The sequence below is a fragment of the Helianthus annuus genome, chromosome 17 (assembly GCF_002127325.2).
Source record: "Helianthus annuus cultivar XRQ/B chromosome 17, HanXRQr2.0-SUNRISE, whole genome shotgun sequence".
Taxonomy (NCBI): Eukaryota; Viridiplantae; Streptophyta; class Magnoliopsida; order Asterales; family Asteraceae; genus Helianthus; species Helianthus annuus.
The window spans coordinates 166,656,064-166,800,242 of NC_035449.2; the positions used below are offsets into that span (position 1 = coordinate 166,656,064).

General features: G+C 36.6%; 8 protein-coding genes across 10 annotated transcripts; 3 read left to right on the forward strand and 5 right to left on the reverse strand.

Annotated features, from left to right (window-relative positions):
* Nucleotides 1–30,945: 30,945 nt before the first annotated feature.
* On the reverse strand, nucleotides 30,946–61,604 carry LOC110930769 (GDSL esterase/lipase At1g31550). Of its 3 annotated transcripts, none has more exons than XM_022174140.2 (5): nucleotides 61,336–61,604; nucleotides 32,047–32,271; nucleotides 31,833–31,984; nucleotides 31,462–31,738; nucleotides 30,946–31,385 (listed from the first exon to the last, which is right to left on the reverse strand). In XM_022174140.2, exons 1-5 carry the CDS (start codon nucleotides 61,586–61,588, stop codon nucleotides 31,123–31,125), a joined length of 1,170 nt encoding a protein of 389 aa, XP_022029832.1. In that variant the 5' UTR covers nucleotides 61,589–61,604; the 3' UTR covers nucleotides 30,946–31,122. The 3 variants fall into 3 exon arrangements, with proteins under 3 accessions (XP_022029832.1, XP_022029833.1, XP_035842826.1); XM_022174141.2 differs by having other exon boundaries at nucleotides 31,833–31,981; nucleotides 61,336–61,603; XM_035986933.1 differs by lacking the exon at nucleotides 61,336–61,604 and adding an exon at nucleotides 35,229–35,913.
* A 7,974-nt stretch (nucleotides 61,605–69,578) lies between these two features.
* On the forward strand, nucleotides 69,579–76,173 carry LOC110930768 (pentatricopeptide repeat-containing protein At1g30610, chloroplastic). Its single transcript, XM_022174139.2, has 9 exons — nucleotides 69,579–70,593; nucleotides 71,242–71,433; nucleotides 71,557–71,638; nucleotides 71,920–72,111; nucleotides 72,706–72,819; nucleotides 73,494–73,584; nucleotides 73,661–73,818; nucleotides 74,057–74,488; nucleotides 75,743–76,173. Exons 1-9 carry the CDS (start codon nucleotides 69,638–69,640, stop codon nucleotides 76,070–76,072), a joined length of 2,547 nt encoding a protein of 848 aa, XP_022029831.1. The 5' UTR covers nucleotides 69,579–69,637; the 3' UTR covers nucleotides 76,073–76,173.
* Nucleotides 76,174–80,737: 4,564 nt separating this feature from the next.
* On the forward strand, nucleotides 80,738–82,750 carry LOC110930767 (GDSL esterase/lipase At1g28600). The gene is made up of 5 exons (XM_022174138.2): nucleotides 80,738–81,070; nucleotides 81,293–81,517; nucleotides 81,583–81,731; nucleotides 81,895–82,168; nucleotides 82,254–82,750. The coding sequence occupies exons 1-5, from the start codon at nucleotides 80,806–80,808 to the stop codon at nucleotides 82,514–82,516; spliced, it is 1,176 nt and encodes a 391-aa protein (XP_022029830.1). The 5' UTR covers nucleotides 80,738–80,805; the 3' UTR covers nucleotides 82,517–82,750.
* Nucleotides 82,751–87,146: 4,396 nt separating this feature from the next.
* On the reverse strand, nucleotides 87,147–89,115 carry LOC110932576 (GDSL esterase/lipase At1g28580). Its single transcript, XM_035986353.1, has 5 exons — nucleotides 88,854–89,115; nucleotides 88,466–88,693; nucleotides 88,242–88,387; nucleotides 87,866–88,139; nucleotides 87,147–87,494 (listed from the first exon to the last, which is right to left on the reverse strand). Exons 1-5 carry the CDS (start codon nucleotides 89,113–89,115, stop codon nucleotides 87,247–87,249), a joined length of 1,158 nt encoding a protein of 385 aa, XP_035842246.1. The 3' UTR covers nucleotides 87,147–87,246.
* Nucleotides 89,116–92,346: 3,231 nt separating this feature from the next.
* On the reverse strand, nucleotides 92,347–99,251 carry LOC110930766 (GDSL esterase/lipase At1g28580). The gene is made up of 6 exons (XM_035986354.1): nucleotides 98,990–99,251; nucleotides 98,602–98,829; nucleotides 98,375–98,523; nucleotides 98,160–98,277; nucleotides 93,043–93,204; nucleotides 92,347–92,671 (listed from the first exon to the last, which is right to left on the reverse strand). The coding sequence occupies exons 1-6, from the start codon at nucleotides 99,249–99,251 to the stop codon at nucleotides 92,424–92,426; spliced, it is 1,167 nt and encodes a 388-aa protein (XP_035842247.1). The 3' UTR covers nucleotides 92,347–92,423.
* Nucleotides 99,252–102,515: 3,264 nt separating this feature from the next.
* Nucleotides 102,516–103,385, reverse strand: LOC110932575 (GDSL esterase/lipase At1g28640-like). The gene is made up of 3 exons (XM_022175902.1): nucleotides 103,124–103,385; nucleotides 102,637–102,752; nucleotides 102,516–102,530 (listed from the first exon to the last, which is right to left on the reverse strand). Exons 1-3 carry the CDS (start codon nucleotides 103,383–103,385, stop codon nucleotides 102,516–102,518), a joined length of 393 nt encoding a protein of 130 aa, XP_022031594.1.
* On the reverse strand, nucleotides 103,285–104,400 carry LOC110930765 (GDSL esterase/lipase At1g28580). Its single transcript, XM_022174135.2, has 4 exons — nucleotides 104,112–104,400; nucleotides 103,724–103,951; nucleotides 103,495–103,645; nucleotides 103,285–103,397 (listed from the first exon to the last, which is right to left on the reverse strand). Exons 1-4 carry the CDS (start codon nucleotides 104,371–104,373, stop codon nucleotides 103,391–103,393), a joined length of 648 nt encoding a protein of 215 aa, XP_022029827.1. The 5' UTR covers nucleotides 104,374–104,400; the 3' UTR covers nucleotides 103,285–103,390.
* Nucleotides 104,401–119,182: 14,782 nt separating this feature from the next.
* LOC110932574 (zinc finger MYM-type protein 1-like) lies at nucleotides 119,183–121,705 on the forward strand. The gene has a single exon (XM_022175901.1). It carries the CDS (start codon nucleotides 119,183–119,185, stop codon nucleotides 121,703–121,705), a length of 2,523 nt encoding a protein of 840 aa, XP_022031593.1.
* Nucleotides 121,706–144,179: the final 22,474 nt, after the last annotated feature.

The following is a 144,179-nucleotide window of genomic DNA, read 5'->3' on the forward strand; positions in this document are numbered from 1 at the left end:
TTTTAAATGATTTTTTCCGTGAGTCGCAGTCAGAAAGTGACGTATCTGATTGCAGCTTAGTAGATGAATTTTTTTTAAAATTTTGGTAAAGAGTTAGACTCTAAAATTTAACACAAATCCAACCTCTCTGAGGGGAACGTCACATAAAAAGATCGTAATTTTTGCAAGCTCGTAAGTACGGTAAACGGACATCCCAGAACAGCCAATTTTCAATGAATTGAGTTATGCATGTTTAAGAGTTTGTAAAGTGTCGAATGTGCTACTTTTAGTGTCCGCATGTTCTTAATGGTTGTATAACTGATGAATGCCATGTTTTAATGTATATTATGAACATGTGCTTAAAAACAACTCGGTAATATATTTGTGACAACTTGTACGCATGTTACCTGTTAGATATGTGTAAAACTTACGTGAATTTGCATACATAAACCCTAGCAATCTTGGTAACCATAATAGGACGTGGTTGACCATTCTAACTCGGGTACTTTTAATCTGTCGAGCTAAGCTAAGGTGAGTTCACAACGTATTCTAAAAAGCATGTGTCCCTGGTTTGGGACAACACACTTATTCCCCTGGTTTGGGAAATGCATACGGTACCCCTAGATTGGGGCTACATGTGCGTTCCTGGATTGGAACTACTGAACAAACTATCCACTGGAGGTGGACCACACTTTCCCTGGATTGGGATTGCCTAGTATTCCTGGTTTGGAATACTGTTAAATGCTATTTATATATCATGTTTTTAGCGAACTAAAAGAACCCTATCTGAAAGTCCCCACACATTATACCGATTAATCGTCAGGGCCTGACGAACATGATATTAGTTGATAGCGCTATTAGCTTTGACAAACCTCAAACCGTGCCTGGGAGGACGGTCGTGAACTTTTATGCCTGGGCAACTGGTCAATGATGATAGACATTGACCTGGGGCACAAACAACTTAAACAGTCAGGTTTCGGCACCACACAGTTTAGTCGCTAAGGATGGGGTAGCTCCCCATGACATGTCTTATAAGTAATTTAACAACCTAATTTTTGGAAACAAACTTGATTTTGAAACAACACTAAAAACTGTGAACTTGCCAACTTTATGTTGACATCCTACTGCATGCTTTGCATGTTGTTAGGTACAGCTTTGGGACGGACGTTGTAGTCGGCTGGAGTGTGTGGTTCGTAAAGCTTTATATTACGTACATTTATTAAACTTATGGTTTTAAGTTTAAGATGGGTTTACTGTATTTTTCCGCTGCTAACTTAAACTGTAATTTGGACTTTTAAACCTTGATCACTAACCGTGTTGATTGTGATGATTTTACAACTTAAATAATTGTGTTCAACATGATTAGTCGATGGATCCTTGTTAGTTGCACGCCTCACGGTAAAACCCCGCATGTGGAATTTGAGGGTGTGACATAGACCCTTTCCTACAATGACCGGAGCCACTCATTTTCGATCAAGGAACAACTTATGTCCGTCGTCATACCTCAATACCCACGATGATCACTGTTTTGCTTCCATTATTAGTAAAACTACATTGATCATTCCACCAAAACTCCATTTTTTGCTAAAATAAAAATCATCCGAAAGTGCCAATATTCGGATCAGGTACTTTAATTAGTTTTTTCATTCATTTATATGACTTTTTTTCCAATATAGAACTTCGTGTGTTTCGGACTTAGGAGCAACATTTTTAAAATAATATAAAACACATTTTCACTCGAGTTACAGGAGCATGGTGATCAAGATCATCTTCTTCATGAGCCGGGTTTATCAAAATTAATAGGATCTGTAGAACATCTGTTGAAATTTGCAGCCTCCAATTTTATACCATCAGGTAATGTACTAATGTTATTTGCTTATGTGACAATTATAATATTTATTTTTATGATAATTGACATATTTAAAAAAAATATGTATACGTGATTAAATTTTCTTTGTTACCTTGGAAGCCATCTTACTTTAATACTAAAGCAACAATCACTACAATAATTAATAAAAGTCTATACGCCAAAATCGCAATCCGAAAATATAATGCTCGTTCTATAGAGTAGAATATTAACAAATCGAGTGAATTTCAAATTTTGTCCTTTATCTTTATAGTGAATTTCAGGCGGTGTCTTTTATCTTTCAAATTGATTATTCTTGTACTTAGTGTTTTAAAATCTTGCACGTTATGTTCTTTAGCCCTAACCCAGTTAGATTTTTCTGTTAAATCTGGTCATGTGACTTGCACATGAGGGTATTATTGTCATTTCACTTTTCAGGGACTAGTTGTGTAAATAAATTAAATATCTAACTATTAAAAAATAAAAATAAAAAATTAGATATATCTCTCACCTCTACCTCTCTCTCTCTCTCTCTCTCCCATTTACCACCAACATCCACCGTTTACCATCACCGCCACCATCCACCTCACATCACCATCCCCTGTTGCCATCACCACCAAAACAAAAGAAAACAAAAACAAACAGAAAACCTAGGGTTTCTTTATACATAAATCCAATCATGTACATAACATTTTTAAACAAATCCCTCTTAACTTTCATGCACACCGATCTTTCTCCCAAAAAAATAAACCTTGATTAACATATACATATACAGGGGTGTTTGGGATTCCTTCTCAATAAGGACTTATTAACTTATATAAGTCATATGTGAGAAGTTAGAAATTCTAACTTCTCAAAAATAACTTCTCAACACACAAAACCTTCTTAAATAAGTTAATCCAAACACTACAAAAACAACTTATTGACCTTTATAAGTCAATAAGTCATAAGTTACTCCAAAATAAGCTAACCCAAACACCCCCACAAATATATATGTAAAAAAGATCAGTAAACAAAACAAAAACCCTAATCTTAAAACTTAGATTTTTCCCCAAATTGTTTAACAATCATCAGACAGACTTAAATTTTGGGCTTGGTGCCGGAGGAGTAGAAGAGAGTGGTGTCAACTGTTGAAACCCAAATTGATTCGTCGGAGAAAACAGAAACCTTGGAGATAATGATGATGTCAAACACCCAAACGGCAGCGGCGAAGATGGCGGAGGAAACTTCGGCTGCGGGAGAGAAGTTGACGGTTGCACTCCGCCGCCGCATGCACCGCTGGCAACGGCGACAACGGCGATACTGGGTTCCGGATGGCAAAGAAGTTTCGTTTCCTGTTCCGGTTCCGGCACCTGGCTGGAAGTTAGGGTTTAACGGTGGCGCTCTGGCAGCCGGAGGTGGGCAGTTAATGAGGTTTTGTAACGGCAGCAGGTGATGTGAGGTGGATGGTGGTGGTGATGGTAGATGGTGGATGTTGGTGGTAAATGAGAGATATGGAGAAGTGAGAAAGAAAGATAGAATGAGAGAAAGCATATGTTTTTTTATTTATTTAAATCTTTTATTTTTGAGTTTTTTAATAAAATGGTTAAGTTATTTACATAATTAGTCCCTATGGTTTAGTTATTTACATAATTAGTCTCTGAAAAGGTAAAAAGACAAATATGCCCTCATGTGCAAGTCACATGACTAGATTTAACAGAAAAATCTAACTGGGTTAGGGCTAAAGGACATAACGTGCAAGGTAACATTAAGTACAAGACTCGTCAATTTAAAAAATAAAGGACATCGCCTGAAATTCACTATAAAGAAAAAGGACAAAATTTGAAATTCACTCTTAACAAATCCCGTGGAATAATTAATAAGTACATTCAACTCCAATTATAAGTATTTCCATCATTATCATATCTCGCAGGTATCTTTTAAATACTTTAGTAATCTAAAGAACTGGTAAATAAGGAAGATGATTAAGTAAATAAGAAAAGTCATTAAGATGGAGAAACAAATTCTAAAGCAAAATAGTTTTCCTCCCTAAACCAAAGAGAGGTGGAGTAAGGAATTGCCACATGACAATAATAGGCTTAAGTTTATGCCATGTGGCATAAGATTGTTTTGTTTTAGTATAGTTAATAGATTAGCAGGATGCTCGTGCGATGCAGCGAGAGTGACACATCGTGTTGTGATACTCGTTTTTGGTAGTTTTCTTATTCATATGATATTTATTATTGTGATGAGGAGAAATATCACTGTGACATTTGAAATTTTCAAACATTGTACAATTTCGATCATTTTCGTACTCAATAAAATGTTATATTTTATTTACGAATTACGTAATCGTATGATCGAGCAAAACGATATTCACGACATATTCAGAACAAGATCCAAGTTTCATATGCCTTTATACCCTTCATATAGCTTAAATTACAAGTTAGAAGGGTTAAAAATGGCAAACAAATGATAATGCAAGTCCAGGGGCCAAAACTATCAAAATGTGAAACATTTGGGTTCTGACGGTCTTACGGACCCTAAGACCTTAGCCCTTACAGTCCGTAAGGGACACCCAGCACAGCAGAATGATACTTGTCATTCTAAGCTGCATTCCTTGGCCTCCAAGACGCGAATTTTCCACCATTTCACCTCCTTTGGACATGTGTGATGACACTTGTCAGTTCATAACACCTCATGGGGCACTTGGCTTGATTTGGTGATCCTTTGATCACTATAAATAGCCATGATCTTTGCCCATTCAAGATTTGCACCTTCATATTTCTTTCTCTCTTCTCTTTGGAGCTTCATTCCTGCAAATTGGAAGTCTCCTACCGAGTTCTGAAAGCGTTCTTCAACACAAGTAAGTGCTCTCTCTAGTTCTTTTCATTATTTTGGCTATTTATGAGCCAAAAATCAAACAAATTGAATTTTGTTTTGTGACAACTGTCAAATTTGCATGCATCCGTATGTTTAATTAATATTGATTTGTGCTTAATGACTGTGCTAAATTTCAACTGACAATTTAAACTGCTTTCTGATTTTTGTTACATACATACAAATGCATCACATTCATACTGTCACTCCATTTATTACACGCAAACTTTAGTGACAAACTTGATGCACAAAGCACAGTTAGCACAGTGAGCGGATAACCCAGAAAACATGCTGACAATGCCAGCACATAGAAAAACAATGTTTTTGAGGCCGGAATGAGCCAGAGATAGGATATTACACTAGTAAGGAGTGTAGGGAAATGAGGACCATAAAACTGCGTCACGAGGTGGTAGTTATAATGCCGGGAAGTGCCTAAAACACACTTTAAATGCATAATTCTGCACTTAATAACAAAATTCAGCATTTAATTATGCTAGTAATGTGCAAAAACTTAACTAAATGGTCTTGTACACTTTCCAAAGTGTCGGGAATTAATTGTGACACAAAAAGTTTCATAAAAGACACATTCCGGAACAATTAAGCACTTTAACGGAACAACACCCAACCGAACAACCGGACTTTACCCAGAACACAAAAATATTGTCAAACACATTGTTTTTATTTTCCTAAGCTAGTTAGGGTCCCCGAACACCCTAACACACTATATATTACATAATACTCTTAACCCACTAACTAAATTACTTAATATCTAACTAACTAAGTTAACCACCATTGCATCTCAACCAAACCAACCCCCCCCCCATGTATGGACGGTTACAAGGGTGTGGTCCACCCTAGATTTCTTTGATTTGTTTTGATAGTCTTGAAGATCATGTGTTGTACTTAGGAAGCATGTTATACAATGGGTAAACACCAAACTTGGATATAAAGAAGACATGGGAGGTTAACATTCATTATCTTACACCCACCATTTCACACACTTCTCTCCTTTCTCCTACTCACACCTCACGGCCACAACACACCACCACCCTACCTCCATTTTGAACCTCCTTCCATGCATTCCAAGGTGATCTAGAGGTGTAAGGAGCTAAGTTAGGAAGCTCGGAGCTTTCGGAAGTTGAAGGACCTTCATCAATTGCTATTAACCACCAAATTTCTACTCTTGAACTCCCCTAGCCTTGAGCTAGTGGTAAGAACTTAGATCCTTGCATTTTACATGTTGTTTAAGTGGTTAATGATGCTTAAAGATCAAAAAGATAAGAACTCTAAAGAACCATAAACAAAGTCTTGAACATAAACTAACTAGGTGATGAAATATTGTTGAAATGATTAAGAAATCATTATAATCTTATGTTGTGATGCTTGTTGGTTATTGTTTGCTAGTAGAAATGATATGGGTCATCATATGGACTTGCTAGATCATGATTAAAAACATGAACTAGCAAGATAAGAAAGTTAGAAATGTGTAGGAATGATGGAATCATCCACACATAAACTATGAACTTGAATAAATAAATGTTTTCTTGAAAAACAAAGATCAAAGTGGGTTATAACCTTGTAGATCTAAAGATCCATGAGTGGTTTTTTGAAAGAACCAAGTGAAAAGTATGAGTTTCGTTAAAACTTGGGTCTTACATAAACTAACCCCATTTATGGTAGATAAACAAGTGTAGAAACACTTGTGTAAAAGAAAATTTCACAAAGAAATATTTTTAGAAAATATGGTTAGAAGTTGTGAGAATTCAAACACTTTAAAAATGAAGTTTTTAAGGAACTAATTACACTTTTAAAGATAACAAGACTTACAAAGTATGCTACTAAGTTACTACACATTTTTATAAATTTTCAAGTTCATAAGTTTATAGTTTATGCTTGTTTTTGACAAATTTGGTAAATAGAGATTATATGTTGTTGATTGAGAATCGTTTGAATGAATTTTTGAAAAGAAAATGATATGCTAGTAAGCATGGACACCTACATTTACAAAGGAAACTCTAGCGAAATTTTTCTAAAAAGCCAACACTTAGAAAATATTTTTCTAGCAAGTGTTACAATTATATTTTTGACCTTGTTTTCAAAATAAACTTCGCCATGATTTTATTTACAAAAATTACCAAGTGCCGGAGGTTGATTTTCGTAAATAAAAATTTGATAAATATATATTTAGAATATATATTTTATACTAAAACGCTTGTGTGATTGTTTGTTTATTCGGTGAACTAGTTATATTATTTTAGGGTACAATAATATAACTTACAAAATACCATGGAAATTACAACTCCAAAATAATACCAAGAAAATCACAAGGAATAAATATTTAAGTTACACACATAATATTGTCAAACTGAACACAAAAACGTGACTTATGAAATATTTCGGGATATACCATTACACTATATTTAGAAGATATATAATTTTCGAGAAAAATATATATTTTCTGGGACAATACGTGATTGAACAAAATAAGTCTATATATTTAAGTGAGACTTGAAATATATGGTTTTGGGAATATATACTAACCTATTTCTATTTGGAACAATACACCGAAATACGACGCCATTACTTGGCAAGATATACAAATACAAATACGAAAATACATGTATGAGATACCCCCACCCTTGGGAAGGAAATACGAAGTTAAAATACTTGAGAAGTAGGAATACGAAATATTGTTTAACAACTATTCCAGACATTAACTATAATTTAAAGTTAACATAATTATTTTAACAACTAATAATTATAACTTGGAATAATATTGAGAACATAAGAAACGTAACTCGAAAACCTTCATACTAAGCAAAGGCACGGCCCGTTCGTCTAATAGAAGTTAGTACACTGTAGGTAGTCGTGTTTGCTGAGGAGACTTGGGTTACACATACTGAAGATGTAATACTGTGAGTTCATGTTTCCCCCTTTTCTCTTTACTATTTTCAGTTTTATTCTTCGGGGGTGAAATACATGCAACAATTACTACAAACTTTTACTTACATGGTATGGTTAGCGTAGGGAGGGTTTACTACTAGATCATGTGAGTGGGTAGGTGATGTGTGTAAAATGCAACATATAAATTACATCAAATGAGGCATAAAACTAACCCTTTTTAAGTACTAATGTTGGAAAAAGTCTGCTTTTTTCTTCCTTTTGTATTTTCAGGGTTAAAAGAGCTTAAACGAACAAAAGAAGCAAAAATGCAGCCAAATCCAACATAAATACAAAGAAAAGGAAGAAACGTGGCATGCTCGACTCCTCGACATCATCTCACAAAGCAAAAACAAGAAGAAAGCTGAGCATGGGGCTGTGCCCAGCTCAACACGGGGCGTGTCCAGCTCAACACGGGGCGTGCCCAGCGAACACGGGGTCATGGTCAGCCTTGGCACAAAAGACAAACCTGTAGAAGCTTCTACTACCCACCACGGGGCCGTGCTCAGCGGACACGGGGGCGTGGTTAACTGTTGCAGACACATTTAATGAAATTGCGAATTGCAATTAATGAAGAGAGAGAATCAGATGGACACGGGGCCGTGCCTAGGCTTCTGTTTAGCATATAAATAGGAGTGTTTGGAGCTCTTTCAACTCATCCCTTGGCACACCACCTCTCTCACACTTCACCCACCACCCACCACTACCATAACACCATTATCCACCACCATCATCCATTGTCCATCATAGAGTGTGTGAGTCGTCTCGGGATCCAAGAATGATCGTATGAGTTCTTGACAATCAAAGGCCATGTTTGCCTAAGTCTCTTACATCACTTGGTGAACACAAGTGTTTAGTGTAATACTTTTTATTTTTAATCTTTTGCACTTTTTAATTGGTTTTGTATTAATGACTTTAATTACTAGTTTCTTATGTTGAAGGTGATTCTTCCTTATCGTTTGTCCGTGGTGTCTTGGCATTATTTTACTGTCTATATAAAATAAAAGATTTTCACCATTCATATCTCCACGGTCTATATGGAGGTATGTTGGCTACCTGGTCGAGGGTTAAGGGAACGATTTGGTAAAAGTCTTGCCATTGTTCAGTGTATAGATCCTGCAAAGGACCTGGATCAAATTTAGTAGGACCTCCTTCAATACCCAAAGGTATTGGATGGCGGGGGTCCAAACTCTTTGATCCCCTCATAAGTTAAACTACTATTAAAACTTTAACCCAACTACTTAGGACTGTATCCCTGCTGACTCAGACTACTTAGCTGAGGGTAACGTCGCATTCAAAAGAGGGACCTACCACATTATGCATTAATAACTTAATTATTTATCTTTCAATAATCCGACCCTTTCGGATTGTATCCTTGCTGACTCAAACTACTGGGTTGAGGGTAACGTCGCCTTCAAAAGAGGGGCCTACTACAATAACTAAGATAATCTCTTAAACAAGTGCAAAAGTGCGAAAATAATCAAAGGTTACACTACACACGAGTCGGATCTAAGTGATTCATCTTGTCTATCTGTTTTTATTTTTATTTTATTTTTCAGCATTTTAGTTAGTTTTATTTTCTTAGTTTAAAAACCTTTTTCTAACATTTTGATTTGATTAGACGTTAAGGATAAACCGGTACTAAAAGCTCTTGTGTCCTTAGACGACCTCGGTATCTTACCAACACTATACTACGTCCACGATGGGTGCATTTGCCCATATGTGTGTTTAGTGTTTGTAAATATCGTGTTTTATAAATTTAAAACTTGGCTAAAAAGTGTAAAAGTGCTTAAAATATATACCTAAAATATAACACACTTCACGCACATCAAGTTTTTGGTGCCGTTGCTGGGAACACAACGATTTTAAGAAAGCTTAAAATCGACGGCCTAATCAGTTTTTCAAAACTTTTTCAAAACGCGCGCACATTTTTCTGCATTTTAGTTTAGTTTGCATTTACAGTAGCTTGAACACGGGGCCGTGCTGCATATTTTTCATAAAACACCCAGATACAGAGGCTGAACACGGGGTCGTGCTCACTGAACACGTCCCCGTGCTCAACAAGACCAGTAACTTTAATTAAAACGCCCAGATACAGAACCTGAACACGGGCCGTGTCCACTTAACATGGGGCCGTGTCCAGCCTCTGTTTCCGTGTTTATTTTTATTTTCTGGTCCCGAGACTCAGTTGTGGTCTGTTAAGTGATTCTTATGGATCAATACTCAGGAGGCTACAACTACACCTATGAGGAGGATGATTATAGGGGAGACTATTGCACTAATTGTGGAAACCCACACTCGGTACAATATTGTAACTTATTTCAACCATCCACTTCATACAACTATTATGAGGAGCCCAGGTACGAGCCATCGACTTCATACACATCCTATGAAGACCAAAGGTATGAACCTTCTCCCTCATACTCATATTTTGACGAACCAAGGTATGAGCCTTCATACTTATACTTTGAGGAGTCAAGATATGAACCACCACCTTCATATACTTATTATGAGGAACCATGGTGTGAACAACCCACCTCATATGAGTACTATGAAGAACAAAATTATGACCCTTATCCATCATATGCTTACAATGAAGAACAATGGTGTGAACCATCTACTTCATATGAGTACTATGAGGAACCAAGGATCGAACAACCGGATTCAAGCTTTGAGGATCCCGATCCTTACTCTATCACTGACATAGCCGATAGGATAATAGAAACAATTAAAACTATCGAACGTTGCATACTAGAATCTCGCGCAAGGGAAGAGGAATCCCGCGCAAGAGAAGAATTAAATAAACAAACGATAGTTGAGGAGTAAAAAATGGAAGAACAAATAAGTGAAAAACCGACACATGAGTTAAACAACGAAAGAGGTGAGGCCGATAACGTTAAAATTCAAGAAGAGTCTAATTTTGAAGAAATTAATCTCTTGTCACCTTCTTTTGAAAATCATTGTTTCATACCCACTCGTGCTAAGTTTTCAAAAGAGTTAAACACTAGCACTAAAATTGAGGAAATGGTAAGTATTAGGTTAACTAATGATCAAACTTCACTAATAAAAGAAGACCCGTTTGAAATTAACATTACACCGGTTCCATGTTTCTTTCAGAATTCATTTATTAGTAATATCACAATCGATAAAGATCTTTGTGTTAACATAATGCCTAACTACATTTTTGAAAAGCTAAGTATTAGTGATTTTTCTCCACTTCAAATACCTATTTTTCTATCCAATCGGAAAGTAATAAAATCAATCGGTGTAGTTGAGGATGTCTTGGTCCAAACAAATCAAATGGTAATCCCAACAGGCTTTGTCATCCTTGATGACGCTCCTCTAGTGTTGGGACGACCTTTTGTAAAAACACACGAAGCTTTGAAAAACCAGAAGTATAATAATCTATCTATTCAATTAGGGGCATTTAAAAAAAGTGTCGATCTTGAGCGATCAATGAAATATCCAATCGGCAATGATGACCCCCTAATTGAAGATGAGCCAGAACCACCCGATAAGGAGGGTCTAGCCAAGGACCCTTATAAACGTGGCGCACCACGGAGTCATTCCGCGGAACTATCCTTAGTTTTAGTTTAGATTAACTTTTATGTTTTCTAGTTTAGTTTTACTTTTCAGGAATAAAACACACTCGAAATGGTGGAGGTTAATAAGGGAAGCCTGAACCCACACCCCATGCACAAAAACAGAGCCTCCCGATAATTTTTCTTCATTACAGCAAGTTCAGCACGGGGCCGTGTTCACCCAACACGCCCTGTGCCCAAGGTTCTGCAGAAAATGCCAAGTTCAGGTAACTGGACACGGGGCCGTGCTCACTGAACACGCCCCCGTGCCTAGCTTTCTGTTTACTTTTGGTACTGGCAGTCTGGACACGGGGCCGTGCTCAGCCAACACCACCCCGTGTTCAGCTACCCAGTAACATAAAATCTTGTTTTTAACCCACTTTTACACATTTTAATCAACCGAAAAACTTATTTTTTGGGACACATTGAGGACAATGTGTAATTTAAGTATGGGGGGATGCTAAAACCTTGAATTTTGAAAGTACTAATTACAAGCCTTACACAAAACTCTATTGGAACCGCTAAACACCCCAATTTTTTCAAAAACTTTTCATTTTTTTTACTTGTCTTGGTTTAATTTGGGAATAACAAGTTCTAAAAGGTTATATTTTTACAAATTTACAACCGATAGCGTCGTGATAAAAAAGAACCAACATAAGAAAATTATGAAACGGCATGACAAACCTAGTTAAAATTTGATTATATATACTTGATCACATAAAAACCCATTCACACAAAAGTGAGTTTTGGGCCTTTATTGAGCATACAAATACATATCTTTAAACTAAATGCTCATTTTTCGTTTCTTATGTGAATAGCCGCTTGGTTCTTACGACTCTAGAACTTGTCATGACGATACATTCCTGGTCCTTACCAACTTAAACCCAAGTAAGTAAATGATGGAGGCATTAGGACTAACCCTTTTTCTTTCAACACCATTATTTATTTTTTTTTACCACCTACCCAAAATCCCCCTAGTTAACCCCTTTGAGCCTAAACCTTTTCATTTCTTAATCCACAAAATAAACACACTTTTACCCACCAAAGCCCTTTTTCATTTTAAACCCTTTATTTTAGTAAAAAGCTCGGTTTTTCATGTGACATTCCTTATCAAAAAAAAAAAGAGAAAATTTTGCAATAACCAAACAAGTTCCTCAAAAATCTTGTTTGAACATGCTTAGTTTGAATAAATGTCAAAGAAAAAAAAAAGAGAGGGATTCACGACAACCGACGCTTTTTACGCTTTTCGCCCTTTTTGCTAACCACTAACCCAACCACCCACCTTTAGCCCAAGCCTAACCCTTCACCCAAAAAGTCCTCTTGATATTTACAAAGGTATATAGTTAAAAAGGAGGATGATTGATTGCTTGGCAAGCTTATGGTAGGAGCAAGTTCCATGCCGCTCTCGAGTGAATCACTAAAAAAATATACACCTTCGGCCGAGTGTTGAGTGATCCCCCATGATGTATGTGAACTTGTATATAAATGGAATTTTAAAAAGGCATGTTATGCCCTAATAAGTAATTTATCCTATGAAACGTTCTAAATAAATCATAACGAATAGGATTGTAAATAACATAAAAATAAAACCTAATAAAGATCTTGGATTCCCAACACTCAAGGCAAACCCAAAACTTCTCTTCTACCCATTCCATTTGGGAGTGTAAGCCACATATTAAAGAGTTTTGCTTGAGGACAAGCAAAGATTCAAGTGTGGGGGTATTTGATGTGTGTAAAATGCAACATATAAATTACATCAAATGAGGCATAAAACTAACCCTTTTTAAGTACTAATGTTGGAAAAAGTGTGCTTTTATCTTCCTTTTGTATTTTCAGGGTTAAAAGAGCTTAAACGAACAAAAGAAGCAAAAATGCAGCCAAATCCAACATAAATACAAAGAAAAGGAAGAAACGTGGCATGCCCGACTCCTCGACAGCATCTCCCAAAGCAAAAACAAGAAGAAAGCTGAGCATGGGGCTGTGCACAGCTCAACACGGGGCGTGTTCAGCTCAACACGGGGCGTGCCCAGCGAACACGGGGTCATGGTCAGCCTTGGCACAAAAGACAAACATGTAGAAGCTTCTACTGCCCACCAAGGGGCCGTGCCCAGCGGACACGGAGGCGTGGTCAACTATTGCAGACGCATTTAATGAAATTGCGAATTGCAATTAATGAAGAGAGAGAATCGGATGGACACGGGGTCGTGCCCAGTGGACGCGGGGCCGTGCCCAGGCTTCTGTTCAGCCTATAAATTGGAGTGTTTGGAGATCTTGCAACTCATCCCTTGGCACACCACCTCTCTCACACTTCACCCACCACCCACCACCACCATAACACCATCATCCATTGTCCATCATAGAGTGTGTGAGTCGTCTCGGGATCCAAGATTGATTGTAAGAGTTCTTGACAATAAAAGGCATGTTTGCCTAAGTCTCTTACATCACTTGGTGAAGACAAGTGTTTAGTGTAATACTTTTTATTTTTAATCTTTTGCACTTTTTAATTGGTTTTGTATTAATGACTTTAATTACTAGTTTCTTATGTTGAAGGTGATTCTTCCTTATCGTTTGTCCGTGGTATCTTTGCATTATTTTAGTGTCTATATAAAATAAAAGATTTTCACCATTCACATCTCCACGGTCTATATGGAGGTATGTTGGCTACCTGGTCGGGGGTTAAGGGAACGGTTTAGTAAGAGTCTTGCCATTGTTCAGTGTATAGATCCTGCAAAGGACCTGGATCAAATTTAGTAGGACCTCCTTCAATATCCAAAGGTATTGGATGGCAGGGGTCCAAACTCTTTAATCCACTCATAAGTTAAACTACTATTAAAACTTTAACCCAGCTACTTAGGACTGTATCCCTGCTGACTTAGACTACTTAGCTGCGGGTAACGTCTCCTTCAAAAGAGGGCCTACCACATTATGCATTAATAACTTAATTAATTATCTTTCAATAATCCGACGCTTTAGGATTGTATCCTTGCTGACTCAAACTACTGGGTTGAGGGTAACGTCGCCTTCAAAGAGGGGCCTACTACAATAACTAAGATAATCGTTTGAATGAATTTTTGAAAAGAAAATGATATGCTAGTAAGCATGGACACCTACATTTACAACGGAAACTCTAGCGAAATTTTTCTAATAATCCAACACTTAGAAAATATTTTTCTAGCAAGTGTTACAATTATATTTTTGACCTTGTTTTCAAAATAAACTTCGCCATGATTTTATTTACAAAAAATACCAAGTGCCGGAGGTTGATTTTCGTAAATAAAAATTTGATAAATATATATTTAGAATATATATTTTATACTAAAACGCTTGTGTGATTGTTTGTTTATTCGGTGAACTAGTTATATTATTTTAGGGTAAAATAATATAACTTACAAAATACCATGGAAATTACAACTCTAAAATAATACCAAGAAAATCACAAGGAATAAATATTTAAGTTACACACATAATATTGTGAAACCGAACACAAAAACGTGACTTATGAAATATTTCGGGATATACCATTACACTATATTTTTGGTAAATCTTATTTTGGAAATGAAAGAAGTGAAAATATGATTTCGTAAATATTACCAAGTATATCATATTTTTGACAACGAGAATATATATTATTTTTGGGAGTTAAAAATATATTTTCCTAGTATATTTAGAAGATATATAATTTTTGAGAAAAATATATATTTTCTGGGACAATACGTGATTGAACAAAATAAGTCTATATATTTAAGTGAGACTTGAAATATATGGTTTTGGGAATATATACTAACCTATTTTTATTTGGAACAATACACCGAAATAGGACGCCATTACTTGGCAAGATATACAAATACAAATACGAAAATACATGTATGAGATACCCTCACCCTTGGGAAGGAAATACGAAGTTAAAACTCTTGAGAAGTAGGAATACGAAATATTGTTTAATAACTATTTCAGACATTAACTATAATTTAAAGTTAAAATAATTATTTTAACAACTAATAATTATAACTTGGAATAATATTGGGAACATAAGAAACGTAACTCGAAAACCTTCATACTAAGAAAAGGCACGACCCGTTCGTCTAATAGACGTTAATACACTGTAGGTAGTCGTGTTTGCTGAGGAGACTTGGGTTACACAAACTGAAGACGCAATACTGTGAGTTCATGTTTCCCCCTTTTCTCTTTACTGTTTTCAATTTTATACTTCGGGGGTGAAATACATGCAACAATTACTACAAACTTTTACTTACATGGTATGGTTAGCGTAGGGAGGGTATACTACTAGATCAAGTGAGTGGGTAGGGCGATTAAGGCCATCAATCCTCGTTATAGGACCGAGGGACATGAGTGATAGATATATTTGGGTGTAGCGAGCCCCACCCATGAGTCCGCGGATGGACCATGTGGTGACTATGTCATCCAGTCGAAGCCCGGTAACAAATCTGCTAGGTTTGAGTCTTCCTGCATCACTTCACACATATCAATAGTCTTGCAAACCATTGGTGATCTCTTTTTCCTTATTGCTACATACTAGGGACTTACATACATACTTACAACATTTTTCAAAGGTTTATACATACACACAAACGAACACATGAACTCGCTCAACTTTTGTTGATGTTTTTCAAACTACATGTATTTCATGAAATTTTAATGGATCTGGCGGGCGTTGGAAGTTTTTATGCTGCGTTACGAATAAAGATGTCATCCATGGTCTTTGAGTTTGGACGGTGTGTCTTAATCCTGGACGAGACATGTCTTCCAAACCTTGGTATTATTCAATATCTTTTGACGAGTCCTTAATGAACTCAAAAACAATTTGTACGATTTGTAAAACTAGAATTTGTAGTCTACGTTTTAAAATAATGTTGTTATATTTTAAACTTATTTAATGGATGACAAACCTATGGTTTTATCATATAGTTGGTGTTATGATTGAATGCAATGATATTAAGAAAGTCACAACATAATCACGCTTCCGCAAAAGTCAGGGTGTGACAGGTTGGTATCAGAGCTTCGATCGTAGCGAACTAGGATTCTTTCTCGAGTCTAGACTACGATTATTAGGGCTCTCACGAAAATGTTTTCACGACTTGTTTTTCATTGCATACACAAAACGTCCAGATCCAGGGAACAAACATTTTTACAAACAAAAGGCACAAATACACATTTCAAAATTCATATTTATAATTCAGTCTTAGAGACTGAGGGAGGTTCAGTCTTAGAGACTGAGAGAGGTTCAGTCTTAGAGACTGAGGGAGGTTCAGTCTTAGAGGCTGAGGGAGGTTCGGTCTTAGAGGCTGAGGGAGGATTAGCCTTAGACGTTGGGGATAATTAGTCTTAGAGACTGGGAGTTGGTCTTAGAGGCTAGGGAATTAGTCTAAAAGACTGGGAAGGTTTGGTCTTAGAGGTCAGGGAGTTAGTCTTAGAGACTAGGGAGTTCAGTCTTGGAGATGGGGGAGGTTTAGTCTTAGAGACGGGGGAGGTTTAGTCTGAGAGACGGGATGTGTTAGTCTGAGAGATTGGGTGATTTAGTCTGAGAGACTGGGAGATTTGTCTGAGAGACTAGGAAAGATAATGTGAATACATGACTACGTGATAAATTACTCTTATTTGCATACGCTGATTGCTAATGATTATTATGGATATACGTGCTATGACTAATATGTACCGGCACACATGTCACTTTGATTAAAAAGCGAATTGTCAGACGTGATGACCCTATGGCCGCCACCCCAAATTAATGAGAATTGCACCTGAGCCGAGGATGTTTACGCTAGACACTGAGAGTGACTCTGACATGCTGACCAAGGACGAGGATGATTTCCAACCGTTCGCGCTGTCAGAATTTGGTGATGAATTACCCTTGCTGATGGTTTCCTTGACGAGAATCTTTCTGTCATTCTTGATTCGGTCCATGACCACCTTACCATTTGGACACTTCGGTGGAGAGCACCTCTTGACTCCAATCCTCGACAATGCGCCTCCTGTGGACATTCCTTCTGAAGGTTGGCTACTCAACAAATAATTGATGATGACATTGGCATGTTATTGATGGTCCTTCTGATAGCATCTATGATGATGGAAAGTTTGACGAGAACATTGTTACCTAATTTCACTTTTTGAGACCCCTGTTAACAAGCTATCCTCTGATTCTAGCATACATTCGATTTCAGACTCCTTTGAGTCTGTGACATCTGCAGCCTTATAGACAGCCAGATTACAGCTACTGACGCAGACAACGAGCCGTTATAACTGCTGCAACTATCACCTGCTCGAGGCACCACACCGTTACACGACCTAGAGCCTGCTCCTGAGCTAGCTTCTGCACCTTTACTTGATCATGACCCTGTTTCTTTTGAATTACCAGACAATGCATCCCTTATACCCGACCCAGCACCTAATGATCTTCCTATCAGTAGAGACGTTTGATTCTGCACCCACAACCGCTGACATTGCTCCTTTCCCCTATGAAGACCGACATCCATTGCGCTAGGCATGTTTATCGCTTTATCTTGGGACTTACCCGCACCCCGGGAAGGTACTCCAGGTCGGCACCCGCGTAACGATCCCTTTTGCTGCAGCGACATTTTCTACGACCTCGCAGGCCTTACCGTTTGCTACATTCACCTCTACATTGCTGGACGAGCCATTTCGATGGTTCCTATAACACACTATACTGATTTTAGACCCTTACCATCCCTCACTTTATGGAGGCCACACACGGGATGAGTACACCTATCATATCAGCTGCAGTTTGAGGATATGAGTCGCAGAATGTTGGAGCTTGAGCTGACACCACATCCTCCACCCTGCCTATTGCCAGTATACTTTCATCAAGATTCCTTTTGCGCTCTCACCTGCTGCTATTACACCTTTCCCAGGTTTTGATGCTCGCATCTTTACTGCCAAGCAGCAGAGCAGTTACCACTTCGACGTAGATACAAGCTCGAGGAGAAATTCACGCATGTCGACAGTTTACCTTTCTTTCTTCCTCCACCTCAGTCACTAGTATGGTTGGTTTTTGGATTATGTGGATTGCATTATATTTGGGTAGGACATTAATGATAAGCCGATATTGTGGAGGCTCTTGAAGACCACATCTGACTACGTAATTTTGATACGCTAATGTATTTAATGGACAAGGGTAGGGTGACCCTGTGTCCCTGTTGATGTGATACATTTTGGAAGACGATACAATTGTGGCCAGGGAATAATGAGAAATCAATCATCATTAAGCATGCGACAATACTTGGTGACCAATGACCAACGAAAGCTCAGTCGCTATGTCTTCGTTAAGCGCGTTATTGACCTATATGCGTGTACTATAATTACAATGCTACGTGCTTACTTGCTATAAATATAATTACCAAATTACTTGGTTATACTATGATTATACTATTGCTTGATTAGTTGTTATGATAACCTAATATGCGTATGTGCATATGATCTCTAAACAACTATATGCACTCCCCGAACGAATAAGACCTGACCTAACCAATCTTCTTTTCAGAAGATGTCGATACAAGGGAACGTCGATACCAACAACCCTCTGTCGACAACAGCAGAGTCAGAACTGCAAGGGCGCATCTCGCAAGCCATCGCACAACTCGAGGCCCTTCACTCCGAACACGGCGGAGGTACCTCAGGAAATAACCCACCCAGCGGCTGCACTTACGAGCAGTTCTTGAACCACAAACCTCGAGAATTCGACGGCACTGGGGGTGCCTTAGCTTTTGGGCGTTAGGTGGAGAAGACGAATTCTGTCTTACGGTTGAGCAAATGTGCCCCAGAACATCAGGTCACGTACGTAGCTGGACCATTTGTATATGAGGCTCTGTCATCGTGGAACCTCCAGGTTCAAACATTGGGCGAGGCTACTGCGTATGCTTTGACGTGGGACGAATTGAAGGAGCTAATGCGCAAAAGATATTGCTCTAGGGCGGAAGTCCAGAAGTTGGAAACTGAATTGTGGAACTTGAAAATGGAAGGTCCAAAGATAGCTGCATATGTGCAGAGATTTGGCGAATTATCACAAGTTGCATCACGTTTGGTGGGACCAGAATCTAGGAAGATCGAACGTTTCATCGGGGGACTGGCACCTCAGATTATGAGCCTGGTAACAACATCTAAGCCTTCAACAATCATCGAAGCAATCGACATGAGCGTGGCGCTCACTGAAGAAGCAATCAGACAAGGAAAATTTTCCACTCCGGAAGAGGAAAATAAGACTCCTGTAGAGTCATCTGGGGATAACAAGAGAAAACTTGTAAATTTCAAGAAGGTTACTCGGGTAAGTGACGAGAAGAAGGCCAAGAAGGGAAAAGACTACATGGGTATCCTACCTAAATGCGACTATTGTATACGTCATCATGTCAGGCGATGTAAGTATGGAAAATGTGATAACTGTGGTAAGAGGGGGAGTCCCAAGGAGACTTGTAGGCAAATTATTGAACGTGGAAATAAAGACCAAGATGATAGCAAGAATCACGGAGGAAACAACGACAACGACAAAGGCAGGACGAGTGACAAACAAAAGCGTGCTCGAGGTTGTCTTAACTGTGGGAGCAAGAAGCATTTCAGAAAATATTGTCCTAAGAAGAATCAGGCACAAGGATAAAAGCTCAGTAGCAGAGCTAGGGAAGCACGCCAGGAATCCAAGCATGGATATCGGTATGTCCCATATTACTCAACGTTACGCATCCGTGCTGCTAGATACTGTTACAAATTTTAGCTTCACATCTCTAAAGTTTGAGAGTATACTTGGTTTAGTAACAAGTAAGTTAGATAATCCGCACATGAAAGTACTAGCTAATGGGAAAGCTAGTGGAAGCCAACGAAGTAACTGGAAACGACATGATAGAACGGAGAGCGTGAGTTTACGCTTGAGCTACTGCCAGTGAATTGGGAGACTTCAACAAGGTAGTTGGATGGATTGGTTGACAAATGATCAATAGGAGATTGATATCCGCGTCCCGATGCCGAGCAAAGAGACAATCTCGACTCGTGAAGCAGAGTACGCCTTTACATATACAAATTGCTTGAAGGCAAGAGAGTTGTTTGCGAATAGGATGTGTTGTTTTCTTGACTCATGTCATGGACAAGGGAGTCAAAGAACCAAAACACGAAGATATTCCTGTGATAAGGAAGTATCCTAAAGTCTTCCTCGAAGATTTGCCAGAAATACCTCCTCAACGACAAGTCGAATTTCGTATCGATTCGATTCCAGGCGCCGTGTCTGTAGTAAAAGCACTCTAGAGACTTACACCTTCGAAAATGCAAGGATTGACAGTATAGTTTCAGTAGTGGATAGAGAAGGAAGATAACAGACCAAAATTTCCGTTTTGGGTAACCCTAGTTCTGCTTGTCAAGTCAAAGGACGATGACTCCTAAATGAACATCAAACTACCAGGAGCTGGACGAGCTAGCCAATAAGAGTCAGCGATTCTTGCTAAGGATTGATGAACTACTTATTTGACTAACTGCAAGGATCCAACCCGTATGTCCCGACTGATCGATGATCAAGTAGCTGTAAATTTAGGAAGAAAATATACCGGGGGAAATTGTGGGACAATAACTTGTTTTAAACGTACACAAGAATGGCGTTTCCTACACGATGCACAGAACGATTCTACACCAAATACGAAACTCCGAAAATCTAGGAAACATGTACTTAGGACCATCAGGAACCAGGTCCAAACTCACAAAGGTTGTTACTTAGGAACCACATCCGTTAACTCGAGCAGACACCATTAACCTGGCATATATGCCAGTTCCGTTGATCAAACCGAAAATACTTAAATTTCTTTTAGTTCTAACGAGTAGACACTTGCATCTCTACTCCCCTTAATGGTAGTTGCATCACGTTAATTTTCTTCGCGGAAAGCGAACACACCTTTGCTTCGATATCTGGTCATTTCTTATTTTAGCAGATACTCATTATTCCTTTTCTTGGAAACTTATTTGACACACATGCACCGTTTGCTACGTGTGCGACTTCATTCGAATAAACGCTTCATTGAAGTTCAAATATTATGACGCTAAATCTAACTATTAGTTTGTGATTCGAATGACCTACATTATTGTGACTATTGACTCTTTTGCTATCTAGTCAACACACTTTCTTGAAACTTCATTTATTTCAAATTACATTCATGGTTTATCTTTGTGACCATGCCGAGATTCCTTTGTTGATACATACGTTTATTATCGGATTACGCCAGAACCAAGTTCAATTGCTTCAACTTATTCATTTCGCATATTCAGTTTAAGACGGCATATGATGTATTGAGAGCATCATATTCAAATCATTGGCAAAGATTCTTTTATTTCGAGTCGTAGTAGACTTGTTTGGTCTACGACTTCACTAAATCAATTGATTGGTTACGACACCTTGTAGGGATACTTTCACAAAATTGAAGCTTGCGTTTATTTGGTCACTCACTTCATACACTTATTTAATTGATTATTTGATAATTTCTCCTAAATCCGTCTTGTTTATCACGATGAAATCAGTCTCAACACAGTTGTGTATTGAGGCAAAGGTACATAGATTCATTTCATATCACGGTGTACCTCCTATCGATTCTTTTACGATCGATCGAATGCCTTGCGGTACTTATTGCTTTCTCACTTTGACCGAAAACAATGGCTCTTTGATGTTCCATATTCAACGGAAAACTCTATGACATTGTGTAAATCAAATCTTCTGGCTTGTTTCGGTACGTGTTCATTTGATTTCCAACAAGGTGAACTTGTTCAGTCACCACTATACTTGAGTTATGTCACTTCGATACCTTGTGGTGTCATTTCAAACTTGTAACTTGTGCTAATCAGGGTCAACCGTTTCACACAAAACTGCACGTACTTTCGTTTGACTTGCCATTTAAACATTTCTGATGCAACTACGAATCAGGACAATGATACACCAGATTTGCTTGTATTTCATTTGGTGTACTTTCGAAATTTAAGGATGTCAACACACTAAACCTTACCATCCATTTACTCGGTAGTTAGCAGACCATTTTACTATTACATTCGAGTTATTGATTTTGAATTCATGTAGCAGATGCTATGGTTTGTGAAAACTCGCTGCATATTGCGATTGATCGTTTGAAAATCTTATTAGTCAAAACTCCTCTTTTGTGGAACCCCCCCGCTAGCTTGATTACACTAGACCATACGTCAAATATGTCTGCACCTTTGACATCAAATGCTAAAAGCACACACCTTTTACCCATAGGATTCGGGTTGTTATGTATTCTTGGACTCACCTGATGTGAGTAAGGTTTGATTCGGTTTAGTGATTATTTAACTCGGTATTATTCATATACACACGCGTGTGACGTATCCATAAGGAGTTAAGGTAGTACAAATTTCGAGGACGAAATTTTCTTAACGGGCGGAGAATGTGACAACTGTCAAATTTGCATGCATCCATACGTTTAATTAATATTGATTTGTGCTTAATGACTATGCTAAATTTCAACTGACAATTTAAACTGCTTTCTGATTTTTGTTACATACATACACATGCATCACATTCATATTGTCACTCCATTTATTACACGCAAACTTTAGTGACAAACTTGATGCACAAAGCACAGTTAGCACAGTGAGCGGATAACCCAGAAAACATGCTGACAATGCCAGCACATAGAAAAACAATGTTTTTGAGGCCGGAATGAGCCAGAGATAGGATATTACACTAGTAGGGAGTGTAGGGAAGTGAGGACCATAAAACTGCGTCACGAGGTGGTAGTTATAATGCCGGGAAGTGCCTAAAACACACTTTAAATGCATAATTCTGCACTTAATAACAAAATTCAGCATTTAATTATGCTAGTAATGTGCAAAAAACTTAACTAAATGGTCTTGTACACTTTCCAAAGTGTCGGGAATTAATTGTAACACAAAAAGTATCATAAAAGACACATTCCGGAACAATTAAGCACTTTAACGGAACAACACCCAACCGAACAACCGGACTTTACACGGAACACAAAAATATTGTCAAACATATTGTTTTTATTTTTCTAAGCTAGTTAGGGTCCCCGAGCACCCTAACACCCTATATATTACATAATACTCTTAACCTACTAACTAAATTACTTAATATCTAACTAACTAAGTTAACCACCATTGCATCTCAACCAAACCAACCCCCCCCCCCATGTATGGACGGTTACAAGGGTGTGGTCCACCCTATATTTCTTTGATTTGTTTTGATAGTCTTGAAGATCATGTGTTGTACTTAGGAAGCATGTTATACAATGGGTAAACACCAAACTTGGATATAAAGAAGACATGGGAGGTTAACATTCATTATCTTACACCCACCATTTCACACACTTCTCTCCTTTCTCCTACCCGCACCTCACGGCCACAACACACCACCACCCTACCTCCATTTTCAACCTCTTTCCAGGCATTCCAAGGTGATCTAGAGGTGTAAGGAGCTAAGTTAGGAAGCTCGGAGCTTTCTGAAGTTGAAGGACCTTCATCATTTGCTATTAACCACCAAATTTCTACTCTTGAACTCCCCTAGCCTTGAGCTAGTGGTAAGAACTTAGATCCTTGCATTTTACATGTTGTTTAAGTGGTTAATGATGCTTAAAGATCAAAAAGATAAGAACTCTTACGAACCATAAACAAAGTCTTGAACATAAACTAACTAGGTCATGAAATATTGTTGAAATGGTTAAGAAATCATGATAATCTTATGTTGTGATGCTTGTTGGTTATTGTTTGCTAGTTGAAATGATATGGGTCATCATATGGACTTGCTAGATCATGATTAAAAACATGAACTAGCAAGATAAGAAAGTTAGAAATGTGTAGGATGATGGAATCATCCACACATAAACTATGAACTTGAATAAATAAATGTTTTCTTGAAAAACAAAGATCAAAGTGGGTTATAACCTTGTAGATCTAAAGATCCATGAGTGGTTTTTCGAAAGAACCAAGTGAAAAGTATGAGTTTCGTTAAAACTTGGATCTTACATAAACTAACCTCATTTTTGGTAGATAAACAAGTGTAGAAACACTTGTGTAAAAGAAAATTTCACAAAGAAATATTTTTAGAAAATATGACTAGAAGTTGTGAGACTTCAAACACTTTAAAAATGAAGTTTTTAAGGAACTAATCACACTTTTAAAGATAACAAGACTTACAAAGTATGCTAGTAAGTTACTACACATTTTTATAAATTTTCAAGTTCATAAGTTTATAGTTTATGCTTGTTTTTGACAAATTTGGTAAATAGAGATTGTATGTTGTTGATTGAGAATCGTTTGAATGAATTTTTGAAAAGAAAATGATATGCTAGTAAGCATGGACACTTACGTTTACAAAGGAAACTCTAGCCAAATTTTTCTAAAAATTGAACACTTAGAAAATATTTTTCTAGCAAGTGTTACAATTATATTTTTGACCTTGTTTTCAAAATAAACTTCGCCTTGATTTTATTTACAAAAAATACCAAGTGCCGGAGGTTGATTTTTGTAAATAAAAATTTGATAAATATGTATTTAGAATATATATTTTATACAAAAACGCTTGTGTGATTGTTTGTTTATTCGGTGAACTAGTTATATTATTTTAGGGTAAAATAATATAACTTACAAAATACCATGGAAATTACAACTCCAAAATAATACCAAGAAAATCACAAGGAATAAATATTTAAGTTACACACATAATATTGTGAAACCGAACACAAAAACGTGACTTATGAAATATTTCGGGATATACCATTACACTATATTTTTGGTAAATCTTATTTTGGAAATGAAAGAAGTGAAAATATGATTTCGTAAATATTACCAAGTATATCATATTTTTGACAACGAGAATATATATTATTTTTGGGAGTTAAAAATATATTTTCCTAGTATATTTAGAAGATATATAATTTTCGAGAAAAATATATATTTTCTGGGACAATACGTGATTGAACAAAGTAAGTCTATATATTTAAGTGAGACTTGAAATATATGGTTTTGGGAATATATACTAACCTATTTCTATTTGGAACAATACACCGAAATACGATGCCATTACTTGGCAAGATATACAAATACAAATACGAAAATACATGTATGAGATACCCTCACCCTTGGGAAGGAAATACGAAGTTAAAACTCTTGAGAAGTAGGAATACGAAATATTGTTTAATAACTATTTCAGACATTAACTATAATTTTAAGTTAAAATAATTATTTTAACAACTAATAATTATAACTTGGAATAATATTGGGAACATAAGAAACGTAACTCGAAAACCTTCATACTAAGCAAAGGCACGACCCGTTCGTCTAATAGACGTTAATACACTGTAGGTAGTCGTGTTTGCTGAGGAGACTTGGGTTACACATACTGAAGACGCAATACTGTGAGTTCATGTTTCCCCCTTTTCTCTTTACTGTTTTCAGTTTTATACTTCGGGGGTGAAATACATGCAACAATTACTACAAACTTTTACTTACATGGTATGGTTAGCGTAGGGAGGGTTTACTACTAGACCATGTGACTGGGTAGGGCGATTAAGGCCATCAATCCTCGTTATAGGACCGAGGGACATGAGTGATAGATCTATTTGGGTGTAGCGAGCCCCACCCCTGAGTCCGCAGGATGGACCATGTGGTGACTATGTCATCCAACCGAAGCCCGGTAACAAATCTGCTAGGTTTGAGTCTTCCTGCATCACTTCACACATATCAATAGTCTTGCAAACCATTGGTGATCTCTTTTTCCTTATTGCTACATACCAGGGACTTACATACATACTTACAACATTTTTCAAAGGTTTATACATACACATAAACGAACACATGAACTCGCTCAAATTTTGTTGATGTTTTTCAAACTACATGTATTTCAGGAAATTTTAATGGATCTGGCGGGCGTTGGAAGTTTTTATGCTGCGTTAAGAATAAAGATGTCATCAATGGTCTTTGAGTTTGGACGGTGTGTCTTAATCCTGGACGAGACATGTCTTCCAAACCTTGGTATTATTCAATATCTTTTGACGAGTCCTTAATGAACTCAAAAACAATTTGTACGATTTGTAAAACTAGAATTTGTAGTCTGCGTTTTAAAACGATGTTGTTATATTTTAAACTTATTTAATGGATGACAAACCTATGGTTTTATCATATAGTTGATGTTATGATTGAATGCAATGATATTAAGAAAGTCACACCATAATCACGCTTCCGCAAAAGTCAGGGTGTGACATGTTTGACTTTCGGTTCTGACCATTTTGGTCAAGTCAAAGTTCAAATTGAACTTTGAAAAATGACCGTAATCACGAAGGAGTTAATCCCTCGCGATTACACCTTCTGATCATCACGTTTAGTAGGCGAAATGACGAGTTAAACTTTTACGAAATAATTGTCAAAAGTGCATAAAAATACATTTTATGACGAAAGTGTTTTCAGGTATTAAAACTTAAAGTTTTGACACCAAATCAGTTCTATAACATCATTAGACATGTTCTAACATGTCTAACCCGTCATTTCTAGTTTAGTGATTTTTCCTTAGTCGAAAGTTGAGTGGTTTGACTACCGCTTTTACTGTCGAGTCTGACCCGTTTGGTCAACTTTAGGATCCGACCAAGCCCATTTATATGACCATAGTAATATAGGGAATAACCCTCCGAGGTTATACCTTTTGGTCATGTCGTTTGGTTAGTCAAATGACGAGTCGACTATATGTACTTTTAAAATGCCGAAAAGGCCCTTTTGGCGCATAAAATAGTTTTAAACATATAAGATCGTTGCTTTGACATCTAAACTGATCACACAACATTGTTAGACTTGTTTTGACATGTTAGACTCTTCATAGGACTTATTTAACCATCGAAACTCATAGTTACGCTTACGGCCCGTTAAAGTGGCGTAAACCACTTTAACAAGTTGTAACGAGTCAAAGCACTTAGAAACTCTTATACGAGATCCTTCACTCGTTTGGTTTATGAATCTCATTCTATCCGATCTCCCGTTTAAAGTCTCAATACACTAATATATAGTTATCTGAAACATTAAGAACCACTTGAACACTTAAGCTTTGTTTACACAAGACATATACGCAATCCAAGTGAGTACATAGCTCCCCTCTTTTACGTTTTCTAAATGTTTTGGGGTGATTCATATGTTCTAAACTGTTTTCAAGTTTTTAAAACAAAGTCTATGGTTTATATATAGCACCATGCTTTCAATAATGTGGGAAACTTGTTGGTGCGTTATCCATAACACGAATGACATTCATTAACTTTGCCCAAGCTGACCAGTAGTATGTTATGGTACCATAGGACTGACAATCCCGTTACCAGATTTCTCGGGGCTTGTGGGGAAGTTTAGGGAACGATAGAAACTGTATTTTAACAAACCCTTTGGTGGTTTGTTAGTCGAATATTTTAACAGACCCTTTGGTGGTCTGTTAGTCGAGACAAGTCAACACAGGTTTGAATGTATTCACCAAAACGACCATAGTTTACACAATTAAAACAAGGATGATTGGTTTATACATAACACAAACGATTGGTTTATAACACGGGTGATTGGTTTATGACACGGACGATTGGTTTATACATGGTAAGTGCTTTAGATAACGAGATGAGTGTAATACGATAAGAGCTTGGTGGATACGCCGCTGGTACTTCCTATATATAAATACTCTTATTGTATTACACATCGTAGCGCTATCCAAATCACTTAAACAAGGACAAATGGTTTTAAACAAGTCACGAATGGTTTTCAATTAAAGATATATAAACCATACAAATATTTCTTTTAAATCGTGTTCTTAAAAGGTTTCTGATGTGCTTAAAATACAACATATAAATTATATCAAATACGGCGTAAAATCAACCCTTTTTCAGTACTAATGTTGGAAAAAGCTTGTGTTTCTTTTCCTTTTTAATTTATAGGGTCAAAAGAGCTTAAATGTGCAAAGGGAGCAAAAAGACAAACAAAACCAACATAAATACAAAGAAGGAGGAATTGACGCAACTCGCCAAGCCTCAATTCACATCCAAACCACAAAATAGCAAGAACAGAAGACTTGACATGGGGCGTGTCCACTAGACACGGGCCGTGTCCGAAGGTGGATGCTGTGCAAAAGAAAAGACAACAGCAAAGGACAAAACTGGCAGCTAACACAGGGCGTGGTCAACTGAAAGATTTTCAGAATCTACGATGGTACAACAAGTACTTTGGCCATGGGCCGTGCCATTGACACACAAGGCCGTGTTAGTACAAGACCTGACAAGCAGTTAATGAGGAAGAGAGAGAGATGGCCACGGGGCCGTGCCAGACGGGCTCGGGTCGTGGTGGAGCTTCTGATTTCAGCTATAAATAGATGTGTTTCCTTCCATTCCAAACCATCCCTTGGCAAACCACTTATCTCTCACTTGCCACCACTCCACCACCACTACAACACCATTATCCACCACCATCATCCATTTTCCATCTTTTAGAGTATGTGTGTAGTCTTGGAATCCAATATTGATAGTAAGAGTCTTTGTCAAACAAAGGCCATGCTTGGCTAAACTTTTACATCACTTGGTGAAGACATATCTTTTATGTATTTTCTTTTATGATTTCCAATATTTGGCAACTTTTTAATTGAGTATGTATTTATGACTTTAATAACTAGTTTTTTATATTGAAGGCAAATTTATCTAATCATTCGTCATATGTCGTTGATTCACATATTCGTGTCTTTACGGTCTATATAAAGCGCGTTAATTGTCTGGAAGGGGGTTAGAAGGGTGGTCGGGTAAATTTTATGTCTCGTTCAGTGTATAGATCTAGCGAGATTCTGGTTCAAGCCTAGTAACACCTCACAAGTCAGAGCGGGCATTACCCACCACGGGAGAGGTGCAAAAAGCTTAAATCCCTTATCTATAAACTACTATTAAAGCTTTAAACCAACCCCGCGAGGATTGTATCCCTGCTGACTCAGACCAACGGGCTGAGGGTGACCGCTGCCTAGAAGGGGGCCCACCACTTTTTCTATTAATAACTTACTTAATTATATTTCAATATTCCGACCTAGTGGGATTGTATCCTTGCTGACTCAAACCACTAGGTTGAGGGTAATGTCGCCTTCACAAGAGGGGTCTACTACTATAACTATGATAATCTCTTAAAATGCCCAAAGTGAGGAAATCATCAAAAGGGTACATGAATGATAAGTCGGATCCAAGTGATTCTTTCCTGTCTGTAGGTTTTTAATTTATTTTATTTTCTGTTTTTATCTTTTTATTAGTTTAAAACTCTTTTCTCAAAGTTTGATTCAATTAGACGTTGACGATAAGCCGGTATTAAAAGCTCTTGTGTCCTTGGACAACCTCGGTATCTTGCCATCACTATACTACGTCCGCGATGGGTGCACTTGCCCTAACATGTGTTTTATAAATTTAAAACTTGAATTGGCGAGTAAAAAGAGCTAAAAATGTACTAAAAAATATATACACACCTGCACGTCAATTTTATAAAAGACACGCTTTTGTCAAGATTCATGGCTACAAGGTTTTATTAATCATACCAACTTTTAAAATTGGTTAAACATATTGCAATACCAAACACATTTATTACAAGGTTTTCACTCACCGAGTCTCGTAGTCAGACAAGGTATTGAAATAACAATTACAAAGCCATGGATTTGACACACAAAACCTATGTTACTCACCAGCGTTCTTTGTTAACCGTCCTTTTCACATATATTTCAGGTGCTAATGTGTAACGAGTATGAACGCATGCTACACATAGGATGGACTCCCGTCCGCTTGGCTGGCCGTCACGTGTGACGGTGCGCGGGTGTGGGACAGAGAGTCGTAGTTCAAAGCTCGAGATGTTGTTTGCTCGTGTTGTTGCAATTGTGCGCATAATTATTCGTACACAACATTGAGTGCTGCTTGTGACTTCATTAACAAAGAGGCGGGGTTTCCCCCTTTGGTAACAATGAAGCGAGCTGCGTATTGGGGTGTACGAGCTGGAAGTTGAGGGAAGAGTTTTGATTCGTTCACACAACATTGCTGTTGTAGACAGTGCCAATAGTGAACTCTGACCCTTCGTATCTATCGTCATGGGTTTCGAGGTCGTGCGAGGTGTCCCCTACGGGCGTAGACTTGGAGTTCAAACCAAAGCTTGGAACTTGCGAAAGTTGATTAGCCATGTGATTTTTAAATAAAAGGAAAAAAGATTACAGTTGTTCTAGCAATGGGATGGCGCCAATTAAGAAACACCAGTTCTATTCTGCGAGGGATAAAACAAAGGATAGTAGTCTCAACAGTGGGTTAATCCTTAATCATTTCTGACGGTAATGCAACAGTGTGTGTGTGTGTGTTAAGAGTGAGAGTGTGAGCATTCGAATGCTTAAAATTGTGGTTGAAGGTTGGTATTTATAGCTGAAGGGTTTGGAGAAGGAGATGGGTTGATGGACCTTGGATACTGTTTGTCCCGTGTAGGATTGTTCATTGTGGGGATTGTCTGGGCAGAGCCTGGCGCACGCTGATTGGCTGCAGGCTGCTGCCATTTGTATTGGTTGTATTTATGCGAGCTATCATGGTTGCGTTTACGCCAATGGCTTCCGTGGAAGAACCTTAGAGCAAGTTGAGTGTTGTAATTAGGTGTGGGTATGGCCCTACGTGCGCATGGCTTGCGTAGCATTTGGGACCATCCCCTTCAAAATGCTTTTACAAGTAATAGACAGGATAAAAACACAAATAATCGAATATAATTCTTTTGACTTTGATGAAATATATATTGTAAACAAATTATATGGATTTAATATCCCTTTATCAAATATTAAGTTTATTTGTTTACAAACACCTCCTTCAATCTCTTAATTCTTTCAAGTTCTTGCTTTTTCATCCATACATCCAAGTTGAATCAATTCATTAATCAATAAGAACTCGATTTCCCAACTTTCACAACTGATGACAATGGACATGAGGATTTAAATGTAGGTGTAGTGTATGGACCTTGAAATAAACCCTCAAAAATAACTTTGTATGCAGCTTCTGTAAAATGTACTCCATCCCAGTTAACATATGTATATGGTTCATCACACACAGTGGCATATTCATCTCCACATGGTGCCGTTGAATTGTAATTGAACGGTCCTCCACCTCCGCAACATGTTTTCAAAGATTCGTTTATGAATCCTACAAACATGAAAGGATCAATAATGTATTCAAGAAGAAAGCAGATCTTATAGTTAAAATTTATAATATGTCTTACCATATTTATACGGAAAACGGTAGATTTGCATGGTAGCGTTGTAGTAATCGGCATATATGATGTTGACATTAGAATGAAGCTCTCGAATATGATTAAGTTCCTTCTGCAATAGTTGGTTGTGATATTCAGCCAACTGATTTAACCAAATGAGGCAACTAGTTGTGGGGTCATACTCTTCGTTCTTGGAACCTTGCGCAATTGTCAAATGATCCGCAGAACATCCTAATGGAAGGACTCCAGGAACAACGAGAGTCTGAGCCCCTATCCCAATCAACTCCTACAAAAATCACAATTTAAATCTAGGCTTCTATGGTAATATGATTTTCCAATCATTTTTAAAAGTATATTGTTTGATTTAAGTAGATTCTTACATTGATTGTTGAGACTATCGTTTTAACAACTAGAGGAACAAGTGACTTGATCTCATTGATGGATTTTCCATTATGCATTAAACAATAGTAATCATTTCCACCAATTTCTCCCACTAGGATCAAAGAGTGTCCAATTTTGTTTCTACAATCTGCTAACCAATTATTTTTAATAAGAACTTAGTAAGTGGTAGTTGAATCACAAATATTGCAGTACCTGAGGCGACGCCACAAATAGAAGGCAATGATTCTTTAAACCATTTCAATTGAACTTCAAAAGATGCATTTGTCACTAGATTATGAATCCCTTCATCTGCAAGTAGTTGTGAGCTCAATGTGGTAGCACCCGCCACTGCATAGTTCATGCCATGCTCAAACTCCGCCACATAGCCACTATCCTCACGCATATATGGTGGTATCAATGGCAACCCAAGACTCTCCGCTTCATAAACAAAACAAAGAAGTAATGTCATATTATGTACTTGGTTGTGTATGGTTTCAATAAGCATGAAGAAACTGACAACTAGATTAATCTAGAGACAGAAAAGTATAATGTGAAATATGTATGTATTTCTCAATTAGATTAACGAACTCAACTTATTTGACCACCAACCAACTCAACACAACCAATATGCTATTATTGTTGTAACATTCCTCCTCAAGCTAAACGTCTGTGTGCTTGAAATTAAAATAATGAAAAAAAGATTATTTAGCATGGCTTTTCTGTTGGCCTGATACTTGTTTGATCAAGTTTTAAAGTCAACGATTATATATGCATTAAGTAGAATTCAAGTTTAGAGCATATTATGTATTAGCATTTAGTAGAAGAAAGGTCAATATGTATTATAACTAGTAACTAATTAACCCACTTTGTTTAAGAAGGTGTCGATCAGGTTAGGGTTATTAGAGAATGATGCATCGACTTAGGTTAAACGTTGTGATAGTTCGAAAATTAATAACCGTTTCATAGGGTATAACTAACTGAATCAATGTATCGAATATACATGTGAATTAATATTGATGATTGAAGTTTCATGTGTGTTCTTTGTTTTCTACACATTGTGAGTTTGTGTATGATATTGATGTTGTTAAATTCTCTATATTGGCATCAGAGCGTGTTGCGCTCTTGGGAGAAACCTGTGGAGAAGGAATCATTGAGTGATTCGAGGTACGTTGTTGAGTGGCAATCGTTATGTGAAAAGATATCATATTTGAGTAACTTTAAGGAGGCATGTGATTGAGTGATTCGAAGAATACAATGAACGTCAAGCAGAATGTTCCTCTCCCATCAACAAGGACGATAAAGATCTGATATTGATGCCCCATGAAGTTGTCTCTGATCATGATGATCTCAAGGAAACAATTGTTGCAAATAAATGGAATAAGGAGTCAAGTCTCATTAAGGAACCAATGGAAAATCAAGACCAGAACCTGAAAAATAAAATCGTTTGAATACATAGAAGATACCAATGTAATCAGATTAGGGACGACATAGACTTATCACCGATGGACCTTCTTTGATCTTTGATCTATATGACCCGGTGAAAGTTAACATGGATGAAAATGCTTGTGCAATCCTTAGATCATCAAACCATGGAAGAAACGTACGTGTTCGACATGCCCCGTGCCTGGTAGATATACCCCGTGCCTCGCAAACTAGGAGTAGCAGGTCATCTAGCCAGGCACGACTCGTGCTATCTAGGCACACCTTGTGTCTGGCCCCCAACCAGCCTATAAATAGAGGCTCATTATAAATAGAGGCTCATTTCACCATTTTGCTTGCTCATCAACTCCCCTCTTCTCCACTACACTCTTCTCTTCTATCCCACTATCTCTAATCATTGTAGTCATTAGGAAATACTCAAAGATCATTAGTGGAATAAAACTTCTGATGATTAATATAATCTTTTCAAATTTGGTAAAAACTAGTTTCATGGTCATTCTTGGCTAGATTCTTGGGGGTCTTTTCAAATTTGATATTAAGTTAACTAAGGAAGAGCATGGGTGAACAAGGTGTGTGTGCTAATGACTTTAGTTAATAAGTAGTTTATTGAAAGTGAGTGAAATATCAGCGTCGCCATTAACTTGGGTCATTAGTATTTCAGCTTAACCCTTAAAATCTACCAATAATCTTGCAACGCCATTAACTTGGGTCGTTCGTGTTTTCTATGTCTATGTAGAGTCAAAACATGTTGATGCTCTAACCAGAGGTTTAAGGTTTTTAAAGGGACTTCGAGATGGGTAAGCTCTTGCCTTTGCACGAAGATAACACCAAAGTGCAAAAGACTTGGTTTTTATGAAAGTAACTACCTTAGGGGAATTGACAACTCATCGATGGACTAATAGAAACAAGTAATTTAAACCCCTTAACCTTTCTAATTAATTAATACTAAATCATAGTGGCATATACTTTCCTTGCTGATTGGGTTGTACCATTATGGTTTGATACCGAACTCGAGTAGCGTTTCCATTTTGATTTAAAGCGACAAGTTCGAGTGTGTTAGGATTCCGACCCAGATACTGCACAACATTACGCATTAACACACATTGTTCCTCGTCTAACAATTGAGCCCTTGTTACCTCATGGTAAGATCTAGTTAAGGAAGCATTATGAGGTATGTTGATCCTAAACACCCTTTTTTTCTTTCATTGATTACTACCATTTTTAAAACTTTTACTTTTGGGTTTGACTAGATGCTAACAAAGACTCCGTACTTAAACTTGTTGTATCCTTGGACAACCTCGATATCTTACCATCAGTATATTATGCCAACGATGAGGCATTTGCCCAACGTGAAGTGTAGTGTAATAGTATTTTACCAGGTTTTTATAAATATTAAAATTTGAACTAGTGCATAAAACAACTAAAAATAACCATCTTTTTATAAGTACACCACGTCACGCCAAATAACTATCTTTTTATAAGCACATCACAACACGATCTCGGTATCTTACCATCACTATATTAGTAAAAGTCCAAGCTAACGACCTAGTCTATTTATTCATTATTCTTTAATAAAAAGACTATATATAATAAAAATGAGTTTTTATCAAAACTTTTCATAAGACTGCCGTTGTATGATCTGTGGAGAACTGCATACAGAACAAAACTATTACGTTTTTGCCGATCTCCAATTTCTCAATTAAACCCTCCACTTGTGGAATCGAAACCCATAGTTCCCGAAGGTATCCTTCGGAATCTAAGGGCCCTCGACTATGTGCTACTAGCCGAAGAGAGAGAGAGCAATGAAATACGTTAATAAGAAGGTAATATATGAAGAAAGATACACAAAAAAAGAAGAAAAACTCAACACAAAAAGTCTGTCCAAAGAACAGGAAACGAAAGACACAAATAATTGTGTATGTTCATGCAAAAAAGAAAATGAAACCAACGATTACCTTGCAGATTTTGAGGATAAAATCCCATTGTATAGAAGTTCCCATGGGTTGTGTCTTACCAGACACGCCTCGTGTCTTGATTAATAGTAGCTTAGAAGACGTAACAGGAGAAACCTCATGCTCAGAAGTTACCACGGGTCGTGTCTCACCAAACATGAGCAGTGTCTCAACGCCAAGTGAATGCAAGGAAAATGTGTTTCAAGTTGAAAGTAAGTCATCCCCCTCAAGAGTAAAAGGAAGTTAAAGTAAGTATTTCTCGTTAATCAAAGTGGCACGTATCCTTCTACTTCTCCTCAAAGTCTAGAAGATATTCCATTTCATGCTAGATTTTTAAAAGAAATTTTTACCCATATAAAAAAGTTAAAGAAATCCCATATTTTGTTTTAGATAAAAAACAATCTTCTATCTTAAACCTTGATAATAATACAATGAAACTTGCTCCATGTTATGTTATGTTGAAAATATTGTTATCTATGACGTTTATATAGATGATAGTTTATGTATAAGTTTAATTCCATATAAAATCTTTAAAAGAATGGGGGTGTATGAATATATTCCTCTTCAACTTCCAATCTACCTTTCAGATCGCACCATCCGTTATTCTAATGGAATCGTAGAAGACATTTTGGTACAAGTCACTAGTGTAGTTATCCATACTGACTTTTCCATTCTTGATGATACACCCTTCATTCTTGGATGACCCTTTATAAATAGTATTCAAGCTCTATTGCAAAAAGATAATAAAGAAATGTCATTACAACTTGAGGATGATAAAACAATAGCAAAAATAAATAAAAGTATAAAATACCCTCAAATTGAGAATGATATTTATAATCCTCGTAAAGAAGCTCATTTTTTCTCTAAAAATAAAAGATATAAAAGATGAAGGTGCTGAGGAAGCAGTATCCTTAGTCCAAGAAGAATCACCCGGAATGATGGATATAACTGAAGTAAGGGACAAACCAAAAACTCGTGCCTCCATTGAGGAACCACCACTTATTGAACTAAAGGAACTTCCTAGAAGTTTGGACTATGATTTCCTCGAAGCGGATTCCAAACTCCCAGTCATAATTTCATCTCATCTATCCAAGGAAGAAAGGGCAAAACTGTTCGAGAGAATCAGGAAGCACAAGAAAGCAATCGCCTGGAAGCTCATGGATATCAAAGGAAAATTCGACCCAAATATCCAAGATGTGGTGAAGAAAGAAGACATTAGATTACTTGATGCAGGACTGATTTACCCTATCTCCGATAGCCCTTGGATCAGTTTAGTTCAAGTACTTCTCAAAAAGGGCGAAAAGATGGTTATCATGTTGGGATTGAACCCTATCAGAGGAACAGATAATTAAAGCCAAAACTGGATCAGAGCAGTGGATCCTGAATAAGCAGATGTTGATATACAAATCTCTCTCCTTGAAAGTGATTACAACTACTGATGACCTCCTATCTGCTGATCTTGCTAAACTGCTGACCCATAACTGCTGCTCAACTAAAGATATGATGGAAGACTAAAGTCCTGCTGATTCAATCTACTGCCTTGAGTCAAGCACTGCTGATCCGGACAAGTGCTGCTGGGTTCACAGCAGTAGAAGGTTGCAACAGCTGTTCTAAAGTCTGTTTTGTAATAGAATGTATTAGCAATAGTTAACACAAGCAGTGTCTGTATAGATCAGAGGTTAGAGTTTGTTAGGAGGTTAGATGTCAATTTCATGGTGACGTCAGCTAAGATGCTCAGTAGTTTGCAAGTGCCTATAAATAGTTCAGTACTTTGTACTGTTCTATTAGCTCTTTGCATCATTCGTCTTCTTTGCACGAACAAACTACTGAGCTCTGGCTGAGGGGGAGTTTGCAATCACTCATCAATCATTGTAATCGTGTTTGAAATAAATTCAATCTTTCGGTTCATTGTGTAAAGATGTTTGATAAAAGTATTACTCTCGTTTGATTGTATGCAAAGTTTGTTTTCATCTTAATTTCCGCTACACACTCATCCATCTTCATCTTATTTACAAACATAAAATACAATAAAAAACAAACTCAGATCCAACAATTGGTATCAGAGCTTGGACAGTCAAATTTGATTTAACAATCATTTTGACGTAAATAGTTCAGCTCAAAACAGTTGATACTGATCGTTTGTTCGTCTTTGAAAAACAGAGTAAGGATTAATCACCATTAAAGTTGATTTCTCAGTACCTGTAAAACAACAAGAATGACGTCACAATCTCAGGACGATAAAAACAACATTGGTTCTCTTTTTAAACCACCTATGCTAAAAAGAAATGAGTACAACATCTGGCAGAGGAGGATAGGTCACATCCTCGCTCGTTGTTGGAAGTCTGTCATCTTTGGTCCTCATGTTCCTACAGTGCCAAGCGCTGAAGATGCTAAAAAACAAGTTCCAAAACCTGTTGAAAATTATACTGAAACGGATTATCAAAAATTTGAACTAGATGCTAAAGCGTTTAGTATCATAGCATCAGCGCTGCCCAACGAAATATATGCTGGATTGTTACATTGTGACAATGCCAAAGAGTTGTGGGACGCGCTTAAGGAACAGTTTGGAGGTACCGAAGAAGTCATAGAAAACAATAGGGAAATCCTGAACCAACAGTATGAAACATTTTGTCATGTTAAAGGTGAATCACTGACGCAACAATTTGAGCATTTCAGTTGTCTCATCAATGAACTGAGGCTTGTTAAAACCACTTTTACAAACTCAACTCAAAACAGCAGGTTCCTCAGGTCACTGCCAGAAAAATGGGACACAATAGCTTTTGTCACCCGAAATTCACCTGAGTTCAAGGATCTGACCTTGACCCAACTCCATGGTCGACTCCTGACCTACGAAAGGGAGTTGAACCAGAAAAGGAAGTTACAAGAGTCAGGGAAAACCGTTGATGATTATTCATTCGGTAACACTGCTCTTCTGGGTCAAGAAGAATCTGGTGGTAGTGGTAAGGATCAGGGTTATGATCACTTCATTGACATAACTGCTGGTGCAAATTTTAACAACCCTGATCCTCACTCTACAGGTTATGCATTCACTGCAAATGAAAACCAGATGTCAGACAATTTAAGCTTTGAACTCAATGATCTACAGCATTTCGACCCCACTGATCTAGAGGAAATGGACATCCTGCACCAACTGGCCTTGCTAAGTGTTAGAACTAGCAAGTTTTATAAAAGAACAGGGCGAAAATTCCCAGGGTTGCATGGGAATCTAAGGGTTGGGTTGGATAAATCGAAAATCAAGTGTTATAAGTGTAACAGGTTAGGACATTTTGCTAGAGAGTGTAGGAGTCAAACAACTGGTCCCATAATCACTCACCCTAGTTCAAATCCTAGACCTCAAAATCAAAACACTGTGCACTATGCCCAATATGCCCCAGCAGCACATGTGAACACTGCTCACTATGCTGTTGCTCCTGTGCCAGTGCATTATGTCCAAACAGCTGCTCCACAGATTCAATATGTTCAAACCCCTGCTCCCCAGGCACAAGTGCAACCTGCACCACAAACCACTGCTCCAGTAGCAACACAACCAGATCAACAAAGTTTCTTTACTCAAGAATTTATTGACTGGAGCAGTATGCCTGAAGACCTCAATGATGCAAATTTTGCACTCTATGCTTCTAATGTTTCTTCTCATGATGAATTTTGTTTGATGGCATTAGAGTCAATACAGGAGGGTGTTGAATCTGAAGAGGAACAGCTGGTCTCTGAAATAGTGGATGAGGTGATTGAAGAAGTGGTTACTGCTGTGGCTAATGAAGTACTGTTGGAAGAAAGTTCAGGCACCCTGATTGAACCACTGACAGATCCATGGTCCGAAGAAGAAAAGACAGATGAGATAGAAGAGAGAGCTGAAGATGAGGAAAATCCTAAATGTGATTGTGCAATGATGGCTGTTGCAAAGGTATCACCTCAAGTTCTTGAAAAACTGTGTTCTGACAATTGCATTATTGTTTTTGCTAACATCAAAGAGGTGAATGAAAACCTTCGTGATAAAATCTTATCTGATGAAGTCATATTTGAAAGGTCTCTAAGAGAACTTAAAAACAAATTGGCTGAAAAAGAGAAAGAGATTTGCAGCATGAAAGAAGAGCAAAGCATAACCAAAACCCAACTTCAAACCTTGGTAGAAAAATACCAAGGTTGCAATAAGGAGTTAGAATCCACCCAGATCACATGTGAGAGATGGGTGGAATCATGCAAAGGGTATGAGGTTATGCTTGAGAAACAGATAAAAAACAATGTGAAATTTGGGGTTGGTTATAGAAAACATGATGATGAAAACACTGCTTTTGAAAAATCTGTTTCAACCACTGATGTAACTGCTGAGTTCATCCCCACAAACAAGAATGGCCAAGAAGTGAAAATCACTGACAAACTTGGTAACAAAATCACACTTGACAGACCTATGGGCCCCTCTGTTTTTGAGGAGATTGAAAATCATCAATTTAAACCAAAGTGGTCTGATGAGTGTGATATTCTTGAAAACTTCAAGCCAATGGACTTTACATCAACTGATGGTGTTAAAGCTCCAAAAGCTAAAGTTATACCTCTCAAGGACATCCCAACAGTGGTTAAAGCCTCTGCTACAAAGGAGTCTGAAAAGAGAAAGAAGAAAGAGAAAATTGATAACTTGTTTTGTGAATTCTGTGAGAAAAGGAACCATCTAACAAAAGATTGTTTCCACTTAAAAGCTTATGATATAAACAAAACAAGTGTCATAGTTTCAGCTGAAAGTTGCATTGTTTGTGGTAAAACAAACCACAAAACTCAAGCATGTGTGTATCTCAAAAACTTTGATATCAAAAAGAATGAGTACCTTGCTAAAACATCCTTGAGTCAATCAGCATCACCATCTGTCAAATTCACAAAGAAACAACCACTGTTTGTGCCAGTTCAAACAGCTGTCACAAAACAGCTGAACCAAACATCTGTCAAAAGAGATGTTCAGGTTACTGATGCACCTCCTGTCAATCAGTTCAGAAAAGGCAAGGAAAAACAGTCTTACCAAAGGATTCCACACGTTTATGAGGTCTACAAAAAGCCCTCAAACCCAGAGTGAATAGGCATCCTTTTGGGTATCAGCAGGTGATTGGGCAAGACCCTCAACAGTGGTTAGCAAGAAACAGTACTAAAACTGTCCAAACCCCTGACTTAACCACTGTCCATCACACTGCATCCATACCAGACACTGTTAAGACTCCATCCAAAGCCCTGTTGGCTTTGGAGTCCATAATGAACTAATCCTTTTACTTCATGTGCAGGGAGCTTCTGCATGCTTTGATAGCCTTTGGTATGTAGATAGTGGAGGCTCCAGGCACATGACAGGATGTAAAGCCCTCCTCAAAGACTTTAAAATCCATGGAGGGGGTGATATATCCTTTGGAAATAGTAGTAAAGGGAAAGTTCTGGGGTCTGGAACAGTGCAATCTGGTAATGTAAAATTTGAAAATGTCAATCTAATAGACAATCTGAAATTCAACCTTCTGAGTGTATCTAAAATGAGTGACAAAGGGTTTGGGTCATTCTTCACAAAAGACTGTTGTAGGATTGTTGGACCAGAAATGGTCAAAAAGATTGAAGCAATAATTAAAACTGGTCAAACTAAACTTGTTGCTCAAAGAAGTGGCAATGCTTATGTTGTTGACATGTCTAAAGAGTGTCTCAGAGCTGATGCCTGTCTGTTGTAACAACTCTCACTAAAAGTAATACTTAGAATGATAATTATCTATTAAGGAAACCCTAATTGAGACACCCAAGTGATCCTGTATTAACCCTAAAATTTTCAGAACAATCGGAATCAGGATCAGGGCCCCTAAAACTCAAGGGGGTTAAACCCTAGTGATAATTATCAACAAATTTCGTTGTCAAATTATAATTCAACTTTTCTGTCAAGTCAGCATAGCTAGTCCCGAACCTGGCTACCCTATAAATAGACTGCTTCCCTTACGGACCGTAAGGGAAATGGCATACGGTTCGTAAGCGTGTCCAAAAATCAGTATAAATAGCAGACATTGGCACTTGAATTATGTGTTTGAAACGACGGAAATTCTTAGTCTGTACGTAGAGTTATAGCTGAAATAGTACAATTAAACATACACAGTCACGAAGTGCTGCCACAAAACAGGGTAATAACTCGATCGCTATTACGATTCATTTTCCGACCGATCAATATATCCAATGGATGTTTAAGTGCCGCCCACATTAGGGTTATACTTTGTCGTTCGTCATTAATTCGATGGATGTTTAAGTATTGCACTTTGTCGTTCGTTGTGAGAATTTGATCTCGTGAGTTATCGTAAAATGCTGTATTGATTACTAACCCGGTTTTGTGTGCATTGTTATTTAAATTAGGTTAACAAGGCTAATCCATATTCTGTCCGTGTTAAATCTGCAATGTGAGTCATTCTCTTTTTATCAAATTATTTTCAAAAGCATGTTTTCAAAAGTTATAATTACAGTGATTAAGTTTATGTAATCACCAAGTTACAGCCAGTATGTGAGGTTTTGTATACATTACTACTGTTGTTATCACTTTAGGTGGGCGAACCTAAAATTTGTGATATTCGTCACTATTGGGGCAGCCAATAGTGGTATGACCATAGTCACAGATCCGGTCAAGTGACAAATACTGTGGGTAGTTGGTAGATATCAGAAACATTGTAATCTCTCTTAATACTGTAAATTATAATAAACGAGTCATTTTAAATAGGATGATTCACTCAGTATATCCCGCTGACAAAACCTTTTTCAAACATGTTTCAGGTGATCTATTGTAAATCAGCAAAGTGCTGGGGAGCATTTCAAGCTTAAGAAAGTGGCTCATTATAAAATAAAGAAATATGTTTTGTAAAAATAAAGATTTCTCAGTGAAATCATGTCATTGTAAATTACCGGGTTTATATCCCGAGTTGTGAAATAAAATAATCAGGAAAAGTTTTTAGCTTTAAAAAGATCCTGATGATAAACTTCCACTGCTAAAATCAATTAAATAGATATCACGAGATTTCTGTCCCGCGGCTCCTGAAACGGGTCAAACCGGGTCGGGGCCGTGACAGAAATAAGGTGGTATCAGAGCCACCGAGTTAAGCTAATTAAGTATTTAGAAATACTTAATTTTTCCTGATTACTATTATATGATTATGTGTTTTATTAAACTGACTATTTGTTAGTTACAGTATGGGTAGGCAAAAGCTGTCAAATATCTATCTTAAATTAGATAGGTCAGTCAACGAAAAGGGAAGTTCATCCCAAACCAAATCTTGAAAACTCCCTGCAATTCCTGAAGAAGGAATATTTGTGCGAAAAGCACAATATGAGAAACCACTTTCTCCTAGAAAAAGGAGTATGATTATTAAGAAAAGTAAAGAGCAAATCCGAGAAAAGAAGATTAAAAAGGAAACCCAGGAATTAATCAATAAATCACCTTGGGAAGACAAGCTAGATGAGAAATGGGCGAGTTTGTATATGCTAGCCACAGTAGCAGAAAATGCAAATCTTTAATATTTTAGCACCTTATCAGAAACCTTATGCAATAAATAAATAAACCTTAGTGTGTTTCCCAATTATCATTGTAATAAATTAGTACGCAGTATGCAATAAATTTTAAAGATTATATATGAATAAAATTTTAACTTAGTATTTGATGCATTGCATATATGCTACATCAGCATGAGTGAGATATCTGAAGCCTTTCAAAACCTCAATCTTTACCCGGTGAATATAGAAGTTTCCAAAGAAATTACTGGATACTTTCCTGATGTGGAACAACCTGTAGAATTCAATGCTCCACCTTTGACAAAGCCAAAACGAAAGAAAAGAAAGAATTACGTTTGAGGGAGTCGTATACGTAGGAAAAAGCCAGCTACGAAACTTCCTAAAATAAACAATCCTTTAGAAAAAGGAAAAGAAACTGTATCCAAGGAAAGTTGTAAACAGCAGGAGATGGAAACTGAAGTCAAAGAAGATTCTAGGCAAATGGGAATGCAGTTTGAGGAATATTCTAAAGAAATAGAAATGGAAGTTGGACAAGGTTCTAGACCAACTCAGATGGAAATTGGAGAGAGCTCCAACCAAAACCAGGGAATAACTTTTCAGGAGGAAATAGATTTTCTATTGGCAAGCTGTGAGACTATTCAGCCTGTCAATACTAATGTCTTTACCTATCCTATTGAAAATCAACTCCCTATGAATTTTGAACCAGCAATCCCAGAACCAATAATTCACTCCCAACCTGTAGGAATGGACGAATGGTGGACGAATGATTGGCAATTTCAAAATATTGTCAACGATCCTTATTCCTTTCTTCCACAATTCGATCCAGAACCCCTACCTAATCCACCAATGAGTAACAAAAATATGGCTGAACTTTGCCATTTTGGTGAAGAATTGATGGATGCAGGAAATAGAATCAGGGAGATAGGGGGACAAATTTCCTAGAAGTATGATGAAAGGGAACTTCGTTTTTAGGACGACAAGTGACGAAAGATAGTAGGATGGTAAAACTGTGGTTGTGTGTGTAGTAAAAGTAATAGTGAAATCAGTCTGTATATAACTACGAATAAAACTTTGTAAGATATTAGTATGTAGTGATGCATACAATAACAGATATAAAATGGAATCGAGAAATCGATAGTTTTGACTATACGTGTATTGTAAATTATCTGATTGTTTTTGTATAATTGCTATTTATCAGATACTAATAAAAATTATATATATATTATCAGATGGCAAACATTGGTAATGAACCGGTAAATGAGGTTAATCAGTCGGAGCAACATCCAGGGGATCAATATATGACTAGGCAAGATATTGAAAATATTGTTGCTCAAGGGATAGCCAATGCTATTCCAACAATCGTTGCTGCTGTGAAAAATCCAATCGAACCGCAACATATCATTCCTAGTAAACGTATTTCTGAAGATAACTTCAGTAATAGTGTAAACGTGGGCAATAATCAGGTTAATCATGATAATGAATCCCAGCATACGCCGCTCCCTAAGAAACTGAAAGCTGCAACACCTGGTTGCACTTTCAAAGAATTCCTTGCTTGTAAACCCACTGAATTTGCAGGCAATGAAGGGGCAACTGCCTCACTGCGTTGGTTAGAGAAAACCGAAGCAGTAATTGCAATAAGTAAGTGTGCCAAAGATGATCAGGTCATGTACGCATCAAATCTTTTTAAGGAAGGAGCACTCGAATGGTGGAACACTGTGTTGCAAGCTAAAGGAAGAAATAAGGCTTATGCTATGACTTGGGAAGAATTTAAGAATCTTGTAGAAAGAAAATTCTGTCCTGAGTATGAGAAGGAACAAATGGCAAATAAGTTCCTAAATCATCGAATGATAGGTGTAGATTGTCGCGGTTATACTTCGACATTCTTTGAATATGCTAGAGTGGTACCAACACTGGCTTCGCCAGAACCGGTACTCATTTCTCGCTATATTTGGGGATTAATTAGCGAAATTTTCAATATCGTTAAAGTTGCGAGACCTCGCACTATTGACGATGCAGTAGAATTAGCTAACACCCTAACTGATGAACTGGAACGCACAAGAGATGAAGATAGGAAAAAGGAACTAGCTCAAAAAATTACCCAAGGATTTTGGGTGGGTAATAGTAGTAATTTCAAAAGAAGAGGAGCAGGGCAATCTTCAACTCTGCCATTCTGAAAAACTTGCAAAAAGAAACATTTCGGAAGATGTAATATAACTTGCAATTTTTGCAAAATTATAGGACATCGTGAAGAAAACTGCAGAAAGAAATCCATAATTTGTTACAATTGTGGAGAAGCCGAACATTTCAAAACAGAATGTCCTAAATTAGTCAAACCAGTAGACAACAAACCCAAGGAGACCGAAGGAGTTACTAAGAAGAATGTCAGGGCATTCCAGCTAACCACTCAAGAAGCAGAGCTCATTCCAGATGTGATAGCTGGTACATTCCTAGTTCACAACGTATACGCAAAAGTATTATTTGACTCGGGTGCAAATCAAAGTTTTATAAATACTTTATTCTGCCAAGCTCTTAAGTTACCATTAACGTACATTAGGCAGATTTTTACAGTCGAAACCGCAGATGGGAATTCAGTAAAAATCAATCAGGTTTTGCAAAAAGTAGAAATAGAACTTTCAGGTCATAAATTTGCTGCAAACCTATTACCTATGAAATTAGCTGAATTTGATGTTGTGTTAGGAATGGATTGGTTAATAGCCAACCATGCTCAAATCATTTGTGATAAAAACTCTATAGAAATTCAATCACCTACTGGAGAAGTAATCATGATTACGGGAGATAAACCGCGTAAACCCATGAAGTTCATATCAGTAATGAAAGTTGCTAATTATGAACGAAAACAAGGAATAGTATATATGATTTCAGTAATCATTAGTATTAAGGGTAAAGAACTTAAGGAAATTCCTGTAGTCTCAGAATACCCAGATATATTCCCAGAAGATTTACCTGGATTACCACCAGATAGGGAAGTAGAATTTAGGATTCATCTAATTCCAGGAACTACACCAATAGCCAAGGCACCTTATCGGTTAGCTCCTACCGAAATGTTAGAACTAAAGAAGCAATTAGATGAATTATTAAGTAAAGGATTCATACAACCTAGCTCATCCCCTTGGGGAGCTCCAGTGTTGTTTGTGAAAAAGAAAGATGGATCAATGAGAATGTGTATCGATTATAGAGAGCTAAATAAGGTTACAATTAAGAATCGATACCCATTACCTAGGATTGATGATCTTTTCGATCAATTACAAGGCGCTAGGTACTTTTCTAAGATAGATTTGCGCTCCAGATATCATCAATTAAAGGTTCAAGAAGAAGACATACCTAAAACTGCTTTTAGAACTAGGTATGGACATTATGAGTTTACAGTCATGCCCTTCGGGTTAACTAATGCACCTGCAACATTCATGGACATGATGAACAGGATCTGTATACCATATTTGGATAAATTTGTAATTGTTTTCATAGACGATATACTTATTTATTCAAAAAGTCGGGACGAACATTGTCAGCACTTGCATGCACTCTTAACTTTGTTAAGAAAAGAAAAGTTGTACGCCAAATTCTCGAAGTGTGAATTTTGGCTACAAGAAGTGCAATTCTTAGGACACGTGGTGAATCATGAAGGTATTCACGTAGATCCTGCTAAGATAGAAGCAATTATCAATTGGAAGGTTCCGCAAACCGCAATGGAAATTAGAAGTTTTATAGGTTTAGCTGGGTATTATAGACGGTTTATTAAGGATTTTTTCCAAGATAGCTGTACCATTAACTAAGCTAACCTGTAAAGCCATTAAGTTTGAATGGGGACCTAAATAAGAAGAAGCCTTTAGAATCTTGAAGCAGAAACTAACAAATGCTCCAATCTTAGCCTTACCAGAAGGAACTGAAGATTTTGAAGTATATTGTGATGCTTCAAAATTAGGATATGGATGTGTGCTTATGCAACGCAAAAAGGTGATTGCATATGCTTCAAGACAATTGAAAAAGCACGAAGAAAATTATACGACTCATGACTTAGAATTAGGAGCTATAATTTTTGCGCTTAAGATATGGAGACATTATCTGTATGGAAGTAAGTTTACTGTTTATACAGATCATAAAAGTTTAAGGTATATATTTGAGCAAAAAGAGTTAAATATGAGGCAAAGAAGATGGATGGAAATCCTGAGTGATTACGACTGTGATATTCAATATCACGAAGGAAAGGCAAACACAGTCGCAGATGCCTTAAGTCGTAAGTATCATGAGAAGCAAAAGCGAGTCCGTGCTCTTAGAATAAATCTACAAGTAGATTTAATGGAACAATTGAAGGAAATTCAGGAAACAGCAATCAAAGATGATGGTGAAGGAATGAAAGGTTACATAAAAGAATTGGAACAAGGAAATGATGGAATTTGGAAATTCCACAAAAGCAGAATTTGGGTACCTAAGCAGGGAAATTTAAGATCTAAGATTTTAGAGGAAGCTCATAAATCTAGGTATACTATATACCCAGGAAACAATAAGATGTACCAAGATTTAAGAAAGAATTTCTGGTGGATTGGAATGAAGAAGGATATAGCTAGATATGTTTCTAAATGTCTTACTTGTTCACAAGTTAAGGCAGAACATCAGAAACCTTCAGGTCTACTACAACAATTAGAGATGCCAGTATGGACGTGGGAACTTATAACAATGGATTTTGTTACTAAGTTACCCAAAACCAGAAAAGGTAATGATGCGATTTGGGTAATTGTGGATCGATTAACCAAATCTGCTCACTTTCTACCTATGAAAGAAACCTTTAGCATGGAAAGATTGGCAAAGTTGTATGTAGATAAGGTCGTATCTTTACATGGAGTTCCACTCTCCATTGTATCAGATAGAGATAGTCGGTTCACTTCCCATTTTTGGAAAAGTTTCCAAGAAGCAATGGGAACTCGACTAAACCTCAGTACTGCATATCATCCACAAACAGACGGGCAAAGTGAAAGGACGATCCAAACTCTAGAAGACATGCTCCGAGCATGTGTAATTGATTTTGGTGGTAATTGGGATAACCATTTACCCTTAATTGAATTCTCCTATAATAATAGTTATCACTCAAGCATCGAAGCTGCTCCATTCGAAGCACTGTATGGACGCAAGTGCAGAACTCCAGTTTGTTGGGCGAAAACAGGAGAAAGTCAATTATCAGGTCCAGAGATTGTACAAGAAACCACAGACAAGATAACTCGAATCAAGGAAAGACTGAAGACGGCTCGAGATCGCCAGAAAAGCTATGCAGACAATCGCCGTAAGCCACTAGAATTCCAGATAGGAGATAAAGTACTTTTGAAAGTCTCTCCTTGGAAAGGAGTAGTACAATTCGGTAAGAAAGGAAAACTAAGTCCAAGATACGTAGGACCATTTCCAGTAATCCAACGTATAGGACCAGTTGCTTATCGGTTACAACTACCAGAAGAGTTAGCTGGAGTACATGATGTATTTCATGTATCCAATCTCAAGAAATGTTTATCAGACGAATCCCTGGTAGTACCTCTTCAAGATATAGAGGTAAATGAAAAGCTGAAATTTGTAGAGAAACCACTGCAAATAGAAGACAAGAAAATCAAATTTCTCAAACACAAACGACTAGTGTTAGTCAAAGTCAAATGGGATTCAAAGAGAGGGCCAGAATACACTTCGGAGTTAGAATCAGAAATGAAGCGGAAATACCCTCATTTATTCCAGTAAATCTCGAGGACGAGATTTTTCTTAAGGTAGGGAGGATGTAACAACTCTCACTAAAAGTAATACTTAGAATGATAATTATCTATTAGGGAAACCCTAATTGAGATACCCAAGTGATCCTGTATTAACCCTAAAATTTTCAGAACAATCGGAATCAGGATCAGGGCCCCTAAAACTCAAGGGGGTTAAACCCTAGTGATAATTATCAACAAATTTCGTTGTCAAATTATAATTCAACTTTTCTGTCAAGTCAGCATAGCTAGTCCCGAACCTGGCTACCCTATAAATAGACTGCTTCCCTTACGGACCGTAAGGGAAATGGCATACGGTCCGTAAGCGTGTCCAAAAATCAGTATAAATAGCAGACATTGGCACTTGAATTCTGTGTTTGAAACGACGGAAATTCTTAGTCTGTACGTAGAGTTATAGCTGAAACAGTAAAATTAAACACACACAGTCACGAAGTGCTGCCACAAAACAGGGTAATAACTCGATCGCTATTACGATTCATTTTCCGACCGATCAATATATCCAATGGATGTTTAAGTGCCGCCCACATTAGGGTTATACTTTGCCATTCGTCGTTAATTCGATGGATGTTTAAGTATTGCACTTTGTCGTTCGTTGTGAGAATTTGATCTCGTGAGTTATCGTAAAATGCTGTATTGATTACTAACCCGGTTTTGTGTGCATTGTTATTTAAATTAGGTTAACAAGGCTAATCCATATTCTGTCCGTGTTAAATCTGCAATGTGAGTCATTCTCTTTTTATCAAATTATTTTCAAAAGCATGTTTTCAAAAGTTACAGCCAGTATGTGGGGTTTTGTATACATTACTACTGTTGTTATCACTTTAGGTGGGCGAACCTAAAATTTGTGATATTCATCACTATTGGGGCAGCCAATAGTGGTATGACCATAGTCACAGATCCGGTCGAGTGACAAATACTGTGGGTAGTTGGTAGATATCAGAAACATTGTAATCTCTCTTAATACTGTAAATTATAATAAACGAGTCATTTTAAATAGGATGATTCACTCAGTATTTCCCGCTGACAAAACCTTTTTCATACATGTTTCAGGTGATCTATTGTAATTCAGGAAAAGTGTTGGGGAGCATTTCAAGCTTAAGAAAGTGGCTCATTATAAAATAAAGAAATATGTTTTGTAAAAATAAAGATTTCTTAGTGAAATCATGTCATTGTAAATTACCGGGTTTATATCCCGAGTTGTGAAATAAAATAATCAGGAAAAGTTTTTAGCTTTAAAAAGATCCTGATGATAAACTTCCGCTGCTAAAATCAATTAAATAGATATCACGGGATTTCTGTCCCGCGGCTCCTGAAACGGGTCAAACCGGGTCGGGGCCGTGACATCTGTTCTCAGCTGCCTCTAACAAAGAGACAGAACCTTGGCACAGAAGACTGGGGCACACAAATCTTAAGACAATAACAGAAATTTTAAAAAATGGTTTGGTGAGAGGCCTACCACAAAAATTGTTTTCATGTCCTGAACATTGCATTTCCTGTTTAAAAAGAAAACAGCATAAAAGTTCTTACAAGTCCATTGAAGAGTCCAAAACAACCCAGTGTTTGCAAATGCTACACATGGATTTGTTTGGCCCAGTTCAAGTCATGAGCCTCAAAAAGAAAAGATATTGTTTGGTTATAGTTGATGACTTTTCTAGGTTTACATGGACTTTCTTTTTGCACTTTAAAGATGAAACTGCAGGCATTTTGCAAGACTTTGTGACACAGGTTGAAAAGCAATTTGATCTTCCAGTAAAAAGCTTTAGGAGTGACAATGGCACAGAATTTAAAAATAAGGAGTTGGATGCCTTCTGTGTGAAGAAAGGGATTGTAAGGCAGTACAGCATCTCTAGAACACCAGAGCAAAATGGGGTTGTTGAAAGAAAGAACAGAACTTTGATTGAGGCTGCCAAAACCATGCTTGCAGATTCAGGTTTGCCATTAACTTTCTAGGCAGAGGCAGTAAACACTGCTTGCTATGTCCAGAACAGAGTTTTAATAAACCCCAGGCACAAAAAGACTGCCTATGAAATTCTGTATAAAATCAAACCACTGATCTCATACTTCAAGGTGTTTGGCTGGCCATGCTTTATTTTGAACTTAAAAGATTCCATTTCAAAATTTGCAGCCAAAATTGATTGTGGTTATTTTCTGGGATACTCAACCACTGCCAAGGCCTACAAAGTGTTCAATGCACGGACCAAGGTAGTGGAGGAGACTTTGGATGTAAAGTTCAATGAACTTTCATCAATGAAAATCCCAGCAAATCCTGCCGATCTGTTTGATCTTGAAAAATTCACTTTTGAAAATACTGCTATCAAGACTAACAGTGCAGGTCCATCAGAGGATACATCACCAGACTATGGGTATGAAATCATCATCCCTCAAAGGTCTGCCACAAAGGGAAAAGCACCAGTTGTTCAAAACAGCTGCCAAAGCTCAACCACTGCTACCTCAACAGTTGTTGACCAAAGTAGCCCATCTACCACTGCTTCCACATCCTCAAACACTGCTGACAAAAGTCCTCAAACTATGGATAAAAGTCAGCAGTGGTCCACTTCATTACCACCCATTCCACCACCTTTTGAAGCCACTGCTGGGTCATCAAAGTCACCAGCAGTGGTTAGCTCAGATGATACACATTTGCAGCCTTCACCAACAAATGCCATCATACCATACCAAGGAGATTTAATCTTCTTGAGATCTCATCCACCTGATCAAATCATTGGCAACATCAATGAAAGGGTGCTCACAAGAAGCCAAACCCAAAACATTTGTCTTTTTGCTGGATTTCTATCACTCCATCAGCCAGTCAAGTACCAAGAGGCACTAAAAGACAACAGTTGGGTAGAAGCCATGCAAGAGGAGCTCCAACAGTTTAAAAAACAACAAGTATGGGAGCTTGTACCACTGCCAAAAGAGGTTAGTCCCATTGGCACAAAGTGGGTCTTTAAGAACAAAACAGATGAAAGGGGCATTGTTGTCAAGAACAAAGCCAGGCTTGTGGTTCAAGGTTACAGACATGAAGAGGGGATTGATTATGATGAAACATTCGCCCCTGTTGCAAGATTGGAAGCTATCAGACTGTTCCTGGCCTTTGCTGTCAACCACAACATGAAGGTGTTTCAGATGGATATCAAAAGTGCTTTCCTCTATGGTACATTGCAAGAAGAGGTGTATATATGTCAACCTCCAGGCTTTGAGGATCCATTTTATCCTGATCATGTCTACAGGCTAAACAAAGCCTTGTATGGCCTGAAACAAGCACCAAGGGCCTGGTATGAAACTCTTTCCAACTTTCTACTCTCAAATGGTTTCAAAAGAGGTACCATTGATAAAACACTGTTTCTTAAATGGAGAGGGAAAGATTTAATGATTGTCCAAATTTATGTGGATGACATTATTTTTGGAAGCACATGTACCAAAATGTGTGAAGAGTTTAGAGAACTCATGACAGCTGAGTTTGAAATGAGTGCAATGGGTGAGCTGCAATGCTTTCTTGGTCTCCAAGTACAGCAATTGCAAAATGGAACCTTCATTCATCAAAGCAAATATGCTAAAGAACTTTTAACCAAATTTGATATGAATGATTGTAAACCATGCAGCACACCCATAGCCACAAATAAGCTGGTCATGTCTGATGAAAAGGATGAGCTGATTGACCAAACACTTTATAGAAGCATGATTGGGTCTTTATTGTACCTAACTGCATCTAGACCAGACATCATGTTTGCAACATGTGTCTGTGCAAGAAGTCAATCAGCTCCCAGAAAATCAAATCTCATTGCTGTAAAAAGGATTCTCAGATACATAAAAGGTGCTCCCACACTTGGTATCTGGTATCCAGCTAATGGGAATATCAAGCTTTCAGGTTTTTCAGACAGTGACTTTGCTGGATGTCATACCACAAGGAAGTCCACTTCAGGAGGGTGTCAGTTTCTAGGTGATTGCTTAGTCTCTTGGCAAAGCAAAAAACAAGCAACAGTTTCAACATCCACTGCAGAGGCTGAATACATTGCTGCTGCAAGCTGTATAGCCCAACTCCTGTGGCTTCAAAATCAGTTACTGGATTTTGGTATCACTGTCTTAAAGACACCACTCATGTTGGACAGCCAGGCAGCAGAAAATATCATCAAAAATCCAGTTTCCCATTCTACCACAAAACACATCGACATCAGGCATCACTTTGTGAGGGATTGCTATGAAAAAGGTTTGATTTCTCTGCATCATGTCCCAACTAAAGACCAGCTGGCAGATGTGTTCACAAAAGCACTTGATACAGCCACTTTTGAAAGCTTGGTCTCTAGGATTGGGATGCTAAACATGGAATAACAAGCAACATCTTGTTTTTCTATGAATAAAAACAACAAAATGTTTTCAGAAAATCAAAAATCCATCCTTAAAAATAGCTAAAAATGAAAATTTCATTAAAATCCTTAAAAGTCTGCCATAACCACTGATTGTTCAAAAGTCTGCTCTACTTCAAAAAGCCTGCCCACTGCTGAAAGGCAACCTCTGTTCTTTCATTTCTTGATAACCTCTGTTGTTCAAAAGCAGTGTCTTATCCACTGATATGCTATCCACTGATAGTGAAAATCATCCACTGCCCCCTTTCCACTGCTTTCATCAGTTGCTTTCATCAAAAGTACTGTCCTTCACTTTCACTAGTGGTTGTCACGTGGGCAGTACATAGCAGTCAGACCTTTTGTAACGGCTGCCACGTCAGCATTCATTCTCTTTCTTATAAAATTCCCCACTCACCACCAAAACAGGGTTTTACTGTCGAATTGAATTCTTAAAAATTCTCTTCTCAAAGCAGTTTTTCTTCTCATCTCTCACAAATTCCTTCGATCATTTGTTTCAAAAATGACAAAATCGAAGTCCTCTGCAAAACCCACATCAAAATCATCGAAAACAACCTCTCAAAAGGCAACCTCCACTGAAATTCCATTCAAAAAATCTCACAATCTCCTGGGTCTTCTCACAAAACTAGGAACCACAGATGTTTTCGATTCCATTATTACCATCATGGCAAAATCAAAGTACAAAACTTTGCTCACCGCCGATGCACCAATCTATTTGGCGACCCAAAGGGAGTTTTGGAAAAATGCAACCCTTGAAAAACAAGGAGACATTGCAACTGCCATTCATTCTTCTATAAAGGGTAAAACTGTCCAAATCACGCAACAATCCATCTCCGAAGTCTTTCAACTCGATGATCAGGCAGGTAAAACTTTCTTCACTAAAAACGAGTTGCACATTGACTTCATTGAAAGAGGGTATGAAACCACCATGATGAAGAAACTGACCTTAGAAAAAGGTTATTTTCCTCCTGCACCCAGATTCCTATTTCATACCCTCCTACTATGTGTTTCAAACAAAACCACTTCTTTTAATGAGATCCCTATAAAGATTCAAAATCTGGGATATGCAATTCTTCAAGAAGAAAATTATAACTATTCTCGGGAAATCTTTAAAGATTTGGTTAATAATGTTGAAACCAAATCATTCTTACTATTTCCAAGCTTTTTAAGTTACTATTTTGAAAAGAAATTCAGTAAGGATGATTTAGCTTTAATAAACCAAGGTGAAATAACTGTAATAAACTGCCTAACATCTGAAACTTTTTCACGAATGTTAGCACCTTGCAAAACACAAGCAGGGGTACCTGAGCAGAATTTAGCAGCTACCACTACTCCTCAGGTATCTGCTGCTGAGCCTACTGCTCTAGGTGATCAAAGCAACAGACCAACTGTTTTGAAACCCACACCTACAAAACCCAAAAGGCTTTACAAAAATAAAAATCAAAAACCCCCCAAACCAATCAAAACGGCAACTCTGGAGGATGAGATACCAGAGTTAATGCCTGTGACAACACAAATGTCACAAGAAACCACTGCTGCTTCTTCCTCACAACAGTTGGTACAAATATCTCAACCCATAACCATAACTCCTCCTACTTCTTCACAAAAAGAACAGGTTGTACACAAAGGGCCACCACATTATGATGCTCTGGATACACTCGTTTCCATCATCCATAGCTCAATGCCCGGAGCAAATCCGCTTTCTACACCCACCATCACATCCTCAATTCCACCAAAAACACAACTACTGTTGGATGCAATTGATTTGAACCAGACATTACTCAGTCCTTCTCAATCACCTGTCAATGAGAATATGCCTCAACAAATGACTGAGCCTGCTGTATCATTCGTTGCTAACCCACCAACAAAACCTGAGGAGGTTACACCCATTGAGTTACAAGTAACTCTTTGTGGTATTCCAAGTGAAGCAGCTACTACAACTGTTGAACCCACTGGTTTACAGTTGGACAGTGGTTACATCAATAAGACTTCCTTGGAGGCAATTCCTTTTATAGCACCTCTGCCAACCACCAGTGGATTTATTTATCCTACTGGCAACATCAAAAGGTTGTCAAGTGTTGAAGGAAGAAGACCCCAGTACCAAGAAAAAGGGGCATCAGTGGTTAATGTTTGGAGTAAACTCCCTACTTCAACCACTGATAAAACCACTGTTAGTGGGAAATCAGATGATCCCATTAAATTGGGTGATGATTTAAAGTACCAGAAATTGACGGCTCGTGTTGAAAAACTTGATAACTCTGTTGCAGAGCTCAAAGATATGCTCCAACAGTTGTTACAGGTACAAAAGGTACAATCCACTGCTGTTCAACCTCAAGCACCTACTCTCCACAGGCACCTGCTACAAATGAGCTCTGGAATCTATTCCAACCTTTTCTCCATCATCAAGCACAAATAGCAGATCAGCAACATGAAAAACATGTTCAAGAGCTGAGAAATGCTATGGAGTCTAGGTTCAAAGACACTCAGGCTGATCTAAAGGCTCTCAAAACTCAGATCCTGCACAACTCTGGCACTGCTCCTCCACCAGTGTTCTTCATTGATCAACTCCCCGAAGATAATGCCAAAAAGGGGGAGAAAATTCAGGAGTGGAGAAGGAAAGGAATAACAGATGGTCTCTACCTTGCACCAGAAAATTCAAATATGACCAAACAGATTCCTTTGCCAGATGGGAGTAAGAAAATTGATGTGACCATAAATGCACTTGCAGAAGCACTTGCATGTGTGAAAAGGGATTGAGAGGTCAAAAAGAAAGCCAGGGTGGTTTATCCGGATCAGGGTACTTCAGGGTCAAGAGATGATGAAAATCTTATTGATGAAAAGAAGAAGCCTACAAGAAGAGTAAGGCTACCCAAATCCATTCTAGTCAGACGTTCAAAGTCTGCTAAAAAACCACCACCTAAAACAGCTGTTGTAACCCCTGTTGTATCAGCTGCTGCTAGTACTTCAGTAGTTTCAACATCTGCTCCCACTTCAACACACACCACCTCAACACACACTACATCCACTGCTTTACCACCATCACCACCAAAATAAAAATCTCCTCCTGTCAAAAGGCAGAAGACAGCAGTTGTTATAACTTCTGCTGTAAAGACAACAGGGGTTGGAACACCAGTTGTTTCAACAACTGTTAGTCTATCACAAACCACTGCCACTACAACCACCTCTCCATCCAAAACATCATCAGTCCCTCCTCAAATAAAGAGGAGAAGGCTAATTCCTAAAGATGATGTCACTACACCATCCCAAACATCTTCAAAACCTTTAGCTCTTGCCAGTATACCAAAACCAGTCCCACTCTCTTCTGTTCCAATGCACAAGCCCTTACTTCCTGCAGGTGTTCAATTTCCTCTTGAACTAGAAGCTGTTAGAGAAGAAATAAAATCCTTTTATATTGAGGATGACCCTGCCAAAAGGAGTTTGCCTTTAATCAAAGGATATCCCTGGCCCAAAAATATTGATGAATACTTGAAGATAAAGGCCAAGCAAGCAGAGGATATCTCGAAAAGAAACACACAAGGGAAATCTAACAAAGAAGTTTCAAGATACTATCAATATCTGCTAACACAAGTCAGTTCCTTAGAACGTTTTGCAAAGAATGTCAGTCAACAAATTTCAGAAAGAGCAGCTGAAACCTTGAAGAAAGACTACATTGAAAGCATTATGTTTCACAAAAGATACAAAGGAGAGAGACACATGTACAAAGAGTGGACTGTTCCTGAGCTTGAAGTTGAAGCTGCAAGAATTCAAGACATGATAAAAGGGAAAGTCACTCACACTCCTCCTGATTGGGCAAAGTTCAGAAAGAATGTACCTGATAAGCAAATGGAACTGAAGAGAATGAAAGAAGAACTGGTTGTTGCTGATTTTGGTACAAAAAGACAAATTGCTAGATGGAAAGAAGATGTGGTCAGGTCAACCTACAAAAGGTTGGAGGAATTAAGAAAGAAAGATCCAAAAATTCCTCAAAAACCTGACTATCCTGAAGCAGAGGTTTCAAAAAGACCATCAAAGCTGTAAATCAGGAGAGCCACTGCTCCAACTGGTAATGCCATCTACAAAAGAAGGAAACAAAGCCAGTTAGGAGCTGAAACTGTTCAAGAAATTCTTACTGGAAATGCTGTTGTAAAAGAAGGCTTGTTAAGAAAGTTAAAAGAAGAACTTGAACAGGAAAACTCTGCTACCACTGCTCAGCCAGTGATGAACAGGCCAGCCTCACCAAATACTTCTGCAAATAAGCATCTCCCAAGAAACCCACCAGGCTTAAAAATACAAAAGTGGGAAACTGACAAACAGACCTGCGTATTGACTTTGCTCAGGTCTGGTGGAGAAGTGGAGAAAATATCAAGGGAACAAGCTCTTGGCCTGAGTCTTGAAGATTTGCAGGATCTCCTTGATCTTCCACTTAGCAGGGATGATGAAGATACAGATGCCCTTGACTTTGAATTACAATTTAAAGGTCAGATAAGGGAGCTGTTAATGAGGCAATAAAATGTCCACAAATAATGAAGGGTTTTGGCATTATCTGTTCCAGGGGGAGATTTTGGGACTGAACCCTATCAGAGGAACAGATAATTAAAGCCAAAACTGGATCAGAGCAGTGGATCCTGAATAAGCAGATGTTGATATACAAATCTCTCCCCTTGAAAGTGATTACAACTACTGATAACATCCTATCTGCTGATCTTGCTAAACTGCTGACCCATAACTGCTGCTCAACTAAAGATCTGATGGAAGACTAAAGTCCTGCTGATTCAATCTACTGCCTTGAGTCAAGCACTGCTGATCCGGACAAGTGCTGCTGGGTTCACAGCAGTAGAAGGTTGCAGCAGTTGTTCTAAAGTCTGTTTTGTATTAGAATGTATTAGCAGTAGTTAACACAAGCAGTGTCTGTATAGATCAGAGGTTAGAGTTTGTTAGGAGGTTAGATGTCACTTTCATGGTGACGTCAGCTAAGATGCTCAGTAGTTTGCAAGTGCTTATAAATAGTTCAGTACTTTGTACTGTTCTATTAGCTCTTTGCATCATTCGTCTTCTTTGCACGAACAAACTACTGAGCTCTGGTTGAGGGGGAGTTTGCAATCACTCATCAATCATTGTAATCGTGTTTGAAATAAATTCAATCTTTCGGTTCATTGTGTAAAGATGTTTGATAAAAGTATTACTCTCGTTTGATTGTATGCAAAGTTTGTTTTCATCTTAATTTCCGCTGCACACTCATCCATCTTCATCTTATTTACAAACATAAAATACAATAAAAAACAAACTCAGATCCAACATATCACCAATGAGAAAAACGAGCTTATACCAACTCGGACTGTCACAGGTCAGAGAATTTGCATTGATTATCACAAACTCAACAATGCCACTAGGAAGGATCATTTTCCCTTCCTTTCATTGACCAAATGCTCGAACGTCTCTCTGGTAACATGTACTTCTGTTTTTTGGATGGATTCTCTAGATACTTCCAAATTCCCATTGCCCCAAAGGATTAGGAGAAGACCACCTTCACCTGCCCTTATTGGACATTCGCATATAGGCGCATGCATTTTAGTCTCTGTAATGCTCCCACTACTTTTCAACGATGCATGGTCACTATTTTCCACAAAATGAAAGAAAAATTCATGGAAGTCTTCATGGATGATTTTTTAGTTTTGGGGAACACATTCAACCATTGCTTAGCTAACTTGAAGAGAATGTTAGCTCATTGCGAAGAAGCAAACCTGGCATTAAATTGGGAAAAACGTCACTTCATGGTACGTGAGGGGATCGTGCTTGGTCACAAAATCTCCCAACCAGGAATGGAGGTTCATCGCACTAAAATCGACACCATTTCCAAATTACCCCCACCATCCTCAGTCCGGGCCATTTTAAGTTTCTTGGGTCATGCAGGGTTCTATAGACGATTCATCAAGGGTTTTCTAAAAAATCTCTAGACCTCTAGCCAAACTCCTCTAAAAATGAATGCATGAAAGCATTTCTTTTGTTAAAGGAGAAGTTGGTTAACGTTCCCATCATGATTGCTCCTGATTGGACACTCCCGTTTGATATTATGTGTGATGCCAGCGACTGCATTGTGGGAGCAGTTTCAGGATAGAGGAAGGAAAAACACCTTAATCCCATCTACTATGCCAACAAAACTTTAAACAATGCTCAAGAGAACTACACTAATATGGATAAAGAGCTACTTGTTCTGGCATTTGCGCTTGACAAATTCCGATCCTACCTCGTTTTGTAAAAAAAACTATCGCCTACACCGATCATGCTGTCATCCGCTATCTGTTTAAATATAGGGTGCTAAACCGCGTCTTATTTGATGGATCATTCTTCTTCAAGAATTCGACATTGAAATCCGTGTTAAGTGTGACGCCGAAAACAAGGCAACAGATTATCTTTCACATATTGAAGACCCTGCCCTTGAAAAGACTAGAAGGGAAGTTATTAATGAAAAGTTTTCTATCAAATCTTTAGATATGCTAGAACTAAAAGACGATTCTTGGTACGTAGATAACGCTAACTACCTTGTGAGTGGTAGGGTAAATTCTTTTCAGATTTAAAGTGTTACTTCTTGGAAGATCCTTACCTTTCAAAATCCGTGCCAACCAAGTGATTGGATGATGTGTTCATGGTTGAGAAACCATCAGTATCCTCCGACATTGTCATGAAGTACCATGTGAAGGACATCATGGTGTAAATTTCACCGCCAAAAAGGTGTTTGATTCTGGGTTCTATTGGCCAACCATATACAAAGACGCACATACCTGGGCAAAAGTTTGTGATGCATGTTACCGTGCAGGGAGCATCTCATCTAAAATGAGATGCCCGAAACAGGTATCCAAGTGTGTGAAGTCTTTGATGTATGGGGGTTAGACTTCAAGGGACCCTTATCTGATTTACGTGGAATCAAATATATCCTTTTTGCAGTAGACTACGTTTCCAAATTGGTAGAGGCAGAAGCCTTACCTACTAATGATGCAAGGATTGTTGTCAAGTTTCTTAAGAAATTGTTTTCACGATTTGACACACCTAAAACATTAATCCGTGATCGTGGAACCCACTTCTGCAATCACCAAATGGAGAAGGCCATGTCGGTGTCAATCACCGATTCTCCACTGCTTACCATCCCCAAACAAATGGTTAAGCAGAAGTGACCAACTAAGGAATTATGAACATTCTCGATAAAACGGTTGGATAGAATAAAAAAGTTTGGGCAGATTAGCTAGATGATGTTTTTTGGGCATTTAGAACAACATATAAAATCCCCATTGGGACGACACCCTTTCGTCTTGTGTATGGTAAAAACCATCATCTACTGGTAGAACTTGAACTTCGCAATCAGGCCTACGAAAACTCTGCAATATACAAGGACAAAACCAAAATGATGCATGATCAACATCTTAGAGGTTCAATAGATTTCGGTGACAGAGATCTAGTCCTCTTGTATAATTCTAAGATTAAGCTTTTTCTAGTTAAGTTAAAATCCAAATGGATTGAGTCCCTGTGGTTTGACCATTTTAACTATTTGAGTCCAAAACTCAAACTTGTCTTGATTTGAGTCTCAGTGGTTTATAGTCTTAACTTTTTGAGTCCAAAAAACTCAAACTTTGTTGGATTTTCTTAGTTAGATTTTCTTTGTTAAATTTTCTTAGTTAGTTTATGTTAGATTTAATGTTAAGGGTATTTTGCTAATTTCATAAAACTTAACTGAAAAAAATCTAACATAGTTTGTATTTTGGACTCGATAAGTTAAGATTAGAAACCACATGGACTCAAATCAAGACAAGTTTGAGTTTTGAACTCTTGTAGTTAAAATGACTAAACCACAGGAACTCAAAAAGGACTTTACTCTATATTTTCAATTTCGAAATACCCGATCTACCCGAAACCCGATGATAATAAATAAATAGGCAAGCTTGTTCGTCGGAATTTCATGGGAAAAGTGTCGCCATTTTCGTTCATAGGAAATATGTAGGAAATTTTGGTAGGAATAGTAGCAGTTTTCTAGTAGTGATATTGGTGTATTTTTTGTGAGAAATTTGACCGACCCCACCCTAAAATGTTAACGTTTGTTTGTGATCAATATAACCACCAGAAAAAAAATGAACCCATAAGAAAAATATCCTGGATCCACCACTTTTCATGGCTGCCTCTACACGTTGAACATGACAAGTGTCGTCTGCAAACATGCTCCTATGACTGTGGCCTCTTCTGACCTCTCCAAGGTTCTGTACTAATCTTCAACTTCAAGTAAGTTGATGTCGTGGCTTTGACTTGTATGGATGGGTTTTTGTTATTGTGAATGAATATTGACTTTGTGAATATTTACCATGTACGCACAAACATTAATACACAATAAGCCGTTGTGATTAAGCCCTTAGCTGCTACCATATCGTTATTTGTATATGATAAAATTTAACAGTTTAGCATAAGCTATATATCGTAAAGAGTTACCTAGAAAGTCGATGATTAATCGGCCATCGGAGAAACGCCCGGTGGGTTTATGGAAGAAGGTTTGGCCATAAGGAAGGAACATACTTGGAAACGATTGGTTGGTGATGATACCCAAATGTTTTATGTTGCCGGTGTCAGAAAGGGAGTCACCGAAATTGATAATGGATGTATAACATCCATTAGCATACAGACTAACACTCCACAACACCACCAAGTAACCTGCAACACACCGGAAGTTTGAACACAACGCCATTGGATTGGATAATTATTTGTTTTAACTTAAAAAAGTATTCTGGTGTGTCATCAGTGCTCACTAATCGTATAAATAATGAAGGTGCTAAATCATTGCTGCATAAAATATTGTTTACGTTTGGTCTTTGGGCCCAGATAATTAACTTATAAAATGTTGTAAACATCTTTTAGAGATTATTATTATTATTATTATGTTCTAATAAATAATAATGGTTTTTGACTTTTGTATACACGAGTGCAAATTAAACGTTGCTAAAATGTTTAATCTCAACCTAATTTTTGTACCCTTGATATAATAGTAGGAACCACTAGAAGAACAAATGTTTCGATCTGATGTAGAGGTTTTTCATCGCGTATAGGAAAGATGTAATCCGTCACTTGTGGTTTAGTGGTTGGAAAGACTTGGGTTCTTTTTTGAGACCCAAGTTCAATCCTCACTAGTACCATATTTTGTGGATAAAAGGCAATGACGGCTAGTCCTCCCAGACCCTAGGTTAAGAGTTCGAGTTCGAGCCACCCGGGTTTTAGTCCACCGTGCGTTACGCCAAAGAGATTCTCTCTTGTGGCGGCGCAAGCCCCTACCACTGGCAGTGGGTGTTATGGTTTCCCGGAGAACGTTGTTAAAACTCTAACGCCAGCGTGGACCCGGTTAAGACAACATAGTCTGACCCGAGTAGGGTTAGGGCCCTCTGTATAGGAGGGTGTGAAATCTCTATCACAACAAGTTAAAGATTCTCACCATTAAAAAAAAAAAAGTTTCTACAAATTACCAACCAATCAATATATCTATGATAACTTACTAAATGCTTGTTGAATAAAATATATTGAATTACATGAAGCGGTTGGCACAAAAAAAAAGGTAACTAGTGTTTAAACTTGATTGAAATTACCACTTCCAGATATAAAATGGAATAACAAATTCTTGGTGTTTCTCGAGAGCACCACAAGTTTTAAGTGTGTGTGGATTTAAAAGAACAAAAAAAATCTAAAGAACGTTTTTGTTCTTTTGTAGCCACATCTCTATTTTGTTATAGAAAGAGTGATAGAATGTTATATATTCTTTTCGTTCCATTTTATAATTTATAATTATAATGTGATGTTAAAAAATATCTTTATCTAAGAATCCTCCATCTGTAAATCCAAGTTAGTGGATTTCAATAGTAGTAATTTACTTATCATTCTAAATTCAGTAGTAATTTTTTTCTTATAATTCGTATGATTGGATATGTAGATTTGAAAATGCGATATTATGCTAATTAAGGTGAATTTTATGAAGACCATTGAACTTTTCACGTGTATCAACTTAGATCACCCGTAGTGGGGTTTTTTTGGCGTTTTTCCCCCAAAAAAGCGCTCAACAACGTCCAAAACCGCCCTCGGGGGCGTTTTTTTCAAAAAAAGGTCCGGAGCGTGCTTTTTTAAACACCTTCTTCTTTTGTTTGGCCATAGCATTTTTTAAACCGTAGTGGGGTTTTTTTGGCGTTTTCCCTACTACACCCTTTTTAACATAATGCTCACATGCTGACTGGACCGTCAATGACGCAAAATACCCAAGGGTCTTCCCCCTCCCATCTAGATGGATTCACATGTCATTATTAAAGAAATCAAAACAATAAGTTAACGTTTACCGATTTACTAATTGAGCATCGGCGACTGAATGAGTTATCTTCATCGATGGGATTTCAACGGCTCTGTCCGTTGGTGAAAAACATCTTTTTGTTTTTTCGTGTATCACCTATCTATCAAAGATCGTTAAAAAATTGGTTTTGAAAATATTGTCCTTAAAATATACATGTACACCACCCATCACTGTTAGGTGAAGTGTCATAACCAATCTATATTATCTAAGACAAAATTCATGTTGAATGCTAACATTGCTATGCATTATTGAGGAAATAATTATAAAAGCCAAAGTCACACAAGACGGTGACATGTAGAAAATAAAAGTTGACAAAATAAAAAAAAAAGGAAGTGAAATTACGAGACATTAGGTGGTTAGGTGTTTAAGTGGTTGTGTTTTACGAAATATCTTTTACAGCTTCAGAAAATCACGGTTGTATTTTACGAAATATCTTTTACAGCTTCACAAAATCATGGCTCTTTAATTATTAACCCACAAGATGTCATTTATTTTGAAACCGGTGGATGAAACTCGTGCGCTGTGTTGGTTGTTAAAATTTGTAAGGTTCAATTTTGATTATTTGATTTGTAAATCAGTATTAACCTCATGGGAAAAAAAAATATGGGTTCGAACGATTTGTACGTTGTTATTCACCTTGAAAAAAAAATACAAGTCTAAAGTCTAAACTCTGCTAAAAATGAACATGTGGTGGAAGCAAATACGGAAGTTTATATAACATCACATCTTAAAGGTTGTACAAAAGAAACAAAATAACCGTAAAAAAATGAAACCTTGCAAGACTCGGTTATGACAATTTGTACATTAGTATTCACCCTGCGAGAAAATTCAAGTCGAAACAGTTGGTACCAAGATAGGTATCACTTTGATTCGTCACGGTGTCGTACGGTACCTATATTCGTTGTAGCTTAGACCATGTGTAGTGGTATAACACTATAATGCCCCCACCATGGGGCGTTTTGCGCCATGTGGCGTCCTAGTCAGCAAGGGGGCATTATAGCAAAAGTGGTGTAGTGGTATAATGCCCCATAATGCCCCATTCAATCATTTTACAATCATTTCACATTTATTTTTTTTAATTTAAAACATAAAATAACCTTCATTAATTTAAAAATAAAATTACATTACTTGAAAAAAAAAATAAAAAAAAACTTAAAAAAAAACCGAAAGTAAAAAAAAAAAGCAGAAAATAAAAAAAAAACCGAAAAAAAACTGAAAAAAATAAAAAAAAAACATAAAAAAAATAATATGATCTAGAGTCCATATTTTTCTTTAATTTTTTGGCGACGCATTTGCGCAAGGATCAACGCATCGCCTTGTAGGTGGTCGATAGGTTTGGACAAAAACTCGATGTCCTTTTCCATTTGCCTCGCCTCTTGCATCTCGTTAAATTTTTTTGTTTCGGCCATTCGTTCCTTCATAATTTCATAACGTTGGTGGCCGAGATCTCGAATGTCTTGGAGACGACGGTTCATCTCCTCGAAATCATCCTTTAACTCGAGATCGGAAGACGACTCGAGCGTTTTTTTCCCGGCTCCCTTTCTTCTACCGCCGGGTCGGGCCAACTCTTCTTGAATGCCCTCGTCCACCGCCTCGTTTAAATCAACATTGCGGGCATCCGATGTCGGAGTTGACGGGTCAACGGAGGATGATGTTTTTGACCTTTTAGCCCGACGTCTACTACTAGACGTCATTGGGTTAACTACCGCCCACTTTGGACTTTTTCGAAGTAGCTCCCAACACTTGTAGTACGTGAAAGGGCCTTTTGTCCTCTCGAACTCCTCCAAACTCTTCGTTAAAACCCCCACGTCACCTTCACCGCTCGGGCGATTATCGTAGTTACGTTGGAAGACTTCTTGAAACCCATGACACTTGTTGTTGATGTCGGTCCATTTGCTAGAAATTGAGTCTTTGTCCCGATGTTCGCCTTGACCCCACGTGCTAAAGAAGAGTGCACGAACCCTATCCCAAAAACCGGGCCCGTTTGAAAGTTTGCTACAAAAAAAAAAAAATAATAAGTTGTTTGTTAAAAAATAAATAACAAAGTAAGTAAAATAATATTTATATAAAATAGTTACCGGTCTCTTCGTCCTCCGAAATGTCGACATACGCCCGAGTCAACGCGTATTCCTCTTCCTTCGTCCATTTGATTATATTTTTTGTACGCCTCGGTGCGTCCTTATCTTTCTTCTTATGCGACCGTTTGCCGCGTTTCGATGTTTCTTGCACCGGTTCGGGTTGCGTCTCCGGTACGACTTCCACATCGGGTTCGGCTTCGGGTTGTGACGGTTGAGACCCGCCGGCTTGACCATAGCCGAAAGTTGGAGGAACAAACGGAGGGGCGCCACTTAAGTAAGCCGCGTAAGTTAAAAAGCTCGGGTCCATTTCTTGAAGGTTGAATGGGGTTTGCGGTTGGGTTGTGTTCGGGTTTGCGGGTCTAGCGGGGACACCAAAAGGAGGGCGGAATGGATGCATGATTGTATAAAAATTAGAAGATAGTGGGTTTTTTTTTATAAAAGTTGGAAGAAAGTGGGAGAGATAGTGAGTTTTTGTATAAAAAATGGTGTGAATGTGGGTTAAATATATATAGTGGGAATTATTTAAAATAAAAAAAAAATAGAAAGTTACCGTTTGAACAACGGTCGAAAGATGGTGGCCCCCACACGAATTAAGCGTTATTTTTAAAACGCCGGACCCAATTTTTTTCGAAAATCACGCCGGAAAACGCCCCTGTAATGGGGGGTTGGGCGTTTTAGGGCGTTTTCGGGCAATTTTTTTTTTAAAAAAACGCCCCATTACGCTTGGTCTTAGGATACCAAAGAAATACTTTTCTTTATATACAACTCAGTTTCAACAAAATTTATACCAAAATGTCAAGGAACAAAAATAAAACCTAATTGTGTATTTAGTTTTTTTTTTTTTTTTTTTTTTTTTAAGTTAAGGAATGTAATTTATTCGAAAGAAAAATCATCAAATGAAAATTACATGGGTTGAAAGCAAGATGTATATTATTTAAAGTATAATATGGCAATAAAACTTAAATTTTTTTCTGCCACATGTAACAAAATGAATGAAGCTAACATTATTCATAATCCTTCCAAACTATGGTTAAACTAGTGATATTTCCCTGTTCTTAGCGGCGAGAATTTGGTTAGTATTTGTTCGATTCGTTACGTTACAACACCCGTTATAGTAATTGAAAGAGAAAACCATACATTGATCAAAAACAATAAAAAGGAATATCGATACCGGTACTAATGTTGTTTTGAATACGACTATTGTATCGTAAACTTAGTAAACTTAGTTCGGTTGGTTTGCGTACAAACTTTTTTTGAAAACGGCTATTGTGTCGCTATTGTACCAAACTGAACCGAAACTGACTGAACAACATGTGTATCAGTACCAATATTTATTTTTATTGTTTTTGCTTTCGATAAACTAAGATTGTATCGCTACCATACCGTACCGGAAAAAACAATGGTACCGGTATGTATTATTTTTATGGTTTCTTGTTTAATAATAGATATTGCCGCTACCATAATGAATTGAACGAAAACCGAGCGAACAACGTCGGCTCGGTACCGGTGTATATTTTTAATGTATATTTTCGATGATATGACAACGTATCACTAGCGTACCGTACCAAACCGCCGCCGCCACCTTTGTTGCCACCCACCACTAACGGCCACCTTGTCGCCACCACCACTTGTCGTCATCACCGCACCGCCACTCGTCGCCGCCACTATCACCCATCGCCGCCGCCGACACCCACCACCACCACCTATAACCACCCACAATCACTACCACCGACCACCACCACCACTCACCGCTAATCTTATTACTCTGTTTTTCTTGCCTACCGAACAATACACAATAATAATTCATTCCATTCACATGGTAACCAAACAAGACATGGAATGGTAATGATCCATTGCATTCACTCGTCCATTCCATTACCTCGTCCATTCCATTCCTTCGTCCATTTCATTACCCCATACCAAACAGACCCAAAAAATGGGGGATGATAAGAAACTAGAAGTGAAGGCTGTGGGAAACATGACAATTATTTATGAAAGCTGGTTTATACATTAAACTTTATGATACCCCTTATATGTTCCTGAGGTTACTCGGAACCTTATATCAAGACCAAAGTTAGACATAGACGGTCTTGTTGTTACTCACTGTCATCGCAAACTCTCTATTTTTTATGATTCAGTAGTGTATGGTCATGCCACTCTAGATGGTGGTCTTTATAGATTAGAACTAGATGGTAACTTTTCCAAATCTTTGTTGTCATATAATATTATTGAATCAGTAACAAAGATGAAACAGAAACGAGACTTAGAGATTTCATCAATGTTGTGACATCAACGTTTACGACACATCTCACGAGAACAATTAGCTCGACTGGTAAAAGATGAAGTGCCGATATTGATGTTGTTTGAACGGTATTGATCGGTTTAGATTGTCACGGTACTGGTAGGAATATTCATATGCGAATTTTATCAAGAACTATATGAACCCTAATTTAATAAAACAGTTCCTAGAATCGAAATCTGGAAAAATTTAATACACTTATGCGGATTTCGAAAATTATAGTTAGTTATGATATGATTAAATATCCATTAGAACCCAAAACCTGTGAAAATTAAACAAACAAATTTTAAGTTCTTGCTTTTATCAGGATTTCAGTAAAAGTTTGTTTTCCCGATTTTAATTCTAGATTCCGGGAAACCAACATAACTAATTGAGTAACATATGCTCTGATACCACATGTTGATCAATTTTGTTAAATGGAAAACATGTGAATAATACTTGTTACAGTAGACATACCAGCAGATAATTCAGTGATTGATGCAATCATTGATGTAGACATGATAGCTAGCTTGATCTGATTCCTGTTTAGGATGTATATTACTGATGGTGATTAGTGAATTCACAAGGGTTATGAATTCGTGATTAGTGGAGAGAGGGGAGGTCGAAAGTTATGTGATGTTACGATTTGTCTAACCTAAAACACTCTCTAATCATCTCCTTAAATACACCCAACAGATTATTACTACCTCCATCCCATTAAAAGTGTCATATTTTGAATTTTCAAAGTCTTTATTTATAAAATTTGACATTAAATAATTTTGTTTGTCTTAGATAATACTTGATAAAGTTATATGATTTGAGTGTGTTTTACAAGTGTTTTTATCGGGTTAATTTTCATTAAATTTTATATAACACAAAAAATATATAATTAAAGTCAAAGTTTATAAATAAAGACTTTGAAAATTCAAAATATGACACTTTTAGTAGGACGGAGGGAGTAGTTAATAAGGGTAAATCGGTCCATCAACAATTACTCACTAATATATTATAAGGTTTTAATATATTTTGATCTATATTATATAAATGATAATGATGGTTACTAGATTAAATACATATTTAATCTTAGGGGGCGTTTGGTTCGCAGAATTCAATGGAATTTAAGGGAATTGGAATTTAAATTCCATCTCTTAAGATGTTTGGTTCACAGAATCTGATGGAATTGGAATCCCAATTCCAATCTTCATGTGTTTGGTTGACAATGGAATTGGAATTGGAATTAGGCATGAATTCCTTCAAATTCCTTTAACTAAAGGAATTCAAAATCCTTCCTATATGTGAAGGAATTAAAGTAAATTCATTGGAATCTTTGACCGTTTAGACCTGCACCGTTTCAACCCGTACCGTTTCGACCCATACTGGTTTCGATCCGAACCGTTTCGACCTGTACCGTTTCGATGCAAACGGTTTCGACCCGTATCGTTTCTAATCGAACTATTTCGACGCGAACCGTTTCGAATCGAACCGTTTCGACGCGAACCGTTTCGAATCGAACCGTTTCAACGCGAACCGTTTCGATCCGAACTGTTTCAACGCGAACCTTTTCGACCAGCACCGTTTCGAATCGAAACGCTTCGACCCGTACCGTTTCGACCCGAACTGGTGGTTGTAGGTGTCAGGGTGATGGATTCCAATTCATTTGACAACCAAACACAACAAAAATGGAATTGAGATTCCAATTCCAACAATTTCCAATTCCAATTGGAATGTTTAAATTCCAAATCCAATTCCTTCAAATTCTAATTCCTATACAAATTCCAATTCCAATTGTAAATCATTCCGCGAACCAAACGCCCCCTTACTCTCCCTAATCGGATTTGAGAATAATTAGGAAGCACTTGGCCTAGGCGGAGAGTAATCGGGAAGTATTCGGCCTTTACGAAGAGTGTTTGGCTTCGACAGCCTACCTTGTAACGAGTGCTCGGCGACTTGTTTTACAACCAGAGGTTTTGCCCGTGAATAAACCCACCCAACCTTACCTTCTCTACACATTTAACATCCCATCGTTGCTCTCTGAAGCTCTGTTCCTCGACTATAATGACAGTAATAACACTACCATATCCACAATTAGGTTTCACTCGTTTCGAAAAAAATGCATTCATACGTCCACATTATCACACCCCAAGATTACATTTCACAATTAGGTTACATCCGTTTCACACAAGCCTTTTTAATGGTACCAAAAAACCCAGAAGAATCGGAAAAATTGCTATGGTGAATACAAATTCAAGTATCGTAATTGACAAAGAACAAGAATTCAAACCTTCGTTTGAGGAGTATTTGAAAGCCATGGAGACCGTTAAAAGCCGCAGAGAAAAGCGTAAAACTGTAATAGAAACACCACCGGTACGTGAAATTGAGCAAGAAAGTGGCGATTCCAGTGGTTTTGAAGAGGGAATTAGTGTGCAGAAAGTGGGAAGTGTGAAGGAAGATGAAGGTAAGAAGTTATGGGTTAGAAAGAAACTGGACCCTCAAGGTGTTCGACGAAATGGCAACAAGGATGTTGGGTTAGAAGAACAGAGGTTTAATATGAAAAGGGTTGTGCCAAATGCAAAGGAAGATGAAATTGTGAAGAAATGGACCCGAAAGGAACCGGGTTCGGGTTCTAAAGAAGCCCAATTGGATACTACTAAGTTTCATGAACAGAGGTTTAATATTAAAAGGGTTGTGCCAGATTTAAAGCAAGATGAAGTTATGAAGAAATGGACCCGAAAGAAACCGGATGCTAAAGGAGCCGAAATGGATACTAAGTTTCAAGAACAGGGATTTAGGCGTTCTGAAATGAGTTCTGTTTCAAGTAAAAGTTTTGTGATGGATAAAGAAAGAGTTTCCCATGTGAAGAAACCTTTTCGGAAAAGTGAGCATGATGGTTATGGTGATGTGGGGATAGAAAGAGCTGCTTTTAAATCACTAGAGGAATTTCCAGATGTTTGCGATCAGCCGAGGGTCTCGCGAGTAGATATGGAGGAAAGAATCCAGAAGTTAGCAAAGTGGTAAGTTAAGAATACTGACTTATGATGATTACTAATATGGGGGGGGGGGGGGGGTGTTTGGCAAGCATTTCGGAAGTAATTATAGGATTACTGCATTCCTAGTGTTTGTGTATAGTGAAACTGGTTCTAATTACATTAGGAGTAGCTAAAATGAAAATTTATCTGATTATTTACGGTCATTTTACATGTAAATCGTTAAATAGTATGTATTTACCAAGCCAAACACTCAAAGAACTGATCAATTAATTATTTATAAAACTTTAAACAACAGAATCTCATTCAAACAGTATCTAGTGCAACCCATTTTGTTAAAGTTGACTTTTTTTTGAACGGCAAAGTTCTTTTAATCCCTGTTGTCTGTGGGACATGAACCCAAGCCCCAGCCCCCCCCCCCCCCCAAACCTAGGTGTTTAAAGGTTTTGTCTTTGCCAATGGACCACCACCTCATTGGTTTGTTAAAGCTGATGATCTTATTCTAATTTCTATACACATATAATCACTTTAAAATGCAATGCCAAACATCCCTATAATGTTTTGCATTGGTTGATTATTTGCTTCACAGTAATGATTCAAACAAATACATTTCAATAATCATTCATGCACCTTTGTCTGGCCAGTTTAAATGGTGATTATTTGTTATTTATACAGTTTAAATGGTGCATCCATCGATGCTCCCGAATGGAATTTCTCTAAGATGATGAGAAGTGCAAAAATCAGATTTGCAGATTTTTCAATAATAAGACTTATACAGATCTTAGGAAATTATGGCAATTGGAGGCAGGTGCTTCAAGTCATTGAGTGGATGCAATCACGAGAACGCTTTAAGTCTAACAGATTAAGGTTTGACATTTTGTGCAGCATATCTGAGATGTTAATATATGTTCATTTCACATGTTGGCCACAAAAGCATTAGACCTTGAAACATTACGATGTTTATATATGCTCATTGTGTTTGCAATTTAGAAATATTTACACAGCTGCACTTGATGCCCTTGGGAAAGCAAGGAGACCCGTTGAAGCACTGAACGTGTTTCACACGATGCAGGTATCGCTTTGCTTTTAGAGAATCTAATACATGTTGTGAAATGGGCGGGTTGGGTAACAAATCAAAATGGGCCGGGTTGACCAGAAACCCTTTCGTGCTTAAAAAAGGTTATATCTATTATTTTTCTGCTTTAAAAGCAGACTTTAAATAATTTTCGACTCGTTTGACTTTGACCCATATGATAAGTTTTCATTTTAGCTAAATTTTTTATTGCACGCATTTGATAAAACACAAAGCGAATCGACAGTTCATTTCTGTATTTGTTTATAATGTTTTTGCAGCAACAAATGGCTTCGTATCCGGATCTTGTAGCTTATCATTGTATTGCAATCACCCTTGGACAAGCAGGTCATATGAGGGAACTATTCCATGTGATCGATACCATGAGATCCCCTCCTAATAAGAAACTAGCTACCGGTGTTCTTCAAAAATGGGACCCACGACTCGAACCAGATATAATAGTCTATAATGCTGTGAGTGTTTGCATCTCTCTCCATTCAACTTTTAGTTTTGAGTAAAATGCTATTCTCGTCCCTGAGGTTTGGCCAGTTTTGCGACTTTCTTCAAAGGTTTGTTTTTCCGCATCTAGATCCAAAAGGTTTGAAATCTTGCTAAATTCATCCTGCTCGTTAACTGTTATCTATTTTTCTCCATTAACTCAGGGGTATTTTCGTCTTTTTTGTTAACTTTAAAGGCAATTCGGTCTTTTCAGGGGTATTCGGTCTTTGTACATAAAGTGAAAAAGACCGAATTGCCCTTTAAGTTAGCAAAAAAAAGGGAAATACCTCTGACTTAATGAAGAAAAATGGATGGAGTTAACGAGCCGGATGAAAATGGCAAGATTTCAAACCTTTTGGATCCAGATACAGAAAAACAAACTTTTGGACAAAAGTCGCAAAACTGGCCAAACCTCAGGGACGAAAATGGCATTTTACTCGTTAATTTTTTATCACATCTTAAGCATCCATGTATCAGTTTTTGTAAGCCGTAGATGATTACTAGTCTCATAATAATCAAATTTGGAGAAGTAGCTAAAAGTAAGTATTTTTGTAAACATGTGTCTGTAGGTGCTAAATGCGTGTGTACAGCAAAAAAATCTTGAAGGTGCGTTTTGGGTATTGCAGCAGCTAAAGCAACAGGGCCAACAACCTAATAGCATAACATATGGACTTGTAATGGAGGTATTGCTATAATTTCTTGTCCACACACACATATATTAATATATATAGAGGCGAGATCAATACATAGCCATTTTTAGAGTAAAGTACATGGATGGTCCCTGTGGTTTACGGTTTACCAAAATTTTGGATTTAGTACCTAGTTTCCTAAAAGTACATGGATGGTCCGGACTCGCGATGGTTTGTACTTTATGACGTATTTAGTCCCCAACTTTGCCAAAAGTACATGGATGGTCCCTGTAGTTTGCACTTTGTAACACATGTAGCCCCTAACTTGGAATTGCTGAAACCTGTAGATTTGTTGGTTGGGGACTAAATGCGTTACAAAATGCAAACCACGGGGACCATTCATGTACTTTTGGAAAGCGGGGGACCAAATCAAAAATTTTGGTAAACCACAGAGACCATATGTGTAATTTTCTTCCATTTTTAAGTAGAGAGCTACGAGAACTACATAACAACTTGTACGTAGTGTCGTCCAGAATACAGTGAAAGAAAGATAGCCGGTTATGCAGTTATATAACCGCCTTATTTATCACAGTTAAATCAATAGGTTCATGTGTATATATGGTCTCACCGATTTCTACTTAAAATTGGTTATGTAATGAATGACCTTTGTTTTGTGTATGTATATAGTGTGTGTACATATATAATATTTTCGTGTTTCTTGGGCGCAGGTAATGCTGGCATGTGAGAAGTATAATCTGGTACACGAGTTTTTCAAAAAGATGCGGAAATCATTTATTCCAAATTCTCTAACTTATAAAGGTAAGTCACCCGAGGTTTTTCATCATTATTCCATGTTGCATGACTTTATAATTAAATTTTAAATTTCTTTTTGTAGTTCTTGTGAATACATTATGGAAAGAAGGCAAAGTTGATGAGGCCATTTTAACCGTTAAAGAAATGGAAAAACGGGGAATAATTGGCTCTGCGGCCCTTTATTATGACCTTGCTAGATGCCTTTGCAGTGCAGGAAGATGTGAGGAAGCTATTGTGCAAGTAAGCCGCTATTTGCAATTTTTATTATTGAAGTAATGACGTTCTTTGATTTTTTTTTATTTAGAAACAATTTCATATATATTCTTTTAAAAGTTTAAAATCGTTAATTCAATGAAATATACGAGTTTTGTATATTTTATTTATAGAGTTGAGACATGATATTTTTGGACTGACTCAAGAATAGTATTTCATTATTGTTCCGCAATATTTATCATTTTTGCATTTTGTGATTCCATAGATTGAAAAGGTATGTAAGGTGGCAAATAAACCTCTGGTGGTGACATATACCGGTTTAATTCAAGCTTGTTTAGACTCTGGGAAAATCGAGAGTGGAACCTACATATTCAAACATATGCACAAGTTTTGCTCTCCAAATTTAGTTACATATAACATCATGCTCAAAGGGTACCTCGATCACCATATGTTTGAAGAAGCAAAACAGTTGTTCAATAAATTATTGGAGAACGGGAATCATGTTACAAGTAAAGTCGATTCCAGGCATGTGGTATTACCAGATATTCATACGTTTAATTTGATGTTAGATGCGTGTTTGGTGAATAAAAAATGGGATGATCTTGAATTTGTCTACACAAAAATGCTGCAACACGGATACTACTTTAACGCAAAACGTCATTCCCATATGATACTTGAAGCCTGCAAAGCTGGGAAGGTATTTCTTTTTAATCTTATGCGTGTTCTCTTATTTTTGGGTAAATTACACGTTTTGTCCTTTATGTTAATACCTTTTTTCAGATGGTGCTCTTTGACGCAATTTTTTATAAGTTTTGTACTTAATGTTTCAAAATCTTGCACGTTACGTCCTTTGGCCCTAACCCGGTTAATTTTTCTTGTTAAATATGGTCACCCAAGTGTATTTTAGTCTTTTTACCCAGTTATTTAAAAAAATAAAACAAAATATTTTTAAAAATTATTATTATTATTATTATTATTATTATTATTATTATTATTATTATTATTATTATTATTATTATTATTCTCTGTCTCTCTCTCTACCACACACAATCTCTCACACACTCGGACTTCACCCACCCAGTGGCGGAGCTTGACCAAAATTTTCGAGGGGGCGTAAAGTGATGGGACCCAAATATTTTTTTGTCCTATCGTTATGTTTTGGGTCAGGTCGGGTTGGTTATTCGATTCAAGTCGGGTCAAATAATAATAGTTTCAAACAAAACAAAGTGCATATTTAATAAACTAACCATCATTTATATACAAAGTTTATAAATATTTAGAATATACAATTTAGGAAAAATAATCGAGGGGACGATCCTATATAATTTTAAAATTTTCGGGCGAAAAATCAGAACTTATACACTTCTAACCGAAACATTGGGGTGGGCGGGTGCACCCCCGTGCACCCATAATACTTCGCCACTGCACCCACCACCACCTCCCACCACCCCACCTCAGCCTTCACCGCCACCACCCATCCTCTCTCCGGCCACCACTTATCAATTTTTACGCCGAAGGACACCGTCTGAAAAAAAAGTATTAACATAAAGGACAAAACGTGTTATTCTTTGGATGATGAAAGTGAGGGTCATACAGGTTATTTTGATAGCATAGTAACTAATCATATTTTGCAAAATAATACGTGGATAGTTTGACTTTTGAGGTCAACTGGACTATGCTTATAACCACGAAAGCAATATGATTTCTTTAGGCTATCAAAATAGTTGTAAGAGTGCATAAACTTTATGAGAATACCAACACTCCAGAAAGGTGTCAGTTTAGTTCGTAACTTATTACACTCCATATCAATCTTTTTTTGGGTAAAGACTCCATATCAATCTTTGACTTAAAAAGTCACACCTTTGACCTCAAAAGTCAAACCATACTTACTTGGCAAGATGAAAGACAACTATTAAGTGTAAAATGATCCATTATGTGTCGATTTTTGCAGGTGAATTTGTTAGAAACAACATGGAAACATTTGATTGAGGGTGATCAAATCCCACCACCACCTCTTGTTCAAGAGATGTTTTGTATGAAACTGGAGCAAGATGATTATGCTGCTGCTTTCTCCTGTTTAATATGTCTTCCTTCAACTGAATCACATAAATATTCCCGAAATTCGTGGGTGGCCCGTTTTAGAGATAATCCTACCCTTTTCCGGGAAGAAACGCTTCTACGAGTAATAGATAGGGTAAATATTTTATTGGTCAGTAATGAAGAACCGAATATAATTCTTTTGAATCTGATGAGATCTTGTAAAGAAAATCTACGGATTTAATGATAGTAGATTGTGTTATGTTGTAAATTATTATTAGCTAGAACGTAAAAGAAACTAGATGATCCTCTATATGTTTTTTAATGGAATTTTTGTATAATGTATAGAAGAGTGATGAAAACATGATACAGATTATATAAAATGGCAACACACTCAAGTTACATACATTTATAAATTATATCTTTTACAAAACTACTTAGGAATATTTCATACAAATTACTTGCATAGAAACTGATAATCCAACTCCTGAGCTTGATGTAGAACATGACGATTTAAATTGAGGTGTTGAAAACAAGTTCTTGGAAATTATTCGGTATGCCGCTTTGGTTAGATGTATTCACTAACATATGTATCGGGTTCATCCACATTGCACTGATGAGTCCGACATTATATCCCCCTTCACCTCTAAAACATGCCTTCAAAGCTCCATTCGTGAACCCTGAAACATGTAACAAACATGAACCGATAATGAAAATGACAACCGCGTTGGTTGGCGGGTTGGCACATTGAACACGACCCATATATTTGTTTATGTAAAGGACTTAAACCCAAACCCGGATTACTTAAAATTGTGTAACCCCTACAAGACCCGTTTGGACAATTTATCTAGACGAGTCAAACGGGATGGAAGGTAGTCATTGAGTTGTAATCAAGTCATATACGAGTTGGAAGGTTGAAATAAATGGGTTAAACATGGTATAGATGCATCACAAAACGTGTAAATAGGCTATGATGTTCAACTTCTAGACATTCCAAACTGAGAAGGCTTAGACAAGCAACCGGTTAAACCAAGATTTCAGAGCCTACAAGATCGAATTTACAAACATGTTAACCGCATTAATCTTATATTCAAACAGTTTGGCATGTTTTTTGTTAATTTGTATTTTTTTTTCGTTTATTATTTATATTCATGTTGGCGACAATCAGTTGTTATGATTTTTAGTGACCGAGTCTGCATAAAAAAAAAGCGTACGACCGCGATGATGTAAACAAGCCTTTTTTCTAGTACATGGAGTATCACCTTGCGTTCATTTGTATTGTTGTTCTTTGGTCCAAAATAGACACTAATTTGTGTGTAGATATATAGGTTTACAATGTCATCTTCCAGCGACGACATAAACGTTTTTGAACAGCTAAGGCGTGTTCTTGAGGATGTAGTGGAGTCGGACGGTAGGATAACCAAGCTAAACGAGCTAAGTGAACGGGTTAGCAAAAACCGTGAAAAACAGACGAAGCTATAGATTGCGATAGAAGCGCTTTACACACGTCATGCGCAACCTAACAATGTAGATAAAAATTAGTAGAGTTAGATATACTACCACTTTAAAACATTGGTCGTAAATTTTGTATAAATTTTATTAACAATCAATGTTTAATGTATTGGCTTTTGTTTACTTTTTTTACTTTGTCGTTAAATTACCGTGTATACTAACCAAAAAGGCCGCAACGTGGCTTGGCTTTCATCTAGTCATTGTCAATCAGAATTGTTTATTATGAATTTATTAACTTTTGATCAAGTAAAGGCATTATTGGTCAAATAGGATCAAATATAATGATTGATCATTGTTTTGGGTTGTTATTAGTTATGGATGTTCAAACTAGGATCAAATATGTATCAATTAGGCTATAGGGTGTGGTCATGACCCTCATGACCATCATGACCCTCCATGTTAGTGCCATGTAATTCATCTTTAATCCACCATCCAAAACCACTACCATAAGGGTATGGTCATGAACAAACCATTAGCCCCTTATTTATTATCTTTGTCTAAACAAAAAGGAAATGATTTGTTGAAAAATGGAAAGGAGGGCCATGGTTGCCATGGTTTAATCCATGCAAACCATGGTGGATCAATCAAGGGGGTGGTGTAGCCTTCCATTCATGTTCCCAGGTGACAAATCATGTCCCAACCATGATCCCCACACCCTATAGCCTTAGAGTTGTAAATCCTTAAATCTCTAATCTAGCCTAATAAAGTAGATCATGGTCTATTAAGAACTATAATCAACGATCAAGGGTCAATGTATTCCATTAAGATATGTAACATCCACTACTACCTATTGTGGGCGAAGCTTAGGGTGGCCCGGAGAGCCCTCTCCCTCTTTTTTCGCTTTCTAGTTTAAATTTTACTAAAAAACTTTAGAAATCTTATATTAAGATCCGCCATTGTTTTCCAATATGATCTACAATGACTCATTACAACCCAATCTAACCTTTTAAGATCTACAATGACTCATTACAACCAAATCTAACATTTTAAGATCTTCAATGAATCACTACAACTCGATCTAAACTTTTAAGATCTAATTTAACCCAATAAAGACCATCTCAATTGTTCTCAAACTTCTAATATCGTCATATGAGCGAATTCTCGTCAAATTTAGTCATTTAAAGTTAAACTTCAAACTTTTTATGTATATATGTATATATATTTCTAAACACTTATAATATATATTTATATTTTATCCATTTATTTTATACATTTTTTTCTTTGTCTATATGATACTTATAATCTATTGATATTTTTATAAAAAGTTCAACACTATATTAAATCTGTTTTGATTACTTTAACCATTCCAGTTTAATATTGATGTGTCTTTTTTATAAGGAAGAACTAGCTTATAATTCCGTGTATTACTAATAAAAAGTTATTTTTTAGAAAAAACGTCGAATAAACCTATGTCTTACAGTGATAGAATAAAATATAATGTAATTTGTTAACACAAAAAATAAACATTGATGTGATATTATTTCTTTTAACATATTGTATTGTTACTATCCAACCATACAGGGACGGACCTAATAAGTTTGAGTTAGAAAAGACTAAAATGCCCCTCATGTGAGGGCATGTGACAAGGATTTAACAGTTAAATTGGATGACGTTAGGAGCGGGGAGTGAAATCATGAAAGGCTTCAAAGATTAGGGAGTAAAATGGCTATTTTTAAAGGTTTGGGGCAAAACCGTTAAAGTGATCAAACCACAGGGAGCAAAACGGAAGTTTACTCTAAATTTTATTAACAATCAATGTTTAACATATTGGCTTTTGTTTACTTTTTTTTTACTTTGTCGTTAAATTACCGTGTATACTAACCAAAAAGGCCACAACGTGGCTTGGCTTTCATCTGGTTATTGTCAATCAGAATTGTTTAATGTTAATTTATTAACTTTTGATCAAGTAAAGGCATTATTGGTCAACTAGGATCAAATATAATGATTGATCATTGTTTTGGGTTGTTATTAGTTATGGATGTTCAAACTAGGATCAAATATGTATCAATTAGAGTTGTTAATCCTTAAATCTCTAATCTAGCCTAATAAGTACATCATGTTCTATTAAGAACTATAATCAACGATCAAGGGTCAATGTAATCCATTAAGATATGTATCATCCACTATTACCTACTGTGGACGAAGCTTAGCGTGGCCCGGGGAGCCCCCTCCCTGTTTTTTCGTTTCCTAGTGTAAATTTTAGTGAAAAACTTTAAAAATCTTATATTAGGATCCGCCATTGTTTCTTAATATGATCTACAATGACTCATTACAACCCAATCTAACCTTTTAACTTAAGATCTACAATGACTCACTACAACCCAATATAATATTTTAAGATCTTTAATGACTCATTACAACTCAATCAAACCTTTTAAAATCTAATTTAACCCAATAAAGACCATCACAATTGTTCTCAACTTCTAATATTGTCATATGAGCGAATTGTCATCAAATTTAGTCATTTAAAGTTATACTTCAAACTTTTTATGTATATATGTGTATATATTTCTAAACACTTATAATATATATATATATATATATATATATATATATATATATATATATATATATATATATATATATATATATATATATTTATATTTTATCCATTTTTTCTTTGTCTATATGATACTTATAATCTATTGACTTTTTTATAAAAAAAGTGCAACACTATATTAAATCTATTTTGATTACTTTAACCATTCAAATTTAATATTGATGTGTCTTTTTTATAAGAAGAACTAGGTTACAATTCCGTGTATTACACAGGTTGATAAATATAACGTAACACTATATAATTACTAATAAAAAGTTATTTTTTAGATAAAAAAAAAACGTTGAATAAACCTATGTCTTACAGTAATAGAATAAAATATAATGTAATTTATTAACATAAAAGTAAACATTGACGTGAAATTATTTCTTTTAACATACTGTATTTTTACCATCCAACCATATCAAATATTTAAAAATATTTAGAATATCATCATTATCCTTCATTTTAGTTTAGCATAGTATAATTTTAAACAATAAACAAAACCATCATTATAGTCTAGTCATATGGGTGTGACATATTCAAAAACAAAAATATAATTCTTAATTAAGACTTCCAAATTATTTTTGATTCTTTATGTATACATCATTTGATTGATTACTCTACATAATTACGTTATGGCCACATGATATGGTGAGTCATGACAATTAAGTCAAGGAGTCGACATGTTAGGACCTTTGAGCCTAAATAAAGTTAGAAGGACATCAACAAAATTATCATGCACTTCTTTATATAACACGCAACATTAGTCATCCAATGATAACATGCCAGTGTAAAATAAAAAAAATAAGTAAATAATTAAATATATACTAAAAGTTTGTAAGGAAAGTTATAGGCAGAATGCAAGGAGTTATAACTTATAAATCAACCATTTCTAAGCACATTTCCAATATTAATTATCCATTCTAATGGCTTCTTCTTTATCATTATCAACAAGCTCCTGGTGTTTTGTAGGTTTCTTGGTGGTGGTATGGAATGGCAGTTTGTATGCTAATGGATGTTATACATCCATTATCAGCTTCGGCGACTCCATTGCCGATACAGGCAACATAAAACATCTGAGTGCCATCACCAACCAAGCATTTCCAAGTCTTTTCCCGCCTTACGGCCAAACCTTCTTCAACAAACCCACTGGCCGATGCTCTGATGGTCGACTAATCATTGACTTCCTAGGTAATTATATTTGATTTACATACATATGTCATATTAGATTAATAGCATGCACAAATGATGTTATACTAAATTATGTACAAGAAAAGTTACCTTTATAACTAGTTTTACCTATTTTCATTTTATTGACTTTTAACGAATTGTATGACTGTTAACTTTAATAATTACAGTCACAATCCTTTATTTTATTGACTTTTAACAATCATTTTTGTTTTGTTTTTACAGCCGAGAGTCTTGGATTGCCATTGATACCGCCATATATGCAAGCGGGGAGTGACAACGCGTTGGAGTTGGGGCATGGGGTGAATTACGCAGTGGCGGGTGCTACAGCATTGGGTTCACTGTTTCTTGGAAAAGAAGGGATTCAAAATCCAGTGTCAAACGCGTCGTTAGGAATTGAGTTGGGATGGTTTAAACACTCGTTGCATTCTTTTTGTGACAACGCTTCAGGTAATGCACTAACCGTTATTCAACTACCCTTTATAAAGTTCTCATAAACATTGGTTGGTTTGCAGACTGTAAGAACTTAATTGGACGCTCGTTGATCCTAGTAGGAGAGGTTGGCGGCAACGATTACAATTTTCCAATACTTGATGGAAACCCCATTGATGATGTTAAATCATTAGTTCCTATTGTTATAAATACCATAGTCTCAATAATCAATGTAAGAAGCTACTTTAATCATACAAAATACGTTATTAAACAATGTAACATGAGCGGCTCGACGAGTAAAATGTTTTGTCTTAAGACCCATCACCTCAAATGTGTGTGTATATATATATTATGCTATTATTAAAAGTTAGGTATTTATCATAGTTTTAGTACAGGAATTGATTGAGATGGGGGCTCAGACACTTGTTGTTCCAGGAAACTTTCCAATCGGATGTTCTTCGGCATATTTGACAGTATGCGGTTCTGAGAACGAAGAGTATGATCCCACAACTGGTTGCCTCGTTCGGTTAAATCAATTTGTTGAATACCACAATGAATTTCTGCAAACGAAACTAAATCAGATTCGAGAACTTCACCCTAATGTTAACATCATCTATGCTGATTACTACAATGCCGCCATGCAAATTTACCGTTCTCCATATAAGTTTGGTAAATCACATGTTATAAACTTGAAGGATAAGATAACGCAACCACTTTCGTCATGCATTAATATGTTACCCGTCCATGTTTGCAGGATTCACAAACGGTGCTTTGAAGGCATGTTGTGGAGGCGGAGGGCAGTTTAATTACAATCTAACTACAAAATGCGGAGATGAATTTGCTACTGTGTGTGCTGAACCAAGTACATATGCTAATTGGGACGGAATACACTTAACAGAAGCGGCATACAAAGTGATTTTCAAAGGTTTATTTCAAGGGCCATACACTACACCTGCATTTAGTTCCTTGTGTCCTACATCACCACAAAGGGGGGCAATTGGATTATCGAGTTTTTGATAAAGAGTGACCTGAAACTAAGCCAGCGTAGACTGCGTGTAAAAGAAAGAGCATGAAAAGAGTCGAGACTTGAAAGTTTAGAGTGCACATTTTTATTGTAAAATAAATATAATAATTTATAAATGGTTATAATCAGGTAATTGTGTGTGTGTAAATTGATTGTAAGTTATAAAGTTCAATTTCATTAATGTACAATAGTATTCTTAATGTGGTTATGCATCCCTTCTTTATAAAGTTCAATTTCATTTTTATTGTAAAATAAATATAATAATTTATAAATACTTATGCATCCCTTGAACATATAATAATTTTTTTTGATGAAGCTTCTATCTAAATCTATTTTAAGGGTATATATTTAAGAATAATAGCTATATCACCATTTGCAACTATCCAACTTGTCACACTTTCATCTAATCATGTTCCGGATTTGGGTCATCATTTGCAACCGTCCATCTTGCTTGCCAACTAAAGAGATTCAGAAGGCTAAATGTAAAGAAATACTTACTACCACAGTTACTTCAAGTGAGAAACGCTTTATATGTAAAAATCTAAATCGGAAATGACTATTTTATACTCGACCAATATTAAAACCAACCACTTTTGCAACTAGATTTTCTAGTTAAACATAACACGCCCTCATGCAGTTTGTTAATCCTGCAGAGAACTGATATGCCAAACGACCAAACAACTAATACAAAATCAGTTGTTCCTCACAAGGTATAAAGATTTGAATCAGATGTGTTACATTTGTTCTCTCCAATGAAACGACTGATGAAGACAATGAAAGTGCTAGTCAAAGTCAACAATACAAAGGAGTAAAGAACTGCTACAAAGATAACAAGAACTGTTGTTTAGACTTTAGAGTAAAACAACTGTTGGTTGCAAACAACAGTTGTTTAAAGTAATTGTTTTAATAGGTCTAGGTAGTTGTTTAATGTAGCAGTAGTCTTTATAATGATTCTCAGTTGTTCAGTTATTTTGATTATTAGAGGTCACTTTCTATGATTTCATCATAGGTCATCAGTTGTTCAGTACTTGTATAAATAGACCATGTGTCTGTCATGATCTATTAAGTCTGCAACTCTGAGAATTGAGTGTAGTACAACTACAAGTGTAAGAGTTTTTGGTGAAGGGGAGTAGAGTCTCCACCGACATATCGGACCCTATGGAAGGTTTGTTCCATGAATAACCCACCCAACCTTACCTTCTCCACATCTTAACATCCATCGTCGCTGTATGTTGTTATTCAGTTCCTCAATTGTAATGACCGTATAAAAAATGTAAAGAGTGCATATACTTTATGATAGTATCGACAGACAGTCGAGAAAGGTCTCTGTTTAGTTTTTATTACAACCCATATCAATCTTTGACTTGAAAAGTCACACCTTTGACCTCAAAAGTCAAACCATACTTCCTTAGCATGATAAAACAACTATCAACTGTAAGTTGGTCCATTTTGTGTTGATTTTGCAGGTGCCATCTGTTAGAAACAACATGGAAACATTTAATGGAATGTATGCATAATGTATAAAAGAGTGGTAAAATCCTGATATAGATTATATAAAATAGAAACACTCTCAAGTTACATACATTTATATATTTTATCTTTTACAAAACTATTAAGGAGTATTTCATACAAATTACTTACATAGAAACTGATAACCCAACTCCTGCACTTGATGTAGAACACAATGATTTAAATTGAGGTGTTGAAAACAAGTTCTTGGAAATTATTCGGTGTGCCGCTTCAGTAACATACGTATCTGGGTCATCGATCACACACGGTTGTAGATGCATCTCCACATCTCACAGATGGGTCGACGTTATACCGCCCTTCACCTCCACAACAAGCCTTTAAAGCTCCATTCGTAAACCCTAAAACATGCAATAAACATGAATAGGTAATGAAGATGACAAGTGTGTTGGTTGGCGGGTTGACAGTTTCGGGTTGTCACATTGAATCGATAAACCTGAACATGACCCATATATTTGTTCATGTAAAGGACTTCAACCCTAAGTCCCTAACCCGTTTCACCAATATATCTAGATGAGTCAAAACAGGTTGGAAGGTTGTCAATGAGTTGTAATCAAGTTGTAAACGAGTTAAATGGGTTGATGGGTTGTAATAATGGGTTAAACTAGTTAACGATGTCAACCCAAACACAACTTGTTTGACAACCCAAAACCAGATTATTTTCGTGCCGTTTCTAGGCATGAAAGTTCGTATTTCGAGTATATTTACCAAACTTATATGGGAAAAAGTAGATTTCCATGGCAGCATTGTAGTAATCAGCATAGATGATGTTGACATTAGGATGAAGATCTTGAACTTACTTTAGTTTTGTTTGTAGCAGCTTGTTGTGGTATTCAGCAAACTGGTTGAACCGAATGAGGCAACCGGTTATGGGATCATACTCTTCATTCTCTGAACCGCAAACCGTCAAATAGGATGCAGAGCATCCAATTGGAAAGTTTTCCCCATTTCAATCAACTCCTGTAATTAAAAGTTAGAAGAAGAACAAGAGGTCTTATAACAATGGGACTGTGTGTCCTTTATTTGTAACAAATTATGATATTAACCAAGTATTACATATCAAAAGAGAATATTCTCACATTTTTACTATTCAATACCATCGTATATACTCAGTGGCGGAACTAGAAGAAATATTCAGAGGTATCCCAATTTTTTTACGATACATTTATAGAACGGAAATTTTTTTACCTACATTACGGGGCAGGGCCGATCCTGAAAATTCAAGTGCCCTGGGCGAGCCAAAAAAAGGCCTTTAGGTCTTACCGAATTAAATTTTATAAACTAGTTTTTTTTTAAGTTAGAGTAAAATGCACGGATAGTCCCTGTGGTTTTGCAAAATAACACCTATAGTCCCCAACTTTTGAAAATTACACTGGTGCTCCCTGTGGTTTGATAGTTTGTTACTCGGATAGTCCCTAGAATGGATGACGGTTAGTTTTCCCTGTTAAGTGGATGTGAAATGACAAATTTACCATTCATCTTCTTCACTCTATAAAAACAAAACAACTCCACCCTAACCCCACCCACCCCCACCTTTAATGGTGGTGGAAACAGAAAGATTAACAAAATTCAAACATGAATTCATGTTAGTTTTGTTATATACTATCCATTATGTACCTCAAAGATGGCATCCGGAGAAGATGAAAGGACTTGACACTCTAAATCTTTAATGGCAATATCTTTGGTCCCTTTGTATGTTACAACAGTGATCGTCTTTGACCACATTGAAAACTCGGTTTCCCACAAGGAAAGAGCACTGGAAGAAGCTATTATTAGAATAGGCTTATGTCATCCAGCAATGATGATACAAAAGAGACCACCTTAGCTAGCCGGTCCTGCAACATTTATGTAATCGCTTGTTTGCGAAAAAACGATAATAATGAATGAATAATCCAAGAATTTCACCTGCCCATCAAAGAAAACAGTGTTTTGACCTCTGTTCTGATAATCGCGAAGCTTGTTAACATAAGGAAGAATGTGATTAATGGTGGGGGGAGACGGAGAGAAAGGCGGGGGTGGGTGGGGTTGTTTTGTTTTATAGAGTGGAGAAGATGAAGGGTAAATTTGTCATTTCACATCCACTTAACGGAGAAAACTAACCATCATCCACTCCAGGGACTATCCGAGTAACAAACTGTCAAACCACAGGGAGCACCGGTGTAATTTCCAAAAGTTGGGGACTATAGATGTTATTTTGCAAAACCACAGGGACTATCCGTGCATTTTACTCTTTAAGTTATTAGTATTTAGATTAACGAATCAATCTTGAGCATATCACATTTGTGCTAAGCTTTATGAATTAATATTGACAATTAATTTGGGCTTAATATCAGTTTCTAAAAAAATTTTTTGAGGGGTGTCCTAGTAGCGGTTGAGGGGTATCCTTAGTATAAAAATCGGAATTTTTTTTTTTTTTTACACTACCGCTTAAAAGTTGAGCCGTAGCCCGGGCTACGCCTACGACTATACTAAGTCCGCCCCTGTATATACTAGGGTGTCAATTGTGTCGGGTTGACGGGTTGAAATGTGCAACCCGATCCCAACACATATTATTATTCGTGTCAACGGTTTCAACCGTAGCTCGCACAGGCGCACACACATAAATTCGGGTCAACCCAAACACGACCCGTTTAACCCATTTTTTTAAATGAGTCATACATGTTGACAAGTTATAAGCGGGTTGCTAGTTGTGAACGGGTTATCGACAATTTATTTAATGGTGAGTGTAAATGAGACAAATAGATAATATGGTGTGACAAAATTAACATTATTATTGTTAATTGGTGAGTATAAATGAGACAAATAGATAATGTAGTGTGATAAAACTAGCATTTTTATGACTAACAATGTAAAATGGAAACAAAAAACACCCAAAATAAAATATAAAAGTTTCTTTTTTATAGTAAACCCAAAACATATTTTTTGTGTCTGGTTTCAGGGCGTATCAAAATTTGTCACAAGCTCAAACTTACAACCTCTTATTGCATGTTATATAAATTTCATTTATTTTTTTCGTTTATTAATTTCTATAAATTATTTAATTAATATTAATATTAATATATATTAAATTAATTAAATTAAAAATTAAAAAGCAAGTAGTTCACACTCACTATTCATTGTAGCCAAAATTACTAACACATAGTTTTATAAATTATGTTTGTTACAAAATTGCTAACACATATTTCATACAAATTGCTCACATAGAACCTAATAACCCAACTCCTGAAGTTGATGTAGAACACAATGAATTAAATTGAGGTGTAGTAAACAAATTTTTGGAAATTATTCTGTATGCTGCTTCGGTTAGATGAATTCCGTCCCAACTGACATATGTATCGGGTTCATCACACACGGTTGCCGATGCATCTCCACATTCCACTGATGGATCGACATTATACCGCCCTTCACCTCCACAACATGCCTTCAAAGCTCCGTTGGTGAACCCTAAAACATGTAACAAACATGAATTGATAATGCAGATGACAAGCGTGTTGGGTAGGTGGGTTGATAGTTTCGGGTTGGCACATTGAATATTTGAATTATAAACTTGAACACGACCCATATGTTTGTTTGGGTAAAAGACTTCAATCCTAACTCGGATACACTTAAAATCGTGTAAACCCAACAAGACCCATTTCAATTATCTAGACTAGTCAAACGGGTTGGTGGCTGGCTTGTTTGATTAAACGGGTTAAACATGTCAATCCAAACACGACATGTTTGACAATCCAAAACCTGTCTATTTTTGTGTCATGTTTCAGGTCGTGTCAGGAATATGTAGGAGTGAAAGTTGTTATTAATTCAAGTTTATTTACCATATTTATACGGAAAAAGGTAGATTTCCATGGCAGCATTGTAGTAATCGGCATAGAAGATGTTGACATCAGAATGAAGATCTTGAACTTGCTTTAATTTTGTTTGTAGCAATTTGTTGTGGTATTCAGCAAACTGGTTTAACCTAACGAGGCATCCGGTCACATGATCATACTCTTCTTTCTCCGAACCGCAAACTGTCAAATAGGATGCAGAGCATCCAACTGGAAAGTTTCCTGGAACAACTAGTGTCTTGGCACCCATTTCAATCAATTCCTGTAATTAAAAGTTAGATCTAAAGAAATTAATTTATCATCTAATGATATAACATTATTTAAAAGTCCAATCTTGTATGATTATTGTAGGTTCTTACATCGATTGCTGAGATGATGATATATCGATAACAAGAGGAACAAATGATTCAACCTCTTCGACGGATTTTCCCCAAAGAATTGGATAGTTGTAATCATTTCCTCCGATCTCTCCGACAAGGATCAAAGATCGTCCAATAAAATCTCTACAATCTATCAAGAATTATGATCAGTTAGTATAAACAAGAACCTACTAACTTGGGTTTGAATAAAGAAAATGGTGTTAGTTACTTGATTCGTTGCCACAAATAGAAGGCAATGATTGTTTAAACCATGCTAACTGAACTCCTAAAGACGCATTTGTCATGGGATTTACAATCCCTCTTGGTTCAAGAACTGATCGATCCAACGCTGTAGCACCCGCCACTGCATAATTCACTCCTTGTTTGAATGTCACCATGTTGTTGTTCCCCTTGTCTTGTAGAAATGGTGGTACCAATGGCAACCCGAGCCTCTCAGCTGCATAAACATAGAAAAAAGAACTGAAATTTGAACTTAAAATGCAGTATTATCATTGCTAAATCTAGATCTGAAACCACCAGAATATGTTTTGTTTTGTATATAAATAAATAAATACATATAGATCTGATCATTAGCAAAACTAAACTAAATTGTTTACCAAGGAAGTCGATGATGAGGCGGCCATTAGAACAACGTCCGGTGGATTGATTCAAGAAGTTTTCGCCGTAAGGTGGTAAAAAAAGTGGAAGCACTCGGTTGGATATCGAGGCGAGCTGTTTAAGGTTACCGGTGTCAGCAAGGGAGTCGCCGAAGCTGATGATGGACGTATAGCATCCATTAGCATACAAACAACTACTCCATAGCCACACAAAAATCACCAAAAAAACTCCAGAAGTTATGGATATTGAAGAAGAAGCCATTGGAAAACAGAGATAAAAAATTGGTCTGTTTGTTGACATTAGTTTATTCGTAGATGCTTGATTAAAATAATTATATTATAGTTTATACAAGACAATACAAATTAAGAATATGATGATATCATGTGATACATCATGATAAAATTAATAGGGATTTTTACAAATTTCCCAATCCTCCTCCAAAGAAGCCTTATTACATATTTCTTCAATCGCTAAATTTAATTACATGTTTCACCTTCTTAAACCCAAGAGCAAACTTCCGTTTTGCTCCCTGTGGTTTGGTCACTTTAACGGTTTTGCCCCAAACCTTTCAAAATAGCCATTTTACTCCCTCGTCTATGAAGGCCATCATGATTTTGCTCCCCACCCCTAAACGTCATCCACTTTTACAGTTAAAGTCTGTCACGTGCAAAACACCTGAGGGGCAATTATGTCTTTTCCCAACCCTCCCTTTACAATTCCAGCTTAAAACCCTAACTGTTAAAATGGATGACGTTTAGGGGCGGGGAGCAAAATCATGAAGGCCTTCATAGATCAGGGAGTAAAATGGCTATTTTGAAAGGTTTGAGGCAAAACAGTTAAAGTGACCAAACCACAGGGAGCAAAACGGAAGTTTACTCTAAACCCAATATGCTACGTATTTATCTATTTCAATAAAAATACTCTTATAAAATAACTATTTTACCCTTAATGAGTTTATTAAATGACTAATTATATATTTTTTATTTTAATAAAATCAATTACATAAAAATATAACTTTAAAAGTATTTTGAGTTAATTATTGTTTTCGTCCCTGTGGTTTGTCAAAGTCAAAAATCACTATTTCAGTCAATTAGTTTAAAAATTGCGATTTTAGTCCCTATGGTTTCACTTTCGTAACTATTTCAGTCCACCGCGTAATCATTTCAGTCCCTGTACTTAACAGAATAATGGATTGAAATGGTTACGAAAGTGAAACTATAGGGACTGAAATCGCAATTTTTAAACTAATGGACTGAAATAATGATTTTTGACAAACCACAAGGATGAAAACAGTAATTAACTCAAATATTTTTTTTTGCTTTTTTATATTAACATTTAGTTGATTAAGACTGGCTAATATTTGCACATTAATTCTATTATGTAAAGAAAATAAATTAAGATGGATTTTGGAATTAAAAAGGGTTCATCTTCATAACTAATTGTGTGAATATAAGTCTAGATAACAACTTTATTATTGCCTACGATTAATAGTTTAAGAAGATTTTCTTTGAAACCATAGGGATGTGGGAATAGTGGAAACTTTTAATATATATGTAATAGTTCTTAAGGGAAAAGATCAAATAGGAAGTTAATTTTGGCTAGGAAGGATAGGAAGCCATAGGATTATGACATGTGGCAAATTTTAAAATAAAGAGAAAAGGTATTTTAGTCAATCTCATCGTTTCTTCTTCCTTCTTCTCCCCAGTTACTTCAAAACCCACCATTTTCAAAACCCACCATCTCCAACATTTTCTTCACTTACTATCTCAATAATCACTACATTATAGTGTGATTTTCGTCATCAATCAATGATTCAACAACCCGATCAACGTGTTCTTCAGCTTTTTTCAAAGAAAACCCAGTTTAATTTCATTCAAAATCTCATTTTTTCTGGTGTCAAAGGTTTCAACCATAACCCGCACAGGCGCACACACATAAATTCGGGTCAACCCAAACTCGACCTGTTTAACCCATTTTTTTAAATGAGTCATACATGTACATGTTGACGAGTTATAAACGGTTTGCTGGTTGTGAACGGGTTATTGATAATTTGTTTAATGGTGAGTGTAAATGAGACAAATAGATAATATGGTGTGACAAAATTAACATTATTATTGTTTATTGGTGAGTATAAATGAGACAAATAGATAATGTAGTGTGATAAAACTAGCATTTTTATGACTAACAATGTAAAATGGAAACAGAAAAAACCCAAAACAAAATTTAAAAGTTTCTTTTGTATAGTCAACCAAAAACATATTTTTTTGTATCGGGTTTCAGACCGTGTCAAAATTTGTCGCCCCTACCACATACTCACAAGCTCAAATTTACAACCTCTTATTGTGTGTTATATAAATTTCATTTATTTTTATAGCTTATTATTTTTTTATAAATTATTAATATTAATATTAATATTAATATTAATATTAATATTAATATTAATATTAATATTAATATTAATATTAATATTAATATTAATATTAATATTAATATTAATATTAATCTATCTACTATAATAAAAGAAACCAAGTTTTGGACACCTGTCATTCATAGAAGGTATCCTCAAATATATACTTATCTTATATTAACTAAAAAAATAAATAATAAATTAATATTAAATCTTATCATACTTTAATAAAATATTATCCTCAAATCTAAATTGTTAATTTAATATATTTTTAAAACAAATATCTCTCTTTCTACTTATCTTATATTAAATATATAAATAATAAATTAATATTAAACGTTATCCCAATTTATTAAAAATATAACTTTTTTTTATTAATTGGTATACAAAATTATATTTATTCAACTCGTGTAAAACGCGGGCTTTTTAAAAATATAACTATTTTTATTTACTATACAAAGTTACATTTATATAACACGTGTAATACACGAAGTTTTTAAAGATATAACTTTTTATCATTTACTATGTAAAATTAGATTTATTCAACACATGTAATACACGGGGTTTTAAAGATACAATTTTTCTTATTATTTGGTAGATTTTTCAAACCGACTATACACGGGTTTTTTTAAAGATACACGTTTTTAGTATTTAATATACAAATTACATTTATTTAATATGTGTAATACACATGGTTTTTAAAGATATAACTCTTTTTTAGATCTATTCAACACGTGTAATATACGAGGTTTTTAAAGATGTAATATTTTTATTATTTGGTAGATTTATTCAACCCGATTATACATGAGTTTTTTAAAGGTATGACATTTTTAGTATTTAGTATACAAAATTACATTTATTTAATCTGTGTAATGCACATGGTTTTTAAAGATATAACTATTTTTTATTATTTGATATATAAAATTACATTTATTTAACCTGTACAATATATGAGGTTCATAAAGATATAACTTTTTATTATTTAATATATTAAATTACATTTATTTAACCCGTGTAATACAAGGGGTTCTAACCTAGTATTAATATATATTAAAAACCAAGTAGTTCACACTCACTATTCATTCTAGCCAAAATTAATAACACATAGTTTTATAAATTATGTTTGTTACAAAATTACTAACACATATTTCATACAAATTGCTCATATAGAACCTAATGACCCAACTCCTGAAGTTAATGTAGAACATAATGAATTAAATTGAGGTGTAGAAAACAAATTTTTGGAAATTATTTTGTATGCTGCTTCGGTTAGATGTATTCCATCCCAACTGACATATGTATCGGGTTCATCACACACGGTTGCAGATGCATCTCCACATTCCACTGATGGATCGACATTATACCGCCCTTCACCTCCACAACATGCCTTCAAAGCTCCGTTGGTGAACCCTAAAACATGTAACAAACATGAATTGATAATGCAGATGACAAGCGTGTTGGGTAGGTGGGTTGATAGTTTCGGGTTGGCACATTGAATATTTGAATTATAAACTTGAACACGACCCATATGTTTGTTTGGGTAAAAGACTTCAATCCTAACTCGGATACACTTAAAATCGTGTAAACCCAACAAGACCCATTTCAATTATCTAGACTAGTCAAACGGGTTGGTGGCTGGCTTGTTTGATTAAACTGGTTAAACATGTCAATCCAAACACGACATGTTTGACAATCCAAAACCTGTCTATTTTTGTGTCATGTTTCAGGTCGTGTCAGGAATATGTAGGAGTGAAAGTTGTTATTAATTCAAGTTTATTTACCATATTTATACGGAAAAAGGTAGATTTCCATGGCAGCATTGTAGTAATCGGCATAGAAGATGTTGACATCAGAATGAAGATCTTGAACTTGCTTTAATTTTGTTTGTAGCAATTTGTTGTGGTATTCAGCAAACTGGTTTAACCTAACGAGGCATCCGGTTACATGTGTTAATTAATGTGCCTTGGTCAGCTTTGACCGAGTAAAAGGTGAAACATGGAAGTCATTTTCTGCACATGTTTATTCAGGAGATCATGGAGGAACAGGTCATACGTGGAAGTCATGCAACGTGGGAGTTTTCAACTTTCTGTTATTTATGCATTTGTAGGAGTAATTGTTTTTTAAGTTTTTTCCCTTCAAGTATTTTCCATTCAGTAATTTCAATTCCTCTTGTAATCGTTGATTTGAAGTTTAGTGAAAAAAACCCAGAAAATTGCCCTAGATCTGTGTCGTTAATTTGTCTTGTTTGCAGTTCTGATTTACCAACAATTGGTATCAGAGCCCCGTTATCGATCATTGTATGCCCAAATACCTACGATTCAACACCATGAATACAGATGCTACAACCTCGTTAATCCCCAAAGAAACTAATTCCGTATCACTACAAATCCCGACATTAACCGCGACAAACTACACCACATGGGCGATCAAGATGGAGGCTGTTATGGACGCTCAAGGCTTGTGGGAGTCCGTTGAACCGCCCGCCAATGCGGTGTTAGACGAGAAGAAAAACAAAACGGCTCGAGCATTCATCTTCCAAGCGATCCCAGAAGACGTCTTGTTGCAAGTGGCAAAGAAGAAGACGGCGAAGGAGATTTGGGAATCGTTGAAGACGCGATATGTGGGTGCCGAACGGGTTCAGAAGGCACGTCTACATACTCTCAATAGTGAATTTGAATCATTGAAGAGGAAAGACGAGGAGTCGATTGATGATTTCGCGGGAAAATTAAGTGGCTTGGGATCTAAGTATAACAGTCTCGGGTCAACGCTTGAAGACGGCAAGTTGGTTAGAAAATTGTTGGATGCGGTCCCAGATAGGTATCTCCAACTCGTTGCGTCGATGGAACAATATTCGGATGTGGACAGTATGCCGTTTGAGGAGGCTGTAGGGCGTTTAAAAGCGTATGAAGATAGGCTGAAATTGAGGAAGGGAAACACATCAAGTGAGAGCGGGTTGCTACTCACTCGGTCCGAGTCACACTTGGGTCAGAAATCACCGGGCAAAGGGTATTCGTCTGGTGGAAGGGGACGTTGTTCAAATGTTGAACGGGGTGGAAGACACAACACACGGGGCAGGGGGTCGCACCGAGGAAGAGGTGGTCGATGGAATGCCGGGTCACACCATGAAATGCAAAACGGGTCTCGAAAGCCGCGAGATAAGAAGCATGTTAAGTGCTTTAAATGTGATCAATTGGGGCATTATGCTTCAGAGTGTGAAGCAGGGAAGAAAGCACATGAAGAGGTGAACTTGACACAAGAAGAGGAGCAGACACTTTTGTTGACTGTTTACGGAGAAAAAGTTCAAAACATGGTGCTACTAAATGAAGACAAGGTGTTCCCAGCCTGCATCGATGATAAAGCTGAACGTAACCCAAATACTTGGTATTTAGATAACGGAGCCAGTAATCACATGACTGGTTCCAAAGATTTATTCGCTGAATTGGATGAGAAGGTGACGGGTCAAGTCCGATTTGGTGACGGGTCAAGAGTTGAAATACGGGGTAAAGGAACAGTATTATTTAAATGCAAAAACGGGGACCAGTTCGTGCTTCGTGAAGTGTACTTCATACCGGCTCTCAATAGTAACATCATAAGTTTGGGTCAAATGACTGAAGAAGGTTACGAAATTGTGATGCGAGGCGATTATCTTAAGATATCGGATGAAGAGGGTAAGTTGATCATGAAGGTACAACGTTCAACCAATAGGCTGTACAAAATAGTACTGCACACTTCCAAGCCTGTTTGTCTTTTGACCAATTTAGATGATGAAGGATGGGTTTGGCACGCGCGTCTCGGACATGTGAACTTCACAACATTAGGAAGTTTGGTTCGAGATGAGTTAGTGGAAGGTGTACCGCGCATTAAACATCCAAGGCAGGTGTGCGAAGGTTGTTTAGTCGCCAAACAAACCCGACAATCGTTCCCTCTCGAAGCACAATGGCGAGCAAGCAAACCACTTGAATTGGTTCACGCCGACTTGTGCGGGCCAATAACGCCACAAACCATTGGAGGTAACAAGTATTTCTTACTGCTTGTTGACGACTATTGTAGATTTATGTGGGTTTACTTGCTAAAAAGTAAAGATGAAGCATTGCCAAAATTCAAAATTTTCAAAGTAGAAGCTGAAAAACAAACAACTCAAAAGGTCTGTATGTTACGAACGGACCGAGGCAGTGAGTTTACCTCAAAATTGTTTAACCAATTTTGTGAAGAGCAAGGGATTAAACGTCAACTAACGGTCCCTTACTCTCCACAGCAGAATGGTGTTGTAGAACGTCGCAATAGAACCATTCTGGAGGTAACTCGGTCACTTCTAAAAACGATGTCGGTACCTGAACCTTTTTGGGGGGAGGCTGTAAGACACTCAGTTTATTTACTGAACCGAGTATCAACAAAAGGTTTCAAATATAAGACACCCTACGAAGGATTGAAGGGGAGGAAACCAAAATTGGGGCATTTAAAAATTTTCGGTTGTATCGCTCATGTGAGAAAGACTGAAACTCATCTTGGAAAGCTTAGTGATCGAAGCTTAAAGATGGTATATCTTGGGGTTGAACCAGAAAGTAAAGGTTGTCGCTTGTTTTGCCCTAGTCAGAACCGAATTTGTGTTGCACGAGTGAAAGGTCGTGATTTTGATGAAACAAGGACTTGGGCCTGGAATGAAGCCCAAGAAAGTCAGCCCAAGTCACGTGAAACATGGGGTAATGCAAAAGTTATTATTCAACCAGGGCCCAGTTCAGTTAATAGCATGCCTAATATTGAAACAAGCCCTAATTCACCTCCTGGAGAATCAGCGACATCAGCAATTCACACACCCACAACAGTTCATGGCGAACAAGGAACATCACATGAGTCTTCGAGATTGCAGTCATTTTCAAGTGGGTCAATTGGAAGTCAGGGGAGTAGTGATTCGCCAAACAGGTCAGATATCGATAATGTTCCTTTTCAAGGTTATCGTTCCATTAATGAAATTTATGATGAAACGGTTCCGATTGAATTGGAACCTGATGAGTTGTTGCTAATTGGAGACGAGCCATCATCTTACAAAGAAGCAATTGTTGATAAAGAATGGCAAGAAGCAATGAAAGCGGAGATTGAATCAATTAAGAAGAACAAAACATGGGAGTTATGTGACCTTCCAGCAGGTCACAAAGCGATTGGTCTCAAGTGGGTCTTCAAATTGAAGAAGGATGCTGATGGTAAGATTACTAAACACAAAGCGAGAATCGTTGCAAAAGGTTATGTGCAGCGAAAAGGCGTCGATTTTGAGGAGGTGTTTGCACCGGTAGCGCGTTTAGAAACGATTCGATTAATTTTGGCCATAGCTGCAAAAGAAGGATGGCCGGTTTATCATCTAGACGTAAAATCAGCATTTCTGAACGGGGAACTACAGGAAGAGGTATACGTTTCTCAACCGGATGGTTTTGTTATTGCTGGAAAAGAAAGAATGGTGTACAAATTGCACAAAGCCTTATATGGACTAAGGCAGGCTCCAAGAGCTTGGAACCAGCGACTCGACAAAGCTTTAAAACGAGTTGGTTTTCTGAAGTGTCCACAGGAACAAGCCATTTACAAACTTCAAGGGTCGAAGACAAGTTTGATAGTAGGTGTGTATGTCGACGACCTGATCGTGACTGGGTCTGATGATAAACAGGTATGTGACTTCAAACAAAAGCTGAACAAAATGTTTGATATGGTTGACCTTGGTAAATTGTCATATTATTTGGGTATAAAAGTTGAACAGAAGGAAGGGGAAATAACTATTTGTCAAGGTGGGTATGCTAAAAAGATTTTGCAATCAGCTGGATTACTGGATTGCAACCCATCACAGTGGCCAATGGATCCAAAGTTAAAACTAACCAAAGATGAAACTGGAAAACCGGTTGATGCCACAAGCTATAGACGTATTATTGGTAGCTTGCGGTATCTACTTCACACCCGTCCGGATCTTGGGTACACGGTTGGAGTACTTAGCAGATTCATGGAGAGTCCAAAAGAAAGCCATTTGATGGCTATGAAGCAAGTTCTCAGGTACGTGAAGGGATCACTAGATTACGGGTTAAGGTACCGGAAAGATGGGGATGGCGAGTTGATTGGGTTTAGTGACAGTGGTCATGGATGCAATGCCGTTGACGGAAAGGCAACAACAGGTATGGCTTTTTATTATTCTGGAAACCTGATTACTTGCTCATCTCAAAAACAGAAAACAGTGGCGTTGTCCTCTTGCGAAGCCGAATTCATGGCTGCAACATCCGCTGCGTGTCAAGCACTCTGGTTGAAAAGTTTACTGGCTGAACTCATAGGGTTGACAGGTCAAAGTGTGAAGCTGTTGGTTGACAACGAGTCCGCAATCGCCCTAATGACAAATCCCGTGTTTCACGGGAGGTCTAAGCACATTGATACCAAGTATCACTTCATTAGGGAATGCATAGAAAGAGGGCAGATTAGTGTTCAGCATGTGAGTGGAAATATGCAGAAAGCTGACATTATGACAAAGGCATTGCCACGAATCAAATTCAGTGAGATGCGAGCACTGCTAGGCATGGAAGATCTTGGTGACACAAGTGCACATTAAAGGGGAGAATGTTAATTAATGTGCCTTGGTCAGCTTTGACCGAGTAAAAGGTGAAACGTGGAAGTCATTTTCTGCACATGTTTATTCAGGAGATCATGGAGGAACAGGTCATACGTGGAAGTCATGCAACGTGGGAGTTTTCAACTTTCTGTTATTTATGCATTTGTAGGAGTAATTGTTTTTTAAGTTTTTTCCCTTCAAGTATTTTCCATTCAGTAATTTCAATTCCTCTTGTAATCGTTGATTTGAAGTTTAGTGAAAAAAACCCAGAAAATTGCCCCAGATCTGTGTCGTTAATTTGTCTTGTTTGCAGTTCTGATTTACCAACAACATGATCATACTCTTCTTTCTCCGAACCGCAAACTGTCAAATAGGATGCAGAGCATCCAACTGGAAAGTTTCCTGGAACAACTAGTGTCTTGGCACCCATTTCAATCAATTCCTGTAATTAAAAGTTAGATCTAAAGAAATTAATTTATCATCTAATGATATAACATTATTTAAAAGTCCAATCTTGTATGATTATTGTAGGTTCTTACATCGATTGCTGAGATGATGATATCGATAACAAGAGGAACAAATGATTCAACCTCTTCGACGGATTTTCCCCAAAGAATTGGATAGTTGTAATCATTTCCTCCGATCTCTCCGACAAGGATCAAAGATCGTCCAATAAAATCTCTACAATCTATCAAGAATTATGATCAGTTAGTATAAACAAGAACCTACTAACTTGGGTTTGAATAAAGAAAATGGTGTTAGTTACTTGATTCGTTGCCACAAATAGAAGGCAATGATTGTTTAAACCATGCTAACTGAACTCCTAAAGACGCATTTGTCATGGGATTTACAATCCCTCTTGGTTCAAGAACTGATCGATCCAACGCTGTAGCACCCGCCACTGCATAATTCACTCCTTGTTTGAATGTCACCATGTTGTTGTTCCCCTTGTCTTGTAGAAATGGTGGTACCAATGGCAACCCGAGCCTCTCAGCTGCATAAACATAGAAAAAAGAACTGAAATTTGAACTTAAAATGCAGTATTATCATTGCTAAATCTAGATCTGAAACCACCAGAATATGTTTTGTTTTGTATATAAATAAATAAATACATATAGATCTGATCATTAGCAAAACTAAACTAAATTGTTTACCAAGGAAGTCGATGATGAGGCGGCCATTAGAACAACGTCCGGTGGATTGATTCAAGAAGTTTTCGCCGTAAGGTGGTAAAAAAAGTGGAAGCACTCGGTTGGATATCGAGGCGAGCTGTTTAAGGTTACCGGTGTCAGCAAGGGAGTCGCCGAAGCTGATGATGGACGTATAGCATCCATTAGCATACAAACAACTACTCCATAGCCACACAAAAATCACCAAAAAAACTCCAGAAGTTATGGATATTGAAGAAGAAGCCATTGGAAAACAGAGATAAAAAATTGGTCTGTTTGTTGACATTAGTTTATTCGTAGATGCTTGATTAAAATAATTATATTATAGTTTATACAAGACAATACAAATTAAGAATATGATGATATCATGTGATACATCATGATAAAATTAATAGGGATTTTTACAAATTTCCCAATCCTCCTCCAAAGAAGCCTTATTACATATTTCTTCAATCGCTAAATTTAATTACATGTTTCACCTTCTTAAACCCAAGAGCAAACTTCCGTTTTGCTCCCTGTGGTTTGGTCACTTTAACGGTTTTGCCCCAAACCTTTCAAAATAGCCATTTTACTCCCTCGTCTATGAAGGCCATCATGATTTTGCTCCCCACCCCTAAACGTCATCCACTTTTACAGTTAAAGTCTGTCACGTGCAAAACACCTGAGGGGCAATTATGTCTTTTCCCAACCCTCCCTTTACAATTCCAGCTTAAAACCCTAACTGTTAAAATGGATGACGTTTAGGGGCGGGGAGCAAAATCATGAAGGCCTTCATAGATCAGGGAGTAAAATGGCTATTTTGAAAGGTTTGAGGCAAAACAGTTAAAGTGACCAAACCACAGGGAGCAAAACGGAAGTTTACTCTAAACCCAATATGCTACGTATTTATCTATTTCAATAAAAATACTCTTATAAAATAACTATTTTACCCTTAATGAGTTTATTAAATGACTAATTATATATTTTTTATTTTAATAAAATCAATTACATAAAAATATAACTTTAAAAGTATTTTGAGTTAATTATTGTTTTCGTCCCTGTGGTTTGTCAAAGTCAAAAATCACTATTTCAGTCAATTAGTTTAAAAATTGCGATTTTAGTCCCTATGGTTTCACTTTCGTAACTATTTCAGTCCACCGCGTAATCATTTCAGTCCCTGTACTTAACAGAATAATGGATTGAAATGGTTACGAAAGTGAAACTATAGGGACTGAAATCGCAATTTTTAAACTAATGGACTGAAATAATGATTTTTGACAAACCACAAGGATGAAAACAGTAATTAACTCAAATATTTTTTTTTGCTTTTTTATATTAACATTTAGTTGATTAAGACTGGCTAATATTTGCACATTAATTCTATTATGTAAAGAAAATAAATTAAGATGGATTTTGGAATTAAAAAGGGTTCATCTTCATAACTAATTGTGTGAATATAAGTCTAGATAACAACTTTATTATTGCCTACGATTAATAGTTTAAGAAGATTTTCTTTGAAACGATAGGGATGTGGGAATAGTGGAAACTTTTAATATATATGTAATAGTTCTTAAGGGAAAAGATCAAATAGGAAGTTAATTTTGGCTAGGAAGGATAGGAAGCCATAGGATTATGACATGTGGCAAATTTTAAAATAAAGAGAAAAGGTATTTTAGTCAATCTCATCGTTTCTTCTTCCTTCTTCTCCCCAGTTACTTCAAAACCCACCATTTTCAAAACCCACCATCTCCAACATTTTCTTCACTTACTATCTCAATAATCACTACATTATAGTGTGATTTTCGTCATCAATCAATGATTCAACAACCCGATCAACGTGTTCTTCAGCTTTTTTCAAAGAAAACCCAGTTTAATTTCATTCAAAATCTCGTTTTTTCTGGTGTCAAAGGTTTCAACCATAACCCGCACAGGCGCACACACATAAATTCGGGTCAACCCAAACTCGACCTGTTTAACCCATTTTTTTAAATGAGTCATACATGTTGACGAGTTATAAACGGTTTGCTGGTTGTGAACGGGTTATTGATAATTTGTTTAATGGTGAGTGTAAATGAGACAAATAGATAATATGGTGTGACAAAATTAACATTATTATTGTTTATTGGTGAGTATAAATGAGACAAATAGATAATGTAGTGTGATAAAACTAGCATTTTTATGACTAACAATGTAAAATGGAAACAGAAAAAACCCAAAACAAAATTTAAAAGTTTCTTTTGTATAGTCAACCAAAAACATATTTTTTTGTATCATTGTTCAGACCGTGTCAAAATTTGTCGCCCCTACCACATACTCACAAGCTCAAATTTACAACCTCTTATTGCGTGTTATATAAATTTCATTTATTTTTATAGCTTATTATTTTTTATAAATTATCAATATTAATATTAATATTAATATTAATATTAATATTAATATTAATATTAATATTAATCTATCTACTATAATAAAAGAAACCAAGTTTTGGACACCTGTCATTCATAGAAGGTATCCTCAAATATATACTTATCTTATATTAACTAAAAAAATAAATAATAAATTAATATTAAATCTTATCATACTTTAATAAAATATTATCCTCAAATCTAAATTGTTAATTTAATATATTTTTAAAACAAATATCTCTCTTTCTACTTATCTTATATTAAATATATAAATAATAAATTAATATTAAACGTTATCCCAATTTATTAAAAATATAACTTTTTTTATTAATTGGTATACAAAATTATATTTATTCAACTCGTGTAAAACGCGGGCTTTTTAAAAATATAACTTTTTTTATTTACTATACAAAGTTACATTTATATAACACGTGTAATACACGAAGTTTTTAAAGATATAACTTTTTATCATTTACTATGTAAAATTAGATTTATTCAACACATGTAATACACGGGGTTTTAAAGATACAATTTTTTTATATTATTTGGTAGATTTTTCAAACCGACTATACACGGGTTTTTTTAAAGATACACGTTTTTAGTATTTAATATACAAATTACATTTATTTAATATGTGTAATACACATGGTTTTTAAAGATATAACTCTTTTTTAGATCTATTCAACACGTGTAATATACGAGGTTTTTAAAGATGTAATATTTTTATTATTTGGTAGATTTATTCAACCCGATTATACATGAGTTTTTTAAAGGTATGACATTTTTAGTATTTAGTACACAAAATTACATTTATTTAATCTGTGTAATGCACATGGTTTTTAAAGATATAACTATTTTTTATTATTTGATATATAAAATTACATTTATTTAACCTGTACAATATACGAGGTTCATAAAGATATAACTTTTTATTATTTAATATATTAAATTACATTTATTTAACCCGTGTAATACAGGGGATTCTAACCTAGTATTAATATATATTAAAAACCAAGTAGTTCACACTCACTATTCATTGTAGCCAAAATTAATAACACATAGTTTTATAAATTATGTTTGTTACAAAATTACTAACACATATTTCATACAAATTGCTCATATAGAACCTAATGACCCAACTCCTGAAGTTAATGTAGAACATAATGAATTAAATTGAGGTGTAGAAAACAAATTTTTGGAAATTATTTTGTATGCTGCTTCGGTTAGATGTATTCCATCCCAACTGACATATGTATCGGGTTCATCACACACGGTTGCAGATGCATCTCCACATTCCACTGATGGATCGACATTATACCGCCCTTCACCTCCACAACATGCCTTCAAAGCTCCGTTGGTGAACCCTAAAACATGTAACAAACATGAATTGATAATGCAGATGACAAGCGTGTTGGGTAGGTGGGTTGATAGTTTCGGGTTGGCACATTGAATATTTGAATTATAAACTTGAACACGACCCATATGTTTGTTTGGGTAAAAGACTTCAATCCTAACTCGGATACACTTAAAATCGTGTAAACCCAACAAGACCCATTTCAATTATCTAGACTAGTCAAACGGGTTGGTGGCTGGCTTGTTTGATTAAACGGGTTAAACATGTCAATCCAAACACGACATGTTTGACAATCCAAAACCTGTCTATTTTTGTGTCATGTTTCAGGTCGTGTCAGGAATATGTAGGAGTGAAAGTTGTTATTAATTCAAGTTTATTTACCATATTTATACGGAAAAAGGTAGATTTCCATGGCAGCATTGTAGTAATCGGCATAGAAGATGTTGACATCAGAATGAAGATCTTGAACTTGCTTTAATTTTGTTTGTAGCAATTTGTTGTGGTATTCAGCAAACTGGTTTAACCTAACGAGGCATCCGGTCACATGATCATACTCTTCTTTCTCCGAACCGCAAACTGTCAAATAGGATGCAGAGCATCCAACTGGAAAGTTTCCTGGAACAACTAGTGTCTTGGCACCCATTTCAATCAATTCCTGTAATTAAAAGTTAGATCTAAAGAAATTAATTTATCATCTAATGATATAACATTATTTAAAAGTCCAATCTTGTATGATTATTGTAGGTTCTTACATCGATTGCTGAGATGATGATATATCGATAACAAGAGGAACAAATGATTCAACCTCTTCGACGGATTTTCCCCAAAGAATTGGATAGTTGTAATCATTTCCTCCGATCTCTCCGACAAGGATCAAAGATCGTCCAATAAAATCTCTACAATCTATCAAGAATTATGATCAGTTAGTATAAACAAGAACCTACTAACTTGGGTTTGAATAAAGAAAATGGTGTTAGTTACTTGATTCGTTGCCACAAATAGAAGGCAATGATTGTTTAAACCATGCTAACTGAACTCCTAAAGACGCATTTGTCATGGGATTTACAATCCCTCTTGGTTCAAGAACTGATCGATCCAACGCTGTTGCACCCGCCACTGCATAATTCACTCCTTGTTTGAATGTCACCATGTTGTTGTTCCCCTTGTCTTGTAGAAATGGTGGTACCAATGGCAACCCGAGCCTCTCAGCTGCATAAACAGAGAAAAAAGAACTGAAATTCGAACTTAAAATGCAGTATTATCATTGCTAAATCTAGATCTGAAACAACCAGAATATGTTTTGTTTTGTATATAAATAAATAAATACATATAGATCTGATCATTAGCAAAACTAAACTAAATTGTTTACCAAGGAAGTCGATGATGAGGCGGCCATTAGAACAACGTCCGGTGGATTGATTCAAGAAGTTTTCGCCGTAAGGTGGTAAAAAAAGTGGAAGCACTCGGTTGGATATCGAGGCGAGGTGTTTAAGGTTACCGGTGTCAGCAAGGGAGTCACCGAAGCTGATGATGGACGTATAGCATCCATTAGCATACAAACAACTACTCCATAGCCACACAAAAATCACCAAAAAAACTCCAGAAGTTATGGAGATTGAAGAAGAAGCCATTGGAAAACAGAGATAAAAAATTGGTCTGTTTGTTAGACATTAGTTTATTCGTAGATGCTTGATTAAAATAATTATATTATAGTTTATACAATACAATACAAATTAAGAATATGATGATATCATGTTATACATCATCATAAAATTAATAGGGATTTTTACAAATTTCCCCCTCCTCCTAAGAAGCCTTATTACATATTTTCCTCAGTCGCTAAATTTAGTTAAATATTTCAGCTTCCTAAACCCCATATACTACATATTTATCCATTTAATTAAAAATACTCTTATGAAATAACTATTTTACCCTTAATGAATTTATTAAATGACTAATTACATATTTTTTATTCTAATAAAATCAATTACATAAAAATATAACCTCAAAAATATTTTTTTTTTTGCTTTTTATATTAACATTTAGTTGATTAAGATGGACTAATATGAAGACTTTATTGAAAAAACTTGTACTGATTGTTATGTTTTACAAAGAAAAACAAGAGGCCTATTTATACACCAAACAAAGAACTATACACGGAAACACATTGAATGGTTGGTGCTGGAAACAGGCTGACGAATAGCTAGCAAATCTTTGATTGGAAATGATGACCAGATCTGATCCTATAATTTTGCCTTTGATATTTCTTTCCGTTTAACATTCCCCCTCAAGTTGAGTAGTGGGATCTCCAATACTTAACTTGTTTAGGCATTTGCTGAATATTCTCTCATTAACCGCCTTTGTTAGGATATCTGCTAATTGATTTTCAGACCGCACAAAAGGTAGTTCAAGTATCCCTGATTCGAGCTTTTCTTTAATGAAGTGTCTATCTACTTCTACAATACTGAACCATGATTCTAGTTGGTTCTGTCGGAGTAAAACCGACTTCAGTTAGAAGCTTCCGTATCCATAGTATTTCTGTCAAGTCTCGTGCTATTCCTCGAAATTCAGCTTCTGCACTAGATAGAGCAACCACCTTTTGCTTCTTGCTTCTCCAGGTAACTAGATTTCCTCCGACTAGGGTGAAGTACCCTGATGTTGATCTTCGATCCCCTTTATCTCCGGCCCAGTCTGCATCATTGTACCCTTGAATTTTCAGATGTCCGTTTGATTTAAAGAGGACTCCATGGCCAATTGTACCTTTGAAATATCTCATGATTATATATACTGCTTCCATGTGTGCTATTTGAGGCTGGTGCATAAAGTGGCTAACAACACTTACTACATAAGCTATGTCAGGTCGTGTGTGTGTGACAGATATATCAGCTTTCCTACTAGCCGTTGATACCTCTCTTTTTCGACTAGTTTTGCTCCTTCCTCCATTTGAAGTTTATGATTCACCATCATTGGTGTATCTGCTGGTTTGCAATCGATCATTCCCGTTTCGGCTAACATATCTAGGATGTATTTTTTTTGGCAAATAAAGATTCCTCGTTTGGACCTTAGTACTTCAATTCCAAGAAAATACTTAAGTCTTCCCAAATCTTTCATTTTGAATTCTCAGAACATGCTCTCTTTTAATTTTGTCATCTCTTCCTTGTAATTCCCCGTAATGATCATATCATCAACATATACAATTAGACATGTTACAAGTCTTCCTCTTTGTTTGATGAACAAAGTGTGGTCCGAGTTGCTTTGTTTGAATCCATATCCTTTGATTGTGAGTGTAAATCTACCAAACCATGCTCGAGGAGACTGCTTTAGACCATAAAGGGATTTTTTTTAACCGACATACTTCACCTGTCTTGAAATCTGTTGCTAAACCAGGAGGAGTTTCCATGTAAACTTCTTCTGTTAATTCTCCATGCAGAAAAGCGTTCTTTACGTCAAATTGATGAAGTGGCCAATTTCCGTTTGCAGCTATCGAGAAGAGGACTCTGATAGTGTTAATTTTGGCCACGGTGAGAAGGTTTCCAAGTATTCGATCCAGTATGTTTGAGTATATCCTTTAGCTACCAGTCGGGCTTTGTACCTCTCAATGGTTCCATCTGACTTGTACTTCACTGTAAAAACCCAGCGACATCCCACGAGTTTCTTTCCTGGTGGAAGAGTACACTTTTCCCATGTATCATTTTCATCAGGGCCTCCATCTCTGTTCTCATTGCTTTTTTCCAGTTCTCAGATTCTAAGGCTTGTTTTACATTGGTTGGAGTATGTTCAGAATATAATATAATGAGGAAACAAATGCTTTAGCTTCATGAGATAGGCTCCCCCTGGCTGTGTTGGCTACCGGATAATTTGAGTTTCGAGATTCCTTCTCTGGGGAATATCGCTTGGGAGGAACTCCCCTATTTGCCCTTGGTGGCAACACATACCGTTCTGGTGCTTCCCTTGGTTCAATGTGCTCTGCTGTTGTGACCGGTTCTATGTGTTCACCATCACTATGATTTGGGGAAGCAGGAGAACTTCGTTCAGCTTGCTCCTGTTCTGTGTGCTCACATTCATAATGATTAGGGGAAACATCAGAATTTTCAGGAATCTCATTATTACTTACCCCGGGCATCGGGTTGGAGGGATTTTCTTTAGTGACACTATGCTCGGTTGGTTGTGTGTTTGTGTCAGCCGATGATTCTCCTTTGGTATTGTGATCTCCTCTGGTTATGACTTCCTCAGACGATGGGAATTGAGTCAGCCAACCCAGTGTGTCTATGTGTTCGTTCTCCCCCTGACCATTGGGTTGGGTGTTATAGAAGTATTCTATTTCAAGAAATTCAAGGTTCATAGTAGTGTATGTGTGACGTGTTTTTGGGTTATAACAACGATAACCTTTTTGATTAACTCCATAGCCCACAAACACACATTTCTCGGCACACGGGTCAAGTTTTGTTCGATTGGTTTTGGGTATGTGAACAAAGGCTGAGCAGCCAAAAAATTGTGGTTCAAGAGTAAGAGGAGGAGGGATCTTGGCAAATTTTTCTAGGGCTTGTGTGGGGGTTTTTAGTTCAAGAATTTTTGTAGGAAGTTGATTTATGAGGTATACAGAAGAAGCAACTGCTTCGGGCCAAAATAATTTAGGGACTCAAGAATTATACGGTTTTTGCATTCGGCTACTCCATTTTGTTCAGGAGTATGTGGACAGGTGGTTTGGTGAATTATCCCTTTGGTTTGGCAAAAACGTTTTACAGATACATTAACGAATTCCCCCCATTATCGGATCGAAGAATTTGAATTTCTTTTTGAAATTGAGTGTGAATCATAGTATGGAATATAGTAAATTTTTCAAAAACTTCAGACTTGTGTTTCAAGAAATAAACCCACGTTATACGGGTACAATTATCTATGAATAGCAAGAAATAACGAAAACCTTGCCCCCCCCCCCCCCCCCCCCGTAATAGGGGACCGACCCCATACATCAGAATGAATTAATGAGAAAGGCACATTAACTTTTGTATTATTTGGCTTGAAAGGTTGTCGATGGCTTTTAGCAAGAAAACAAGTTTCACAATTTATTTTATCATGAGGAGAAAAAAGTTTAGGGAATAAAAGATGTAGATACCCAGAAGATGGATGTCCAAGACGCCTATGCCATAACCATGCTTCCCGGTTTATAGTTCCATGAGCCAGCATCACAGTACCTTGTTGAGCCACCTCATCCACATAGTACAACCCCCGACGCTCAGTGCCACGTCCAATAATCGTCCCCGTCTAGATGTCCTGTAAGATACAAAAGGTGGGATGCATTAGCACTATACAATTTAGTTCTTTTGTCACATGACTGATTGATAGTAATTTATGTGACAATGATGGAACATAAAGGCAATTTGAGAGTTTTAACGTTGGGGAGATTTCAATTGTTCCCCCTCCTTCTGCATGCATAACCTCTCCGTTTGCAGTTTGAATATGAGTTTTTCCCGGTTTGGATGTTGACACCAAATCAGAAATTTCATATGTCATGGTGTCGGTTGCCCCACAATCGAAAATCCAAGGTTTTTTTTTTGTAACAGTTCTGTACCGCATTTGCCTTTCCCATTTCCCTTTTTCTTTTCTCTATTTCTACCCGTGCTCCCCACCTTTTCATTTCTCTATCTTCACTTTTTCCAAGACAACAAGCTAATCAGGTACCTTTTCTCTGTTTCTCTATCTTAACCTTTTCAATCCCCAAGTTAAAATTCAAGGGTTTCGATTTCTACCAGAAATTCAACACTCGATCTGAATATAATCACCGATTCGCAACAAATCATCGAAGAATCTCCGATTCACAACAATTGGATTGCTGAAATCAGGTACCGGATGAAAGCGTTGAATGATCACAGAAAGGAGATCTCCGGTTGATTTACTCGGCGTCACGGCGGTGAGTGATGCACACAACGGCGAGAATAGGCGGAGCTGGTTATGACTGTGAGGTGTGACGGAGGCTGTTGGCGGCGGCGATAGGTGGCCGGAGGCGGAGGACAGAGGCGGAGGTGGTGGTGAGAGGGTGCGGAACTGGTCGTTCCGGTGGGGTATTGGGGGAGGACTGATTGTTCCGAGGCGATTTCACCGGTGATTGAAGGGCAAACAGGTTTGATTTCTTTTTTGAGTTTGATTTTGGTTTTTTTTGGGTTTTAATCTGGTTTGAGGTTGGATTTGTTGGGATAGATTGTAGATGATGAGCAAAGTGTTTTCAAGGATCAGAAATACTGCTCTGATACCATGAAGACTTTATTGAAAAAACTTGTATTGATTGTTATGTTTTACAAAGAAAAACAAGAGGCCTATTTATACTCCAAACAAAGAACTATACATGGAAACACATTAAATGCTTGGTGCTGGAAACAGGCTGGCGAATGGCTAGCAAATCTTTGCTTGGAAATGATGATCAGATCTGATCCTATAATTTTCCCTTTGCCATTTCTTTCCATTTAACATAATATTTGCACGTTAATTCTATTCTGTAAAGAAAATAAATTAAGATGGATTTTGGAATTAAAAGGGTTCATCTTTATTACTAATTGTGTGAATATAAGTCTAGATAACAACTTTATTATTGCCTACAATTAATAGTTTAATAAGATTTTCTTTGAAACCATAGGGATGTGGGAATAGTGGAAGCCTTTAATATATATGTAATAGTTCTTAATACATAAACGTAATAAGATAGAACACATATGTAATTGTTAATATATGTAATACTCTGCTTAGTATTATACGTAGTATCTAATTGTAGTACATAGATTGATATAAACTAGTAGATAACGCCCACGCTCCGCAATGGGTATGTTTTTTCTGTTAACAGATATTTCAAAGCATATTTCCAGTATTTCCAGTCTGGTCCACATATTTGTAATGTTAGTTTCCATAAACTCTTATCAAAATGCCATGCATACACCAGTTGTTCCTTTCATGGCAGATTTGAGTTTCAAAATGCCATGCATACACCTTGGAAATTGCTGCAAAGAAGGTGTAGGCAATTGTATGCTCTGATATTTTCCAAAAAAAAAAACTCTCCTCAATGACGGAAGGCGGTTGAATAGGAAAAGGCAACCTAACCTAACGGAGCCTAATTTACAACATCTATTATAGCGAGGATGCTGAGCGCGAGCCCAATTTACAACCCTTTCTACATACCAAAACTTAGCGTTGTAGTTTTCACAAACATAGCTACAATCTCCACAATCAGAATACAAAGGAAGCGGCGTTTGTACAGCCACAGATGAGAATGTAAACTAAACAGACCATTAAGTAATTGTTGTTGTCGTGACTATCTATAAGAAGAACAGGCTGTAGAACTTTCGCCTGTTTCATATGAACTAACTATTTGTAGACATCAACATATAAAAAACGTAAATACAATATATATATATATATATATATATATATATATATATAAGAAAGAAAACATACCAAAAGATCCCAAACAGAATGTCGAAAGCCGATACACCTGTAACCTATGACACCACAAACTCACAAGTATCATTATAGGTTATTAATAAGAATAATAATTGGAGGATCGTTCGCACGACCAAATGAGTCGTTCAGAAGAGTTTTTGCTCAATACGAGAGGCGGAAACAAACGTATCGAGTTGTTTCAGCTTGAAATACACTTTAACTGTCTTGTTTATTGATAAAATCACGTTTTACAGCCTGTAGATACTTCGGCAGCACCTCGGTACCGGAATCACAAAGTTACAAATGAAATGGACAAGGCACACACACACACATATATATATATATATATATATATATATATATATATATATATATATATATATAGGCAAGTCCATTCTGCACGAAATGCTTCATGTGAAATGGATGAGTTCATTTCGTACGAAATGCCCAAATCCTATACTTTTCACATTTTCTTGAATATCGTGCCCTGATTTATCTGTTCTAATACAAGACTCGATACATGACGAAGTCGACAGACATATGCACCAATGGACTCCCCCTTGGATGTTGACGAAGTTTTTAGTGTCGAGTCTTCAAAGTCTTCAGTCTTTATCAGTCTTTTCTCTTTTTCCCAAAGTATCTGACAGTGTAAAACATCCTCAATCTTCTCTTTTCTTCTCTTTCTCTTATCAGCATCAACAACTAACTTCCCCTTGGATGTTGATCTAACAAATTCAATCTCCTCTTTCTCTCACTGAATCGCAATCTGACTCTATCTTCTCTTGATCAGATCTCTTGATTCCTCAAGTTCTTCAGCATCTGCAGTTGGCATGAATTTCAGGATCTGAGTCTGGCTCTACTATCTTCAGACTCCCCTTTGCTAGCAGACTCCCCTTTAAATTGTGCTGGAATCGTAGTCTGGCTTTCATGTTCTAAGATCGAAACCTGGCTCAAATTTTGCTCAGGTTTTATGTGGAAAGTCTTCAGAAATCGAAACCTGGTTACCCTGCACAAACTCTTCCTCATAATAAATTTCACAAATTTACAATTTGACAAATTTATATACCACAGACAAGAATTATTCAAAATGATTTAACATTTTTAATCTTTGATAAACCACTTGTAGAAATACCATTTTTCTTTTCAAATTCATTCTTCATCTTAAACAAACTCTCCTAATACTTTGTTCATCATGCTTAGCACTTGGAATTTTGAAAATCAGCTCTTCAACATCAGTTGTCGAAATAAATTGAAATAAAATCTTTTTTTTTTTAAATTTTCAAAACTTTATGCTAAAACACACTTAGAATCTTTTTGAAAGTTTTTATAATGAAAAGCAGTAAAGAAATATATACATACAAGATTTTTGTGAGTTTGCGTAAGAGGATCATATCAGTTTATGAGACAAATCACCAACACCGTTAAGCTTTAAACATTTTAAGTTCTAAACGATTCACTTAGATTGTCAGTATACTGATCCACTTTTCACACAAAGTTCAACTGTTCCGAGATACGAGATTAGTGTTTTAAGCACTTAAACTTATTCGCGTGTACCACCTCAGAATATACTCCCGTATCCAGACTTCTATATTCAGTCTTACAGGTGAGTGTACACTAATGATATCTATAAACGGGTAAATGCGAGACCATGAGAGCTCAGGCTAGAACTTCCGTTCAATCAGAGAGATGATGGCTCGTCTTTAGGTATGTCCCATTTGGGGATCTTTTCTTCAACAGCACATGATTAGCATTTTTCAATGTTTTATCATTTTTTATGCTGAGGGTGGGCTTTATGATTAAAGCTATGCAAAGTATTATACGAGGACTAGGCTATTGCTCCTGCAAAATCAGAAGTCCTGGTATAATACCCCAGATATCATCACGCACAAAGACCTAGTATGTCAGAAATAGAAAGCCCTTCAAACAAGATTTCGGGGGTTACCCATATATCCGAGAGATGTTCCCCACGAAATAAGTAAGTATTTGTATTTAGGTTTATATCTCGAAAACAATCTACTGAATGTATAAAAACCTACTGGCATATCCGCAGTGAGATCGTTTATCACATTTGACTTTCCAATTCTTTAGCGTGCTGTGATAGTCCACTGATGTACTATCATTTCCTCTTTTTTCACAACAAACTCGTTTTTGATTTTTATCATATTTTTGGCTTTTTTCAAAATTTTCTAATGTTTTTGGATTTTCTGAAATTTCTTACTCCCCCTAAAATTTAAAACCATTTAAAGAAAATTTGACAAACCGATGCGAATTGCTTCAATTCTCCATTCACTTTGGCATAAACAATCAGAACTCCTCCTGACAACAAACTATTTTCCCATTATGATTTCAAAACACTTAAGTTTGTTTTAATCAAAATGGTTTTTTCGGAAAATAAGTTTTGTTGAAATTCATAAACCACTTGTAGGTTAGGGGTTCATCACATTGTTCTTTTCAAACACTTGCATGAAAGTTAAATTAAGTTTAACTTAATGACCTTGATTTACTTGTAGATTCACTTGTATGAACTCGTCAACAATACTATTTGTAAATTGAAATATGACATTTTTGAGTTTTACCACTTGTAGGTTTTCCAAACAAAAATATTTCAAGAATGATGCCGATTCCTGCTCCACGATTACCAACTTGGGAGCTCCGGCAAGTCAGGATTTTTAAGTATGAAATACTGACATCCAAGCCTGACCAAACTTGGATGTGACATTTTCAGTTTCACTTGGGGTTTCAACATTTCTTTTTTCTTCATAAAAATCTTTCACCCCTTTGGCCTTACCCTCAACCATCTTTCCAAAAATATGTTTTACTTTGCCATTGAACGTTTTTTCGACATCAAATTCTTTCTTTTCAGAATAGAATTGATTCGAAATCTCAACTTTTTCAACTTTCTGTTTAAAATTTTCAGTCCTCAATGGTGGAAAGTTGACATCATCCATTGGAGGAACTGAATTTTCATTCTTAACCTCAACTGGTGGCTCCTCTGACTTTGATGAGTCAGATTCATCGCCAGATTTCACATCAGATTTCTTAACAACCCACTTTTGATTGCCAAGATTCACTCTTCTTTTGTAAAACCTTTTTGAACATTCACCAACTTCATATGTTGAGTTTTTAAACACTTTGAATTTTTCAGTTGGTGGTTCGGTTTTATCAACCACTTTCTCTTTGAGTTTAGAAACAACTTCCTGTTTTGTGTTGGTTGCCTTAGGACAGTTCCAGGCAATGTGACCAACTTCTTGACATCGGTAACAGGTTCTTGTCTCCTTTCTCTGGTTTGCTCCATTCTTTTCAAACTATTGTTTTTCTGCAAGAAAAGCTTTGTTCGACTGCTTGCAGAATGAACTTTCTTCTCTTCTTCAGAACTGGATCCTAAAACAAATATTGTTTTTGTTTTAGAAATTTTCTCATTTTTATAATTTTTAGGTGGAATAAAACCTAAGCCTTTCTTTTTGAAATTACTGTTATGGTTTGGTTTCTTTTGAAAACCAGAACCAGAACTATAACCTTTTTTCTTGTTTAGCCTTTGTTGAACTCTTGAGGTGTATGTTTTAGGTTTTTCAGTAAGATTTACATTTTTTATTTCAGAAATATTAATTTCTGTTAATTTGAAAACCTTTTTGATTTTTTCAATTTGAACACTTCTTATTGGAAATTCCTCATCAGAAAATAATTTGTCTGAATCATTCAAAGTATATGCCACTTTGAATATTTCGTCATTCAAATTATTTTTTGATAACAGAAATTCTTTATTATAAACCGTTTTGACCGACGATTTTGGATTGTCAACTGATGATGAACTCAAACTCTCGGATTCGGACTTTGACTCTGACTCCTCATCCTTATCCAACACCTGATCGACCACTTTCTTTATTAATGCAGACTCATGATCAGTGTCAGACGATGTGAACGTGACGTCAATGTTTTCTGGCAAATCATCAGTTGTTTCAGATTTTAACTTTATATTGACAACCTTTTTGACTTGCTACTCATTTGGTTTTCTAGGTGAATAACCTTCCCAGATTGGAGGCGGATACTTGTTATAACTGACACTCTGTTTCTTACCGGTATTCTTTTCTTTTGGCTTCTCATCTTGAAATGCTTCAAAACCTGCAACAGTTGGATAAATTCTGTCAATCAAATAATCAAAACTTGAATAACTTAGCAGCAATCGTCTGATTCTCTCATTTTCTACCTTTTCTGTCTCCAACTCCTGTTTCAACTTTGCACATTCTTCAATATAGTGATTAATAGCCTTTTGCTTGGACATCATCACTGCATTCATCATGGTTAAAGCATCTTCTCTTTCTGAGTTTGTCTTTTGCAAACTATTCACCGTTCTATTCAACACATCATACGACTCTTTCACGTAATTAACATCGAACAACAATTTTTCTTTCATCTTTTCCAACTCACTATACTTCTCATCTTTTTCTTCACACTGTTTGCAAGATTCCAAACATTTTAAACAAGGTTTCGTGATCTCAACAACTTTTTCAACTTCGATTATCTTCTCAACTTCAATTACCTTCTCAGCAACTTTAACTCCTTCATTCTATTCAGACTTCTTTTCCTGAGCAGCCTTCTTGCATTTTACCTTTTTCTGTTCTTTCGCTGCTCGCTTCTCCTTTAACTTCTCCAGTCTATCTACAAAATAAAATTTGAAACTTTCAGGAGATAATTGAGTTTTTCCAATGTTTATTTGTATTTCTTCCTCATCATCACTGTTATCAGTTGATGATTGATCAAACACTTGTGTCTGTTCTGAACTGTTATCTGAAGAAACAGGCTCTCCATCTTGATTCTTCTTATCACCATCAAACATTTTCATCCATTCCTTCATCAAATCTGGCTCTTGAACTATTTGTGCAATGAATGCTCCTAACTTTGAGTCAGGTGGAATGTATTTGTCCCAGCTAAAACCTTCTGCCACTTTTTCATCATCTTGATCTATTATACCATAAAAAGCTTTCTTCTTTCCATCTTCAATTTGTTTAGCATTTGACGATGATGGTTGTTGAGCAATTTGTTGATATATAGCTTTCCGATAATAATCATAATTCCTGAACGGATTCTGAGCTCCTCCTGCTTCTCGATTGGTACATTCCCTCTTGAAATGTCCTTTTTCCCTGCATCGAAAACAAGTAACTTTAGATTTATCAAAACCTAAAGTAGAAACATTTGCATCACGAAAATCATCTCTTCCTGTAATCATCTTAAATTTTTCAGCTCTTCTTAACACACTCGCTAAACACCACTTAATGTCCATAAGCTGCATCAACATTAATCTGATCGTAATCCTCTTTTGTCAACATAGGATTTCCGATTCTTCCTGCAACCAACCCTTCATATGATTCTAACACTGTAGCTAGTAATGACATATGACCTTTAGCGACTTCTTCAGAAAAATTTTGATTGTTCTGAAGATGTAATGCGATGTTGCATTGTATCACATAACCACTACCGTTGTTTGAACTTTGAGACTGATAACTTGAGGTTGAAACATTCGGATTAACACTCGAGTATGAAGAGAATCCACTGCTGCTGCTTGGACTTTGATTGACTTTGATTGATTGATCCAGATGAATTTTTTGTGCTGAAAGCCGTTTGCACCTTTGAACTTGCTTCAACATTCTGAACACCACGTTTGACGTACATCTTGACATCTTGTTGACCACTTCGATTATTCATTCTCGCGATCTTTTGTTGTTCAAGATTTTGTCCTTCAAGTTTCTCAATAAACTGGGAGATTGTTAATTTATCATATTCTCTAGTGTTCTTTAAGATCATCAGATATGTACCCCATTTTTCTGAGGTAAAGCATCAGCTAATTTGTCAACCCATTCTTCACGATCTTTGTTGATATCCAACAGGGACATTGATCGAACCAAATGACAATATCTTTCAATCAGCATCTTTGTGGTTTCACTCGGCAAGCTTGTAAACAAATCAAATTCTTTCTTTAACAATGATTTCTTACTCCTGATCATATGAGTACTTCCCTCAAATTTAACTCGAAGTGCTTCCCAAATCGAACGTGAAGTATTATCATGTTTAAGTAATATGAAGATGTCTTCATTCACAGCTTGCTGAAGTAGACTGATCATCATCTTTTCCGCCTTATACATGTCTCTCTCTTTGTCTGACAATTCAGAAATAGTTTTGATAACTCCCACATCTGTACGAGGCTTAACATACTTTTTCTTAATACACTCCCAAGACCTCAAATGATTTGCTTGAACCCAATTTTCGAATCGATCTTTCCAACCATAGTATTCTTCAATGCCCATTAGCTTCGGGGGTTTTTGCAAAGTTCCTGTTTCATTTTCCATGTTCACACTCTTAGCAATGGTAATAGGAGTACTCGGGGTAGTAGAAAATGCGTTGTAAAACTCTTCTTCCATGATTCGGTTCTCAAAATTTCACAAACTTGCTTTCAAACGAAATGACCAATCTGGTACGAAATGGATGATTACGTACGTAATAACACACTTTCAAACGAAATGATTCTTTCACACGAAATGAATCCTTGATGCGAAATAGATCACTTTGGTGCGAAATAAGTGATTTCATACGAAATGATAAACTCTCAAACGAAATGGATGATTTCGTGCGAAATGGAGATGTTTTCACACGAAATGAGCTATTTCGTGCGAAATGGACCAAATGATTGTCAAACCGTGCGAAACGAAAGTCTGATTCAAACGAAATGACAAAATGAGGTGATTTCGTGCGAAATGAAAATCTTAATTCGTACGAAATGCTGCTGATGTCATCATATCGGCCATGTTTTTGACAAATTGATCAGGTTTTAGTTCGATTTTAAGTCCAATTATTTCAAGGATTTGTTAAAACAATGTTTCGCTTATAATGTGTGAACATCAAGTCATTTTATCCGTAAAAACTAGTTAATTTTGAAAAAGAAGGCGTAGAAGTCAGAATTTTGATGAAAACATGCTGAATTCGGTAAGAACTCTTCCTCCTGTGCTCTGATACCACTTGGAGGATTGTTCGCACGACCAAATGAGTCGTTCAGAAGAGTTTTTGTTCAATACGAGAGGCGGAAACAAACGTATTGAGTTGTTTCAGCTTGAAATACACTTTAACTGTCTTGTTTATTGATAAAATCATGTTTTACAGCCTGTAGACACTTCGGCAGCACCTCGGTACCGGAATCACAAAGTTACAAATGAAATGGACAAGGCACATATATATAGGCAAGTCATTCCACACGAAATGCTTCATGCGAAATGGATGAGTTCATTTCGTAATAAGTAAGAAATGGATGTTTCATTTCGTGCGAAATAGCCATATTACCATTTCGTGCGAAATGCCCAAATCCTATACTTTTCACATTTTCTCGAATATCATGCCCTGATTTATCTGTTCTAATACAAGACTCGATACAAGACGAAGTCGACAGACATATGCACCAGCAATAATAATAATCATCATGCACAAGTCTATACCTACATGGTGTGCATATTTACCAAAAATAAGGACTAAATACATTTCAATCAAGACAAAATCACATAGCAGTATGTTGATCCCAAATAAGATGCTCAAAGACTAAGTATGACAAATAGATTTCAACAAATAGGAAAATATATGTTTTTTAATGGAATGTATACATAATGTATAAAAGAGTGGAAAACAAAGATAAAAAACATGATCTGTTTGTTGACATTAGTTTATTTGTAGATGCTTGATTAAAATAATTATATTATAGTTTATACAAGATAATACAAATTAAGAATATGATGATATCATGTGATACATCATGATAAAATTAAAAGGGATTTTTACAAATTTTCCCCTCCTCCTAAAAAGACTTATTACATATTTCCTCAATCGCTAAATTTAATTACATATTTCACCTTCCTAAACCCCATATACTACATATTTATCCATTTCATTAAAAATACTCTTATGAAATAACTATTTTACCCTTAATGAATTTATTAAATGACTAATTACATATTTTTTATTCTAATAAAATCAATTACATAAAAATATAACATTAAAAATAATTTTTTTTCTTTTTTATATTAACATTTAGTTGATTAAGATGGACTAATATTTGCATGTTAATTCTATTCTGTAAAGAAAAAAAATTAAGATGGATTTTGGAATTAAAAAGGGTTCATCTTCATAACTAAAACTAACTGTGTGAATATAAGTCTAGATAACAACTTTATTATTGCCTACAATTAATAGTTTAAGAAGATTTTCTTTGAAACCATAGGGATGTGGAAATAGTGGAAGCCTTTAATATATATGTACAGGGCCGGTGATAAGCATGTTCAGGGTGATCTTTGGAACAGGGCCCAAACAAGTAAAGGGCCCAAAATTTTTATATCTTCTTTATATGTAGCCCAATTTTTTAACAGCCCAATTTTTTAACAGGCCCCATTTGATTGAAACCCAATCTGTTAACTTGGAATTCAACAGTTGCGTACAGGAAATTCAACAGTCGCGAGCGTACAGGAAGGAGTCGATCAGAATTCAGAGAAAATCAGTAAATCACGTACTGATTCGGGATCACAGGAATCATCGATTCATCAACTGTTCAACATCCGTAGATATCCGCAGGTTCGAAGTTTAACCGTAATATTGTTTGTTGATTGATTTTAATCATAATACTGTTGTCAAACGAGTCGCTAATTGTTTGTTTACGATTTATAATGTTACTGTTCTTTGGCTCACTGTTTAAATGGGTTGAACCGTTGAAAGAATTATGATTGAATATTCTTACTGTTGTTATCAATATTCTTATATTCATTGTTTAAATGGGTTGAACCGATTTATAATGTTACTGTTCTTACTATTGTTTGTTGACCTTTAATAATCGTTAATGGGATAACCTACTGTTGTTATCAATATTCTTATATTCATTAATATGTAGAAATTATGATTGAATGGATTTTATTCTTATATTCTTATATTCATTAATATTCATTAATATGTGATTGAATGGATTTTATTCGTTAATATGTAGAAATTATGCCTCCCGTTCCTAAATACAAACACCTATCGGGCCATCAAAAACGTAAGAGGAAGAAGCTAGAGGAAGAGAAAAGAAAGGCAGACGAAGTAAAACAAAACCGAATACACAAGTTTTTTTCAAAAGAAACTCAAAGTTCTAGTTCTAACTTGGGTGATGATAATGTGGGTGAAGAAAATGTGAAAGAAGACGAAGAAGCTAATGTGGGTGAAGACAATATGAACGTAGATGTAGACAACGTGAACGCAGGTGCAGATAATGTTAATGCTACCGTAGATGAAGAGTTGGTTAATCCCGTTCCGGATATTGATATTTTTGATCCTAGAAATTGGGGTGGGCTTAGTAATGACATGATTAAAGAGTTGGTTATTAAAGGTCCAAAAAGAGATAGGGATGTTGTTAAGGGACCCGTGGATAAATTTGGAAGACATTTTTCTAATACCATGTACACAAGAATTCTATCAAATAGGGAGACGTGCGATAGAGAATGGCTAGTGTATTCGAAAAAACTTGACAAACTCTATTGTTTTTGTTGTAAACTTTTTAGAACGGGGCATCCGAAAGGTGGGTTGGATGATGAAGGTTATAACGATTGGATACATGCCAGTGGTAGACTTAAACAACATGAAGTTGGTTTAGAACATTTCAAGAATATGAATGAATGGTTTGAATTGCGCCAAAGGTTGAAATGCAATGAAACAATTGACAAATCGACATATGAGCAATTTAGAAAAGAAAAAGATTATTGGAAACAAGTCATCTTAAGGATTGTTGCACTTGTGAAGTTTCTTGCAAAATATGGCTTAGCGTTTCGTGGGTCAACTGAGAAGTTGTATCAAAAAGGCAATGGAAACTTTTTGGGTTTGGTTGAGATGTTGGAAGAGTTTGACCCGATTATGAAAGAACATGTGCGCCGAGTTTTGAATGAAAAGTGCCATGTACACTTTCTTGGCCACAATATTCAAAACGAGTTGATACAATTATTAGGGGATAAAGTTAGAACCGAAATCATCAAGAAGGTTAAGCAAGCAAAGTATTACTCCATCATCCTCGATTGCACGCCTGATACAAGTCACCAAGAGCAAATGTCCATAATTGTAAGGTATGTGAATTTTAACTCTAGTTCCGTGACCATTGAGGAATCCTTTTTAGGTTTTTTGGTTGTTGATGATACCACAGGTTTAGGACTTTTTGAAGTAACATGTAAGGAATTAGAGTCGCTAGATCTTGATATAGGTGATATGCGTGGTCAAGGCTACGATAATGGGGCAAACATGAGAGGAAAAAACAAAGGAGTTCAAACTAGATTTTTAGAAAAAAATCCTAGAGCTTTCTATAGTGCTTGTGGTTGTCATAGTCTAAATCTAGCATTGTGTGACATGGCTAACACAATTACTAAGTCTAAGGAATTTTTTGGAACAATACAACGGTTATATACTATCTTTGCCCATTCTATAAATAGGTGGCAAATTTTGAAAGACAATGTTAAAGGATTAACTCTTAAATCATTGTCTACAACTCGTTGGGAAAGTCGTATAGATAGTATTAAGCCTATAAGAACTCAACTTGGAGATGTAAGAAAAGCTTTGCGAGAAGTTAGGGAGACGGATAGAGATGCTAAAATCATAAGTGAAGCTAAATCATTAGAAGAGTATGAACTTGGTGATTTTGAATTTTTGGCACAAATTGTCATTTGGTTTGAATTATTATCAAAGGTGAATGTGGTGAGCAAACGGTTGCAAGCAAAAGATGTTGTCCTTGATGTTGCTATTGATGAAGTGGACAAATTAATTAATTTTTTTAAGAATTATAGAGAAGTGGGGTTTTCTAAGGCACTTGATGAAGCTAGAGAAATTGCAAATGAAATAGGTGTAAGTGCGGAATTTCGTCAAAAACGTGTGATATATAGGAAAAAACAATTTGATGAATCGTCAAGTGTAGAAGAAGTAACATTTTCACCCGAGGAGGATTTTAGAGTAAATTATTTTTTAAGTATTGTTGATCAAGCTATTTTTTCACTTGAAACAAGATTTGAACAATACCAAAAATTCGAAAAAATATTTGGGTTTTTGTTTCCTAAAAAGTTGAAGACTCTTGATGAAGCCAAGATTAAGGAGTGTTGTTATCGCCTTGAAGATGCATTGAAGTATGAAGGAGAATCAGATATTGATGCTAAAGAATTGTGTACGGAGTTGAAGTTGATTACTACATTTTTACCGAGACACATTGACAACCCTTTTGACGTTTTAGACTATATCTTCCAACGCAGTACTACTTATCCTTATGCTATAAATGCATATAAAGTGTTGTTGACAATTCCGGTAACCGTGGCATCGGCAGAAAGAAGTTTCTCAAAGTTGAAGTTGTTGAAGACCTATTTACGTTCCACAATGTCACAAGAAAGGCTAAACGGGTTGGCAACAATATCTATTGAAAGTGAAATATTAGATACTATGGATTACAAGGAGTTGATCGAGAGCTTTGCTTCAAAAAACGCTAGGAGAACCACACTGTTTGCTTAGCAAGTAAGTTCGATACTTTGATCATTTTTGCTACACTATTTTTGTTAATTTGTTTTATCTATTTCATAACAATTATCGTGGTATTATGAATTTTTAGTATTTATATATATATATATATGATTGAATGATTGATGAATTTATGATATATGAAGATTTGCGAATAGGGCCCAAATTTTTAATCTCGAACAGGGCCAAAAAATTTTTTGTGATTTTCGGAGACGGCCCTGTATATGTAATAGTTCTTAATACATAAACGTAATAAGATAGAACACATATGTAATTGTTAATATATGTAATACTCTATTTAGTATTATACGTAGTATCTAATTGTAGTATATAAATTGATATAGACTAGTAGATAACGCCCGCGCTCCGCAGTGGGTATGTTTTTTCTGTTAACAGATATTTCAAAGCATATTTCCAGCCTGGTCCACATATTTGTAATGTTAGTTTCCATAAACTCTTATAAAAATGCCATGCATACACTAGTTGTTCCTTTCATGGCAGATTTGAGTTTCAAAATGCCATGCATATACCTTGGAAATTGCTGCAAAGAAGGTGTAGGCAATTGTATGCTCTGATATTTTCCAAAAAAAAAAAAAAATACTCTCCTCAAACAACTGTCTGATGACGGAAGGCGGCTGAATAGGAAAAGGTAACCTAACCTAACAGAGCCTAATTTACAACATTGAGTATAGCGAGGATGCTGAGCGCGAGACCAATGTACAACCCTTTCTACATACCAAAACTTAGCGTTGTAGTATTCACAAACATAGCTACAATCTCCACAATCAGAATACTAAGGAAGCGGCATTTGTACAGCCTCAGATGAGAATGTAAACTAAACAGACCATTAAGTAATTTTTGTTGTCGTGACTATCTATAAGAAGTACGGGCTGTAGAACTTTCGCCTGTTTCATATGAACTAACTATTTGTAGACATCAACATATAAAAAACGTAAATACAATATATATAAGAAACCAGACATACCAAAAGATCCCAACAGAATGTCGAAAGCCAATACACCTGCAACCTATGACACCACAAACTCACAAGTATCATTATAGGTTATTAATAAGAATAATAATAATCATTATGCACAAGTCTGTACCTACACGGTGTGCATATTTACCAAAAATAAGGACTAAATACATTTCAATCAAGAGAAAATCACATAGCACTATGTTGATCCCAGATAAGATAAGATGCTCAAAGACTAAGTATGACAAATAGATTTCAACAAGTAGGAAAATATTGTGCGTAACTAGAAATCAAACTTTCAAGAAACAACAACATACAAAATTTTTAAGTATATTAATCACTTTGGAAAACAAAGTTATTGACTGTTACAAATAAATGCTCAAAGAATTCTGTATTGAAGGGTAACGGAGTTTGTGGTGTATGTGTTGAATGCTTGGCTCAACTAATTTAACCTTCGGGGTTGACATCTCCATTTATAAAGAGTCTGGATCATGAATAAACATTTGTTTATTCATGCACTTGCTCTGCACAAAGTAGCTTTTTGGCATATTCATTGAATCCATGGATGTCAAACTTGTTACTTTCCAAATTGTGTCAGGGCCTTATCTTTAAAACAAGTTCAGCTTACCAGAATTCTGTTGAGATTGATCATCAGAAATTCTGATGATCAGAGTTACCAGATTCTGATGATAAATACTAGATTTATCATCAGAATGGTCCTTTCTGATTGCCTTTTCTTTTCTTCGATCATTTCCTGATATTTGTTGAAGACGTTTTTTTCTTTCTTCTTTTCCGGTTATCTTGTAGGCACCTTTTTATTGATCTTCTTTGACTGTATCTTCAGCATATATGATCAGGTTGATTATCTTTTTCTTCAATACTTATCTAAAATTTTCTTAACACACTATGTAGCACGGGGACACCTAGAACCATCGGGAACCCATCCCGAGGACATTTTGGGGACGAAAACGCAATGGAGATGTTCCCTAAATGTTTCTGGGTATTGGGGACGTCGACTGCACATTTCAGGGACGACGACTACAAGTTTCGGGGACATAACCTATTATTTTTAGGGTAATCACAGTGAAGAGTAGTTGGATTAAAAAGAAAAGGTGGGAAAAAGGTCATCGGAAAATATTCAGATCGATCTCGGAGTTACAGGAGTGGTTGCGAGGAAGACAATGGGTCACCTGGTAAATTATCTATAAGTGAAGGGTAATCTTGTAATTAACCTTGCCCACTAAGAAAAGCCTACTGGCCTACTATCGTACAAAGAAAAGTATACACTGTCATGCCTTCTTGTCATGTTAATACTTTAATTCCTCACGTTTTTACTTTTTTTTTACTTCTAAAACGTTTGTGAGATTTTTGTTTTAATTTAGCTTAAAATTATCTAGATTTATAATTATATCTATTCTTTTTACTTTAGTTATTTAGTTGGTTTACGTATCCAAATAACAATTATTCTTAAAATATAAAATCAAAATCCACTTTTGTTGGGTAAACCATAAAAACCCTTTTATATTCTTTTTGCCGTACCTGTATCTTGGATTTTTGAGTTTTATCGTTCCTCGTACCCGTATCGTCCCCGTACCCCCAGTCTCGTACTCGTTCCTGTGCTACATAGACATAGCATACCAAAAATATGCAAACTTGCACACAATTAAAACCATATTTGTCACAAAACACATATTTATTACATTCAAATGCTAATTATATTATTAAAATTTGATATGAAAACGATGTTAAAACCAAATGTCAAAACTATCTAATGCAATGATATGATAGAGGCTCGCGCTTAATCTAATGTGTTCGATCTTTCTTTCTGACTACGTTGGTGATGTTTGTTCTTTAAAGGATTATTATGATTATTGGGGTATCAGCATGACGAAGGTGATTTTTATTATTTGATTAGCATTCGCTTTTTATCCTTGGTTTTAAAAACGTGAAGCACACAAAAGCGATGAGGTCTAAAATCGAGGTGCCAAGCCCAAAAGTGACGGGTTTTTCGTACCCGAGACGATTATATGATTTGTTGTATATCTCATAGGTTTTTAGCTATAAATAAGTTCCCTTACCCAAAATATAGCTAGCTATAAATAAGTTTTTTATATAATTTCACCTACATGTACAAGGCAAAAAAGCCCAAGGTACAAATCGATTTCATGCATAAAAACACCATAAAAACTCTCTAGGTACATGAGGTGCGCGCCTCAGGCGACAAAAAACCCAAAAAGTGTGCTTTTTTGGCGCTTCTTATGTAAAGCGTGCCTCGGGTAACAAAAGGCGATGGCACTTACATCTCAGTGCGCCTGAGGCGTGCTTTTTAAAAACAGTTTTTATCACCGACATCGCTAATGGTGTGTGTATATAAGGGACTGTATAGTGAACACAGTTGATTGGTGACATAGTATCCTTGAATTTGGTTCAAATGACAACATACATAAATTCTCTATGAATCCTATCATGCTTGTTGAAAGGCTATTTTTATAACTAAGATCATTCTTGCTATTAGTGGAATTCTGAGCCCATATCCTGATAGTATATCTTGATTTTATCTGTGATTAGGATACCGACCCAGGATATTGGTAACAACTTGTGGAAGTATCTTGGTCATTACTAACGATTTACTTGTAGACTTCAGCTGCATGTAGTTAACGTTCATAGGGACCAAGTCACCCTAAAGACTCGCTCAAATTAGTTGAAAGACGGACGTTGAGGCCGGAAGAAGGGGTCTACAACGGTCACAAGGGAATATTCAAGAGTATCCCGGATTTGTAGGATAGTTAGTTGATTTGTAAACTATATAAATGGGGTGCCAGATGTGACACTTCGGGTTTTTCTGTACCACCTTATTGTATGATACGATTATGTGAAGCTATTAAATAAAAATTTATGTTATAATTATTGTGTGATATGTGTATGTATTAATATATATATATATATATGTATGTATGTATGTATGTATATGTATTGATGTGTGGACTGTGCGACACAAGGTATACAATCGCACACTCTCCTCCTGTCCCGTACACTCCCTCACCTAGCCGCACACCTACCTAATGATTGGGCTTACAACCCAAGGTAATGTCAGGTGGACCGCACACCTAGGGCTGCGGCCCTCTCCCCCCTTGTATAAATATCGGCTTGCCCTAAACCTGGGAATCTTTTTTGTCGGCAGCTTTCTTGTCAAAACATTCCTTCCCTTTTGAACTAATATCTCTCTCACTTTCCGTGCACACCCTCCTCCTCCTTTCTCCTTCTACCGTGAAGTCTCCCAACAAGCTTGTCCCTTTACTGAAGATCTCCTTATCTTCCTCCTTTCGCACACTCTTCTCCTTTTGATTTCTTCATTCCAGGTTAGTTAAAACTTCTATGCTCCTTGATGTGAATGAATGTTTTGGTGATGTGTCACTAAAAGGAATGAATGACATGTTTATTAAAATTTAAGAATGTTTAAGATGGTTGTTGTTGAGATATGAGTTTGATAAAGTTCTTGTCTAAGAATTTAAAACTTGTATGATTTCAAAGTATTAAGGAATCTTGAATATTATTGATAACTAAACATTGAGTGATTTGTTTAGATATTGCTAGAAAATGTTTAAGTGTGATTCACTGTTAAAAGGATGTGTGAATGTACGATGCCTTGTTGATTTTAAGAAAATATTAAAAGACTAGGGTTTTAGATGTGCTTTTGAAATGAAACCGTAAGATGAAAATATTGATTAATTTACAATGAGTTCATGATTGGGGAATGATTTAAAGAAGTGATTGAATGATGGTTACATGAATCTATTTAGGGTTGGTAGTATGAATGATAGGATCTCATGGTGAATGATATGAAAGTTATTGCTAATTCCAGGATCCCACGAGTTTGACGGAGCCTCCGTTCCGATCCGACGTGTTCGGCTATAAACGTTTCCTGTTCAGTTTCAACCAAATTTTCATGATCTCTTCTTGTAGCCTCGAAACCATTTTTCAAGCACCTCCAGCTTTCATATGCAAAAGCCTTCAACCATCCATCAAACCTATTAGACCAACTGTTGTAATCTTCAATTGCCATCAACTTTGGTGGCTTATTGTATGTTCCGTAGGCATTATCGACACTTAGAGAATCTGCGATCGCCTTTTTCGGGTTCGTGTTGGTGTTTGTGTTTGTGGATGCATCTCCTATGTTATATGCAAAAACATCACTAAACGGGTTCAAGAATTCGTCTCCCATCTTTGAAATCCTGAAACAATCAAACACTTAGAAAAATTTCACAAAACTTTCAAAAATCTGAACACTTGGATCGAATGGCCGTCCGATCGAATGGCAGTTTGGTCGGATGACACAAATGAGCAATGAGTCAGATGGCACAAGTGTCAGATGGCACAAGTGTCAGATGGCACAAGTGTCAGATGGCACAAGTGTCGAATGGCTATCCGATCAGATGGTGATCCAATCGGATGGCCGTTCGATTGAAGTGACCTGGCCTTTAAACACTAAACCACAATGCTTATCCGATCGGATGTCAATCCGATCGAATGAGCTATGACGTCAGCAATGCAATGTGAACAAGATCTAGTCCAATCTGATAAGATTGCAATCCGATCGGATTGCAATCCGATCGGATTGCAATCCGATCGGATGAGTGACGTCATCATGCACGAAGAACAGGACATGGTTTTTATCAATTTGAAGCTGTTTTAGTCTGAATTTTGGATTGAAATTTTGTATGATTTGTCACACCCCGGCCACGTTAAAACAACAAACCGCGGCGGAAACGCCGGGGAGTGAGGCGACAGAATTATTGTTCCACAACCATGGTAGTTAAAAGTTTTGTTTTATTGAAATATTATGAAATGTTCATTGTCATTAAACCAAATAAACAAACTACATATTGTTTATAATTGTTTTTAAGTCACTAAGGCCTTGTCCAGATCCTAAGTGAACTCGTTTCCTAGCAAGCAACAACAAGCAATACCACCTGAAACATATGTAAAAATAAAGTCAGCAAAGAAATGCTGGCGAGTACATAGGTTTTATGGGAGTATCAGATTCATGGCTCGTTTATATGTTGCAGTACCTCGTTAGACTACAAGAGTCAAAATACAAACCTCGTTTTGAAAAGTGTATTGCAACAAAATTAACCAACTCAAATCAAATTGGTTATAGTTTATAAAATCTCGTAGCCATGACTCTTAACTCAAAAATATTTGTTTTAGTATAACAACTTGTAAACATCTCGTAAAAACTCGTTAACAAAACTCGTATGGTTTATATCATTTCGAAAACCTCGTTGTGTGACATAGTTTCAAAATCGCTTCCCTAGTGAACTAAATAATGACACGCAATGTAATATGATAGAAGCACTTATATATAAGATGTACCAACGGCGTATCTACCATGATTCTATCATACTACACCCGTCCCATTATCTAATCACTGCCCAAAACCAATCGTTTAATTCGTTTAACTTGTTTCAAATCGTGTATCTCGTTTCAAATCGTTTAACTAGTCCCAAAATCGTATTCGTTTTAATAGTGAAACTACTTTTGATCTTCTCGTTAACAACATTCAAACCTTCGTGACTCGTCTAACTCGTTTCTCGTTTCGTATTAACAAACCACCAAAGGGTAAGTTAACAATCATCAGGTTCGGTCGTTACCTACATAACCCCCACACATAACCATGGGTGTAGTCTGATAACGGGATTTGTCAGATCCTATGGTACCATAACCTAATACTGGTCGGCTCGGCCAAAGCTAATGAATGTCATTCGTTATGTAATCACAACCAACAAGTCTTGTTCACCTTATTGAAATCGTTATTAGTTTAGTATAAACCATCGTTTTTGAAATTATCGTTTAAAGCTTGAAATTCGTTTTGTACATATGAATCACCCCAAAACAATTGAAAACAGTAAAATAGGGGAACTATGTACTCACTTGGGATTGCTAATTAGTCTTGAGAATAAGATCAATTTAAGCTCCAAGGGTCACGGAATCAACCGGCACCTAGTATAGGTAACTATGTTAATAAATCGGCTCCTAAATCGGGAGATAGGATAGAATGAGGTTCTATAAATCAAATAAGTAATTGAACTCATATGGTATGATTTAATAGTCCCAACATTCTGATTAGAAAGCCTACCTAAATGCTTTTGACCCGTTTCGACACATTATGGTAACATAAGTCACTATAAGGCGTCATTAGCGTAAAACTATGTTCGGATGGTTAACTATGTGCTATGCCAAGTCTTACATGCCCAATAATCCCTAAACATGTTACTAAATCAGGTTATATGTCAAAATTATGTTCACATAGTCAAAATACGGATTTATGCTTCAAAAGGGCATTTTGGTCATTTTCTATGGGCATACAAGCTAACAAGCATATGACTAACCAATCCTATGTGATCATAAGGTATAACCACAGTGGTTATTACCTATGTAACCATGATCACTAAGTGTGCTTGGTCGGATCCTAAAGATCGACCAAACGGGTCGGGTTCGGAAGTATAAGCGGTTGTTTAGACCGCTTACCTTACGACCCTAAACAAGCACAAACTAATAGTGTCGAGTTAAACATGTCAAAACATGTCTAACCTACTGATTTGGTATCAAAACAAAGTGTTTTGATACCCTAAAGTAGTTCCGAGGCAAAATGCGTGCTAAAACGCATTTTGACCGAAACTTTGACTCGACACTATAACTAGCTAACGTGGTAATCAACGGCTATCATCACGAAGGATTATAACTATCGTGATTACAATCACGTTTCAAAGTTCAATTGAACTTTGACTTGACCAATTGATGGTCAAAACCGAAAGTCAAACTGTTGGCCAAACGTTTGACTTTCTGCACTACATAAGGAAAAAGCAATAAAAAGATATGAAAGAATGCTCACTAAGGGTCCTTGCTATCTTTTCAACAAGAAGACAAAGTCCTAAATCAGATTAGATAAGCTCCCAAATCAGATAAGAGATGTGAAGAATGAGGAATGAGCAATGAACAAGTGAATGGAGTGGCCTATTTATACTTGTTGGTGATCAACAAGATCATGACAAGTGGTTTGTTTAGCCATTAAGCAATGAATCACAACCATATAAGTGTTAGGAGCAGGTGCAAAGCCTTGGAGAGGTGGTAACTTGGCTACCACACAAAGAAATTGCAAGATTGGCCCCTGAATTTACAAACTGATGCTGAAAACAATGTTTCTGCCCAGATGTGATCGTCGCGTAGCGCGACCACAAGGCCTTACGGCCGTCGCGTAGCGCGACGATGTAGGCTGAACTTTCAAAGTTTGGCAGAAATGGTCCCTGCACGTGTTTTAAGCCCATTTCAGGTCTTTTTGACCCCCGTTAAGCCATTTTCAAGGCTCTACAAGGTCAATAAAGTTTAGAGGACTCAAAATATGCTTGGAACACTCTCGGATGTCGGCTCGTTTGGTCGTACGGTCGCGTTGTTCGCTAATTTACGACGAAACTCAAACGGACGCGAAAACGAACCAAATTAAGCGACGAATGGAATTTTTTTGCATGACGATCACTAAAATAAAAATATTTTAGTGTGTACAAAAATTTTGGATGTCCAGATGTGTCCAGAACGTAAGATATGCGCGAAAATGCAAACTTACGCCGTTTTTGACACTTTTAGTCCCTGTAAGATCAAATAAGCATGTTTTCGCACACCGAACCCCTCAAAGCTTATTTCTAAGCTATGTTTAGGTTATTTATGGTATGTTTAGCTTATGATCAAGTTCTGGACTATTCGACATCATACGAATCGGTATAGTTTCGCAGTTTGACACAAATAGTCCCTGCGATCGAACAAACTTGTTTTCGACACACCAAACCATCCAAAACTTATTTCTAGGTTATGTGAAGGTTATTTAAGGTATGTTAAGCCTATTTCACTATTCCGGAGTGTTTGTCGCGTTTAACTGATTGCGTTCACGCACCAGTTTGCGTATAACTTTCCAGAAAGCGATTTAAAGCTTGAAATCGAATCGGATCGAATTGTAAAATCATCAAACACATAAAACACATATAATAACACCAAAACACATTGATTTATTGATAACTAACATTGTTTTGCATTGTTTATCGATTAAAGAGCACAGTTGTCACAGTCTCCCCTACTTTAGGAAATTTCGTCCCGAAATTTTAACTAGAGGAAACTTGTGAGAACAATTGCGGATATTTCGCCTTCATTTGGTCCTCACGTTCCCAAGTAAACTCTGGGCCACGTTTGGATACCCAACGAACTTTGACTAATTTAATCCGTATGTTCTTCAACTGTTCGAACGTACGGTCCATTATCTCCACAGGTTCCTCGAAAAAGTGCATCGTTTCATTGATTTGGATCTCGTCGAGAGGAATGTGAAGATCAGTGTCAGCTAAACACTTTCGCAAATTGGACATGTGAAAAGTCGGATGCATATTCCAAGCTCTGGAAGTAGCTCTAGTCGATAGGCAACCTTTCCAACTCTTTCAACAATCTTAAATGGTCCAACATATCGTGGTGCAAGTTTTCCTTTCCTTCCAAATCTCACCACTCCCTTCCAAGGTGACACCTTGAGTAGGACATGGTCTCTGACTTGAAACTCTAAGGACTTGCGTCGTAAATCCGCATGACTCTTTTGACGGCTTCTAGCTGTCACAAGATTATCACGAATTTTCTTGACTTTGTCTGTCGTTTCCAGAATGAGTTCAGGTCCAGTAAGCTGAACCTCACCGATCTCATTCCAACAAACAGGTGAACGACATTTTCGACCGTAAAGAGCTTCGAATGGTGCCATTATAATGCTAGCATGATAACTATTGTTGTAAGAGAACTCGATCAATGGCAGATGAGAATCTCTATTACCACCAAAGTCGATCACACATGCTCTAAGCGTATCCTCCAAAGTTTGAATCGTCCTCTCGGATTGTCCATCTGTTTGGGGATGATAAGCAGTGCTTAGATTTAGTTGGGTTCCCATAGCAGATTGTATGGTTCAAAAAAAATGAGATGAAAATCGAGCATCATGATCGGAAATGATATCCAAAGGAACACCATGTCGTGATACAATCTCATCAACATAAATCTTTGCAAGTTTATCAGCAGATAGATCCTCATGAATCGCAATCCTAGAGAAGTTTGTAATGAAACGACGATAATAACCAGCGAGACCAAGAAAAGAACGAACTTCTGTGGGTGTCGTAGGTGTATTCCAATCCTTAATTGTTGCAATTTTGGATGAATACCCTGCTCGTTGACTATATGTCCCAAGAACTAAACTTCTTTAAGCCAGAATTCACACTCGGAGAATTTAGCAAAAAGTTGTTTCTCCTTTAGGAGTTCGAGAGTCGAACGAAGGTGTTGCTCGTGGTCGGCTTGAGACTTCGAATAAATAAGAATATCATCGATGAACACAATGATGAACTTGTCTAAATAAGGTTTACAGACCCTATTCATTAAGTCCATAAAGATAGCTGGAGCATTTGTCAAACCAAAGGCATGACAGTAAACTCATAGTGTCCATATCTCGTGCGAAATGCAGTTTTGGGAATATCTTCTTCGTATACACGAAGTTGATGATACCCAGAACGCAGGTCGATCTTGGAAAAATAGGTAGCACCTTGCAGCTGATCAAAGAGATCATCGATTCGAGGTAGGGACTATCGATTCTTGATGGTAAGCTTATCAAGCTCATGAAAATCGTTACACATTCGAAAAGATCGTTTAAGGTTTTTAGGGAAGATCACAAGTGATCATGGAAATGACAGAACCACACGAGCAGTTTGTCTTTGTGTTGACATTACAAGGTTGCATCAAACATTCACACAATTGCAGTAGTTTAAAATAAAATCACAAATTTTATTTACATAACAACCGCATTGTCTTTAAATGTTAAAAGATAACAACCAAAAGAAATACAAAATACTAATTGTTTATTGCTGCATCATCGATCGCCTCGTTGATGTTAAACACTCGTCCACGAGCGGGATTCACGTTCGCGTTCGGATTTGGGTTAACATTTGCATTCGCATTTGCATTTACCAATCTCGGGCAATTGTTGCGGAAATGACCCATTTCTCCGCAATTGAAACACGAACCAGGTGGGAATCTCGCAACATTCCCTTGAGCTTGAGCTGGAACCTGGGCAGCCTGATTTTGACCAAAACGACAAGTATTGGCCAAATGCCCAAGCCTACCACACGTAGCACACTGTTTACATGCCTGTTGGGCAACATGGTGACCATTACATCGAGTGCAGTGAGGTGCGGTACCAGCATATGCTTTCTTCGCAGGAGGTTGAGTTGGTGGGTTCTGAGCAGTTTGATTGGTGACAGCAAAGTTTTGGGAAGCCTTGCGCTTCCTTGACTTTTTCGAAGACTCACCCCGCTGCTTACCCTTACCCTTTTCCTTATCAGAATCAGTTGACTCCTTTTTATCACCCTTGCGGGTGAGTTTACCCTTCCTGACTTGGGACTCGGTCAGGGTAGCAGACAACTTGATTGCTTGACGAACTGTAGTAGGATTAACGCCAGTCAGGATGTCCTGAATGGAGTCGGGTAAACCATCGATATACCTCTCGATTGCCTTATCCAGCGGGGTAACCATCGTGGGACATAACAAACTAAGCTCCTCAAATCGATCCGTATAAGCACGGTGTTCTCCCCCGACTTGTTTCAAATCGTCAAATTCTCGTTCCAACACTCGAATCTCGTGACGGGGACAGAACTCTCTCATCATGAGAGCTCGGAGCTCTTCCCAAGTTTGTGCTAGTGCCACTTCGGCACCCCTATCACGCATCACTCCGTTCCACCATGTAAGAGCTCGCTTCTCGAACACACTTGAAGCAAACTCAACTTTGCGCGCATTCGGACATTGCACATGTCTGAATGTGCTCTCGATACTCTCAAACCATTGCAGGAGCGCGGTTGCTCCTTGTGACCCAGAAAACTTAAGCGGCTTCGCAGAATTGAAATTCTTGAAATTACACGGTGCATTGTTGTTGTTATTATTGTTATTGTTGTATAATTCGTGGATTTGGGTCACAATGCCTGGAAGTACAGCAGCCATTTGCTGAGAGACAAGGGCCGCGACTTCCTCAGCAGTAAAAGTTTGAGCATCACGTCGAGGAGGCATTGTCTAAAAAGGAAACATGGGAAACGAGTGAGGTCGACAATTGGGGAAACAAAAGAGGTATTGAAAACATCAACAAAACACAAGGAAGGCGATCATTTGTTCATTACCTCGAACAAACAAACGACACGTAGTGACAAATCAAAGTAAATAAGTCATAATAATGTATCACCGAAGACATGCTCGCCTATAAGTGAACACTCACCCCAAGAGTTCCCAGGTAAGAGTGACTGGTCCAATAATGCGGATTTGTACGAACACTCTAGCCTTAGACAGAAAACTCAGGGTACGGGCATTCACTCTTCCAGTTTGCACGTGTTCACATTATTTAGACCCAAACTTTGACGAGATTTAGAAAATTCAGAAGGCACTTAAGCCAAAATGGATCAAATCGGAAGGGTTCAAAACCATATAACAAAGGGTTCAAAACCTTATAACATGAGGTTCAAAACCTAGTAATCAATCATCCAAGGATAGATGATTAATTTTCGAAGCGGATTCATTATTGTGTTCTCGTTGTGGTTATCACCTAAGGATAGGTGACGGTATTGTTTTAGAATCTAAACACAAGTAAACTTGTGTTGGGGTCCTAGAAAGTTATAGTCTAGGTCAAAGCAATGCTAATAACCTAATTCCCTATAACCATTGGCTCTGATACCAACTCTTCTGTCACACCCCGGCCACGTTAAAACAACAAACCGCGGCGGAAACGCCGGGGAGTGAGGCGACATAATTATTGTTCCACAACCATGGTAGTTAAAAGTTTTGTTTTATTGAAATATTATGAAATGCTCATTGTCATTAAACCAAATAAACAAACTACATATTGTTTATAATTGTTTTTAAGTCACTAAGGCCTTGTCCAGATCCTAAGTGAACTCGTTTCCTAGCAAGCAACAACAAGCAATACCACCTGAAACATATGTAAAAATAAAGTCAGCAAAGAAATGCTGGCGAGTACATAGGTTTTATGGGAGTATCAGATTCATGGCTCGTTTATATGTTGCAGTACCTCGTTAGACTACAAGAGTCAAAATACAAACCTCGTTTTGAAAAGTGTATTGCAACAAAATTAACCAACTCAAATCAAATTGGTTATAGTTTATAAAATCTCGTAGCCATGACTCTTAACTCAAAAATATTTGTTTTAGTATAACAACTTGTAAACATCTCGTAAAAACTCGTTAACAAAACTCGTATGGTTTATATCATTTCGAAAACCTCGTTGTGTGACATAGTTTCAAAATCGTTTCCCTAGTGAACTAAATAATGACACGCAATGTAATATGATAGAAGCACTTATATATAAGATGTACCAACGGCGTATCTACCATGATTCTATCATACTACACCCGTCCCATTATCTAATCACTGCCCAAAACCAATCGTTTAATTCGTTTAACTTGTTTCAAATCGTGTATCTCGTTTCAAATCGTTTAACTAGTCCCAAAATCGTATTCGTTTTAATAGTGAAACTACTTTTGATCTTCTCGTTAACAACATTCAAACCTTCGTGACTCGTCTAACTCGTTTCTCGTTTCGTATTAACAAACCACCAAAGGGTAAGTTAACAATCATCAGGTTCGGTCGTTACCTACATAACCCCCACACATAACCATGGGTGTAGTCTGATAACGGGATTTGTCAGATCCTATGGTACCATAACCTAATACTGGTCGGCTCGGCCAAAGCTAATGAATGTCATTCGTTATGTAATCACAACCAACAAGTCTTGTTCACCTTATTGAAATCGTTATTAGTTTAGTATAAACCATCGTTTTTGAAATTATCGTTTAAAGCTTGAAATTCATTTTGTACATATGAATCACCCCAAAACAATTGAAAACAGTAAAATAGGGGAACTATGTACTCACTTGGGATTGCTAATTAGTCTTGAGAATAAGACCAATTTAAGCTCCAAGGGTCACGGAATCAACCGGCACCTAGTATAGGTAACTATGTTAATAAATCGGCTCCTAAATCGGGAGATAGGATAGAATGAGGTTCTATAAATCAAATGAGTAATTGAACTCATATGGTATGATTTAATAGTCCCAACATTCTGATTAGAAAGCCTACCTAAATGCTTTTGACCCGTTTCGACACATTATGGTAACATAAGTCACTATAAGGCGTCGAGCGTAAAACTATGTTCGGATGGTTAACTATGTGCTATGCCAAGTCTTACATGCCCAATAATCCCTAAACATGTTACTAAATCAGGTTATATGTCAAAATTATGTTCACATAGTCAAAATACGGATTTATGCTTCAAAAGGGCATTTTGGTCATTTTCTATGGGCATACAAGCTAACAAGCATATGACTAACCAATCCTATGTGATCATAAGGTATAACCACAGTGGTTATTACCTATGTAACCATGATCACTAAGTGTGCTTGGTCGGATCCTAAAGATCGACCAAACGGGTCGGGTTCGGAAGTATAAGCGGTTGTTTAGACCGCTTACCTTACGACCCTAAACAAGCACAAACTAATAGTGTCGAGTTAAACATGTCAAAACATGTCTAACCTACTGATTTGGTATTAAAACAAAGTGTTTTGATACCCTAAAGTAGTTCCGAGGCAAAATGCGTGCTAAAACGCATTTTGACCGAAACTTTGACTCGACACTATAACTAGCTAACGTGGTAATCAACGGCTATAATCACGAAGGATTATAACTATCGTGATTACAATCACGTTTCAAAGTTCAATTGAACTTTGACTTGACCAATTGATGGTCAAAACCGAAAGTCAAACTGTTGGCCAAACGTTTGACTTTCTGCACTACATAAGGAAAAAGCAATAAAAAGATATGAAAGAATGCTCACTAAGGGTCCTTGCTATCTTTTCAACAAGAAGACAAAGTCCCTAATCAGATTAGATAAGCTCCCAAATCAGATAAGAGATGTGAAGAATGAGGAATGAGCAATGAACAAGTGAATGGAGTGGCCTATTTATACTTGTTGGTGATCAACAAGATCATGACAAGTGGTTTGTTTAGCCATTAAGCAATGAATCACAACCATACAAGTGTTAGGAGCAGGTGCAAAGCCTTGGAGAGGTGGTAACTTGGCTACCACACAAAGAAATTGCAAGATTGGCCCCTGAATTTACAAACTGATGCTGAAAACAATGTTTCTGCCCAGATGTGATCGTCGCGTAGCGCGACCACAAGGCCTTACGGCCGTCGCGTAGCGCGACGATGTAGGCTGAACTTTCAAAGTTTGGCAGAAATGGTCCCTGCACGTGTTTTAAGCCCATTTCAGGTCTTTTTGACCTCCGTTAAGCCATTTTCAAGGCTCTACAAGGTCAATAAAGTTTAGAGGACTCAAAATATGCTTGGAACACTCTCGGATGTCGGCTCGTTTGGTCGTACGGTCGCGTTGTTCGCTAATTTACGACGAAACTCAAACGGACGCGAAAACGAACCAAATTAAGCGACGAATGGAATTTTTTTGCATGCCGATCACTAAAATAAAAATATTTTAGTGTGTACAAAAATTTTGGATGTCCAGATGTGTCCAGAACGTAAGATATGCGCGAAAATGCAAACTTACGCCGTTTTTGACACTTTTAGTCCCTGTAAGATCAAATAAGCATGTTTTCGCACACCGAACCCCTCAAAGCTTATTTCTAAGCTATGTTTAGGTTATTTATGGTATGTTTAGCTTATGATCAAGTTCTGGACTATTCGACATCATACGAATCGGTATAGTTTCGCAGTTTGACACAAATAGTCCCTGCGATCGAACAAACTTGTTTTCGACACACCAAACCATCCAAAACTTATTTCTAGGTTATGTGAAGGTTATTTAAGGTATGTTAAGCCTATTTCACTATTCCGGAGTGTTTGTCGCGTTTAACTGATTGCGTTCACGCACCAGTTTGCGTATAACTTTCCAGAAAGCGATTTAAAGCTTGAAATCGAATCGGATCGAATTGTAAAATCATCAAACACATAAAACACATATAATAACACCAAAACACATTGATTTATTGATAACTAACATTGTTTTGCATTGTTTATCGATTAAAGAGCACAGTTGTCACATGATTGTTCTGTAATGAATTCCGATCAGTTTGATACCAAATTTAGTCAATTTCGTCCGTAAAATCTAGTTCAATTTTGAGTTTTTCTGATTTTTAGGTGTGAAAATATGTAAACAACAAGAAATGTAGAAGAAGATGAAGAAATTGTCAGAATCTCCGGTGAGATTTGACTGAAATCTACAAAAAATGGCTGGAATCTCGGTGAAACTGCTGTAGATATCTCCGATCCGACCTCTTGTGGCTCTGATACCACTTGTTGGGCGCACAATCAGGATCTTTTCTAGTAGAAGAACGTGGCGGAATCGGTCAATGACGAGGTGCGGAATCCCTCGGCATCGTCTGAGAATCACATACAACAATCTTAACGCTTAACATGTTTGATTTCATTGAGAGAATATGAAAGTACAAGAGTTCCAAATGAAAGTCAGGCAGAGCTTCGCTATGACAGTTCAGCCAAAAGTCCTAAACAACTAGCCCTACTCTAGTATTTATAGGCAAACAGGGAAGTGGGTTGCTGTCACCCGATCAGATGGTCATCTGATCGGATTACCATCCGACCGGATGGCCATCCGTATGAATGAGACTTGTCATTCGTTCAGATCACACTTGACAGTTTACGTTTCGTTCCCTATTTGTCTAGTGACAAAAATACATACATACACAAATATACAACGACACATACAGGACCAAAATATAAAGACTCGATATAGACGGAAGCTATAGACATAATGCACTAACAGTTGTAAGCTTAAAATGTTGTTGGATTTAAAAACATGAACAATAAATTGTGTGATTTTATGTGACACCCCAAAAAACGGGTTTGGTAATCAAACCACGTTAATATTAATGAACGGGTAAAATACCGTTAGTGGTAAAAATTAACCGGTAAATATTAGGATTTAAATATATAAACCTAATATTAAATAAAAAGAGAATAAAAGCTTTTGAGGAAATAAAGTTCATAAGAGCCAGAGTTAACGGGACTTAAAAATCAAACGGGTTATAACCTCCCCGAACCTACTAAATTAACTAGGAATGTTTAACCTAGTTAATTAGAGAAAATATTGCTAGAAATAAGTAGGTTGTGGCCTACTTAATAACTAACTAAACATGAGGGACCAAAGTAGGATAAATTGAAAGTGTAATTATAAATATAAAAATTTATAACACAACACACACCTAGGGTGTGTGTGCGTGGATCGACCAGAGGAAGGGAAAAAGGGAGCAAACCCTAACTTACTCAAGAATCACCAAATTGAAGATCGATTCGAGCCCGAATCAGCAAATAAACACATATTAGTGTTCACCTAAGCTAGGGGATCATAAGGTATGTAAAATTATGTTGTTAAATGAAGTTGTAAAATTTGGTGAACATCACAAGTTGCAAATTTTGTATGAATTGTAGAGGTTATGACCGAATTTGAGATGTATGATTGCCTAGGAATAAACCCTAAGTGAAGATTTAAAGTAAATTGCTATGAATTAGGTGTTTGGGTGAATTACCACACCTAGCTAAATGGGTTTTTAGAATATGATGAAGTTAATGTTAAACTTGTGATTAGAATAATCATGTTGGATAGTAAAAGCAAGTTACTTAAACAATTTGTAAGTTTGAGTACTTGATCATACATTATTTGAAATGGGTTTTGAAGGTTATGCTGAAATTCTTGACATTGAAGTTCTTGCATAAAGTGTAAGAATTTAAAGATGGATAAAGATAGAATAGAGGTTTAGACTCATCATACTTGCTATATTCAAGAAGAGAATTCTTGAGCAAGTGTTAAGATTGAATTAGCACATGTATGCGAAATGGGTTTTTAATGAAAGTATGAGTTTTATGTAATTAGATGATTATATGATGTATGTAAACTACGTTGATGAATGTAGTTAAATTAGTGGGCTAACAATAGCGCCTACCGAATAGTCGAAGAAATGCCTAAGTGATTCGTTGAACTCAATTGTGCATCTCATACATTAAAAAGAGACAGTTGACTTTGAAAGTCAAACTGGCCTTTAATAAGATCAAATGATAATTTTGAAAGAAAATACTTAAGCTGTAATGGTTGTGATTGACAATGACTAATCTAACCATCTTACGAATTATGAGGATAGTTTGACGCTTAACAAGCTAGGTGGAAACTTGGGGAGGAAGCGGGTCAAATGAATCAAGTATGAAAAGAAAAACGTAGTTCGGATGCGAGGTAAGTAAAGCTTTCGACCCTTTTTAATTACAAAATACTTACTTGTGAGTATTGAATATGAGTTATATTAAGTAATTAAAATATGATGTTCCGACATGATATAATGCGAGTCGGAATAAGTGAGAATGGTAAGAAACCATAAATTGTCGTGTGATGACGAACAAATAAGGAATTTTGAAACATTACGTTATGGTGTGAACCGTAATGAGTAAAAGTGGTTAAATAGTAATCTAGACACGAGTTGACGGATAGATAAAAAGATTTGAAAAGACACCATATGGTGTAAGTCATAATGGGTCAAATGATTTAAGAAATGTCTTTTAAGTAATAAGAACTCACAGTGCAAACCGGAATAGGTTCAAGGGGTGAGATGGTATCAAAATACCATCTTATAATGATAAATGGTCATTTAGACTAAACGGGTCAAATGGTGCTGTTAACACCATTTGATAATAATAACTGATGACCACTTGTTGAGTTTTGTGATCACAGGAAATAACATATGGTTTGCGTTGCTTTTAACTGGAAACTAAAAGTGAAAAGTATTTAAATGGGTGAATGCTATGACCCGAGCCAGGTACGTACAAGTAAGATTATGGCTAAAAGGTGTGATTCTGGTCAAATATATCGTTGATAGTCCTTCGTCGTAAAAGAAGAGACTAAGGTTGACCAAAATGCCCATGAACGTTAAACCGGGTAAACGGTCCTTATGAGTTGTTTAGAAACAAGTTTTATGATAAAGTAAGGTTTAGATAAGTGTGAAATAATAGGCACAAATCCTTTTAAGATCAAATGCCTCAAAATGGTTCCTTGTCGTAAATTAACAATCTGAAAGGGTAAATTCGGAATAAACAATTGATATCAGTAAACCCACCACAAGGATAGTTGCGGTGGAAGATAAATGAATACCTTAAACGTAGAAAAATGACGTGAGACGAGCGGGATTTAAACTTGAAATGTTTAAATCCTCTAAACGGGTCAAAATGAATTATGCGCATAGCATGGAAATGGGCCACGTAATTCATAAAAATTATGAACCCGAGCTAAAGATTTTGGGTTAAATACATTGGTGTAAGTTTTATGATTAATTAGAAACAAGTTTGTGGTTTTAAACTTGAACGGGTCAAAAGTCTTTAAAACTCAATTTTAAGCCGAGGGCTTGAAATCCAGTATTTTACAAATTCAGATGTCGGATTTAACTCCATCTGATGGAGAATTAAGTTACGATCATGTAGGAAGATACAGATCATAAAACGGATTTGTAAATTGAAAGTTATACACGTTTTTGTATATGTTAAGTTTGAGAAAAATGGAGCTGGGTATGTGCAGCACCAGCCAAGTGAACATTCAATCGAAAACAAGCGCTCGCGTCGCGTGATAGCCAAAGGATGTACGGGTCGCAGCCCGCGACTCTTGTCGGGCCACGTGATAAAAGAGGTGAAGCCCGTCGCGCCACGCGACGAGTATAAAATCCTGAAATTGTTAATTTTTTTGATTATTCAACTTTAAGAACTTGTTAAAAGCATTATTCAACTATCATAACTGATGTTTACGGTGGTTGATTATAGGTAAATGTTATAAGGCTCCTGGATGACGATCAAGCAAACGGAAGAACCGAACACGAGCAAGATACAAGCTTCCGCGATACAATTCGTCTTCTCATTTTTAAACGACGAATAATTGTATATTAAGTTAATTTGTCAAAATTCTTAAATGTTTTGAAAAACCGGTATTTTCAATGTATGTGTAATCCTATAAACACGATTATAGTAGATATTTATACGCAAATCGTAGAAACAAATTAAGGGTCTTACAAGTTGGTATCAGAGCTCAAGGTTAAAGAGTAAAGTGTTCGGTTCGAGACTTGATCGAAAAATCCGGTAAGTATATTTATATTAATGGTTTAGCATGATTAAAGTGTTATGAACAACACATAGGGTTATCGTGTAATACATGTTACACCAATTAAATCTATAAAGGATCAATATAAATAACAAAATTACGTGCGTTGACACGTATAGTGCAAAGCCTTGTATTATAATACAGGCGTTTATTGATGTTGACATTACTAATCTTTGTAAATGCTTTAGTTGAAGGACACTCGCATCTAAAGATAGCGAGAGTTGAACAAATTACAAGTATGACGGAGAACGATATTCCGAAGTATGACAAGGAGAGCATGCTCACCAAGGACCTAAATCGCGTAACAATCGTGAATGAGGGTAATGGCAAGGAAAGCCCGTTAGGGCAAGCATTTACAGGTGCACGTTTTAAATTATTGCACAAATAGTAATATGCAACAAATACGTAGAGACTGACTGTTGCATATATAGGATAAAAACTTGGAAAAACCTGAATAGGGTACCTATCCAGGATGATGTTTCCAAGAGAAATGAAGTAGAAATATGCGTTATTCACGATTATGAATAACAAGACAATAATAGAATTAGTTTATGTAGAAACTTGAACGAAAGTAATCATCCAAGTAAGAATTCTCAATATGGATATTATTGAGAAAAGTAATGATCACATCAACGAATGTGATTGTAAAATAGTTCAATAGAAAGGAAAACATTTTATATGTTCAAGAACAAAACAGGCAAAACTAATGATTTTTATATAGCAATTAAGTAAAGTTTTATCGAACGAAATCAAGAATATGGAAATGAATTGTGACAACCTGAATTCTCGAGGTTAGTATTATCCTATTCCCCGACTCCTTTGTTGTATTTACATACCTTAGATCATTGTGCTAGTGGGATTACGTTGCAAACTTGTTGAGTGCATTAAACACTTGATACTAATCCTTCGACCCAGGATCTTTCGACCCTAAGGCGAAGGATGATCTTTCGACCTTAAGGCGAAGGATGATCTTTCGACCGTATGTTATAAGATCCTTCGCTAATCTTTCGGACAAGAAGGATCCTTCGAGCCAAGACCCAATCCTTCGGTTAAAGGCCTTATCTTCCGGCCCAACTTACGACCGGCCCAAACCCTCAGCAAAAGAATTATATAAGTTACGTACAGGATCAGTTACACTATTGCAAACCCTAGAAACCTCTCTTGTGCGACGGCAGTAGTCAAGGACCCCCTCTTGCCGTGATCATCATTATCATACCTTCCAGTTCCTCGGTTAGTGTTTTATGTTGTTTTCTTTATTAAACGATTATATGATTTCATGTTTGGATTAGTATGATTAGGGCTGCCGATGTGATGAACGATATGAATTACGTGTTGATGTTCTTGCGGGATAGGTTCCATGAAAATAATTTGAAACTGATTAAATGGAAATCGACTAACATGTTATGTTTTGGATTAGGGCATCATGATTAGAATGTTGTCAAATGTAGTCGGCTGTGATATGGATAGATAATCATGTGCTAGGGAATCGGGTATGCATGTAATCAGTTTCATGTTGTTAAGTACATATGGTTATTCAAGGATTTGAGAATATTATTCATGTTGATTTGAATTAGGGTTCTTATGGGATAAACTGAACTAGCCTTGTTTGATCTATATGTTACTGATTGGTTTGTTAATCTTGTGTTAATTGAAAACTGTAACTAAGGAAACGGTTAAATTGGTCAATCGAATTAATGGGTGATTGTAACAAATCCTGCTTAAATTATGGCAACAACATAACTGTTTGACCGAATGATAACTGATATGTCGAAAGATAACTGTTGTAGTCGAAGGATAACTAGCATAGTCGAAACATAACATTTGGTTCGAATGATAACTGATATGTCGAAAGATAACTGTTGTAGTCGAAGGATAACTAGCATAGTCGAAACATAACATTTGGTTCGAATGATAACTGATATGTCGAAAGATAACTGTTGTAGTCGAAGGATAACTAGCATAGTCGAAACATAACATTTGGTTCGAATGATAACTGTGTGACCGAAAGATAACCATGACCGAAAGATATGTGTAACCGAAAGATAACCATGACCGAAAGATATGTGTAACCGAAAGATAACCATGACCGAAAGATATGTGTGACCGAAAGGTATGTGTGACCGAAAGGCATATGTGTATCGAAGGATATGTGGGGTTATGAACATACTTTGAATGATGGAATTTGTGCATGATTAATTGGTATGCCATGCTTAGTG

Bases quoted from the DNA above. Each gene is read 5' to 3' on its own strand.
- LOC110930769 (XM_022174140.2), bottom strand. From the start codon at position 61,588: ATGGCGTTGTGTTCAAACTTCCGGTGTGTTGCAGGTTACTTGGTGGTG. The intron at 32,272-61,335 runs GTAACTCTTTAC...TTGTTTATGAAG, and splicing joins ATTAATCATCGACTTTCTAG to CGGAGAGTCTTGGGTTGCCA. The intron at 31,739-31,832 runs GTAAGAATCTAC...TGATTTTTGTAG, and splicing joins CGATAGTCTCAACAATCAAT to GAGTTGATTGGGATAGGGGC.
- LOC110930766 (XM_035986354.1), bottom strand. From the start codon at position 99,251: ATGGCTTCTTCTTCAATATCCATAACTTCTGGAGTTTTTTTGGTGATT. The intron at 98,830-98,989 runs GTAAACAATTTA...ATGTTTATGCAG, and splicing joins CCTCATCATCGACTTCCTTG to CTGAGAGGCTCGGGTTGCCA. The intron at 98,278-98,374 runs GTAAGAACCTAC...TTTTAATTACAG, and splicing joins TCATCATCTCAGCAATCGAT to GAATTGATTGAAATGGGTGC.
- LOC110930767 (XM_022174138.2), top strand. From the start codon at position 80,806: ATGGCTTCTTCTTTATCATTATCAACAAGCTCCTGGTGTTTTGTAGGT. The intron at 81,071-81,292 runs GTAATTATATTT...TTGTTTTTACAG, and splicing joins ACTAATCATTGACTTCCTAG to CCGAGAGTCTTGGATTGCCA. The intron at 81,518-81,582 runs GTAATGCACTAA...GTTGGTTTGCAG, and splicing joins TTTTTGTGACAACGCTTCAG to ACTGTAAGAACTTAATTGGA.
- LOC110932576 (XM_035986353.1), bottom strand. From the start codon at position 89,115: ATGGCTTCTTCTTCAATATCCATAACTTCTGGAGTTTTTTTGGTGATT. The intron at 88,694-88,853 runs GTAAACAATTTA...ATGTTTATGCAG, and splicing joins CCTCATCATCGACTTCCTTG to CTGAGAGGCTCGGGTTGCCA. The intron at 87,495-87,865 runs GTAAATAAACTT...TACATGTTTTAG, and splicing joins CCTTTTTCCGTATAAATATG to GGTTCACCAACGGAGCTTTG.
- LOC110930765 (XM_022174135.2), bottom strand. From the start codon at position 104,373: ATGGCTTCTTCTTCAATCTCCATAACTTCTGGAGTTTTTTTGGTGATT. The intron at 103,952-104,111 runs GTAAACAATTTA...CTGTTTATGCAG, and splicing joins CCTCATCATCGACTTCCTTG to CTGAGAGGCTCGGGTTGCCA. The intron at 103,646-103,723 runs GTAACTAACACC...AATTCTTGATAG, and splicing joins TATTTGTGGCAACGAATCAA to ATTGTAGAGATTTTATTGGA.
- LOC110930768 (XM_022174139.2), top strand. From the start codon at position 69,638: ATGACAGTAATAACACTACCATATCCACAATTAGGTTTCACTCGTTTC. The intron at 71,434-71,556 runs GTTTGACATTTT...TTTGCAATTTAG, and splicing joins TTTAAGTCTAACAGATTAAG to AAATATTTACACAGCTGCAC. The intron at 73,819-74,056 runs GTAAGCCGCTAT...GTGATTCCATAG, and splicing joins GTGAGGAAGCTATTGTGCAA to ATTGAAAAGGTATGTAAGGT.
- LOC110932575 (XM_022175902.1), bottom strand. From the start codon at position 103,385: ATGGGTGCCAAGACACTAGTTGTTCCAGGAAACTTTCCAGTTGGATGC. The intron at 102,753-103,123 runs GTAAATAAACTT...TACATGTTTTAG, and splicing joins CCTTTTTCCGTATAAATATG to GGTTCACCAACGGAGCTTTG.
- LOC110932574 (XM_022175901.1), top strand. From the start codon at position 119,183: ATGCCTCCCGTTCCTAAATACAAACACCTATCGGGCCATCAAAAACGT.